Consider the following 143,206-nt stretch of genomic DNA (forward strand, 5'->3'; position numbering starts at 1 on the left):
CCGTCGTTGTGCTTGGGGTGCTGTGCTGTGCTAGAAGAAATGCGGCAAGGCGGTATTCCCAGTCCCCTTGTGTTATGCGGCGGAGGCTGTCCTTGGTGGTCCGCACCATGCGCTCCGCTTGGCCATTGGTGGCAGGGTGGAATGGTGCTGAGCGGATGTGGCGGATGGCGTTCTGCGCTGTGAAGGTCTGGAACTCCTCTGACGTGAATGCGGTTCCATTGTCCGAGACGAGGGTGTCAGGGAGCCCGTGGGTTGCAAACAGCTTACGTAGTACCCGGATGGCTGCCGCCGTAGAAGTGGACGGTACCAGTGCGACCTCCAGCCATTTGGTGTAGGAATCCACCACTATGAAGAATGTTTTTCCCTGGAAGGGGCCAGCGAAGTCCACGTGCAAGCGTGACCATGGATGTCGGGCGGACTCCCAGGGCTGGACTGGGGCCCTTGGGGGATCCGGGCGGGATTCTTGGCAGGTCTGGCAGTGTTGGACCCAGGCCTCTATCTCTCTGTCAATCCCCGGCCACCACACATAACTCCTGGCAAGGGCCTTCATCCTCACTACCCCTGGGTGTGTCTCGTGTAGGGCTGTGAGGACCCTTTTGCGGAGGGGCTGGGGAACAACAACCCTGCTTCCCCATAACAGGCACCCCTTGTGGGCCGACAGTTCATGTTTGCGGTTTGTGTAGCCAGCGAATTCTGGCCCGGGGCTGCTGCTGGGCCATCCTCGCCACACCCAGTCCAGGACCTGGGAGATGACCCTATCTTTTGTGGAATGGTGCGCAACTTCTTGTGCCTGAATGGGTCGGTCGGGAAGCAGCTCCAGGGTCATAACCTCTTGCGCAGGCGCTGGGTCGGGGCCTGTTTCTGGTAGTGGTAGCCTGCTGAGTGCGTCTGCGTGGCCCATCGCCTTCCCAGGGCGGTGGATTAGTGCATACTGGTAGCCAGCAAGGAAAATTGACCACCTGAGGACACGTGGAGACAACACTTGGGGGGTCTGCTTCTCGGGGGCAAACAGGCCAAGCAACGGCTTGTGGTCAGTCACTATGGTAAAGGGCCGCCCGTACAAGAAATCATGGAATTTTTTTACGCCCTTCACGATTGCCAGACCCTCCTTGTCAATCTGTGAGTAGTTTCGTTCGGCTGCAGCAAGCGTCTGGGAGAAGTATGCCACCGGCACCTCTCTTCCATCCGGGAGTTGGTGTCCCAGGACAGCGCCGATGCCATAGGGAGAGGCGTCGCATGCCAGCACCACTGGCAGCCTCTCGTCGAAGTGTGCCAAGACCGAGTTCGAGACGAGCAAGTCCTTGACTGCCTGGAATGCGGCCCTTTGTCGCTGGCCCCACACCCAAGGGGCCCTTTTATCTAGGAGTCTGTGTAGGGGCTCCGCTACCGCTGCCTTATGGGGAAGGAAGGCATGGTAAAAGTTCAATAGTCCCAAGAATGACTGAAGTTCGGGCTTGCTCTTGGGTGCTGGGGCCTCACAAATGGCCCGTACCTTGTCACCGGTTGGATGGACCCCTTCTGCGTCCACCTTAAATCCCAGAAAGTCCACCTGCGGCACTCCCAGTAAACACTTTTCCCGCTTCACCTTGAGGCCCGCCGTCTGGAAACGGTGCAGGACGGAGCGGAGGCGGTCCTCAAATTCCTCTGGTGTGGGCCCGGCGATCAGTACATCATCGAAGAAGGGGGTGACGCCAGGAATCCCTTTAAGGAGAGAGTCCATTAGATTCTGGAATATGCCTGGTGCCACGCTAACGCCAAATTGCAGCCGCTTTACTCTGAATGCCCCTCTGTGCGTCACAATCGTCTGAGCCTCTGCTGTGGCTTCGTCCACAGGCAACTGTTGATACGCTTGGGCCAAGTCCAGTTTGCCAAAGATTTTTGACCCAGCCAGGGTGGCGAGGACATGGCTGACCACTGGCACTGGGTATGCATGGGCCGTGAGAGCCTTGTTTATGGTGCATTTGTAGTCTGCACAGATGCGGACCGAACCGTTAGGCTTGACGGGTGTGACAATTGGAGTTTCCCAGGGGGCGTTGGGCACCGGCTCCAGCACTCCTTGCTCCACGAGCCGGTCCAATTCCTCGTCTATGCGGGGTTTCAGGGCAAACGGGACCCGGCGGGCCTTGTGCCTGATGGGTCGTACAGCGGGGTCTAGCTGTAGGGCAATGGGGGGTCCTGTATATCGTCCCAATGCCCCATCGAAAACCCCTGGAAACTCTTTGCATATGGCGTCCACGTCCACTTGTAAGCTAGTGCGGTTCACCCCGGTAACGGCTAGCCCCAGAGGTCCAAACCATGCCAGTCCCAGTAAGCTAACGTAGGGGCCCTTAACTACCAGCAAGTCCAATTGTTGCTTTCGCCCTCGATATTGCACCCTGAAGGTCCCCACCCCCATTGTAGGGACCTTACGTTTCTGGAAGTCCCGGAGGGTGAATGGGGCCGGCCTTAGTTTGGGACCCCCATTAGGGCACAGTTCCCTTAATGTTCGGGCCGAGATTATGGATAGAGTTGAACCCGTGTCCAGCTCCATGCGGCATGGGGCTCCCTCTATCTGTACCTCTATATAAATTTTCTCTGTGCTGGGATGGGGCAACTGGAATACCTGGTAGTCCGTGATCTCCGTCGAGTTGCCTTGGTGCATGGTGCCGTGTGACCTGGGGCTCCTGGGTCGGTCATCTGATGCTTGTCGACGGGTGAGTCGAGCCCGACACACCCGGGCGATGTGTCCCAATTTTCTGCACTGCCTGCACTCTGCGTTGCGGAAACGACAGGTCCTCCTCTCGTGGTTCTCCCCGCAGCTTGCACAGTTCCCTCCTTCTCGTCGAGGCTGCTGTGGTGTGTGTGCTGCTTGAGTGCGCCGCTGTACTCGGTGTACTTCCTCCCTGTCAGATTCGGATTCGTCGGTGAGGTCTTCGTGGTAGACCCTCGGTTGGGATGGCGGGGCCGGTCGTGCCTCTTGCGTTGACCTCTCGGCGGCTTCGGTTGCCAGGGCTTCCTCCAGAGCAATCTGGAACGTGAGGTCTTTTTTGGCGTAGAGGCGTCGTTGCAACATCTCGTCCCTCAGGCCACCGACGAGGCGGTCACGAAGCATGTTCTCCAACTCTGAGAAGTTGCATAACCGGGCGGCTTGGCGGAGGGAGGTCACAAACCCAGTTATGGTTTCCCCCGGGGCTTGCCGCTTTGCGTAGAAGGCATTTCGGCAAGCTACCACCGAGGGCTGTGGTGAAAAGTGCTCCTTCAGCCGTTCCATTATTGTTTTGTAAGAGACGGTAGCGACATCTCTAGGTGCAAGGAGAGCCCGGGCGATTTCAAACGTCTCCTCTCCACAGACGCTGAAGAATGTCGCCCTCTTCATGGCATCGTTGGTGACTTCTTTCGCTTGCAGGAGGAAGTTGAAACGGGCGGCGTACCCTTCCCAGTCTCCTGATGCTGGTTTGAATGGCAAGAAGCTGCTGTCGGTTGCCATTCTGGGTTCCTTGGGTCCTGGAGCTGAAGCCTGGATGCACGGTGCGATGCAGCGGTGCAGCAGGTGGCGGTGCTGCGGTGCAGTGCGTGGTGGCGGTCAGCTCAGCAGGATCCCATCCTCGTCGCCAGTGAAATATACTCGGAGTCGAGAGTGAATTTCATGCTCTTTATTCAGCTCATATTCATCAAGGAGAAGAAGAGAAGACGAATGGCTCTTTTCCCAAAACCATCTGCTTATATACATTATTTACACAATGGGCCTTGCGTGATTGGCTACTTCAGGGCTACACCTGTGGGCCAATTATATTGTGGATTGACTTCTGCCTGCAGCCTGATTGGCTGCTCCTACAGGCCAATCAGGTAGCAGATTCACTTCTGCCAGCCGCCTGATTGGCTGCTCCAGCAGGCCAATCAGGTTGCGGATTCACTTCCACCTGGAGTTGGATTGGGTAGCTCCCGCTGATTCTGAATCCTATTGTTCTAGGATTCAGCTCAGTACATAACACATACGTAGACACTGCTCCAGACTCAGAGGTCCCTAATACTTGACAAACCCCTAACAGATATATACCACCATAGACATGGAGCCTTATTCTACTCCCCACTTTTATTTGCACCAGAGGTAGTCAATCTGTGGCCCTCCAGATGTTGCTGAATGACAGCCCCCAGCAGCTTACAACAGACCATTATTATCAAGGATCATGGAAGCTGTGGTCCAGAAACATCTAGACGGCATAAGAGTGCCAATCACTGCCTTAAACAGATGGGCCACCCTGACAGTCTTCTGAATTAATGTTTCCTACTAGAGTAAGAGAGAGATGTCTTGAACCAGTGGTTTTCACCCAGTGTGGTATCCTGGGGTGCCTTGAATGATGGTCAGGGGTGCCGCGGACAACACTGGCCACTGTCCCTCTTTGCTTGCCTTTCTCCTCTAATGCCCTCTTGTAACTCGGCCTCTCATAGGATTGTACAGCCTTGGCTAAAAGCTTCCCAGGTGAATGGTGCCTCTGGGGCTGACCTGGGGATGCTTCCATGTGGGGCAGTGTTAGGAGCTACCTCTCTTTGGGGTAGGTTGGTAGCCCAAAGGACTCGCAAGGGGAGGGGAGAGGAGGCTGAGGGAACACGCCAAATGGGAGGATGTTTGAAAAAGGGTGGGGGGCTGCCAGCTCAGTAGGCAAGGGGTGACATGACTGGGCTTCTGAGCCCCACGGGGTGCCACTGGAAGGATGTAGTTGGTCAAGGTAGTTGGTTTGTTTTTAGTTCTGGATGGTCAGAGAGGTCAGAGAGTCAGAGAGTGTCAGGGCCCCTAACAGTAGGAAATTAGAAAAATGGGGAAAGGTTGCAGTTGGCTCACCTATAAACACATTTTGATAGAGGATTTGTTAGGGAAAAGATGGATGCCTGCCTACAGGTGGGGTGTTTTTCTTTTTATTGGTTTGTTTTTAGTTCTGGATGTCCTGCATTAACAAGCAGACGGGACAATATGACCTTGGAGGTCTCTTCCTAACCTTTGATTCTGTGATGAGACAGATTTGTTTACTTTGCCAGTTCTCCTACTGGTGATGCAACATTGAGTCCAAAAACATTGCAGAAGTAATTATCTCCTCGATAATTATTAGAATTACAGTAATTAATTCACCTGGAAAAGCTCCAGAAGGCAGAATGGGAAATAAAAAATAAAATCTGGAATGATTAAAAGTACCCCGGTGTTCCATAGGTAAGGTAAGGGAGGAGAGGTATCTTTTGCTTTTCATTGTATTGGTTAGATTTCAAATCATAGCTTTTGATGAATTTTTTTGTGGCAGTGCTGAAGTTAATGAGAAGGTGGATACCTGCCTTTTTAAGTACAGAATTGGCAGAGTTGGTTATCACCACATACATCCTGTTCAAGTCAGGCTGGTGATAGTAACAATATTGTGGCGAGGCAAAGGAGAGTCTATGTGTAGAAGGATACTTGTGATGAGGATGTTGCTGCTGCTACTTCTCCTGCTGCTTCCCAATATGGTGCCCAAAGTGCATACTGTTGTTTGCAGTGGAAATAATCCTGTCCATATTCCACATGAGTGGTATGAACAAGGTGACCTTTTCATCGGTGGGATGGTGTCCCATATCCATTACATATTCCCCAGCATTTCCTTCCATGAACACCCATCTCAGCATGGGCGTACCCAGGATCAAAACTAGGGGGGGGCAAGGGGAGGGGCCAAGGCACGGAAGGGGAGGGGCCACAAAGTGGGCGGGAACAGCGAACTCGCGCTCCGCCGGGCTGTGCCCCTCCCTAGAAGCAGGGCTGGTGGGCGGAGGCGGAGCCCAGCCCAGCGGAGCGCGAGTTCAGCGTTCCCGCCCGCCGCGCCGCGCTCTCTGGTTCCCCGCCGCGCTTGGCCTTGCCAGAGGGCGCGACGGGGAGCTGGAGGGAGGGCGCAGCGTGGCGGGCGGGAACGGCGAACTCGCGCTCCGCCGGGCTGTGCCCCTCCCTAGCAGCAGGGCTGGTGGGCGGAGGCGGAGCCCAGCCCAGCGGAGCCCGAGTTCAGCGTTCCTGCCCGCCGCGCCGCGCTCTCTGGTTCCCCGCCGCGCTTGGCCTTGCCAGAGGGCGCGACGGGGAGCTGGAGGGAGGGCGCAGCGCGGCGGGCGGGAACGGCGAACTCGCGCTCCGCCGGGCTGTGCCCCTCCCTAGCAGCAGGGCTGGTGGGCGGAGGCGGAGCCCAGCCCAGCGGAGCGCGAGTTCAGCGTTCCTGCCCGCCGCGCTCTCTGGTTCCCCGCCGCGCTTGGCCTTGCCTGAGGGCGCGCCGGGGAGCTGGAGGGAGGGTGCAGCGCGGTGCGGCGGGAATGGCGAACTCGCGCTCCGCCGGGCTGTGCTCCGCCTCTGCCCACCAGCTCTGCTTCTAGAGTAGGGCAGCTGCCCTAACTTGCCGCATGGTGGGTACGCCCTTGCATCTCAGGTCTTTATTAACAGCCCATTGTAAGTAAATAGCTCTTAAGATCATTTCATTTATTCTGAGTAAACTGCTCTTGATTTTCTTTGAAGATTAAATCCAATAGTAAGATTTTATATGGTTCAGAGCAGTACAGTGGTCCCTCGCTTAACGAATGCCCTGCTTAACAAAATTTCCACTTAACAAAAGGTTTTTTCTAGCGGAGGTTGCCTCGCTAGACGAATTCATTTTATGAAAAATTCGTCTAGCGAATAGCAGTTTCCTATAGGAATGCATTGAAAATAAATTAATGCATTCCTATGGGCCAAAAAAACGCAATGCATTCCTATGGGATTCGCTAGACTAATTTTTCGTTATAAGAAAAGACCCGTGGAACGAATTAAATTCGTCTTCTGAGGCACCACTGTACTTACAAAGTGGAGACACACCATAACCTGTTCCAAGATACAGGGTATCTCTCCATCCTCCAATGAAGCATAGATCACTCTCTAGACCTCCCCAGTCACAGGGGCGGCGTTAGGGTTCTGCAAGAAGTGGCCATGCATTGGGCACAGAGCCATGGGAGTGCTGTCTCAAAACCTAGGAAAAAGAACTGATGTAGTAATGATTTAAATAACTGTGCATGTCTCTAGTGATGAAAAGCAACATGGTTTCATTTCTCAAACTATGTGTTCAGACAAACTTATTCAGATGGAAGAGATATCCAAACATTAACTCTAAAAGCACAAAACAATTTCCAGCATGATTTAATTAGCCAGTCATATCCCTCAGATCTAGGTGTTGTGCTCTGTTTAATACCCTATAAAAATAGTAACACACTTTATTTACAGAGCGATGATGAAGTTCTACCAACACATCCTCGCCTTGGTGTTTGCTGTTGATGAGATCAATGAGAATCCCAAGATCTTGCCCAATGTCACTCTGGGATTCCACATCTATGATAGCTATTTTGATTCAAGGATGACCTACCGAAATACTCTGGATCTGCTATTTAACTCACATCACTTTGTCCCCAACTACATATGTGGCATTCAGAAAAATGTAGTAGGAGTCATTGGGGGACTTAGCTCTGACACCTCCTCATCCATGGCAGATGTCTTAGGTCTTTACAAGATTCCACAGGTAGAATATGGGTATTGAAATATTGGTATTTGATGCCGTTATTCATACTTTTCTCCTTTCACTAGGAATCTGTTGATGCATAAATATGAAGTGGTAAAATGGAAAAGGGAAACAGGTTGCAATATATGGGTATATTTTTTTGGGGGGGGGTGTATAATATTAATACCCAACAATGTACATGAAAGAACCCAGGTGTGTGTATAATATATTTAAGATTGTTCAAAAAGTTCCATTTGGATGAATGGGGCACCTTGATGGGTTCACATTACATTGTTCCTGAAAGCACTGCCATAGCCGCATGAGCGGTAGTCCCCATTCATAGTTATGAAACTGGCTTACAGAGGCATAAATAACTTGAGACAACAATGACCCTCTCTGTAGGAATCATAAGATCCCCTCCCTGTATAGATATGATGATGTTTAGTACTGTCCACTTTCAGAGGCTAATTGAAACAAATTTCTTGTTATTTTTCTGGCATTTGGGAATGGATATATTCTTACCAATATAGTATTGTTCTGCTGCATTCCTGGACTTCTTTTTAGTTGCCTTAATTTTTGCTGGTATTTTACTTTTTACGGTTTATTGTGGTCACATAAGAATAAAATGTATAATATTTCCAGGATATCCACCCACGAGAGATCTTACTAGATATGACATCAACCTCTCCCTACAAGTGTTATAAAGATTATAGACCGAAGGAACACGATCAATTGCTTGTAATTCTCCAGTTCCACTTTGGAGTATTGTTGAAGGCAGTGCAAGGATTAAAGCTCTCCTGCTCTTGGAGAGAATCCTTTTGTACAAATATGCAGCTCTGATGACTCCCATAATTATAGGAATCAATAGCTACAAAAATAAATGAGGTATATGGTTGTTTGGTTTTTTGAGCAATACATTTTCTATGTAAATGGGGGTCGGCCCTGTCTAAGATTAGTATACGGTATATATACGGTATACATGATTATGGTTCAGATAAATGAGTGTGTTGTGAATTCTTGTTTCCACTGGGAAAAGTTTGGCTTTTTCCTTTTTCAGATTTCATATGGTTCATTTGAACCAGCCACGAATGATCAAATCAAACTTGCTTCCTTCTATCGCATGGTCCCCAATGAAGATCTTCAATACAAGGGAATTATTCAGTTACTTTTGCATTTTGGATGGAAATGGGTCGGGCTCATCACTCCAGCTAATGAAGCTGGGGAACGTTTCCTACAGATCATTGAACCAATGCTTTTCCAGAATGGAATCTGTTCAGAATTCACAGAAAAAATTGAATACCATCTGCATTTCACTGGTAACATAGTTGATATTTTGAGTGAAACAAGGATTTTGGTCCCAGCTTTCATTTCAAGCAAAGCAAATGTGGTTGTTATATATGGAGAAAGCACATCTATTTTATGGGTAGCAGATACTATAGAGCTAAGGAATATGATTCAGCTGATATTGCCTCCATCTAAGAGGAAGCAACCTGGAGGAAAAGTATGGATTACAACAGCCCAAATTGATTTCATATTATATTATTATAAAAAACTTTTTGAAATAAATATACAAACATGCCATGGTGCTATCTCCTTTGCAATTCACTCCAATGAGATTCAAGACTTCTCAGACTTTCTAAGGAGTGTAAAGCCTTCCTGGGCAGATGGAGATGGTTTTATCAACGATTTCTGGGAACAAGCATTCAGTTGTTTACTGTCAAATTCCACAGCTTCAGCAGACACATGTACTGGAGAGGAGTTGCTGGAGAGCCTCCCTGCACCATTTTTTGAAATGAGCATGACCGGCCACAGCTACAGTATCTATAATGCTGTCTATGCTCTGGCACATGCCTTACATATTAGGTACTCATCTGAAGCCATTAGCAAAAGGATAAAGGGTGGAGAGGGACTCTCTTCTCAGAATGTAGAACCTTGGCAGGTAATGTTTTCTTTTATAAAGTGTTCCCCTTGTAAAGTATTCAGTGTTGTGGGCTGTATCTATATATAATGTGAGTTGGCATTCATCTCTAAGTAAATAATTAAAAGTAATAAATACATGAAAGATTAACCTTAAATTATTTTGTTTCCTATAATTATAGTAAGCAGACTTTAGATTATACAGACTTTCGTAAGTGACACACAAGCAGCAACTACTTGACAAGTTAATAATTGTTCAAAAAAATTAAACATTTAGGACTGGCACTGTTCCAGTATTTCTACTAAATGGCAAAAAAGACAATCACCGGAATATGTAATCAGCGACAAAACAAAACTAAACCCTGATGAATCCCTGAAACGAGATATTGATAAAGTGAATAATACTAAAACCAAACTAATCATTGTTCAAAAAAAACAAAATTGGCCTAAATCTCCCAAAAGAAACCTTGATATAGAAAAAACATAAACCTGAGCAGTGTTAGCAATGGCGTTATAACATGACAACTAGGAGAGCTTTTACAGCCCTCTACCTAATCTTTTTCAAATAGCTATGATATTCTTTATTTGAACTGTCTCATAGGATTAGCTAACCTTTGGTTTAAACAAAACTAGAGTCTTATTTTGGGGGATTATACCCCATACTGCGGTGTAGATTTCAGTTCTTTTCAGAGTCTACAGTTCCTGTCTAGTTTTTTGATAAGAAAACCTCAGCCCCTAAATATTTTCCTTCTGAGGAAACAGATAGAGATTTTCCAGTGAAACGAGTCACTCAGGCGGCACCTCGTCAAGGTTTACTTTATTTAGAAGTTTCTTTGAGAAATTTTATGTTTTTTCTATATCAAGGTTTCTTTTGGGAGATTTAAGCCAATTTTGTTTTTTTGAACAATTATTAGTTTAGTTTTAGTATTATTCACTTTATCAATATCTCATTTCAGGAATTTATCATGGTTTACTTTTGTTTTTGCACTGATTCCAGTATTTCTACTGGCATTTAATTAGACCAGTAGTTCCTAATTTGCTTTTGAAAATTGTGATAACTCTATAGTAGTTACCTGTGCAAAGCAATGTTCTGAAGAATAAGCAAAGGATTTTAAGTATACTAAAACAAAAACAAAACAAAAAACACCATAAAATATTTGATTTTACCATGCAAAAACGACCAAGTTGGAGGGGAGACAAATCTAAGAAATTATGATGTCACACAGACACAAACACACACACACACTACAAAACTTTTAGAAGACATCTGAAGGCAGCTCTGCATTGGGAAGTAATAATAATAATAATAATAATAATAATAATAATAATAATAATAATAATAATAATAATAATAATATATTTATTTATACCCCGTCCATCTGGCTGGGTTTCCCCAGCCACTCTGGGCAGCTTCCAACAGAAAAATAAAATACAGTAATCTATTAAACATTAAAAGCTCCCTAAACAGGGCTGCCTTCAGATGTCTTCTAAAAATCTGCTAGCTGTTTTTCTCTTTGACATCTGATGGGAGGGTGAGCCAAAGGGCGGGTGCCACTACCAAGAAGGCCCTCTGCCTGATTCCCTGCAACTTGGCTTCTCGCAATGAGGGAACCGCCAGAAGGCCCTCGGTGCTGGATCTCAGTGTCCAGGCAGAGGGATGGGGGTGGAGACACTTCTTCAAGTATTCTGGACTGAGGCCATTTAGGGCTTTAAAGGTCAGCACCAACACTTTGAATTGTGCTTGAAAACGTACTGGGAGCCAATGTAGATCTTTCAAGTGTTATGTGGTCTCAGCGGCCGCTCCCAGTCACCAGTCTAGCTGCCGCATTCTGGATTAGTTGTAGTTTCCAGGTCACCTTCAAAGGTAGCCCCACGTAGATCGCATTTCGGTACTCCAGGTGAGAGATAACTAGAGCATGCACCACTCTGGTGAGACAGTCCGCGGGCAGGTAGGGTCTCAGCCTGCGTACGAGATGGAGCTGATAGACGGCTGCCCTGGACACAGAATTGACCCGCGCCTCCATGGACAGCTGTGAGTCGAAAATGACTCCCAGGGTGAGCACCTGGTCCTTCAGGGGCACAGGTACCCCATTCAGGACCAGGGAGTCCTCCACAAGTATTTAATGTTTGATACTTTTTATTACTATTATTTATATGCACCACCCCTCCAGCTGGGATGCCTCAGCCACTTGGAAGTGTATCTCAAGCTGCCTGAAATGACCCTTGTGGCCAGGAAAACTATGTTTTGACCCACCTTGTGGGTGTCTGGTGCACATGTGTGATGTCATGCACTGCATGTGATGTCACAGATTTTGAGGAGCCCAGGCAGGACCATCTGGGCCTTTCAGAGGGATCTCTAAGGCTTCTCCTAAAGGGTCTGTAAGGGGCTCCATCGCCCACAGCTGCAGCAGGAGGCAGTGATGGAGCCCATCACAGCAGCAGGAGGGCCCACCAGAGCCCTTCCGGCTGCAGAATGTTGAGGGCTCCTGGCCCCATCATTAAGAATTTTGTGGGTGCCTGGGAACCCAGGGCCCTGCAGCGATGGTGCCAGTGCTAGGCTGTTTGACTGCAGAGGAAAATGATGTAATTTTAGAGTATTCAATGCAATGCAGGGATTCCAAAATATAAAGCAGCAGTAGCAACAACAACAAAAACAACACAACATTTATGTGCTCCTCATCTGATTGAGGTACCCCAGCCACTCTGGGAAGTCTCTGATGAATTAAAACACAAGACAAGAAACGTTTAAAACTTCCCTATACAGGGCTCCCTTCAGATGTCTTCTAAATGTCAGATTGTTGTTCATTTCCTAGACATCTAATGGGAGGGTGTGCTGCAGGGCAGGTGTGGCTATCAAGAAAGCCCTCTGCCTGGTTCCCTGTAACCTCACTTTCTGCATTCATTGTCTGGGCTTAATGATTGGGGTGCGGATGCTCCTTCAGGTATACAGGAGCAAAGACGCTAAGGGCTATAAAGGTCAGCATCAACACTTTGCATTTTACTTGGAATCATACTGGGAGCCAATGTAGTTCCTTTAAGACCAGTGTTATACGGTCCTGGAAGCCGTTCCCAGTCACCAGTCTGGCAGCTGTGTTTTGGATTTCTTTTAGTTTCTGAGTCAACTTCAAAGGTAGCCCCACATAAAGTGCACTGCAATACTCCAAGCGGGAGATAACCAGAGCATGTTCCACTCTGGTGAGACATTGCACAAACAGGTAGGGTCTCAGCTGGAATACCAGATACAGCTGGTAGACAGCAGCCCTGGACACAGAATTGACCTGCACTTTCATAACATCTGTGAGTCCAAAATGGCTCTCAGGCTGCACACCTGGTCCTTTAAGGCCACAGTTACCCATTCAGGGCTAGGGAATACCCCACACCTACCCACCCCTGTCCCCAGAAACACTCCGTCTATCTTGTTGGGATTGAATCTCAACTCAAAAAGGATGTTCACACCCAAACAGATTGTCTTGTGATTCTCTTTCCACCTAGCTCCATTCATTGCTGCAGAGAATCTCATTCAACAACAGTGCTGGGGATGAAATCACATTAAATAAACATGGAGAATTAGCAGCTGGCTTTGATATTACAAACCTGGTCACTTTCCCAAATAATTCCTATGTCAGGGTCAAAGTCGGAAGGCTGGATCCTCAGGCTCCTCCTGGCAAAGAGCTCACCATGAATGGGGATGGAATCCAATGGCACAGAGTCTTCACTCAGGTAAGAAAATCACTGCACAAAAGTGGGAGAGTGTGTAGTTTTGCCACTTGAGGTGAAAAGGGAAGTGCTGCCCAACTGCTGCTGCCACTACTAATAATGCTACTAATAATTTTATGAATAAGTAAACAAATGAACCACATTCATAAATAGCAATAAGCCCAAAAGACATGTCACACCAAGAAGCATTAGACAGAATGCTAAGCTACCTGTATCATTGTGAATGAACATTGTAATATTCATGAATTTTTCTGTTGCCGCTTGAGACTATAGTGTTGAGTTGGAATCATAGAAGCAGGGGTGTTTGGAGGTGTTTGTCAGGTTGGCCCTGGCCACAGGCCCAGGCCCAGGGGGAGCCCCCCCCCAAAAAAAAAATATCATGGCTTGGTCAGAGCAGCTAGGAGCCCAGCTATCCATTCATGTACTCCATGGGTTCCATGCATTGCTGGGCAGGGCATGCAGGTGAATCTCAGTTTCATGGTGGGTTTATCCAGCTGCTGGCATTGGCCATCAGAGCAGCTGTGTGGTTCCGCATTCCCGGTGGGCCTGTGGCACTATTATAAGTTTGAGCAGCGTGCCAAGCAGGGCTTGGAGGGGAGAAAAGAGAGGGAGGGTGGAAATAGAAGGAAGGAAGGAAGGGAGGGAGGGAGGGAGGGAGGAAGGGAGGAAGGGAGGAAGGGAGGAAGGAAGGTAGGTGGTGAGTGAAGTGGGGGATGCATGAAGGCAGGCAGACAAACAGACAAAGGAGGGCAAGTGGCGGAGCCAATATCCAAGGAGAAAGTGACTGAAGGAGCACAAAAGGTGACAAAAAGTGTTGGAAATGTAAGAAGGTGGAAGGAACATTTAACCATATGTGGTGGACTTGCTCTCTAGTTAAGGAATTCTGGGAAAAGATTTATAATGAGTTGAGAAAAGTGTTTAAAAACACTTTCCTTAAGAAACCAGAATCCTTTCTATTGGGTATAGTAGGAAAAGAAATACCTAAAAAAGATTTGAATTTGTTCTTATATGCCACAACCGCAGCTAGAATATTGATAGCAAAGAACTGGAAAACACAGGAGATGCCAATGGTGAAAGAATGGCAAATGAAAATGTTGGACTATATGGAACCTGCTGAACTGACCGGAAGACTACGTGACCAGGGAGAAGAGACGGTGGAAGAGGAATGGAAGAATTTTACAATTTATTTTAAAAATATTGTAGAATTGATGTAGGAAGAGAATTATAAGTAATCGTGAAGTTGCAGGTTTGGAAAGTAAGCTGAAGTTTATTTTGGACAAGGTGTTACATGGTATAACATGATATAAAATAAGAAATAGAAGATGTGAATAGGTTAAGGAAAGTAAGATATAGAATTTGCCGATAATGATTTGTAATGAGCTGCAGGGAGGGGGAACGTGAGGAAGTCCCCTTTCAAAATGTGATGAATTATTGTAAGTTTTCTTTTTCTTTTTCTTTTCATTTTTTGTTGTAATAATTATGCAGGGATAATTATGCTTGAATGTATGGAGGCGAATCATTGTATAATCTAATAAAAAAATCATTTATAAAAAAAAGTGACAAAAAGCAAACTTTTTGAGTTTCTTTCCCATGGTCCCTCCCGACTTTGGCAACACTGATATATCTCCTTGCCCCCCTGCACAAGGGAGCCTAGGTACACATCTGCATAGAAGGCATCAATACCATCACAAGCAGTTCTCAGTTTTTCTGGAACTAAAGGTGGCAGTATGATTGCTCTTGCTTTGAGGATATATATTCGTAAAGAAAAACATCACTGGGAAAAGCTCAACCTCAGCTGACTTATGAAGGAGAAATCTTCAGTACTTCGGTCCAGAAAGGAATTACTATTATTTTAAAACTGCAAAATATATTTATTAGTTCTGCCTTAATTCCATTATACCTCGAACAATGCCCGTTTCCACCAAATAAATAAATTCTGTATAAAGTTAAGTACCATTGGAATATTGACTTAAGATAGTCCTCTTTCAGGTTCACATTGATAAGCATTTTTGGAATGTTTTAATGGCCACATCCATTTTGCTTTCAGGATTGTTAAACCAATATTTGCAAAATATCGTGCCCTTTTCCTTGTATATGAAGGATGAAGAGATTCTTTTTGCATATATTGAGAGTCATTGGGGGAAATGTTGAAAATATTTCTTTTTGAAAAATGACACCAGAATTTATAAATTGATTTTGCAGAGAACAAAAGGTTCCAACTTATTTTATGTACATATTGTATTGTAGTCCCCTGTTTTTTATAAAGCTGGTTTTATAAAGCCAGTCCAACACAACTGCAATACATCTGCCCAACATCTTCACTGCCTCTCTTTATTCCAATGGTATAAATCAGACATCCCCACACTGCGGCCCTCCAGATGTTTTGGCCTGCAACTCCCATGATCCCTAGCTAACAGGACAAGTGGTTGGGGAAGATGGCAATTGTAGTCCAAAACATCTGGTATAAATAGTAGGACCATCCAAATAGGAGCAGAACTGCAGTAATTCACTACTTCCAAATCCCAACTCCTTGAACCTCACTAAAGGACATCAAGTGAAATTTCTAAAGCAAAGGGCATGAGGCTTCAGTTCAATCAAAAGAAATAGCCAGTTAGATCAAATTATCTGATGGTTGTATGAATGGTCAATATAGGTATGAAAATTGTAATCTTCTTGTGTTTCCATGATGCTTCAGGATGAGAACAGGAAACACGCGGTGGCAGCAGGAGGCCCATTAGCTAAAGTGGTGCTTCAGGTTAAGAAAAGTTTCAGGTTAAGAATCGACCTCCGGAACAAATTAAGTTCATAACCAGAGGTACTACTGCATTGACCTCTTTGTGTCTCTTTGGACAGGTGCCACCCATTTCCTTATGTAATGTCAACTGCCTTCCTGGTTATGAGAAGAAAAAGAAGGAGGGGAAGAAGTTTTGTTGTTATGATTGTGATCCATGTCCTCGTGGGATGTTCTCAGATGAGAAAGGTGAGGGATGTCATATTACCATATACAAGTTATTTAAAAAAAATTCTCATCAAATCAGAAGTGGGGTTTGCTATGTCTCGTCTCAATTTACATTGTTTATTAACAGTAGGAGAATAATTTCCCTTCAGCCTCAGTAAAAGCTTCCACTATGAAGAAATCATCTTAACCTTCTAGGGAGTATAACATGAGGATGTGAGCTTGGTCTGTAATGTAAAGATTTTCCAACGCTGTATCTATGTACATTCTACATCATTTAATGCAGTTTCCCAAATGGCTCACTGCTGAAATGCCACATCTTACACATTTTAACAATATAAACCATGAGTGTATGTCCGCCCGCTCTGTTTTGATGCAACAAGACAAAAAAATTGTAAATGCATTCTGTCCTGGAAGAAACTATAGTTTTGGGGGAGGGAGGATGCAATAGAAGTGGTAGTCTTTTCTCTAAGAAAGCTCTTTGGGATCTTATCTTCAAAGCATCTAGGGCACAAGCATTTGGGCTAGAACTTTTGAAACTTTTCCTCATGCAAACACTATCGTAAGACGACTCCTGTAAAAACCTCTTAAGCATAGTCTGGATTGTTTCCAATGGCCATACAACTTTTTTTTTTCAGGGTTGGAAACCTGTGCCAGATGTCCTCTGGATCAATATCCAAATGAAGAGCAGAATGAGTGCATTCCCAAGAAACCAAATGTCCTAGGCTTTGGGGAAACTTTGGCCATTGTTTCAACTTTCTCTGCGCTTTTATTCTCTCTGATCACAGCTGTGGTACTTGGCATTTTCATTAAGCACCAGGACACTGCCATTGTCAAAGCCAATAACAGAAGCCTCACCTACATTCTCCTCATTTCCCTCCTCTTGTGTTTCCTTTGCTCTTTGATGTTCATTGGAATGCCTAATAAGGCAACCTGCCCACTCAGACAAACGGCTTTTGGCATGGTCTTCTCTGTGGCCCTCTCTAGCATCTTGGCCAAGACTATTTCAGTGGTTTTGGCATTCATGGCTACCAAGCCGGGGTCCAGGATCAGGAGATGGGTAGGCAAAAAACTGGCTTATTCTATTGTCCTTTCCTGCTCTGTGATTCAAGTAGGAATCTGTGTCTTCTGGCTGGCAACCTCTGCCCCATTCCCAGATGTGGACATGCACTCAATGAGTGAAGAAATTATATTACTATGTAATGAAGGGTCAGTTTTCATGTTCTATTGTGTTTTAGGCTACATGGGCTTCCTGGCCATTGTCAGCTTCACTGTGGCCTTCTTAGCCAGGAAGTTGCCTGACAGCTTCAATGAAGCCAAGTTCATCACCTTCAGCATGCTGGTCTTCTGCAGTGTTTGGTTCTCCTTTATTCCCACATACTTGAGCACCAAAGGGAAATACATGGTGGCTGTGGAGATCTTCTCCATCCTGGCTTCCAGTGCTGGCCTGTTGGGTTGCATCTTTTCCCTTAAATGCTACATTATTGTGGTGAGGCCTGAGCTAAATAACAGAGAGCAGCTGATACGGAGAAAGATGTAAATAACAGTATAGTCCGTCATTTCTTTATTTAAATTCTGTAGACTTGTTAACAGGGTAATCTCATTGTTGTTTTTCAAGAAAGGAAGTTACCTGAAATGATCAAAAAACAGAAGAGATTCTCTTATCATATATGTTCTTGATATCCAGCATAGTTGCTTATGAGGTTCAAATGAAGTGGGATTAGGAGTATAAAAGTAACTTCGGATGATATCCAACCACTTGAATGCCCACACATCCCCTTACTCTTCTTCTCCTGCTGAGGAGATGATAGGATGCAAAGAGAAGAGAAGGAAGGGAACACAAGAACTTGAGAAGCAGCCTTACACTGAGTCCATTAGTCTATCCAGCAGGGCTGTGCACCAAATTTAGCCATGCCCCAAGCCAAATTGTGCCTAGTTTGGGAGATCTGGGTATCTATCAAGTTCATGTGGTATAGCCATGAATTGCAGCAGGTTGGATTAGATAAAGCAGAACGATCCAGGGCCGCTGTGGAGAGGGGCATCAATCAGTATGTGAATGCCAGCATCAGGCTGAAAAGGCAGTCCTATCTGATCAACAGCTGTACCTTCCTGGGAGAATGTAGCAGCCTGACACCATCCAGCACTCCTTTCTGCCAGACACCCAACTCCACAGCATCTATGGCTCCTGCAGACTTTTAGAATTCCCAGGATAAACTTGGATTTCTACACTTTTGGAATCTCATACCTCAGTTGACATCGGGCTGTGAATGGAGACAGGAAGTGATTCACCTTGCCATACGTAGAAACTGCTCCACACTCAGAGGTCCCTAATACTTGACAAACCCCTAACAGATAAATACCACCATAGACATGGAGCCTTATTCTACTCCCCACTTTTATTTGCACCAGAGGTAGTCAATCTGTGGCCCTCCAGATGTTGCTGAATGACAGCCCCCAGCAGCTTACAACAGACCATTATTATCAAGGATCATGGAAGCTGTGGTCCAGAAACATCTAGACGGCATAAGAGTGCCAATCACTGCCTTAAACAGATGGGCCACCCTGACAGTCTTCTGAATTAATGTTTCCTACTAGAGTAAGAGAGAGATGTCTTGAACCAGTGGTTTTCAACCAATGTGGCATCCTGGGGTGCCTTGAATGATGGTCAGGGGTGCCGCGGACAACACTGGCCACTGTCCCTCTTTGCTTGCCTTTCTCCTCTAATGCCCTCTTGTAACTCGGCCTCTCATAGGATTGTACAGCCTTGGCTAAAAGCTTCCCAGGTGAATGGTGCCTCTGGGGCTGACCTGGGGATGCTTCCATGTGGGGCAGTGTTAGGAGCTACCTCTCTTTGGGGTAGGTTGGTAGCCCAAAGGACTCGCAAGGGGAGGGGAGAGGAGGCTGAGGGAACACACCAAATGGGAGGGTGTTTGAAAAAGGGTGGGGGACTGCCAGCTCGGTAGGCAAGGGGTGACATAACTGGGCTTCTGAGCCCCACGGGGTGCCACTGGAAGGATGTAGTTGGTCAAGGTAGTTGGTTTGTTTTTATTACTGGATGTCCTGCATTAACAAGCAGATAGGACAAGCTGACCTTGGAGGTCTCTTCCTAAGCTTTGATTCTGTGATGAGACAGATTTGTTTACCTTGCCAGTTGCCCTACTGGTGATGCAACATAAAATCCAAAAAGATTGCAAAGGTAATTATCTCCTCAATAATTATTAAAATTATGGTAATTAATTCACCTGGAAAAGATCCAGAAGGCAGAATGGGAATTAAAAAAATAAAAATAAAATCTGGAATGATTAAAAGCACCCCGGTGTTCCATAGACAGCTCAGGTAAGGGAGGAGAGGTGAGGCCAGCTTTTGCTTTTCATTGTATTGGTTAGATTTCAATTCATAGCATTCAATCAATTCTTTGTGGCAGTGCTGAAGTTAATGAGAAGCTGGATACCTGCCTCTTTAAGAACAGAATTGGCAGAGTTGGTTGTCACCAAATACATCCTGTTCAAGTCAGGCTGGTGATAGTAGCAATATTGGAGAGAGACAAAGGAGAGTCTATTTGTAGAAGGATATTAGTTATCAGGATGTTGTTCCTCTGGCTGCTGCTTCTCCTGCTGCTTCCCAATATGGTGCCCAAAGTGCACACTGTTGTTTGCAGCAGAAATAATCCTGTGCATATTCCACATGAGTGGCATTTACAATGTGTCCTTATTGTCGCTGAGATAGTGTCTCATATCCATTACATATTCCCCAGCATTTCCATCTATGAACACCCATCTCAGGTCTTTATAAGCAGCCTAATGTAAGTAAATAGCTCTTAAGATCATTTCATTTATTCTTTCTACATTTATATCTGACTATAAAGTACTTGGTTGGCTTTGAAACCCAAAGTGAGATTAAACCAAATAGTAAGATTTTATAATACTATTTTACTCTTGTTCAGAGCAGTACTTTTAAAGAGGGGAAACACCATCCTCCAATGAAGCATAGAGATCATTCTATTGGTTAGATTTCAAATCATAACATTCAATGATTTTTTTGTGGCAGTGCTGAAGTTAATGAGGAAGTGGATGCCTGCCCCTTTAAGTACAGAATTGGCAGAATCAGCTGTCACGAAATACATCCTGTTCAAGTCACACTGGTGATAGTAACAATATTGTGGCGAAGCAAAGGCGAGTCCATGAGTAGAAGCATATTTGTGATGAGGATGTTGTTGTTGCTGCTTCTCCTGTTGCTTCCCAATATGCTGCCCAAAGTGCACACTGTTGTTTGCAGCGGAAATAATCCTGTGCATATTCCACATGAATGGTATGAACAAGGCGACCTTATCATTGGTGGGATAGTGTCCCATATCCTTTACATATTCCCCAGCATTTCCTTCCATGAACACCCATCTCTGGCTGTTATTAGCAACCCAATGTAAGTAAACAGCTCTTAAGATCATTTCATTTATTCTTTCTACATTTATATCTGAGTAAAATGCTCTAGGTTTTCTTTGAAGATTAAATCCAAGAGTAAGATTTTATAAGACTATTTCATTTATACTTCAGAGCAATACTTAGAAAGCTGGAAAACACCATAACCTGCTCCAAGTTACATGGTATCTCTCCATCCTCCAATGAAGCACAGATCACTCTCTACCGTAGACCTCCCCAGTCACAGGGGCGGCAATAGGGTTCTGCGAGAAGTGGCCACGCATTGGGCACTGATCCATGGGAGTGCTGTCTCAAAACCTGGTAAGCAAGGCGCTGGGCTTTGAGAAGCAGTCATGGGCTCTGACAATATCCTAGAATCCTCATGCCTCCTTCCCAAAGCCTAGTTTCCCAGAAGCCTACTTTCCCAACCTTGGAAACTGGGCGGGGGGCTCAACGACCCTTCCCAAGTGAGACTTGTGTCTCCTTCCTTCCTTAAGCCGGTCACAGCTTTACCCACCTTTGGGAAGGCCATGCAAGGGCTAAGTGAGTGCAAAATTTTAGCCTTACCCCGGCTGCCCATAGTCCTGAAATCTGCCACTCCCTATCAAGCCCATATAGCTAATTTTTAAAAGCCAAGATGGGCAAGGGTCAAGGGACTGTTTGGCAGCTTCAATTCTTCAAGCACAGTCACTACATCCTCAGGCCACAAAAATTTAAACTGATCCAGCAAAGATGCAAAAGAGGCTGCACTGCATACCATTTCACTCACTCTAATCATGGCATGCAACTCTGAATCTTATTTATTCCATCCCTAAAGTGTTTTTAAAGTTATAATAGCAGGCTGCTAATGTTATAAGAGAAAGGCTCTCTTGGCCAGATAACAAAAGAATATTAAACATTGAAAAGCTCTTCCAGACAGCTAGTTATGCTTCTTCCCTTCCACGTACCGGGTACAGAAATGAAACCTCAGTCGTGTTTGGGTTGATTCAGATTCAGATCACTACCACTTGCTCTCTAGCCATCAATTCTCCTGCCCACAGTAATTTAGCATGGCAGACTTGCATTGGAGAGATCTGGGTTCAAATCTCCATTTTCTTGGCCATCCACAACCTAGAGGCTCTCATGAGTATGTAAGGGGAGAGAGGAGAACTGTGATATCCAGCTTGAGCTGCTTTGTTGAAGGATGGTATAAAATTGAATTCATGTCTAAACTACATTGAAAGCAATCAGGGACAAGCTTCAAATGCATTTAGTAATAATAAGACTAGAGCCATTTTACAATCTTCACTGGGCATTCTTCATATTCAAAAGGGCAACTACCAATTCCTTTATTTTCATTTCAGAACAGTTTGCATTGCTAGGAAAAAGAACTGATGTAGTAATGTTCAATAACTGTGCATGTCTCTAGTGGTGAAAAGCAACATGGTTAGAAAAACTGAAGATCATTTCTCAAACTATGTGTTCAGTCAAACTTATTCAGATGGAAGAGAGATCCAAACATTAACTCTAAAAGCACAAAACAATTTCCATATTTCCAGCATGATTTTATTAGCCAGTCGTATCCCTCAGATCTAGGTGTTGTGCACTGTTTAATACCCCATAAAATAGTAACACACTTTATTTACAGAGTGATTACGAAGTTCTACCCACACATCCTCGCCTTGGTGTTTGCTGTTGATGAGATCAATGAGAATCCCAAGATCTTGCCCAATGTCACTCTTGGATTCCACATCTATGATAGCTATTTTGATTCAAAGATGACCTACCGAAATACTCTGGATCTGCTATTTAACTCATATCACTTCGTCCCCAACTACATATGTGGCATTCAGAAAAATGTAGTAGGAGTCATTGGGGGACTTAGCTCTGACACCTCCTCATCCATGGCAGATGTCTTACGTCTTTACAAGATTCCACAGGTAGAATATGGGTATTGAAATATTGGTATTTCATGCTGTTATTCATACTTTTCTCCTTTCACTAGGAATCTGTTGATGCATAAATATGAAGTGGTAAAATGGAAAAGGGAAACAGGTTGCAATATATGGGTATATTTTGGGGGGTATAATATTAATACCCAACAATGTACATGAAAGAACCCAGGTGTGTGTATAATATATTTAATGGAAGATTGTTCAAAAAGTTCCATTTGGATGAATGGGGCACCTTGATGGGTTCACATTACATTATTCCTGAAAGCACTGCCATAGCCGCATGAGAGATATACCAGTCCCCATCCATAGTGATGAAACTGGCTTACAGAGGCATAAATAACTTGAGACAACAATGTCCCTCTCTGTATAGATATGATGAAGTTTAGTACTGTCCACTTTCAGAGGCTAACCGAAAACAAATTTCTTGTTATTTGTGAGACATTTGGGGATGGATATATTCTTACCAATATGGTATTGTTCTGCTGCATTCCTAGAATCATAGAGTTGGAAGAGACCACAAGGGCCATCCAGTCCAACCCCCTGCCAAGCAGGAAACACCATCAAAGCATTCTTGACATATGCCTGTCAAGCCTCTGCTTAAAGACCTACAAAGAAGGAGACTCCACCACACTCCTTGGCAGCAAATTCCACTGCTGAACAGCTCTTACTGTAAGGAAGGTCTTCCTAATGTTTAGGTGGAATCTTCTTTCTTGAAGTTTGAATCCACTGATCCGTGTCTGCTTCTCTGGAGCAGCAGAAAACAATCTTTCTCCCTCCTCCATATGACATCCTTTCATATATTTGAACATGGCTATCATATCACCCCTTAACCTTCTCTTCTCCAGGCTAAACATACCCAGCTCCCTAAGCCGTTCCTCATAAGGCATTGTTTCCAGGCCTTTGACCATTGTGGTTGCCCTCTTCTGGACACGTTCAAGCTTGTCAGTGTCCTTCTTGAACTGTGGTGCCCAGAACTGGACACAGTACTCCAGATGAGGTCTGACCAGAGCAGAATACAGTGGTACTATTACTTCCCTAGATCTAGATGCTATACTCCTATTGATGCAGCCCAGAATTGCATTGGCTTTTTTAGCTGCTGCATCACACTGCTGACTCATGTAAAGTTTGTGGTCTACCAAGACTCCTTGATCCTTTTCACATGTACTGCTCTCAAACCAGGTGTCACCCATCCTGTATTTGTGCCTTTCATGGACTTTTCTGGACTTCTTTTTAGTTGCCTTACTTTTTGCTGGTCTTTTACTTTCATAGGATATGGTTTCTTGTGGTCACATAAGAATAAAATGCACAATATTCAGGAAATCCACAGGATTTCCAGGAGATCCTCCCACGAAAGTTCTTAGCAGATATGACATCAACCTCTCCCTACAAGTGTTATAAAGATTATAGACCGAAGGAACATGATCAATTGCTTGTATTTATCCAGTTCCACTTTGGAGTATTGTTGAAGGCAGTGCAAGGATTAAAGCTCTCCTGTTTTTTGAGCAATATATTTTCTATGTAAATGGGGGTCGACCTTGTCTAAGATTAGTATACGGTATATGGGATATACAGGATTTTAATTCAGATAAACAAGTGTGTTGTGAAATCTTGTTTCCACTCGGAAAGGTTTGGGCTTTTCCCTTTTTCAGATTTCATATGGTTCATTTGAACCAGCCACAAATGATCAAATAAAACTTGCTTCCCTCTATCGCATGGTCCCCAATGAAGATCTTCAATACAAGGGAATTATTCAGTTACTTTTGCATTTTGGATGGAAATGGGTTGGGCTCATCACTCCAGATAATGAAGCTGGGGGACGTTTCTTACAGTTCATTGAACCAATGCTTTTCCAGAATGGAATCTGTTCAGAATTCACAGGAAAAACTGAATTCCATCTGCATTTCACTGGTAACATACTGGATATGGTGGGTGACACAGGGATTTTGTCCCCACCTTTCATGTCAAGCAAAGCAAATGTGGTTGTTATATATGGAGAAAGTACATCTATTTTATGGCTATCAAGTACTATAGAGTTAAGGAATATGATTCAGCTGATATTGCCTCCATCTACGAGGAAGCAACCTGGAGGAAAAGTATGGATTACAACAGCCCAAATTGATTTCATATTATATTATTATAAAAAACTTATTGAAATTAATATACAAATGTTCCATGGTGCTATCTCCTTTGCAATTCACTCCAATGAGATTCAAGACTTCTCAGACTTTCTAAGGAGTGTAAAGCCTTCCTGGGCAGATGGAGATGGTTTTATCAATGATTTCTGGGAACAAGCATTCATTTGTTCACTTTCAAATTCCACTGCTTCAGCAGACACATGTACTGGAGAGGAGAAGCTGGAGAGTCTCCCTGCACCATTTTTTGAAATGAGCATGACCGGCCACAGCTACAGTACCTATAATGCTGTCTATGCTCTGGCCCATGCCTTACATATTATGTACTCATCTGAAGCCATTAGCAAAAGGACAAAGGACGGAAACAGACTCTTTCCTCAGAATGTAGAACCTTGGCAGGTAATGTTTCCTCTTATAAAGTGTTCCCCTTGTAACGTAGTCAGTGTTGTGGGCTGTATCTATGTATAATGTGAGTTGGCATTCATCTCTAAGTAAATAATTAAAAGTAATAAATACATGAAAGATTAACCTTAAATTATTTTATTTCCTATAATTATAGTAAGCAGACTTTAGATTATACAGTCTTTTGTAAATGACACACAAGCAGCAACTACTTGACAAGTTCATAATTGTTCTAAAAATTTAAGCATTTAGGACTGGCACTGTTCCAGTATTTCTACTGGCATTTAATTAGACCAGTGGTTCCCAATTAGGTAATTACTGAGTTCCTAATTTGCTTTTGAAAATTTTGATAACTCTATGGTAGTTGCCTGTGCAAAGCAATGTTCTGAAGAATAAGCAAATGATTTTAAGTATACTTGAAAAAAACAGACCATAAAATCTTTGATTTTACCATGCCAAAATGACCAAGATTTAGTTGGAGGGGAGGCAAATCTAAGAAATTATGATCTCTCTCTCTCTCTCTCTCTCTCTCTCTCTCTCTCTCTCTCTCTCTCACACACACACACACACACGCTTTCTTCATTGTACTGTACTTTAATGAAATATATACAGTACCAGGAACCAGACAGGGCCTTCTTTGTAGTGACGCCTTCCCTGTGGAACGCCCTCCCTTCAGATGTCAAGGAGATAAAGAACTACAAAACTTTTAGAAGACATCTGAAGGCAGCCCTGCATTGGGAAATAATAATAATAATAATAATAATAATAATAATAATAATAATAATAATTTATTTACACCCCGCCCCACCCATCTGGCTGGGTTTCGCCAGCCACTCTGGGAGGCTTCCACCAAAATATATATATAAAAAATACTGTAATCCATTAAACAATAAAAGCCTCCCTAAACAGGGCTGCCTTACTGGATCGAGGCCATTTAGGGCTTTAAAGGTCAGCACCAACACTTTGAATTGTGCTCGGAAACGTACTGGGAGCCAATGTAGATCTTTCAATACCGGTGTTAAGTGGTCTCGGTGGCCGCTCCCAGTCACCAGTCTAGCTGCCGCATTCTGGATTAGTTGTAGTTTCCGAGTAACCTTCAAAGGTAGCCCCACGTAGAGCGCATTGCCATAATCCAAGTGAGAGATAACTAGAGCATGCACCACTCTGGCGAGACAGTCTGCAGGCAGGTAGGATCTCAGCCTGCGTACCAGATGGAGCTGATAGACAGCTGTCCTGGACACAGAATTGACCTGCGCCTCCATGGACAGCTGTGAGTCCAAAATGACTCCCAGGCTGTGCACCTGGTCCTTCAGGGGCAGAGTTACCGCATTCAGGACCAGGGAGTCCTCCACAAGTATTTAATGTTTGATTGATTAATATTATTATTATTTATATGCACCACCCCTCCAACTGGGATGCCTCAGCCACTTGGGAGTGTTTCTCAAGCTGCCTGAAATGACCCTTGTGGCCACATTGTGGGTGTCTGGTGCACATGTGTGATGTCATGCACTGCATGTGATGTCACAGATTTGGAGGAGTCCAGGCAGAGGGATCTCTAAGGCTTCTCTCAAAGGGTCTGTAAGGGGCTCCATCGCCCACAGCTGAAGCAGGAAGCAGTGATGGAGCCCATCACAGCAGCAGGAGGGCCCACCAGAGCCCTTCCGGCTGCAGAATGTTGAGGGCTCCTGGCCCCATCATTAAGAATTTTGTGGGTGCCTGGGAACCCAGGGCCCTGCAGCGATGGTGCCAGTGCCAGGCTGTTTGACTACAGAGGAAAATGATGTCATTTTACAGTGTTCAACGCAATGCAGGGATTCCAAAATATAAAGCAGCAGCAGCCACAACAACAAAAACAACACAACATTTATGTGCTCCTCATCTGATTAAGGTACCCCAGCCACTCTGGGAAGTCTCTGACGAATTAAAACACAAGACAAGAAACGTTTAAAACTTCCCTATACAGGGCTCCCTTCAGATGTCTTCTAAATGTCAGATTGTTCGTCATTTCCTAGACATCTGATGGGAGGGTGTGCTGCAGTGCAGGTGTGGCTATCAAGAAAGCCCTCTGCCTGGTTCCCTGTAACCTCACTTTCTGCATTCAGTGTCTGGGCTTAATTATTGGGGTGCGGATGCTCCTTCAGGTATACAGGAGCAAAGACGCTAAGGGCTATAAAGGTCAGCATCAACACTTTGCATTTTACTTGGAATCATACTGGGAGCCAATGTAGTTCCTTTAAGACCAGTGTTATACGGTCCTGGCAGCCGTTCCCAGTCACCAGTCTGACAGCTGTGTTTTGGATTTCTTTTAGTTTCTGAGTCAACTTCAAAGGTAGCCCCACATAAAGTGCACTGCAATACTCCAAGCGGGAGATAACCAGAGCATGTTCCACTCTGGTGAGACATTGCACAAACAGGTAGGGTCTCAGCTGGAATACCAGATAGAGCTGGTAGACAGCAGCCCTGGACACAGAATTGACCTGCTCTTTCATAACATCTGTGAGTCCAAAATGGCTCTCAGGCTGCACACCTGGTCCTTTAAGGCCACAGTTAGGGAATAACCCACACCTACCCACCCCCTGTCCCCAGAAACACTCCGTCTATCTTGTTGGGATTGAATCTCAACTCAAACAGGATGTTCACACCCAAACAGATTGTCTTGTGATTCTCTTTCCACCTAGCTCCATATATTGCTGCAGAGAATCTCATTCAACAACAGTGCTGGGGATGAAATCACATTCAATGAACACGGTGAATTAGCAGGTGGATTTGATATTACAAACCTGGTCACTTTCCCAAATAATTCCTATGTCAGGGTCAAAGTCGGAAGGCTGGATCCTCAGGCTCCTCCTGACAAAGAGCTCACCATGAATTGGGATGGAATCCAATGGCACAGAGTCTTCACTCAGGTAAGAAAATCACTGCACACAAGTGGGAGAGTGTGTAGTTTTGCCACTTGAGGTGAAAAGGGAAGTGCTGCCCAACTGCTGCTGCCACTACTAATAATGCTACTAATAATTTTATGAATAAGTAAACAAATGAACCATATTCATTAAAAAGCAATAAGCCCAAAAGACATGTCACACCAAGAAGCATTAGACAGAATGCTAAGCTAGCTGTATCATTGTGAATGAACATTGTAATCTTCATGAATTTTTCTGTTGCCGCTTGAGACTCTAGTGTTGAGTTGGAATCATAGAAGCAGGGGTGTTTGGAGGTGTTTGTCAGGTTGGCCCCCCAAAAAAATCATGGCTTGCTTAGAGCAGCTAGGAGCCCGGCTATCCATTCATGTACTCCATGGGTTCCATGCGTTGCTGGGCAGGGCATGCAGGTGAATCTCAGTTTCTTGGTGGGTTTATCCAGCTGCTGGCATTGGCCATCAGAGCAGCTGTGTTGGAGGGAAGAAAAGAGAGGGAGGGTGGAAGTGGAAGGAAGGAAGGAAGGAAGGAAGGAAGGAAGGAAGGAAGGAAGGAAGGAAGGAAGGAAGGAAGGTGGTGAGTGAAGTGGGGGATGCAGGAAGGCAGGCAGACAAACAGACAAAGGAGGGCAAGTGGCGGAGCCAATATCCAAGGAGAAAGTGACTGAAGGAGCACAAAAGGTGACAAAAAGTGTTGGCAATGTAAGAAGGTGGAAGGAACACTTTACCATATGTGGTGGACTTGCTCTCTAGTTAAGGAATTCTGGGGAAAGATTTATAATGAGTTGAAAAAGTGTTTAAAAACACTTTCCTTAAGAAACCAGAATCCTTTCTATTGGGTATAGTAGGAAAAGAAATACCTAAAAAAGATTTGAATTTGTTCTTATATGCCACAACCGCAGCTAGAATATTGATAGCAAAGAACTGGAAAACACAGGAGATGCCAACGGTGAAAGAATGGCAAATGAAAATGTTGGACTATATGGAACCTGCTGAACTGACCGGAAGACCACGTGACCAGGGAGAAGGGACGGTGGAAGAGGAATGGAAGAATTTTAGAATTTATTTAAAAAATATTGTAGAATTGATGTAGGAAGAGAATTATAAGTAATCGTGAAGTTGCAGGTTTGGAAAGTAAGCTGAAGTTCATTTTGGACAAGGTGTTAGATGGTATAACATGATATAAAATAAGAAATAGAAGATGTGAATAGGTTAAGGAAAGTAAGATATAGAATTTGCCGATAATGATTTGTAATGAGCCGCAGGGAGGGGGAACGTGAGGAAGTCCCCTTTCAAAATGTGATGAATTATTGTAAGTTTTCTTTTTCTTTTCATTTTTTGTTGTAATAATTCTGCTGGGATAATTATGCTTGAATGTATGGAGGCGAATCATTGTATAATCTAATAAAAAAATCATTTATAAAAAAAAAAGTGACAAAAAGCAAACTTTTTGAGTTTCTTTTCCATGGTCCCTCCCGACTTTGGCAACACTGATATATCTCCTTGCCCCCCTGCACAAGGGAGCCTAGGTACACCTCTGTATAGAAGGCATCAATATCATCACAAGCAGTTCTCAGTTTTTCTGGAACTAAAGGTGGCAGTATGATTGCTCTTGCTTTGAGGATACAATATACATTGGTAAAGAAAAACAGCACTGGGAAAAGCTCAACCTCAGCTGACTTATGAAGGAGAAATCTTCGGTACTTCGGTCCAGAAAGGAATTATTATTTTAAAACAGCAAAATATATTTATTAGTTCTGCCTTAATTCCATTATACCTCGAACAATGCCCGTTTCCACCAAATAAATAAATAAATAAATAAATTCTGTATGAAGTTAAGTACCACTGGAATATTGACTTAAGATAGTCCTCTTTCAGGTTCACATTGATAAACATTTTTGGAATGTTTTAATGGCCACATCCATTTTGCTTTCAGGATTGTTAAACCAATATTTGCAAAATATCGTGCCCTTTTCCTTGTATATGAAGGATGAAGAGATTCTTTTTGCATATATTGAGAATCATTGGGGGAAATGTTGAAAATATTTCTTTTTGAAAAATGACACCATAATTTATAAATTGATTTTGTAGAGAACAAAAGGTTCCAACTTATTTTATGTACATATTGTATAGTAGTCCCCTGTTTTTTATAAAGCTGGTTTTATAAAGCCAGCCCACCACAACTGCAATACATCTGCCCAACATCTTCACTGCCTCTCTTTATTCCAATGGTATAAATCAGACATCCCCAAACTGCGGCCCTCCAGATGTTTTGGCCTGCAAATCCCATGATCCCTAGCTAACAGGACAAGTGGTCGGGGAAGATGGGAATTGTAGTCCAAAACATCTGGAGGGCCGAAGTTTGGGGATGCCTGGTATAAATAGTAGGGCCATCCAAATAGGAGCAGAACTGCAGTAATTCACTACTTCCAAATCCCAACTGCTTGAACCTCACTAAAGGACATCAAGTGAAATTTCTAAAGCAAAGGGCATGAGGCTTCAGTTCAATCAAAAGAACGGTTCGGAATGGATTAACTTCGTAATTCGAGAGATCACTGTTTAGGTATGAACATTGTAATCTTCTTGTGTTTCCATGATGCTTTGAACTGTAATTTTTTCTCCCACTATTTGTGCCACCTGGGCACATACGGATCCTCCATTTAACACTTCTGGCCCTTCTATTTACTGATAGATTACCTGGTGTTAGATGAATCCACTAAAACATTTTCTTAATACAGTGCTTCACGTTACAGACTCCGCTAACCCAGAAATAGTACCTCGGGTAAAGAACTTTGCTTCAGGATGAGAACAGAAAACACGCGGTGGCAGCAGGAGGCCCATTAGCTAAAGTGGTGCTTCAGGTTAATAACAGTTTCAGGTTAAGAATCGACCTCCGGAACGAATTAAGTTCATAACCAGAGGTACTACTGCACTGACCTCTTTGTGTCTCTTTGGACAGGTGCCACCCATTTCCTTATGTAATGCCAACTGCTTTCCTGGTTATGAGAAGAAAAAGAAGGAGGGGAAGAAGTTTTGTTGTTATGATTGTGATCCATGTCCTCGTGGGATGTTCTCAGATGAGAAAGGTGAGAGGTGCCGTACTACCATATACAAGTTATTTTAACAAATTCTGATCAAATCAGAAGTGGGGTTTGCTATGTCTGGTATCAATTTACATTTTTTATTAACAATAGGAGAATAATTTCCCTTCAGCCTCAGTAAAAGCTTCCACTATGAAGAAATCATCTTAACCTTCTAGGGACTATAACATGAGGATGTGAGCTTGATCTATAATGTAAAGATTTTCCAACGCTGTATCTATGTACATCCTAAATCATTTAATGCAGTTTCCCAAATGGCTCACTGCTGAAATGCCACATCTTACACATTTTAACAATATAAACCATGAGTGTATGTTCGCCTGCTCTGTTTTGATGCAACAAGACATAAAACTTGTAAATGCATTCTGTCCTGGAAGAAACTATAGTTTTGGGGGACGGAAGGATGCAATAGAAGTGGTAGTCTTTTCTCTAAGAAGACAGCTCTTTGGGGATCTTATCTTCAAAGCATCTAGGGCACAAGCATTTGGGCTAGAACTTTTAAAACTTTTCCTCATGCAAACACTATCATAAGAGGACTCCTGTAAAAACAAAACAAAACAAAAAACCTCTTAAGCATATTCTGGATTGTTTCCAATTGTCATATCACCTTTTTCAGGGTTGGAAACCTGTGCCAGATGTCCTCCGGATCAATATCCAAATGAAGACCAGGATCAGTGCATTCCCAAGAAACCAAACGTCCTAGGCTTTGGGGAAACTTTGGCCATGGTTTCAACTTTCTCTGCACTTTTATTCTCTCTGATCACAGCTATGGTACTTGGCATTTTCATTAAGCACCGGAACACTGCCATCGTCAAAGCCAATAACAGAAGCCTCACTTACATTCTCCTCATCTCCCTCCTCTTGTGTTTCCTTTGCTCTTTGATGTTCATTGGAATGCCTAATAAGGCAACCTGCCCACTTCGACAAACGGCTTTTGGCATTGTCTTCTCTGTGGCCCTCTCCAGCATCTTGGCCAAGACTATTTCAGTGGTTTTGGCATTCATGGCTACAAAGCCAGGGTCCAGGATCAGGAGGTGGGTAGGCAAAAAACTGGCTTATTCCATTGTCCTTTCCTGCTCTGTGATTCAAGTAGGAATCTGTGTCTTCTGGCTGGCAACCTCTGCCCCATTCCCAGATGTGGACATGCACTCAATGAGTGAAGAAATTATATTACTATGTAATGAAGGGTCAGTTCTCATGTTCTATTGTGTTTTGGGCTACATGGGTTTCCTGGCCATTATCAGCTTGACTGTGGCCTTCTTAGCCAGGAAGTTGCCTGACAGCTTCAATGAAGCCAAGTTCATCACCTTCAGCATGCTGGTCTTCTGCAGTGTTTGGTTCTCCTTTATTCCCACATATTTGAGCACCAGAGGAAAATACATGGTGGCTGTGGAGATCTTCTCCATCTTGGCTTCCAGTGCTGGGCTGCTGGGTTGCATCTTTTCCCCTAAATGCTACATTATTGTGGTGAGGCCTGAGCTAAATAACAGAGAGCAGCTGATACGGAGAAAGATGTAAATAACAGTATAGTCCGTCATTTCTTTATTTAAATTCTGTAGATTTGTTAACAGGGTAATCTCATTGTTGTATTTCAAGAAAGGAAGTTACCTGAAATGATCAAAAAACAGAAGAGATCCCATCCCAAACATACCAAACAATCCATCGTATACAGCCAGGCCCTACGTTACAACCGTATCTGTTCCAACTCTACAGACAGAGAATCTCACCTAAGAGATCTACAGCAAACCTTTTTAGAACTAAAATATCCACCTGATGAAGTTAAACAACAAATCAACAGAGCCAGACTGATACCTAGGGTGAACCTGCTGCAAGACAGACCAAAAAAAGAAAATAACAGAACACCACTAGTCATCACATACAGCTCCCAAGTTAAAACAGTACAACGCATCATCAGAGATCTACAGCCTCTCCTGGACAATGACAGCTCCCTTTCTCAAGCTCTGGGAGGAAGACCTTTCATTGCCTACAGACAGCCACCCAATCTTAAACAACTCCTCACCCACAATAATACAACCACCAGACTTAACATGGACACTGGTACCAGAGCCTACAATAAACCCAGATGCCAACTTTGCTGCCACATACACCCGGACAACATCATTACTGGCCCCAACAACATCCAACATACCATCTCAGGACTATTTAATTGCTCATCTTCTAACATTGTGTATGCCATCAAATGCCAACGGTGCCCTTCAGCTCTCTATATTGGACAAACAGGCCAAACCCTACGCCAAAGGATAAATGGACATAAATCTGACATCAGGAACCATAAGATTGAAAAACCAGTAGGAGAACACTTCAATCTCCCAGGACATTCTATACAAGATCTCAAAGCAGCTGTTTTATTACAGAGAAATTTCAGGAACAGACTGGAAAGAGAAGTTGCTGAATTGGAAATCATTACCAAGCTTAAAACCATGGAAGCACCTGGGATGAATAGAGACATCGGATTCTTATCTCATTATGCATGATCAAGCTCTCTTTAGCACCTCAGCCCAGGACTAATTGCAGCCATCAGCAGCCATTAACAGCCATCTATAGGTTTACCACTCCCATCAGCCCACCACCCATTCCCACCCACCCCCACCACCCTCTGTATATATATATAGGGTCTGACACTTCTGTTTCTAGTGTATCTGAAGAAGTGTGCATGCACACGAAAGCTCATACCAAAATATAAACTTAGTTGGTCTTTAAGGTGCTACTGAAGGAATTTTCTCATCATTTATGTTCTTGATATCCAGCATAGTTGCTTATGAGGTTTAAATGAAGTGGGATTAGGAGTATAAAAGTAACTATGGATGATATCCAACCACTTGAATGCCCACACATCCCCTTACTCTTCTTCTCCTGCTGAGGAGATGATAGGATGCAAAGAGAAGAGAAGGAAGGGAACACAAGAACTTGAGAAGCTGCCTTACACTGAGTCCATTAGTCTCTCCAGCAGGGCTGTGCATGAAATTTAGCCATGCCCCAAGCCAAATTGTGCCTATTTTGGGAGATCTGGGTATCTATCAAGTTCATGTGGTATAGCCATGAATTGCAGCAGGTTGGATTAGATAAAGCAGAACGATCCAGGGCCGCTGTGGAGAGGGGCATCAATCAGTATGTGAATGCCAGCATCAGGCTGAAAAGGCAGTCCTATCTGATCAACAGCTGTACCTTCCTGGGAGAATGTAGCAGCCTGACACCATCCAGCACTCCTTTCTGCCAGACACCCAACTCCACAGCATCTATGGCTCCTGCAGCCTTTTAGAATTCCCAGGATAAACTTGGATTTCTACACTTTTGGAATCTCATACCTCAGTTGACATCGGGCTGTGAATGGAGACAGGAAGTGATTCACCTTGCCATACGTAGAAACTGCTGCAGACTCAGAGGTCTCTAATACTTGACAAACCCCTAACAGATAAATACCACCCTAGACATGGAGCTTTATTCTACTCCCCACCTTTATTTGCACCAGAGGTAGTCAATCTGTGCCCCTCCAGATGTTGCTGAATGACAGCCCCCAGCAGCTTACAACAGACCATTATTATCAAGGATCATGGAAGCTGTGGTCCAGAAACATCTAGACGGCATAACAGTGCCAATCACTGCCTTAAACAGATGGGCCACCCTGACAGGCTTCTGAATTAATGCTTCCTACCAGAGTAAGAGAGAGATGTCTTGAACCAGTGGTTTTCACCCAGTGTGGCATCCTGGGGTGCCTTGAATAATGGTCAGGGGTGCTGTGTACAACACTGGCCACTGTCCCTCTTTCCTTCCCTCTCTCCTCTGATGCCCTATTGTGACTCGGCCTCCCAAAGGCTCCCACAGCCTTGGCTACTAGCTCCCAGGTGAATGGTGCCTCTGGGGCTGACCTGGGGGTGCTTCCAAGGCCCCTATGGGGCAGTCTTAGGAGGTACTTCTCTTTGGAGTAGGGTGGCAGTTCAGAGACCAGGGATGGCAGAAGCAGCTGCCCAGAGAACTCACAAGGGGAGGGGAGAGGAGAGGAGGCTGAGGGAACATGCCAAATGGGAGGGTGTTTGAAAAAGGGTAGGGGGCTGCCAGCTCGGTACACAAGGAGTGACATAACTGGGCTTCTGAGCCCCACGGGGTGCCACTAGAAGGATGTAGTTGGTCAAGGTAGTTGGTTTGTTTTTAGTTCTGGATGTCCTGCATTAACAAGCAGACAGGACAAGATGACCTTGGAGGGCTCTTCCTAACCTTTGATTCTGTGATGTGACAGATATGCTTACTTTACCAGTTCTCCTACTGGTAATGCAACATAGAGTCCAAAAACATTGCAAAAGTAATTATCTCCTCGATAATTGTTAGAATTATGGTAATCAATTCACCTGGAAAAGCTCCAGAAGGCAGAATGGGAAATAAAAAATAAAAAATAAAATCTGGAATGATTAAAAGAACCCAGGTGTTCCATAGACAGGTAAGGTAAGAGAGGTGAGCTGAGGCCAGCTTTTGCTTTTCATTGTATTGGATAGATTTCAAATCATAGCATTCAATCAATTCTTTGTGACAGTGCTGAAGTTAATGAGAAGGTGGATACCTGCCTCTTTAAGTACAGAATTGGCAGAGTTGGTTGTCACCAAATACATCCTGTTCAAGTCACGCTGGTGATAGTAACAATATTGTGGCGAGGCAAAGGAGAGTCTATGTGTAGAAGGATACTTGTGATGAGGACGGTGCTGCTGATGCTTCTCCTGCTGCTTCCCAATATGGTGCCCAATGTGCAAACTGTGGTTTGCAGTGGAAATAATCCTGTCTATATTCCACATGAGTGGTATGAACAAGGTGACCTTATCATTGGTGGGATAGTGTCCCATATCCATTACATATTCCCCAGCATTTCCTTCCATGAACACCCATCTCAGGTCTTTATTAACAACCCATTGTAAGTAAATAGCTCTTAAGATCATTTCATTTATTCTGAGTAAACTGCTCTTGGTTTTCTTTGAAGATTATATCGAATAGTAAGATTTTATAAGACTATTTCATTTATGGTTCAGAGCAGTACTTACAAAGTGGAGACACACCACAATCTGCTCCAAGATACATGGTATCTCTCCATCCTCCAATGAAGCATAGATCACTCCTTAGACCTCCCCAGTCACAGGGGCGGCGTTAGGGTTCTGCGAGAAGTGGCCGCGCATTGGGCACAGAGCCATGGGAGTGCTGTCTCAAAACCTGCTAAGCAAGGCACTTGGCTTTGAGAAGGAGTCATGGGCTCTGACAATATCCTAGAGTCCTCGTGCCTCCTTCCCAAAGCCTAGTTAGCACTTTCCCAGCCTTGGGAACTGGGCGGGGGGGCTCAACGACCCTTCCCAAGTGAGACTTGTGTCTCCTTCCTTCCTTAAGCCGGTCACAGCTTTACCCACCTTGGGGAAGGCCATGCAATGGCTAAGTGAGTTTAGCCTTACCCAGGCTACCCATAGTACCCAAACCTGCCACTCCCTATCAATCCCATATAGCTAATTTTTAAAAGCCAAGATGGGCAAGGGTCAAGGGGCTGTTTGGCAGCTTCAATTCTTCAAGCACAGTCACTACATCCTCAGGCCACAATAATTTAAACTGATCCAGCAAAGATGGAACAGAGAGCGCACTGCATACCATTTGACTGGCTCTAATCATGGCATGCAACTCTGAATCTTATTTATTCCATCCCTAAATTGTTTTTAAAGGTATAATAGCAGGCTGCTAATGTTATAAGAGAAAGGCTCTCTTGGGTCAGATAACAAACATATATTCAACATTGAAAAGCTCTTCCAGACAGCTAGTTGTGGACACAAATGTACTGAAGAAGTACGCTGTCTTCACGACTGCCCCTTCCCTTCCACGTTCAAGGTGCAGAAATGAAACCTCAACCGTGTTTGAGCTGATTCTGTTTCAGATCAACACCACTTGCTCTCTAGCCATTGATTCTTCTGCCCACAGTAATTTAGCATGGCAGACTTGCATTGGGGAGATCTGGGTTCAAATCTCCATTTTCTTGGCCACCTACAACCTAGGGGCTCTCATGAGTATGTAAGGGGAGAGGGGAGAGCTGTGATATCCAGCTTGAGCTGCTTTGTTGAAGGATGGTATAAAATTGAATTCATGTCTAAAGCCCATTGAAAGCAATCAGGGACAAGCTTCGAATGCATTTAGTAATAATAGGAAGATAGCCATTTTACAATTTTCACTGCCAGATCGTCACTGGGCATTCTTCATATTCAAAATGGCAACTGTCAATTCCTTTATTTTCATTTCAGAAAAGTTTGCATTGCTAGGAAAAAGAACTGATGTAGTAATGATTTCAATAACTGTGCATGTCTCTAGTGATGAAAAGCAACATGGTTAGAAAAACTGAAGATCATTTCTCAAACTATGTGTTCAGACAAACTTATTCAGATGGAAGAGAGATACAAACATTAACTCTAAAAGAACAAAACAATTTCCATATTTCCAGCATGATTTTATTAGCCAGTCGTATCCCTCAGATCTAGGTGTTGTGCACTGTTTAATACCCCATAGAATAGTAACACACTTTATTTACAGCGTGATTATGAAGTTCTACCCACACATCGTTGCCTTGGTGTTTGCTGTTGATGAGATCAATGAGAATCCCAAGATCTTGCCCAATGTCACTCTTGGATTCCACATCTATGATAGCTATTTTGATTCAAGGATGACCTACCGAAATACTCTGGATCTGCTATTTAACTCATATCGCTTTGTCCCCAACTACATATGTGGCATTCAGAAAAATGTAGTAGGAGTCATTGGGGGACTTAGCTCTGACACCTCCTCATCCATGGCAGACGTCTTAGGTCTCTACAGGATTCCACAGGTAGAATATGGGTATTGAAATATTGGTATTTCGTGCCGTTATTCATACTTTTCTCCTTTCACTAGGAATCTGTTGATGCATAAATATGAAGTGGTAAAATGGAAAAGGGAAACAGGTTGCAATATATGGGTATATTGGGGGGGGGGTTATAATATTAATACCCAACAATGTGTGTATAATATATTTAATGGAAGATTGTTCAAAAAGTTCCATTTGGATGAATGGGGCACCTTGATGGGTTCACATTACATTGTTTCTGAAAGAACAGCCCTAGCCACATGAGAGGTATACCAGTCCCCATTCATAGTGATGAAACTGGCTTACAGAGGCATAAATAACTTGAAACAACAATGTCCCTCTCCGTAGGAATCATAAGATCCCCTCCCTATATAGATATGATGATGTTTAGTACTGTCTACTCTCAGAGGCTAATTGAAACAATTTCTTGTTATTTTTCTGGCATTTGGGGATGGATATATTCTTGCCAATATGGTATTGTTCTGCTGCATTCCTGGACTTCTTTTTAGTTTCCTTAATTTTTGCTTGTATTTTACTTTCATAGGATATGGTTTATTGTGGTCAAATAAGAATAAAATGCACAATATTCAGGAAACCTTCAGGATTTCCAGGATATCCTCCCACGAACGTTCTTAGTAGATATGACATCAACCTCTCCCTACAAGTGTTATAAAGATTATAGACAGAAGGAACACGATCAATTGCTTGTATTTCTCCAGTTCCACTTTGGAGTATTATTGAAGGCAGTGCGAAGATTAAAGCTCTCCTATTCTTGGAGAGAATCCTTTTGTACAAATATGCAGCTGTGATGAGTCCCATAATAATAGGAATCAATATCTACAAAAATAAATGAGCAATGTGGTTTGTTTGGTTTTTTGAGCAATACATTTTCTATGTAAATGGGGGTCGGCCCTGTCTAAGATTAGTATACGTTATATGGGATATACAGGATTTTGGTTCAGATAAATGAGTGTGTTGTGAATTCTTGTTTCCACTGGGAAAGGTTTGGCTTTTTCCTTTTTCAGATTTCATATGGTTCATTTGAACCAGCCACGAATGATCAAATCAAACTTGCTTCCTTCTATCGCATGGTCCCCAATGAAGATCTACAATACAAGGGAATTATTCAGTTACTTTTGCATTTTGGATGGAAATGGGTCGGGCTCTTCACTCCAGCTAATGAAGCTGGGGAACGTTTCCTACAGATCATTGAACCAATGTTTTTCCAGAATGGAATCTGTTCAGAATTCACAGAAAAAATTGAATACCATCTGCACTTCACTGGTAACATAGTTGATATTTTCAGTGAAACAAGGATTTTTGTCCCAGCTTTCATGTCAAGCAAAGCAAATGTGGTTGTTATATATGGAGAAAGTACATCTATTTTATGGCTATCAAGTACTATAGAGGTAAGGAATATGATTCAGCTGATATTGCCTCCATCTAAGAGGAAGCAACCTGGAGGAAAAGTATGGATTACAACAGCCCAAATTGATTTCATATTATATTATTATAAAAAATTTGTTGAAATTAATATACAAATGTTCCATGGTGCTATCTCCTTTGCAATTCACTCCAATGAGATTCAAGACTTCTCAGACTTTCTAAGGAGTGTAAAGCCTTCCTGGGCAGATGGAGATGGTTTTATCAACGATTTCTGGGAACAAGCATTCATTTGTTCACTTTCAAATTCCCCTGCTTCAGCAGACACATGTACTGGAGAGGAGAAGCTGGAGAGCCTCCCTGCACCATTCTTTGAAATGAGAATGACCGGCCACAGCTACAGTATCTATAATGCTGTCTATGCTCTGGCACACGCCTTACATATTAGGTACTCATCTGAAGCCATTAGCAAAAGGATAAAGGGTGGAGAGAGACTCTCTTCTCAGAATGTAGAGCCTTGGCAGGTAATGTTTCCTCTTATAAAGTGTTCCCCTTGTAAAGTATTCCGTGTTGTGGCCTGCATCTATATATAATAATGTGAGTTGGCATTCATCTCTAAGTAAATAATTAAAAGTAATAAATACATGAAAGATTAACCTTAAATTATTTTATTTCCTATAATTATAGTAAGCAGACTCTAGATTATACAGACTTTTGTAAGTGACACACAAGCAATAACTACTTGACGAATTAATAATTGTTCTAAAAATTTAAACATTTAGGAGTGACACTGTTCCAGTATTTCTACTGGCATTTAATTGGACCAGTAGTTCCTAATATGCTTTTGAAAATTTTGATAACTCTATGGTAGTTACCTGTGCAAAGCAATGTTCTGAAGAATAAGCAAAGAATTTGAAGTATACTAAAAGAAAACAGACCCTAAAATCTTTGATTTTACCATGCAAAAGTGACCAAGATTTAGTTGGAGGGGAGACAAATCTAAGAAATTATGATGTCACACAGACACACACACACACACGCTGCTAGAAATCTCATCATTTCTTCATTGTACTATACTTTAATGAAATATATACAGTACCAGGAACCAGACAGAGGTCTTTCTTTGTAGTGATGCCTTCCCTGTGGAACGCCTTCCCTTCAGATGTCAAGGAAATAAAGAACTACAAAACTTTTAGAAGATTCCCCAGTCCCTCTCACTTTCCGTCTTATAACTCTGACCTCTCAATTATTAAAAGCACTAGCAGGGATTTCTGAGGTAAATCAAACCTCCCACTTATCCCTCTAGCCTTTCTTTAAACCCTCTAGCACTTGTGGGTTTTAAAAAATAAAAGAGAGTCCTCTTCCAGCCTAAACGTGACCAGGTACCTATATAGACTTGGGGCTATAAATAAGACTGTTCCTATGTGCGCTCAGATAAGGGTTTCCCTTCACTAGAACCTCCCTTACTGCAAAGCTAGCCTCCTTCCTGAGGTAACTTTATTATCACTCAGAACCTGTCTCCTCCTTTAGCCCCCCCCCTTTCTTGGTGCACTCTCAGCCACAAACTAACCTTTCCTCTAAAAGGCAGTTTTGACAGTTTAAAAGAGTTCCCCACCAACTGGGTTCCTGGATACCTTAGCTGGAAAATGAAATAGACGATTTACTGGTATGACACTTTAAAGATGGATATTTATTGGCTTGAATCTTAATGGTTGCTTTCTGGTAACATTGGTACAAACTTAATTTTCACAGATAACGTTCTTGGTAATCAAATAACAGAATACCTATCCACTACTTCATCTACTCTAATTCTCCCTTCTCCACAACCACCCAAGCTCCCACACAGAAAAAACCCCAACCGCCAACTGACATTACTGTTCCCCTTTCCATTTAAACCCCATGCAGGCCACGCCTCCCATGGAATGTTGCTGTCAGTTAACCAGGAGTCTGGGTTAACCCTTCAATAGGTCGGTTGCGAAACAAAAACATAACATAACAGTTTCAAATCCGCCACACCTTCCCTTCAGATGTCAAGGAAATAAAGAACTACAAAACTTTTAGAAGATTCCCCAGCCACTCTGGGCAGCTTCCAACAGAACAATAAAATACAGTAATCTATTAAACATTAAAAGCCTCCCTAAACAGGGCTGCCTTCAGATGTCTTCTAAAAATCTGGTAGTTGTTTTTCTCTTTGACATCTGATGGGAGGGTGATCCACAGAGCGGGCGCCACTACCGAGAAGGTCCTCTCCCTAGTTCCCTGCAGCTTGGCTTCTCGCAACGAGGGAACCGCCAGAAGGCCCTCGGTGCTGGACTTCAGTGTCCGAGCAGAACGCTGGGGGTGGAGACGCTCTTTCAAGTATACTGGACCGAGGCCATTTAGGGCTTTAAAGGTCAGCACCAGCACTTTGAATTGTGCTCGGAAACGTACTGGGAGCCAATGTAGATTTTTCAAGAACGGTGTTATGTGGTCTCGGCGGCCGCTCCCAGTCACCAGTCTAGCTGCCGCAATTTGGATAAGTTGTAGTTTCCAGGTCAGCTTCAAAGGTAGCCCCACGTAGAGCGCATTGCCGTAATCCAAGTGAGAGATAACTAGAGCATGCACCACTCTGGCGAGACAGTCTGCAGGCAGGTAGGATCTCAGCCTGCGTACCAGATGGAGCTGATAGACAGCTGTCCTGGACACAGAATTGACCTGTCCCTCCATGGACAGCTGTGAGTCCAAAATAACTCTCAGGCTGCGCACCCGGTCCTTTAAGGCCACAGTTACGCATTCAGGGCTAGGGAATACCGCACACCTACCCGCCCCCCGTCCCCAGAAACACTCCTTCTATCTTGTTGGGATTGAATCTCAATCCATTAGCCACCATCCACCCCCTAACCACGGTCAGACAAACAGGATGTTCACACCCAAACAGATTGTCTTGTGATTCTCTTTCCACCTAGCTCCATTCATTGCTGCAGAGAATCTCATTCAACAACAGTGCTGGGGATGAAATCACATTAAATGAGCATGGAGAATTAGCAGCTGGCTTTGATATTACAAATCTGGTCACTTTCCCAAATAATTCCTATGTCAGGGTCAAAGTCGGAAGGCTAGATCCTCAGGCCCCTCCTGGAAAAGAGCTCACCATGAATGGGGACGGAATCCAATGGCACAGAGTCTTCACTCAGGTAAGAAAATCACTGCACAAAAGTGGGAGAGTGTGTAGTTTTGCCACTTGAGGTGAAAAGGGAAGTGCTGCCCAACTGCTGCTGCCACTACTAATAATGCTACTAATAATTTTATGAATAAGTAAACAAATGAACCATATTCATTAAAAAGCAATAAGCCCAAAAGACATGTCACACCAAGAAGCATTAGACAGAATGCTAAGTTAACTGTATCATTGTGAATGAACATTGTAATCTTCATGAATTTTCCTGTTGCCTTGCTCAGAGTGCCTTGGAGCCCAGCTGTCCATCCATGTACCCAATGGGTTCCATGCGTTGCTGGGCAGGGCAGGCAGGCTCCTCTCAGTTTCTTGGTGGGTTTATCCAGCTGCTGGCATTGGCCATCAGAGCAGCTGTGTGGTTCCACATCCCCAGTGGGCCTGTGGCACTATTATAAGTTTGAGCAGAGTGCCAAGCAGGGCTTGGAGGGAAGAAAAGAAAGGGAGAGGGAGAGTGGAAAGAGAAGAAGGAAGGAAGGAAGGAAGGAAGGTGGTGAGTGAAGTTGGGGATGCAGGAAGGAAGGCAGACAAACAAACAGACAAAGGAGGGCAAGAGGAGGAGCCAATAGCCAAGGAGATAGTGACTGAAGTAGCACAAAAGGTGACAAAAAGCAAACTTTTTGAGTTTCTTTTCCATGCTCCCTCCCGCCTTTGGCGACTCTGATATATCTCCTTGCCCCCCTGCACAAGGGAGCCTAGGTACACCTCTGCATAGAAGGCATCAATATCATCACAAGCAGTTCTCAGTTTTTCTGGAACTAAAGGTGGCAGTATGATTGCTCTTGCTTTGAGGATACAATATATATTGGTAAAGAAAAACAGCACTGGGAAAAGCTCAACCACAGCTGACTTATGAAGGAGAAATCTTCAGTACTTCGGTCCAGAAAGGAATTATTATTTTAAAACAGCAAAAGATATTTATTAGTTCTGCCTTAATTCCATTATACCTTGAACAATGCCCGTTTCCACCAAATAAATAAATAAATAAATAACTTCTGTATAAAGTTAAGTACCATTGGAATAGTGACTTAAGCTAGTCCTCTTTCAGGTTCACATTGATAAACATTTTTGGAATGTTTTAATGGCCACATCCATTTTGCTTTCAGGATTGTTAAAACAATATTTGCAAAATATCGTGCCCTTTTCCTTGTATATGAAGGATGAAGAGATTCTTTTTGCATATATTGAGAGTCATTGGGGGAAATGTTGAAAATATTTCTTTTTGAAAAATGACACCAGAATTTATAAATTGATTTTGTAGAGAACAAAAGGTTCCAACTTATTTTATGTGCATATTGTATTGTAGTCCCCTGTTTTTTCTAAAGTTGGTTTTATAAAGCCCGTCCACCACAACTGCAATACATCTGCCCAACATCTTCACTGCCTCTCTTTATTCCAATGGTATAAATGGTAGGGCTGTCCAAATAGGAGTAGAACCACAGTAGTTCACTACTGCCAAATCCCAACTCCTTGATCCTCACTAAAGGGACATCAAGTGAAATTTCTAAAGCAAAGGGCATGAGGCTTCATTTAAATCAAAAGAAATAACCAGTAGTAGTATTAGATCAAATTATCTGATGGTTGTATCATTGGTCAATATAGGTATGAAAATTGTAATCTTTTTGTTTTTCCATGATGCTTTGAACTGTAAATTTTTCTCCCACTATTTGTGCCACCTGGGCACATACGGACCCTCCATTTAACACTTCTGGCCCTCCTATTTACTGATAGATTATCTGGTCTTAGATGAATCCACTAAAACATTTTCTTAATACAGTGATACCTTGGGTTACAGACGCTTCAGGTTAAAGACCCAGAAATAGTACCTTGGGTTAAGAACTTTGCTCCAGGATGAGAACAGAAATCATGCAGCGGCAGCGGAAGGCCCCATTAGCTAAAGTGGTACCTCAGGTTAAGAATGGTTTCAGGTTAAGAACAGACCTCCGGAACGAATTAAGTTCATAACCAGAGGTACTACTGCATTGACCTCCTTGTGTCTCTTTGGACAGGTGCCACCCATTTCTTTATGTAATGTCAACTGCCTTCCTGGTTATGAGAAGAAAAAGAAGGAAGGGAAGAAGTTTTGTTGTTATGATTGTGATCCATGTCCTCATGGGATGTTCTCAGATGAGATGGGTGAGAGGTGCCATACTACCATATACAAGTTATTTTAACAAATTCTGATCAAATCAGAAGTGGGGTTTGCTGTGCCTGGTCTCAATTTACATTGTTTATTAACAATAGTAGAATAATTTCCCTTCAGCCTCAGTAAAAGCTTCCACTATGAAGAAATCATCTTAACCTTCTAGGGAGTATAACATGAGGATGTGAGCTTGGTCTGTAATGTAAAGATTTTCCAACGCTGTATCTATGTACATTCTACATCATTTAATGCAGTTTCCCAAATGGCTCACTGCTGAAATGCCACATCTTACACATTTTAACAATATAAACCATGAGTGTATGTCCGCCCGCTCTGTTTTGATGCAACAAGACAAAAAAATTGTAAATGCATTCTGTCCTGGAAGAAACTATAGTTTTGGGGGAGGGAGGATGCAATAGAAGTGGTAGTCTTTTCCCTAGGAAGAAAGCTCTTTGGGGATCTTATCTTCAAAGCATCTAGGGCACAAGCATTTGGGCTAGAACTTTTGAAACTTTTCCTCATGCAAACACTATCGTAAGGCGACTCCTGTAAAAACAAAACAAAAAACCTCTTAAACATAGTCTGGATTGTTTCCAATAGCCATACAACTTTTTTTTCCAGGGTTGGAAACCTGTGCCAGATGTCCTCCAGATCAATATCCAAATGAGGAGCAGGATCAGTGCATTCCCAAGAAACCTAACGTCCTAGGCTTTGGGGAAACTCTCGCCATGGTTTCAACTTTCTCTGCACTTTTATTCTCTCTGATCACAGCTATGGTACTTGGCATTTTCATTAAGCACCGGAACACTGCCATCGTCAAAGCCAATAACAGAAGCCTCACTTACATTCTCCTCATCTCCCTCCTCTTGTGTTTCCTTTGCTCCTTGATGTTCATCGGAATGCCTAATAAGGCAACCTGTCCACTCCGACAAACGGCTTTTGGCATTGTCTTCTCTGTGGCCCTCTCCAGCATCTTGGCCAAGACTATTTCAGTGGTTTTGGCATTCATGGCTACCAAGCCAGGATCCAGGATGAGGAGATGGGTAGGCAAAAAACTGGCTTATTCCATTGTCCTTTCCTGCTCTGTGATTCAAATGGGAATCTGTTCCTTCTGGCTGGCAACTTCTGCTCCATTCCCAGATGTCGACATGCACTCAATGACTGAACAAATTATATTACTATGTAATGAAGGGTCAGTTCTCATGTTCTATTGTGTTTTAGGATATATGGGCTTCCTGGCCATTATCAGCTTGACTGTGGCCTTCTTAGCCAGGAAGTTGCCTGACAGCTTCAATGAAGCCAAGTTCATCACCTTCAGCATGCTGGTCTTCTGCAGTGTTTGGTTCTCCTTTATTCCCACATACTTGAGCACCAGAGGGAAATACATGGTGGCTGTGGAGATCTTCTCCATCTTGGCTTCCAGTGCTGGGCTGCTGGGTTGCATCTTTTCCCCTAAATGCTATATTATTGTGGTGAGGCCTGAGCTAAATAACAGAGAGCAGCTGATATGGAGAAAGATGTAAATAACAGCTTAGTTTGTCACTGCTTTATTTAGATTCTGTACACTTGTTTGCAGGGTAATTTCACTGTGGTTTTTCAAGAAAGGAAGTTACCTGAAATGATCAAAAAACAGAACAGATTCTCTTATCATTTATGTTCTTGATATCCAGCATAGTTGCTTATGAGGTTTAAATGAAGTGGGATTAGCAGTAGGAAAGTAGCTATGGATGATAGCCAACAACTTGAATGCCTACATGTCCCCTTGCTCTTCTCCTGCATCCAAAGGGATGCCCCCTATCTTCTCAAGAGGCCCTGAACCTCTCCTGATGAGATGATGGGGTGCAGAGAGAAGAAAAGGAACACAAGAACTTGAGAAGCTGCCTTTTACTGGGTCCATTAGTCTATCCAGCAGGGCGGTGCACCAAATTTGGCCATGCCCCAATCCAAATTGTGCCTATTTTGGGAGATCTGGGTATCTATCAGGTTCATGTGGTACAACCATGAATTGCAGCAGAAGCCTGACACCATCCGTCACTCCTTTAGACCGGACACCCAACTCCACAGCACCTATGCCTCCTGCAGCCTTTTAGAATTCCCAGGATAAACCTGGATTTCTACACATTTGGAATCTCATACCTCAATTGACATGGGGCTCTGAATGGAGACAGGAAGTGATTCACCTTGCCATACGTAGAAACTGCTCCAGACTCAGAGGTATCTAATACTGGAAATACCCCTGATAGATGAATACAACCCGAGAGATGGAGCCTTATTCTACTCCCCACTTTTATTTGCACCAGAGGTAGTCAATCTGTGGCCCTCCAGATGTTGCTGAACGACAGCCCCCAGCAGCTTACAACATATTATTATCAAGGATGATGGAAGCTGTAGTCGAGATACATCTAGAATTCAGAACATTGCCAATCACTACCTTAAACTGATGGGCCACCCTGACAGTCTTCTGAATTAACGCTTCCTACCAGAGTAAGAGAGAGATGTCTTGAAACAGTGGTTTTCGACCAGTGTGGCATCCTGGGGTGCCTTGAATAATGGTCAGGGGTGCTGTGTACAACACTGGCCACTGTCCCTCTTTCCTTCCCTCTCTCCTCTGATGCCCTATTGTAACTCGGCCTCCCAAAGGCTCCCACAGCCTTGGCTACAAGCTCCCAGGTGCCTGTGGGGTTGAACCTGGGGGTGCTTCCAAGGCCCCTATGGGGAAGTGTTAGGAGGTACTTCTCTTTGGAGTAGGGTGGCAGTTCAGAGACCAGGGGTGGCAGCAGCAGCTGCCCAGAGGATTCACAAGGGGAGGAGAGGGGAGATGAGGCTGAGGGAACACACCAAAAGGGAGGGTGATTGAAAAAGGGTGGGGGCTGCCAGCTCAGTAGGCAAGGGGTGACATAACTGGGCTTCTGAGCCCCACGGGGTGCCACTGGAAGGATGTAGTTGGTCAAGGTAGTTGGTTTGTTTTTAGTTCTGGATGTCCTGCATTAACAAGCAGACAGGACAAGATGACCTTGGAGGTCTCTTCCTAACCTTTGATTCTGTGATGTGACAGATATGTTTACTTTGCCAGTTCTCCTACTGGTGATGCAACATAGAGTCCAAAAAAACATTGCAAAAGTAATTATCTCCTCGATAATTGTTAGAATTATGATAATCAATTCACCTGGAAAAGCTCCAGAAGGCAGAATGGGAAATAAAAAATCTGGAATGATTAAAAGCACCCCAGTGTTCCATAGACAGGTAAGGTAAGGGAGGCGGGGTGAGGCCAGCTTTTGCTTTTCATTGTATTTGTTAGATTTCGAATCATAGCATTCAATCAATTCTTTGTGTCAGTGCTGACGTTAATGAGAAGCTGGATACCTGCCTCTTTAAGTACAGAATTGGAAGAGTTGGTTGTCACCAAATACATCCTGTTCAAGTCACGCTGGTGATTGTAACAATATTGTGGTGAAGCAAAGGAAAGACCATGTGTAGAAGGATACTTGTGATGAGGATGTTGTTGCTGCTGCTTCTCCTGCTGCTTCCCAATATGGTGCCCAAGGTGCATACTGTGGTTTGCAGTGGAAATAATCCTGTGCATATTCCACATGAGTGGTATGAACAAGGTGACCTTATCATTGGTGGGATAGTGTCCCATATCTATTACATATTCCCCAGCATTTCCTTCCATGAACACCCATCTCAGGTCTTTATTGACAGCCCAATGTAAGTAAACGGCTCTTAGAATCATTTCATTCATTCTTTCTACATTTATATCTGACTATAAAGCACTTGGTTTACTTTGAAACCCAAAGTAAGATTAAACCCAATAGTAATATTTTATAACCTGCTTCAAGATAAATGGCATCTCTCCATCCTCCCATGAAATATAGATCACTCGCTAGACCTCACTAGTCGCAGGGGCGATGTTTAGCATCTGTGAGCAGTGGGCACACATTAGGCACAGAGCCATGGGAGTGCTGTCCCCAACCCTGGTAAGCAAGGCACTTGGCTTTGAGAAGGAGTCATGGGCTCTGACAAGGTCCTGGAGTCCTCCTTCTTCCTTCCCAAAGCCTAGTTAGCACTTTCCCATATTTGGAAACTGGGTGGGGGGCTCAAGGACCCTACCTAGGCGAGCCTTGTGTCTCCTTCCTTAAGCCGGTCACAGCTTTACCCACCTTTGTGAAGGCCATGCAAGGGCTAAGTGAGTGCAAAATCTTAGCCTTACCCAGGCTGCCCATAGTACCCAAACCTGCCACTCCCTATCAATCCCCTATACCTAATTTTTAAAAGCCAAGATGGGGAAGGGTCACGGGGCTGTTTGGCAGCTTCAATTCTTCAAGCACAGTCACTACATCCTCAGGCCACAATAATTTAAACTGATCCAGCAAAGATGGAACAGAGAGCGCACTGCATACCATTTGACTGGCTCTAATCATGGCATGCAACTCTGAATCTTATTTATTCCATCCCTAAAGTGTTTTTAAAGTTATAATAGCAGGCTGCTAATGTTATAAGAGAAAGGCTCTCTTGGGTCAGATAAGAAACATATATTCAACATTGAAAAGCTCTTCCAGGCAGCTAGTTGTGGACACAAATGTACTGAAGAAGTATGCTGTCTTCATGACTGCCCCTTGAGACTGCCCAGCTGCACCTGTTGTGTTGAAGGATGGTATAAAATTGAATTCATGTCTAAAGCACATTGAACGCAATCAGGGACAAGCTTCAAATGCATTTAGTAATAATAGGATGAGAGCCATTTTACAATATTCACTGCCAGATCGTCACTGGGCATTCATCATATTCAAAATGGCAACTGCCAATTCCTTTATTTTCATTTCAGAACAGTTTGCATTGCTAGGAAAAAGAACGGATGTAGAAATGATTTCAATAACTGTGCATGTCTCTAGTGATGAAAAGCAACATGGTTTCAATTCTCATACTATGTGTTCAGACAAACTTATTCAGATGGAAGAGAGATCCAAACATTAACTCTAAAAGCACAAAACAATCTCCATATTTCCAGCATGATTTAATTAGCCAGTCATATAGAGTCTAGAGCTTGCCGATCAGAAGGTCGGCAGATCGAATCCCTGCGACGGGGTGGGCTCCCGTTGCTCAGTCCCAGCTCCTGCCAACCTAGCAGTTCGAAAGCACGTCAAAGTGCAAGTAGATAAATAGGTACCGCTACAGCGGGAAGGTAAAGGGTGTTTCCGTGTGCTGCTCTGGTTCGCCAGAAGCGGCTTTGTCATGCTGGCCACATGACCTGGAAGCTGTACACCGGCTCCCTCGGCCAACAATGTGAGATGAGCGCCGCAACCCCAGAGTCAGTCACAACTGGACCGAATGGTCAGGGGTCCCTTTACCTTTATCTTTATCCCTCAGATCTAGGTGTTGTGCACTGTTTAATACCCGATAAAAAGTAACGCACTTTATTTACAGTGTGATTATGAAGTTCTACCCACACATCCTCGCCTTGGTGTTTGCTGTTGATGAGATCAATGAGAATCCCAAGATCTTGCCCAATGTCACTCTGGGATTCCACATCTATGATAGCTATTTTGATTCAAGGATGACCTACCGAAATACTCTGGATCTGCTATTTAACTCACATCACTTTGTCCCCAACTACATATGTGGCATTCAGAAAAACGTAGTAGGAGTCATTGGGGGACTTAGCTCTGACACCTCCTCATCCATGGCAGATGTCTTAGGTCTCTACAGGATCCCACAGGTAGAATATGGATATTGAAATATTGGTATTTGATGCCGTTATTCATACTTTTCTCCTTTCACTAGGAATCTGTTGATGCATAAATATGAAGCGGTAAAATGTAAAAGGGAAACAGGTTGCAATATATGGGTATTTTTTTTTGGATGGGGGGTATAATATTAATACCCAACAATGCGTGTATAATATATTTAATGGAAGATTGTTCAAAAAGTTCAATTTGGATGAATGGGGCACCTTGATGGGTTCACATTACATTATTCCTGAAAGCACTGCCCTAGCCACATGAGAGATATACCAGTCCCCATTCATAGTGATGAAACTGGCTTACAGAGGCATAAATAACTTGAGACAACAATGTCCCTCTCCGTAGGAATCATAAGATCCCCTCCCTGTATAGATATGATGATGTTTTGTACTGTCTACTTTCAGAGGCTAATTGAAACAATTTCTTGCTATTTTTCTGGCATTTGGGGATGGATATATTCTTGCCAATATGGTGTTGTTCTGCTGCATTCCTGGACTTCTTTTTAGTTGCCTTAATTTTTGCTTGTATTTTACTTTCATAGGATATGGTTTATTGTGGTCACATAAGAATAAAATGTATAATATTCAGGACACCTTCAGGATTTCCAACAGATCCACCCACGAGAGATCTTAGTAGTTATGGCATCAGCCTCTCCCTACAAGTGTTATAAAGATTATAGACAGAAGGAACATGATCAATTGCTTGTATTTCTCCAGTTCCACTTTGGAGTAATGTTGAAGGCAGTGAAAGGATTAAAGCTCTCCTGCTCTTGGAGAGAATCCTTTTGTACAAATATGCAGCTGTGATGACTCCCATAATAATTGGAATTAATATCTACAAAAATAATTGGAAATATTGTTTCTATGTATTGTTTCTATGGCCCTCTGTAAGATTAGTAAATATGGGATAAACAGGATTTTGGTTCAGATAAATGAGTGTGTTGTGTATTCTTGTTTCCACTGGGAAAGGTTTGGGGTTTTTCCTTTTTCAGATTTCATATGGTTCATTTGAACCAGCCACGAATGATCAAATCAAACTTGCTTCCTTCTATCGCATGGTCCCCAATGAAGATCTTCAATACAAGGGGATTATTCAGTTACTTTTGCATTTTGGATGGAAATGGGTTGGGCTCATCACTCCAGCTAATGAAGCTGGGGAACGTTTCTTACAGAACATTGAACCAATGCTTTTCCAGAATGGAATCTGTTCAGAATTCACAGAAAAAACTGATAACCATCTGCATTTCACTGGTAACATAGTTGATATGTTGAGTGACACAGGGATTTTGTCTCCAGCTTTCATGTCAAGCAAAGCAAATGCAATTGTTATATATGGAGAGAGTACATCTATTATATGGCTATCAAGTACCATAGAGGTAAGGAATATGATTCAGCTGATATTACCTCCATCTAAGAGGAAGCCACCTTTAGGAAAAGTGTGGATTACAACAGCCCAAATTGATTTCATATTATATTATTTTAAAAAAATGGTGAAGGTTAATATACAAATGTTCCATGGTGCTATCTCCTTTGCAATTCACTCCAAGGACATTCAAGACTTTTCAGACTTTCTGCAGAAAGTGAATCCTTCCTGGGCAGATGGAGATGGTTTTATTAGCGATTTCTGGGTACAAGCATTCAGTTGTTCACTTTCAGATTCCACTGCTTCAGCAGACACATGTACTGGAGAGGAGAAGCTGGAGAGCCTCCCTGCACCATTTTTTGAAATGAGAATGACCGGCCACAGCTACAGTATCTATAATGCTGTCTATGCTCTGGCACATGCCTTACATATTATGTACTCATCTGAAGCCATTAGCAAAAGGATAAAGGGTGGAGAGAGACTCTCTTCTCAGAATGTAGAACCTTGGCAGGTAATGTTTCCTCATATAAAGTGTTCCCCTTGAAAAGTATTCGGTGTTGTGGGCTGTATCTATATATAATGTGAGTTGGCATTCATCTCTAAGTAAATAATTAAAAGTAATAAATACATGAAAGATTAACCTTAAATTATTTTATTTCCGATAATTATAGTAAGCAGACTTTAGATTATATAGTCTTTTGTAAGTGACACACAAGTAGCAACTACTTGACAAGTTAATAATTGTTCTAAAAATTTAAACATTGAGGACTGGCACTGGTCCTTCAGGGGCACAGTTACCCCATTCAGGACACGGGAGTCCTCCACAAGTATTTAATGTTTGATATTTTTTATTACTATTATTTATATGCACCACCCCTCCAGCTGGGATGCCTCAGCCACTTGGAAGTGTATCTCAAGCTGCCTGAAATGACCCTTGTGGCCAGGAAAACTATGTTTTGACCCACATTGTGGGTGTCTGGTGCAAATGTGTGATGTCATGCACTGCATGTGATGTCACAGATTTTGAGGAGCCCAGGCAGGCCCATCTGGGCCTTTCAGAGGGATCTCTAAGGCTTCTCCTAAAGGGTCTGTAAGGGGCTCCATCGCCCACAGCTGCAGCAGGAGGCAGTGATGGAGCCCATCACAGCAGCAGGAGGGCCCACCAGAGCCCTTCCGGCTGCAGAATATTGAGGGCTCCTGGCCCCATCATTAAGAATTTTGTGGGTGCCTGGGAACCCAGGGCCCTGCAGCGATGGTGCCAGTGCTAGGCTGTTTGACTGCAGAGGAAAATGATGTAATTTTAGAGTATTCAATGCAATGCCGGGATTCCAAAATATAAAGCAGCAGTAGCAACAACAACAAAAACAACACAACATTTATGTGCTCCTCATCTGATTGAGGTACCCCAGCCACTCTGGGAAGTCTCTGATGAATTAAAACACAAGATAAGAAACGTTTAAAACTTCCCTATACAGGGCTCCCATCAAGTGTCTTCTAAATGTCAGATTGTTGTTCATTTCCTAGACATCTAATGGGAGGGTGTTCTGCAGGGCAGGTATGTATATCAAGAAAGCCCTCTGCCTGGTTCCCTGTAACCTCACTTTCTGCATTCAGTGTCTGGGCTTAATGATTGGGGTGTGGATGCTCCTTCAGGTATACAGGAGCAAAGACGCTAAGGGCTATAAAGGTCAGCATCAACACTTTGCATTTTACCTGGAATCATACTGGGAGCCAATGTAGTTCCTTTAAGACCAGTGTTATATGGTCCTGGCAGCCGTTCCCAGTCACCAGTCTGGCAGCTGTGTTTTGGATTTCTTTTCGTTTCTGAGTCAACTTCAAAGGCAGCCCCACATAAAGTACACTGCAATACTCCAAGCGGGAGATAACCAGAGCATGTTCCACTCTGGTGAGACAGAGCACAAACAGGTAGGGTCTCAGCTGGAATACCAGATAGAGCTGGTAGACAGCAGCCCTGGACACAGAATTGACCTGCTCTTTCATAACATCTGTGAGTCCAAAATGGCTCTCAGTCTGCAATCCTGGTCCTTTAACGCCAGAGTTACCCAGTCAGGGCTAGGGAATACCCCACACCTACCCGCCCCCCATCCCCAGAAACACTCCTTCTATCTTATTGGGATTGAATCTAAATCCATTAGCCAACATCCACCCCCTAACCTCCTTCAGACTCTCAAACTGGATGTTCACACCCAAACAGATTGTCTTGTGATTCTCTTTCCACCTAGCTCCATTCATTGCTGCAGAGAATCTCATTCAACAACAGTGCTGGGGATGAAATCACATTAAATGAACATGGAGAATTAGCAGGTGGATTTGATATTACAAACCTGGTCACTTTCCCAAATAATTCCTATGTCAGGGTCAAAGTCGGAAGACTGGATCCCCAGGCTCCTCCTGGCAAAGAGCTCACCATGAATGGGGACGGAATCCAATGGCACAGAGTCTTCACTCAGGTAAGGAAATCACTGCACACAAGTGGGAGAGTGTGTAGTTTTGCCACTTGAGGTGAAAAGGGAAGTGCTGCCCAACTGCTGCTGCTATTACTAATAATGCTACTAATAATTTTATTAATAAGTAAACAAATGAACCACATTCATAAAAAAAGCAATAAGCCCAAAAGATATATCACACCAAGGAAAGAAGGAAGGAAGGAAGGAAGGAAGGAAGGAAGGAAGGAAGGAAGGAAGGAAGGAAGGAAGGGAGGGAGGGATGAAGGAAGGAAGGAAGGAAGGAAGGAAGGAAGGAAGGAAGGAAGGAAGGAAGGAAGGGAGGGAGGGAGGGAGGGAGGGAGGGAGGAAGGAAGGAAGGAAGGAAGGAAGGAAGGAAGGAAGGAAGGAAGGAAGGAAGGAAGGAAGAAAGAAAGAAAGAAAGAAAGAAAGAAAGGTGGTGAGTGAAGTGGGGGATGCAGGAAGGAAGGCAGGCAGACAAACAGACAAAGGAGGGCAAGAGGCGGAGCCAATAGCCAAGGAGATAGTGACTGAAGGAGCACAAAAGGTGACAAAAAGCAAACATTTTGAGTTTCTTTCCCATGGTCCCTCCCAACTTTGGCGACACTGATATATCTCCTTGCCCCCTTGCACAAGGGGGCCTAGGTACACCTCTGCATAGAAGGCATCAATATCATCGCAAGCAGTTCTCAGTTTTTCTGGAACTAAAGGTGGCAGTATGATTGCTCTTGCTTTGAGGATATATATTGGTAAAGAAAAACAGCACTGGGAGAAGCTCAACCTCAGCTGACTTATGAAGTTAGAAATATTCAGTACTTCGGTCCAGAAAGGAATTATTATTTTAAAACATCAAAAGATATTTATTAGTTCTACCTTAATTCCATTATACCTCGAACAATGCCTGTTCCCGCCAAATAAATAAATAAATAAATTCTGTTTAAAGTTCAGTACCATTGGAATAATGACTTAAGATAGTCCTCTTTCAGGTTCACATTGATAAACATTTTTGGAATGTTTTAATGCCCACATCCATTTTGCTTTCAGGATTGTTAAAACAATATTTGCAAAATATCATGCCCTTTTCCTTGTATATAAAGGATTAAGATATTCTTTTTGCATATATTGAGAGTCATTGGGGAAAATGTTGAAAATATTTCTTTTTTGAAAAATGACACCATTGATTTTGTAGAGAACAAAAGGTTCCAACTTATTTTATGTACATATTGTATTGTAGTCCCCTGTTTTTTTATAAAGCTGGTTTTATAAAGCCAGTCCACCACAAATGCAATACATCTGCCCAACATCTTCACTGCCTCTCTTTATTCCAGTGGTATAAATGGTAGGGCTGTCCAAATAGAAGTAGAACCACAGTAGTTCACTACTGCCAAATCCCAACTCCTTGATCCTCACTAAAGGGACATCAAGTGAAATTTCTAAAGCAAAGGGCATGAGGCTTCATTTCAATCAAAAGAAACAACCAGTAGTAGTATTAGATCAAATTATCTGGTGGTTGTATCATTGGTCAATATAGGTATGAAAATTGTAATCTTTTTGTTTTTCCATGATGCTTTGAACTGTAATTTTTTCTCCCACTATTTGTGCCACCTGGGCACATACAGATCCTCCATTTAACACTTCTGGCCCTTCTATTTACTGATAGATTACCTGGTCTTAGATGAATCCACTAAAACATTTTCTTAATACAGTGATACCTTGGGTTACAGACGCTTCAGGTTACAGACCCAGAAATAGTACCTTGGGTTAAGAACTTTGCTCCAGGATGAGAACAGAAATCATGCGGCGGCAGCGGAAGGCACCATTAGCTAAAGTGGTACCTCAGGTTAAGAATGGTTTCAGGTTCAGAACGGACCACCCGAACGAATTAAGTTCATAACCAGAGGTACTACTGCATTGACCTCTTTGTGTCTCTTTGGACAGGTGCCACCCATTTCCTTATGTAATGCCAACTGCTTTCCTGGTTATGAGAAGAAAAAGAAGGAGGGGAAGAAGTTTTGTTGTTATGATTGTGATCCATGTCCTCGTGGGATGTTCTCAGATGAGATGGGTGAGAGGTGCCATACTACCATATACAAGTTATTTTAACAAATTCTGATCAAATCAGAAGTGGGGTTTGCTATGTCTGGTCTCAATTTACATTGTTTATTAACAATAGTAGAATAATTTCCCTTCAGCCTCAGTAAAAGCTTCCACTATGAAGAAATCATCTTAACCTTCTAGGGAGTATAACATGAGGATGTGAGCTTGATCTGTAATGTAAAGATTTTTCAACGCTGTATCTATGTACATTCTAAATCATTTAATGCAGTTTCCCAAATGGCTCACTGCTGAAATGCCACATCTTACACATTTTAACAATATAAACCACGAGTGTATGTCCGCCCGCTCTGTTTTGATGCAACAAGACATAAAATTTGTAAATGCATTCTGTCCTGGAAGAAACTATAGTTTTGGGGGAGGGAGGATGCAATAGAAGTGGTAGTCTTTTCCCTAGGAAAAAAGCTCTTTGGGGATCTTATCTTCAAAGCATCTAGGGCACAAGCATTTGGGCTAGAACTTTTGAAACTTTTCCTCATGCAAACACTATCGTAAGACGACTCCTGTAAAAACAAAACAAAAAACCTCTTAAGCATAGTCTGGATTGTTTCCAATAGCCATACAACTTTTTTTTTTCAGGGTTGGAAACCTGTGCCAGATGTCCTCCAGATCAATATCCAAATGAGGAGCAGGATCAGTGCATTCCCAAGAAACCTAACGTCCTAGGCTTTGGGGAAACTCTGGCCATGGTTTCAACTTTCTCTGCACTTTTATTCTCTCTGATCACAGCTGTGGTACTTGGCATTTTCATTAAGCACCAGGACACTGCCATCGTCAAAGCCAATAACAGAAGCCTCACTTACATTCTCCTCATCTCCCTCCTCTTGTGTTTCCTTTGCTCTTTGATGTTCATTGGAATGCCTAATAAGGCAACCTGCCCACTCCGACAAACGGCTTTTGGCATTGTCTTCTCTGTGGCCCTCTCCAGCATCTTGGCCAAGACTATTTCAGTGGTTTTGGCATTCATGGCTACCAAGCCAGGGTCCAGGATCAGGAGATGGGTAGGCAAAAAACTGGCTTATTCCATTGTCCTTTCCTGCTCTGTGATTCAAGTAGGAATCTGTGTCTTCTGGCTGGCAACCTCTCCCTCATTCCCAGATGTGGACATGCACTCAATGAGTGAAGAAATTATATTACTATGTAATGAAGGGTCAGTTTTCATGTTCTATTGTGTTTTAGGCTACATGGGCTTCCTGGCCACTGTCAGCTTCACTGTGGCCTTCTTAGCCAGGAAGTTGCCTGACAGCTTCAATGAAGCCAAGTTCATCACCTTCAGCATGCTGGTCTTCTGCAGTGTTTGGTTCTCCTTTATTCCCACATACTTGAGCACCAGAGGGAAATACATGGTGGCTGTGGAGATCTTCTCCATCTTGACTTCCAGTGCTGGGCTGCTGGGCTGCATCTTTTCCCCTAAATGCTATATTATTGTGGTGAGGCCTGAGCTAAATAACAGAGAGCAGCTGATACGGAGAAAGATGTAAATAACAGCTTAGTTTGTCATTGCTTTATTTAGATTCTGTACACTTGTTAGCAGGGTAATTTCACTGTGGTTTTTCAAGAAAGGAAGTTACCTGAAATGATCAAAAAACAGAACAGATTCTCTTATCATTTATGTTCTTGATATCCAGCATAGTTGCTTATGAGGTTTAAATGAAGTGGGATTAGGAGTAGGAAAGTAGCTATGGATGATAGCCAACAACTTGAATGCCTACATGTCCCCTTGCTCTTCTTCTTCTGCATCCAAAGGGATGCCCCCCTATCTTCTCAAGAGGCCCTGAACCTCTCCTGATGAGATGATGGGGTGGAGAGAGAAGAAAAGGAACACAAGAACTTGAGACGCTGCCTTTTACTGGGTCCATTAGTCTATCCAGCAGGGCGGTGCACCAAATTTGGCCATTCCCCAATCCAAATTGTGCCTATTTTGGGAGATCTGGGTATCTATCAGGTTCATGTGGTACAGCCATGAATTGCAGCAGAAGCCTGACACCATCTGGCACTCCTTTAGACCAGACACCCAACTCCACAGCACCTATGCCTCCTGCAGCCTTTTAGAATTCCCAGGATAAACCTGGATTTCTACACATTTGGAATCTCATACCTCAATTGACATGGGGCTGTGAATGGAGACAGGAAGTGATTCACCTTGCCATACGTAGACACTGCTCCAGACTCAGAGGTATCTAATACTGGAAATACCCCTGATAGATAAATACCACCCTAGAGATGGAGCCTTATTCTACTCCCCACTTTTATTTGCACCAGAGGTAGTCAATCTGTGGCCATCCAGATGTTGCTGAACGACAGCCCCTAGCAGCTTACAACATATTATTATCAAGGATGATGGAAGCTGTAGTCAAGAAACATCTAGAATTCATAACAGTGCCAATCACTACCTTAAACTGATGGACCACCCTGACAGTCTTCTGAATTAACGCTTCCTACCAGAGTAAGAGAGAGATGTCTTGAACCAGTGGTTTTCAACCAGTGTGGCATCCTGGGGTGCCTTGAATAATGGTCAGGGGTGCTGCGTACAACACTGGCCTCTGTTGCTCTTTCCCTCCCTCTCTCCTCTGATGCCCTATTGTGACTCGGCCTCCCAAAGGCTCCCACAGCCTTGGCTACAAGCTCCCAGGTGCTTCTGGGGTTGAACCTGGGGGTGCTTCCAAGGCCCCTGTGCGACAGTGTTAGGAGGTACCTCTCTTTGGAGTAGGGTGGCAGTTCAGAGACCAGGGGTAGCAGCAGCAGCTGCCCAGAGGATTCACAAGGGGAGGAGAGGGGAGAGGAGGCTGAGGGAACACACCAAAAGGGAGGGTGATTGAAAAGGGGGGCTGCCAGCTCAGTAGGCAAGGGGTGACATAACTGGGCTTCTGAGCTCCACAGGGTGCCACTGGAAGGATGTAGTTGGTCAAGGTAGTTGGTTTGTTTTTAGTTCTGGATGTCCTGCATTAACAAGCAGACGGGACAATATGACCTTGGAGGTCTCTTCCTAACCTTTGATTCTGTGATGAGACAGATTTGTTTACTTTGCCAGTTCTCCTACTGGTGATGCAACATAGAGTCAAAAAACATTGCAAAAGTAATTATCTCCTCGATAATTGTTAGAATTATGGTAATCAATTCACCTGGAAATGCTCCAGAAGGCAGAATGGGAAATAAAAAATAAAAAATAAAATCTGGAATGATTAAAAGTACCCAGGTGTTCCATAGACAGGTAAGGTAAGGGAGGCGAGCTGAGGCCAGCTTTTGCTTTTCATTGTATTGGTTAGATTTCAAATCATAGCATTCAATCAATTCTTTGTGGCAGTGCTGAAGTTAATGAGAAGGTGGATACCTGCCTCTTGAAGTACAGAATTGGCAGAGTTAGTTGTCACCAAATACATCCTGTTCAAGTCACGCTGGTGATAGTAACAATATTGTGGCGAGTCAAAGGAAAGACCATGTGTAGAAGGATACTTGTAATGAGGATGTTTTTGCTGCTGCTTCTCCTGCTGCTTCCCAATATGGTGCCCAATGGGCATACTGTGGTTTGCAGTGGAAATAATCCTGTCCATATTCCACATGAGTGGTATGAACAGGGTGACCTTATCATTGGTGGGATAGTGTCCCATATCTATTACATATTCCCCAGCATTTCCTTCCATGAACACCCATCTCAGGTCTTTATTGACAGCCCAATGTAAGTAAATGGCTCTTAGAATCATTTCATACAGTCTTTCTACATTTAAATCTGACTATAAAGCACTTGGTTTACTTTGAAACCCAAAGTAAGATTAAACCCAATAGTAATATTTTATAACCTGCTTCAAGATAAATGGCATCTCTCCATCCTCCCATGAAATATAGATCACTTGCTAGACCTCACTAGTCGCAAGGATGGTGTTCCGGGTCTGCGAGCAATGTGGACACATTAGGCACAGAGCCATGGGAGTGCTGTCCCCAAACCTGGTAAGCAAGGTGCTTGGCTTTGGGAAGGAGTCATGGGCTCTGACAAGCTCCTGGAGTCCTCCTTCTTCCTTCCCAAAGCCTAGTTAGCACTTTCCCATATTTGGGACCTTACCCGAGCGAGCCTTCTGTCTCCTTCCTTAAGCCGGTCACAGCTTTACCCACCTTTGGGAAGGCCATGCAAGGGCTAAGTGAGTGCATAAGTTTAGCCTTACCCAGGCTGCCCATAGTACCCAAATCTGCCACTCCCTATCAATCCCCAAAGCTAATTTTTAAAAGCCAAGATGGGCAAGGGTCAAGGGGCTGTTTGGCAGCTTCAATTCTTCAAGCACAGTCACTACATCCTCAAGCCACAATAATTTAAACTGATCCAGCAAAGATGGAAAAGAGGCTGCACTGCATACCATTTCACTCACTCTAATCACGGCATGCAACTCCGAATCTTATTTATTCCATCCCTAAAGTGTTTTTAAAGTTATAATAGCAGGCTGCTAATGTTATAAGAGAGAGGCTCTCTTTTTTTGTTTTTGTTTAAAAAAACTTTATTGAGAATAAATACAAAATACAGACAGAAAAAAGAAAAAAGAAAAAAGACAACACAAAAATACGAAAATATATTACAAAAATATTGATAATACTATAAAACAAATCATACTAATCAAATCATAAATCAAACACAAACCAGAAAAATAAACAAGAGAGAGAGGCTCTCTTGGCCAGATAACAAACGTATATTCAACATTGAAAAGCTCTTCCAGGCAGCTACTTGTGGACACAAATGTACTGAAGAAGTATGCTGTCTTCATGACTGCCCCTTGAGACTGCCCAGCTGCAGCTGTTGTTTTGAAGGATGGTATAAAATTGAATTCATGTCTAAAGCACATTGAAAGCAATCAGGGACAAGCTTCAAATGGATTTAGTAAGAATAGGAAGATAGCCATTTTACAATATTCACTGCCAGATCGTCACTGGGCATTCTTCATATTCAAAATGGCAACTGCCAGTTCCTTTATTTTCATTTCAGAACAGTTTGCATTGCTATGAAAAAAGAACTGATGTAGTAATGATTTAAATAACTGTGCATGTCTCTAGTGATGAAAAGCAACATGGTTTCATTTCTCAAACTATGTGTTCAGACAAACTTATTCAGATGGAAGAGAGATCCAAACATTAACTTTAAAAGCACAAAACAATCTCCATATTTCCAGCATGATTTAATTAGCCAGTCATATAGAGTCTAGAGCTTGCCGATCAGAAGGTCGGCAGATCGAATCCCTGCGACGGGGTGAGCTCCTGTTGCTCAGTCCCAGCTCCTGCCAACCTAGCAGTTCGAAAGCACATCAAAGTGCAAGTAGATAAATAGGTACCGCTACAGTGGGAAGGTAAACGACGTTTCCGTGTGCTGCTCTGGTTCGCCAGAAGCGGCTTTGTCATGCTGGCCACATGACCTGGAAGCTGTACGCCGGCTCCCTTGGCCAATAATGCGAGATGAGCGCCGCAACCCCAGAGTCAGTCAAGACTGGACCGAATGGTCAGGGGTCCCTTTACCTTTATCTTTATCCCTCAGATCTAGGTGTTGTGCACTGTTTAATACCCCATAGAAAAGTAACACACTTTATTTACAGTGTGATTATGAAGTTCTATCCACACATCGTTGCCTTGGTGTTTGCTGTTGATGAGATCAATGAGAATCCCAAGATCTTGCCCAATGTCACTCTTGGATTCCACATCTATGATAGCTATTTTGATTCAAGGATGACCTACCGAAATACTCTGGATCTGCTATTTAACTCACATCACTTTGTCCCCAACTACATATGTGGCATTCAGAAAAATGTAGTAGGAGTCATTGGGGGACTTAGCTCTGACACCTCCTCATCCATGGCAGATGTCTTAGGTCTCTACAGGATCCCACAGGTAGAATATGGATATTGAAATATTGGTATTTGATGCCGTTATTCATACTTTTCTCCTTTCACTAGGAATCTGTTGATGCATAAATATGAAGCGGTAAAATGTAAAAGGGAAACAGGTTGCAATATATGGGTATTTTTTTTGGATGGGGGGTATAATATTAATACCCAACAGTGCGTGTATAATATATTTAATGGAAGATTGTTCAAAAAGTTCCATTTGGATGAATGGGGCACCTTGATGGAACATTGTTCCTGAAAGAACAGCCCTAGCCGCATGAGAGATATACCAGTCCCCATTCATAGTGATGAAACTGGCTTACAGAGGCATAAATAACTTGAGACAACAATGTCCCTCTCCGTAGGAATCATAAGATCCCCTCCCTGTATAGATATGATGATGTTTTGTACTGTCTACTTTCAGAGGCTAATTGAAACAATTTCTTGCTATTTTTCTGGCATTTGGGGATGGATATATTCTTGCCAATATGGTGTTGTTCTGCTGCATTCCTGGACTTCTTTTTAGTTGCCTTAATTTTTGCTTGTATTTTACTTTCATAGGATATGGTTTATTGTGGTCACATAAGAATAAAATGTATAATATTCAGGACACCTTCAGGATTTCCAACAGATCCACCCACGAGAGATCTTAGTAGTTATGGCATCAGCCTCTCCCTACAAGTGTTATAAAGATTATAGACAGAAGGAACATGATCAATTGCTTGTATTTCTCCAGTTCCACTTTGGAGTAATGTTGAAGGCAGTGAAAGGATTAAAGCTCTCCTGCTCTTGGAGAGAATCCTTTTGTACAAATATGCAGCTGTGATGACTCCCATAATAATTGGAATTAATATCTACAAAAATAATTGGAAATATTGTTTCTATGTATTGTTTCTATGGCCCTCTGTAAGATTAGTAAATATGGGATAAACAGGATTTTGGTTCAGATAAATGAGTGTGTTGTGTATTCTTGTTTCCACTGGGAAAGGTTTGGGGTTTTTCCTTTTTCAGATTTCATATGGTTCATTTGAACCAGCCACGAATGATCAAATCAAACTTGCTTCCTTCTATCGCATGGTCCCCAATGAAGATCTTCAATACAAGGGGATTATTCAGTTACTTTTGCATTTTGGATGGAAATGGGTTGGGCTCATCACTCCAGCTAATGAAGCTGGGGAACGTTTCTTACAGAACATTGAACCAATGCTTTTCCAGAATGGAATCTGTTCAGAATTCACAGAAAAAACTGATAACCATCTGCATTTCACTGGTAACATAGTTGATATGTTGAGTGACACAGGGATTTTGTCTCCAGCTTTCATGTCAAGCAAAGCAAATGCAATTGTTATATATGGAGAGAGTACATCTATTATATGGCTATCAAGTACCATAGAGGTAAGGAATATGATTCAGCTGATATTACCTCCATCTAAGAGGAAGCCACCTTTAGGAAAAGTGTGGATTACAACAGCCCAAATTGATTTCATATTATATTATTTTAAAAAAATGGTGAAGGTTAATATACAAATGTTCCATGGTGCTATCTCCTTTGCAATTCACTCCAAGGACATTCAAGACTTTTCAGACTTTCTGCAGAAAGTGAATCCTTCCTGGGCAGATGGAGATGGTTTTATTAGCGATTTCTGGGTACAAGCATTCAGTTGTTCACTTTCAGATTCCACTGCTTCAGCAGACACATGTACTGGAGAGGAGAAGCTGGAGAGCCTCCCTGCACCATTTTTTGAAATGAGAATGACCGGCCACAGCTACAGTATCTATAATGCTGTCTATGCTCTGGCACATGCCTTACATATTATGTACTCATCTGAAGCCATTAGCAAAAGGATAAAGGGTGGAGAGAGACTCTCTTCTCAGAATGTAGAACCTTGGCAGGTAATGTTTCCTCATATAAAGTGTTCCCCTTGAAAAGTATTCGGTGTTGTGGGCTGTATCTATATATAATGTGAGTTGGCATTCATCTCTAAGTAAATAATTAAAAGTAATAAATACATGAAAGATTAACCTTAAATTATTTTATTTCCGATAATTATAGTAAGCAGACTTTAGATTATATAGTCTTTTGTAAGTGACACACAAGTAGCAACTACTTGACAAGTTAATAATTGTTCTAAAAATTTAAACATTGAGGACTGGCACTGGTCCTTCAGGGGCACAGTTACCCCATTCAGGACACGGGAGTCCTCCACAAGTATTTAATGTTTGATATTTTTTATTACTATTATTTATATGCACCACCCCTCCAGCTGGGATGCCTCAGCCACTTGGAAGTGTATCTCAAGCTGCCTGAAATGACCCTTGTGGCCAGGAAAACTATGTTTTGACCCACATTGTGGGTGTCTGGTGCAAATGTGTGATGTCATGCACTGCATGTGATGTCACAGATTTTGAGGAGCCCAGGCAGGCCCATCTGGGCCTTTCAGAGGGATCTCTAAGGCTTCTCCTAAAGGGTCTGTAAGGGGCTCCATCGCCCACAGCTGCAGCAGGAGGCAGTGATGGAGCCCATCACAGCAGCAGGAGGGCCCACCAGAGCCCTTCCGGCTGCAGAATATTGAGGGCTCCTGGCCCCATCATTAAGAATTTTGTGGGTGCCTGGGAACCCAGGGCCCTGCAGCGATGGTGCCAGTGCTAGGCTGTTTGACTGCAGAGGAAAATGATGTAATTTTAGAGTATTCAATGCAATGCAGGGATTCCAAAATATAAAGCAGCAGTAGCAACAACAACAAAAACAACACAACATTTATGTGCTCCTCATCTGATTGAGGTACCCCAGCCACTCTGGGAAGTCTCTGATGAATTAAAACACAAGATAAGAAACGTTTAAAACTTCCCTATACAGGGCTCCCATCAAGTGTCTTCTAAATGTCAGATTGTTGTTCATTTCCTAGACATCTAATGGGAGGGTGTTCTGCAGGGCAGGTATGTATATCAAGAAAGCCCTCTGCCTGGTTCCCTGTAACCTCACTTTCTGCATTCAGTGTCTGGGCTTAATGATTGGGGTGTGGATGCTCCTTCAGGTATACAGGAGCAAAGACGCTAAGGGCTATAAAGGTCAGCATCAACACTTTGCATTTTACCTGGAATCATACTGGGAGCCAATGTAGTTCCTTTAAGACCAGTGTTATATGGTCCTGGCAGCCGTTCCCAGTCACCAGTCTGGCAGCTGTGTTTTGGATTTCTTTTCGTTTCTGAGTCAACTTCAAAGGCAGCCCCACATAAAGTACACTGCAATACTCCAAGCGGGAGATAACCAGAGCATGTTCCACTCTGGTGAGACAGAGCACAAACAGGTAGGGTCTCAGCTGGAATACCAGATAGAGCTGGTAGACAGCAGCCCTGGACACAGAATTGACCTGCTCTTTCATAACATCTGTGAGTCCAAAATGGCTCTCAGTCTGCAATCCTGGTCCTTTAACGCCAGAGTTACCCAGTCAGGGCTAGGGAATACCCCACACCTACCCGCCCCCCATCCCCAGAAACACTCCTTCTATCTTATTGGGATTGAATCTAAATCCATTAGCCAACATCCACCCCCTAACCTCCTTCAGACTCTCAAACTGGATGTTCACACCCAAACAGATTGTCTTGTGATTCTCTTTCCACCTAGCTCCATTCATTGCTGCAGAGAATCTCATTCAACAACAGTGCTGGGGATGAAATCACATTAAATGAACATGGAGAATTAGCAGGTGGATTTGATATTACAAACCTGGTCACTTTCCCAAATAATTCCTATGTCAGGGTCAAAGTCGGAAGACTGGATCCCCAGGCTCCTCCTGGCAAAGAGCTCACCATGAATGGGGACGGAATCCAATGGCACAGAGTCTTCACTCAGGTAAGGAAATCACTGCACACAAGTGGGAGAGTGTGTAGTTTTGCCACTTGAGGTGAAAAGGGAAGTGCTGCCCAACTGCTGCTGCTATTACTAATAATGCTACTAATAATTTTATTAATAAGTAAACAAATGAACCACATTCATAAAAAAAGCAATAAGCCCAAAAGATATATCACACCAAGGAAAAAAGGAAGGAAGGAAGGAAGGAAGGAAGGAAGGAAGGAAGGAAGGAAGGAAGGAAGGAAGGAAGGAAGGAAGGAAGGAAGGGAGGGAGGGAGGGAGGGAGGAAGGAAGGAAGGAAGGAAGGAAGGAAGGAAGGAAGGAAGGAAGGAAGGAAGGAAGGAAGGAAGAAAGAAAGAAAGAAAGAAAGAAAGGTGGTGAGTGAAGTGGGGGATGCAGGAAGGAAGGCAGGCAGACAAACAGACAAAGGAGGGCAAGAGGCGGAGCCAATAGCCAAGGAGATAGTGACTGAAGGAGCACAAAAGGTGACAAAAAGCAAACATTTTGAGTTTCTTTCCCATGGTCCCTCCCAACTTTGGCGACACTGATATATCTCCTTGCCCCCTTGCACAAGGGGGCCTAGGTACACCTCTGCATAGAAGGCATCAATATCATCGCAAGCAGTTCTCAGTTTTTCTGGAACTAAAGGTGGCAGTATGATTGCTCTTGCTTTGAGGATATATATTGGTAAAGAAAAACAGCACTGGGAGAAGCTCAACCTCAGCTGACTTATGAAGTTAGAAATATTCAGTACTTCGGTCCAGAAAGGAATTATTATTTTAAAACATCAAAAGATATTTATTAGTTCTACCTTAATTCCATTATACCTCGAACAATGCCTGTTCCCGCCAAATAAATAAATAAATAAATTCTGTTTAAAGTTCAGTACCATTGGAATAATGACTTAAGATAGTCCTCTTTCAGGTTCACATTGATAAACATTTTTGGAATGTTTTAATGCCCACATCCATTTTGCTTTCAGGATTGTTAAAACAATATTTGCAAAATATCATGCCCTTTTCCTTGTATATAAAGGATTAAGATATTCTTTTTGCATATATTGAGAGTCATTGGGGAAAATGTTGAAAATATTTCTTTTTTGAAAAATGACACCATTGATTTTGTAGAGAACAAAAGGTTCCAACTTATTTTATGTACATATTGTATTGTAGTCCCCTGTTTTTTATAAAGCTGGTTTTATAAAGCCAGTCCACCACAAATGCAATACATCTGCCCAACATCTTCACTGCCTCTCTTTATTCCAGTGGTATAAATGGTAGGGCTGTCCGAATAGGAGCAGAACCACAGTAGTTCACTACTTCCAAATCCCAACTCCTTGATCCTCACTAAAGGGACATCAAGTGAAATTTCTAAAGCAAAGGGCATGAGGCTTCATTTCAATCAAAAGAAACAACCAGTAGTAGTATTAGATCAAATTATCTGATGGTTGTATCATTGGTCAATATAGGTATGAAAATTGTAATCTTTTTGTTTTTCCATGATGCTTTGAACTGTAAATTTTTCTCCCACTATTTGTGCCACCTGGGCACATACGGATCCTCCATTTAACACTTCTGGCCCTCCTATTTACTGATAGATTATCTGGTCTTAGATGAATCCACTAAAACATTTTCTTAATACAGTGATACCTTGGGTTACAGACGCTTCAGGTTAAAGACCCAGAAATAGTACCTTGGGTTAAGAACTTTGCTCCAGGATGAGAACAGAAATCATGCAGCGGCAGCGGAAGGCCCCATTAGCTAAAGTGGTACCTCAGGTTAAGAATGGTTTCAGGTTAAGAACGGACCACCCGAACGAATTAAGTTCATAACCAGAGGTACTACTGCATTGACCTCTTTGTGTCTCTTTGGACAGGTGCCACCCATTTCCTTATGTAATGTCAACTGCCTTCCTGGTTATGAGAAGAAAAAGAAGGAGGGGAAGAAGTTTTGTTGTTATGATTGTGATCCATGTCCTCGTGGGATGTTCTCAGATGAGAAGGGTGAGAGATGTCATATTACCATATACAAGTTATTTTAACATATTCTGATCAAATCAGAAGTGGGGTTTCCTATGTCTGGCCTCAATTTACATTGTTTATTAACAATAGTAGAATAATTTCCCTTCAGCCTCAGTAAAAGCTTCCACTATGAACCTTAACCTTCTATGGAGTATAACATGAGGATGTGAGCTTGGTCTGTAATGTAAAGATTTTCCAATGCTGCATCTATGTACATTCTAAATCATTTAATGCAGTTTCCCAAATGGCTCACTGCTGAAATGCCACATCTTACACATTTTAACAATATAAACCATGAGTGTATGTCCGCCCGCTCTGTTTTGATGCAACAAGACAAAAAAATTGTAAATGCATTCTGTCCTGGAAGAAACTATAGTTTTGGGGGAGGGAGGGTGCAATAGAAGTGGTAGTCTTTTCCCTAGGAAGAAAGCTCTTTGGGGATCTTATCTTCAAAGCATCTAGAGCACAAGCATTTGGGCTAGAACTTTTGAAACTTTTCCTCATGCAAACACTATCGTAAGACGATTCCTGTAAAAACAAAACAAAACAAAAAACTCTTAAGCATATCCTGGATTGTTTCCAACTGTCATATCACCTTTTTTCAGGGTTGGAAACCTGTGCCAGATGTCCTCCGGATCAATATCCAAATGAAGACCAGTATCAGTGCATTCCCAAGAAACCAAACGTCCTAGGCTTTGGTGAAACTTTGGCCATGGTTTCAACTTTCTCTGCGCTTTTATTCTCTCTGATCACAGCTGTGGTACTTGGCATTTTCATTAAGCACCGGAACACTGCCATCGTCAAAGCCAATAACAGAAGCCTCACTTACATTCTCCTCATCTCCCTCCTCTTGTGTTTCCTTTGCTCTTTGATGTTCATTGGAATGCCTAATAAGGCAACCTGCCCACTCAGACAAACGGCTTTTGGCATTGTCTTCTCAGTGGCCCTCTCCAGCATCTTGGCCAAGACTATTTCAGTGGTTTTGGCATTCCTGGCTACAAAGCCAGGGTCCAGGATGAGGAGATGGGTAGGCAAAAAACTGGCTTATTCCATTGTCCTTTCCTGCTCTGTGATTCAAATGGGAATCTGTGTCTTCTGGCTGGCAACCTCTCCCTCATTCCCAGATGTGGACATGCACTCAATGAGTGAAGAAATTATATTCTTATGTAATGAAGGGTCAGTTCTCATGTTCTATTGTGTTTTAGGCTACATGGGCTTACTGGCCATTATCAGCTTGACTGTGGCCTTCTTAGCCAGGAAGTTGCCTGACAGCTTCAACGAAGCCAAGTTCATCACCTTCAGCATGCTGGTCTTCTGCAGTGTTTGGTTCTCCTTTATTCCCACATACTTGAGCACCAGAGGGAAATACATGGTGGCTGTGGAGATCTTCTCCATCTTGGCTTCCAGTGCTGGGCTGCTGGGCTGCATCTTTTCCCCTAAATGCTACATTATTGTGGCGAGGCCTGAGCTAAATAACAGAGAGCAGCTAATACGGAGAAAGATGTAAATAACAGTATAGTTTGTCATTTCTTTATTTAGATTCTGTAGACTTGTTAGCAGGGTTATTTCACTGTGGTTTTTCAAGAAAGGAAGTTGCCTGAAATGATCAAAATAACAGAAGAGATTGTTGTATCATTTATGTTCTTGATATCCAGCAGAGTTGCCTATATGGTTTAAATGAAGTGGGATTAGGAATAGGAAAGTAACTATGGATGATAGCCAACAACTTGAATGCCTACATGTCCCCTTACTCATCTTCTCCTGCATCCAAAGGGATGCCCCCTATCTTCCCAAGAGGCCCTGAACCTCTCCTGATGAGATGATGGGGTGCAGAGAGAAGAGAAGAAAAGGAACACAAGAACTTGAGAAGGTGCCTTTTACTGGGTCATTAGTCTATCCAGCAGGGCTGTGAACCAGATTTGACCATGACCGCAAGCCAAATTGTTTCTATTTTAGGTGGTCTGGGTATCTATCAAGTTCCTGTGAAACAGCCATGAATTGCAACAGGTTGGATCAGATATACTTTGTCTTCACTATATGCCTAACTGCACTAGCAACCAATCTTCACAAAGCAAGGGCAGGTAAATGGAGGGAGCAAGGCAATAAATTATGTTTAGGTAAGGATGAATAACAAGGCAAGAATCCAGTAGAAACAACCAGTAGAAACAACCAAAGATTGCTTGTCCACTGCCACTCTCAAGATTCAATTTCCAGCTTGTGTCATCACACCTCAAGGAAGTCAAACAAGAACTGACACTATGTTCATTACCAACACAAGCATTCCCCTACATATAATGATTGTTTTAAGAAATGAATGGAAAGTTACAATTTCATGGTGACAGTAGTTCTATAAAATCACTAGCTGGCCCGGCCACGCGTTGCTGTGGGTTTTTGTGTTAAATGGACCTTTTTCTGTTAAATGGACCTTCAGAGTCTCCCTTTAGAGTCCCCTCACCTGCCCTGTCCCAACCCTGAATCCCCTACTGTAAATTTCAAAAATAAGACTCCCCCACCCACACGTGTTCCTGAAAATGTGTCCCCCCCCACACACACTGCTTTGGCTAACTCAGGGTCCTACCTCCCCCCCCATGGCTATGTGTCCCCCCTCCCTTTGTTGTGCCTCATCCCTGTGAGCCCCCTCCCCCATTGTTGTGCCTCATCCCTGTGATTCCCCCACCCTGTGAAAGGCCCATATTATGTTTTTTTTGCCTGTGGCCTACTGGGCAATTTTGCGGCCTACTCAGTTTTCCCTGTCCCAACCCACCACCACCCCCACTGCTTTGGTAGACTCAAGGTCCTCCCCCGCCCCATGGCTATGTGTTTCCCCTCCCTCCCTTTGTTGTGCCTCATCCCGGTGACCGCCGCCCCATATTCTGTTTGTTTTTGTCTGTGGCCTACTGGGCAATGGCGAGACCGACTCATTTTTCCCTGCTGGGCAATGCTGCAGCCTACTCATTTTTCCCTGTCCCAACCCCACTGCCCTCCCTTTGTTGCGCCTCATCCCTGTGCCCAGTTGTGGAAGGCCCTATTATGTTTGTTTTTCCCTGCTTGGCAATGCTGCGGCAATGCTGCGGCCTATTGAAAAAGCTGGGCCTTGTTGCTGCAAAAGGAATGTTTTCAGATGGTTGCTGTGGAATTTTGTGATGTCATCTGGCGGCACAGCTTTGGAGCTGCTGGAGTCTTCAGAGCTTCTGGTGGTGATGTCTAATTTGGGCACCATTTTTGTGTTTAATCATTATTTTAGGTGTGAAAGGTGTGGTTTTTTGGGGGGGAATTACTCCAGATCCCTCCATGATGGGCATGGAACATTGTGGCCAAATTTGTTACATTACGGTTCAGCAGTTACGGAGAAAGGCTGTGACCTCCGCGCGTGCAATGCCTACATTTAGATAGATAGATAGATAGATAGATAGATAGATAGATAGATAGATAGATAGATGATAGATAGATAGATAGATGAATCGTGTTTTGTGTGACTCATTTTGAAGCCCCTACATTTATGTATGCATTCATTTACATTGTTCATAATATGTTGAAGTAGAACATTTAAAAGTCCTCCAAACTGGAAATCACATGGGCACTCCACTAGAAATTCTAGGAACAAAGAGACACCTCTAACCAATTTTTAAACTCCCAGGATAAACGTGGACTTCTACACTTCTGGAATCTCCCACGTCACGACCAGCAGCAGCATCTGTGCTGGGGACTGCCCCAGCCAATCTGCTGCCAGGGTGGGTGCGGCTACAGGCAATTTAATCTCAGCATGGCCAACTGGCACCCTCTTCTTGCCTCTTCATCGGATCACCCTACCCACCCACCCTCTTTTCATGCTTTGCTCTGATATGACCTTGCTTTGGCAATTGTCAGTCGCCATGTTGTTGAAGCTGGGTAGGATTTTTTTTCCACTTGACAAATTGGCACCAGCCATTTGGTTTTTGCCTACCTAGTAGCAGTTGTCACAACTTCTGTGCGGTTAGGCATTGTGTAAGCCTTTGTTTGATTGGAGGGGAGGTTGTTGCCTTCGCCTGTCCCTCCTCAGAAAGGGTATTCTGTTAATGGGATCCAGAGTGTGAATCCTGTTTGAAGCCTGAGTGTGGGCTAGGGCCATGTCACAGCCCCTACGCAAACCCCTCGGGGTGCCCATATTTGATGTAAATCATAGGGCTCCTGCTATCGGTGGTTTACCCTTCCATGGACTCCCTGTAGGGGGCAGGAGTCAAGATATAGCCTGACTGCACCACAATGCTAAGCCAAACCACTCACATCTGTAACAAATAAAGTTCTGGCCTATTTGAACCCATAAACCAAAATACAACGTGTCAGTGTGTTTTGTTGTTCTCCTGCAAACTTTGTGGCTCATGTGCCTTGGCACACAAGTGACTCTCTTTGCCAAAGAAACTGCTCCAGTGTCAGGAACGGTGTTGAGGAGGGCTGCACTGAGAAGGAATGGCGGGAGCCTCCCCCTGCTCCTAATCCAGATGTTGAATCTTCACAGGAGAAGGAGGACAGTGTAGATTTGGAACAGTGGGTAGCAGAGAGACATAGTTCAGAAGGCAGAAGCTGGGAAAGGCAGGATGGTTAACAGCTAGGAGAAGAAACCTTGGGAGGGAGAGTTAACAGATTCACTGTCTCTCGAAAGCATTCATCCACTCTCCCCAAGGTCAAGAAGTGCTGAGAAAGTGCAAAACAGAAAGCATACAAAGCACAGCGGGTACAAACTCAGATTACAAGATGTAGGAATGACATGGATTAATAGGGACATAAGGCATAGCTGTCAAGTTCTCCCTTTTTTTAAGGGAAATTCCCTTATGCTGAATAGGCTTCCTTGCGAGAAAAGGGAAAACTTGGCAGCTATGACATAAGGGCACCCCTTATTCTTAATTAGGAGCACCACCATTCATAAGATATAGGTTCTTTGTTCTCTCGCTGTGATTTTTAAATTTTCTAACTTGTAAAAAGACCTCTCTTCCTTTGCTCTGCTTATCTACTTCCACGGAGGAAGGAAGCCGATTCCATGAAGCCTTACATCCAGACTCAGAAGTCTCTAATACCTGACATAGCGGTGGCAGATAAATATCACACTAGAAATGGAGCCTTATTCTACAACCCATACTTTTTTACACCAGGGGTAGTCAATTTGTGGCCCTCCACATGTTGCTGAACTCCACATGTTGCTCCCAGCAGTTTACAACAGACCATTATTATCAAGGATAATGGAAGCTGTAGTCAAAACATCTGGATGGCATAACAGTGCATATAACTGCCTTACGCTGATGGGCCACACTGACAGGCTTCTGAATTAACGCTTCCTACCAGAGTAAGAGCCGTTGGTTTTCAACCAGTGTGCCGTGGCATCCTGGGGTGCCTTGAATGATGGTAAGGGGTGCCACAGACAACCTGGCCTCTCCTCTGATGCCCTATTGTGACTCGGCCTCCCAAAGGCTCCAACAGCGTTGGCTACAAGCTCCCCAGGTGAATGGTGCCTCATGGGCTGACCTGGGGGTGCTTCCAAGGCCCCTGTGGGGCAGTGTTAGGAGGTACCATAGCTGCCAAGTTTTCCCTTTTCTCGCGAGGAAGCCTATTCAGCATAAGGGAAAATCCCTTTAAAAAAGGGATAACTTGGCAGCTATGGGAGGTACCCCTTTTGGGATAGGGGGCAGTTCAGAGACCAGCAGCAGCAGCTGCCCAGAGGACTCCCAAGGAGAGGAGGCTGAGGGAACACTCCACAAAACAGGTGTTTGAAAGGAAGACTGCCAGCTCTGCAGGCAAGGGGTGACATAACTGGGCTCTTGAGCCCCACAAGAGTGCCTCAGAAAGAAGGAAGTTGGTCAAGGGAGCTGTGGACTCAAAAAGGTTGAAAACCTCTGTCTGTCAGGCTGTCATGAAAAGCCCTTCCATCTGTGGTTCAACACCGTAAGCAGAAACAGGCAAGGTTTGACAATAATCAACTTTATAGCTCAGTAACCAAGGAGATACCACACTGCACATCCATCAGCTAAGCAAGTCAGTTGCAGAAGCTAAATTCCTGCCCTTTTCACCATGTTTATACCTCCCTTCTTAATTGTTCCAACCTTTTCTTGACTCTTTGTTCCTGCACTAGGAATGGGGAAGGGGAAGGAGCTGAATCAGTATTTTATTGCAGAAGACACAACCCCTACTCCTTCTCGATCAGTGTCTGTGGCTACCTCAACCCTCTCCCTTTCACGTTCACTCTCCACTGCTGATTCCTCTCTGTCCCACAAGTCTGAACCTGGTTCAATGTCTCCATCCTCCTCAGGTCCCTTCTGGGTAACTGGCTGCCAATACTCTTCCTCATCCAGCCAGTCCCCGACACTGTCTTAGATGTTCCTAAACATGTCGCTCTGCTTCACATGGTATATATGTGTTCCTTCAAAAGTATTGGGACTGTATTATCCAGGGTCTCTATATCCTGATATGGTATGGACCCTTCCCATAATTGTTTCCAAGAGCTAGGAACTGGAATCAATGTTACATAGGTCAGAGAGTGTCAGGGCCCCTAACAGTAGGAAATTAGAAAAATGGGGAAAGGTTGCAGTTGGCTCACCTATAAACACATTTTGATAGAGGATTTGTTAGGGAAAAGATGGGTGCCTGCCTACAGGTGGGGTGTTTTTTTTCTTTTTATTGGTTTGTTTTTAGTTCTGGATGTCCTGCATTAGCAAGCAGATAGGACCAGATGACCTTGGAGGTCTCTTCCTAACTTTTGATTCTGTGATGTGACAGATATGTTTACTTTGGCCGTTCTCTTACTGGTGATGCAACATAGAGTCCAAAAACATTGCAGAAGTAATTATCTCCTCTATAATTATTAAAATTATGGTAATCAATTCACCTGGAAACGCTCCAGAAGGCAGAATGGGAAATAAGAAAAAATAATTAAATCTGAAATGATTAAAAGTACCCGGGTGTTCCATTGACAGCTAAGGTAAGGGAGGAGAGGTGAGGCCAGCTTTTGCTTTTCATTGTATTGGTTAGATTTCAAATCATAGCATTCAATGAATTTTTTGTGGAAGTGCTGAAGTTAATGAGAAGCTGGATACCTGCCTCTTTAAGTACAGAATTGGCAGAGTCAGCTGTCACCAAATACATCCTGTTCAAGTCAGGCTGATGATAGTAGCAATATTGTAGAGATACAAAGGAGAGTCCAGGTGTAGAAGGATATTTGTGATGAGGATGTTGTTGCTGCTGCTTCTCCTGCTGCTTTCCAATATGGTGCCCAAAGTGCACACTGTTGTTTGCAGCAGAAATAATCCTGTCCATATTCCACATGAGTGGTATGAACAAGGTGACCTCATCATTGGTGGGATAGTGTCTCATATCTATTACATATTCCCCAGCATTTCCTTCCATGAACACCCATCTCAGGTCTTTATTAACAGCCCAATGTAAGTAAATGGCTCTTAAGATCATTTCATTTATTCTTTCTATATTTATATCTGACTGGAAAGCACTTGGTTGGCTTTGAAACCCAATGTATGATTAAACCCAATAGTAAGATTTTATAAGACTAATTTATAACCTGCTTCAAGATACAGGGTATCTCTCTATCCTCTAATGCAGCATAGATCACTCGCTAGACCTCACTAGTCGCAGGGGTGATGTTTAGCATCTGTGAGCAGTGTGCACACATTGGACACAGAGCCATTGGAGTGCTGTCCCCAAACCTGGTAAGCAAGGTGCTTGGCTTTGGGAAGGAGTCATGGGCTCTGACAAGGTCCTGGAGTCCTCCTCCTTACTTCCCAAAGCCTAGTTAGCACTTTCCCAGCTTTGGGAACGGGGGGTGCACTCTTGGATCCGACCCAAGCGAGCCTTGTGTCTCCTTCCTTAAACCTGGCATAGCTTTACCCTCCTTTCCGAAGGGCGAAGTGGGTGCAAAATTTTGGCCTTGCCCAGGGTGCCATAGTACCAAAGTCTTCCCACTGTCAATCCCATATAGCAGGTTTTTAAAAGCGACAGTGGTCATGGGTCAAGGGATCCATTTGGCAGCTTCATTTCTCCAATCCCATTCACGACTACATCCTCTGGCCACGATAATTTAAACTGATCCAGCAAAGATGGAACAGAGGCAGCACTGCGTACCATTTGACTCACTCTAATGCAGGTGGTGCTGTGGGTTAAACCACAGAGCCTAGGGCTTGCTGATCAGAAGGTCAGCGGTTCGAATCCCTGCGATGGGGTGAGCTCCCATTCTTCGGTCCCAGCTCCTGTCAACCTACCGTAGCAGTTCAAAAGCATGTCAGAGTGCAAGTAGATAAATAGGTACTGCTCCGGCAGGAAGGTAAACGGCGTTTCCGTGTGCTGCTCTAGTTCGCCAGAAGCGGCTTTGTCATGCTGGTCACATGACCTGGAAGCTGTACGCCGGCTCCCTCGGCAAATAATTCAAGATGAGTGCCACAACCCCAGAGTCGGTCATGACTGGACCTAATAGTTAGGGGTCCCTTTACCTTTTAATCATGGTATGCAATTCTGAATCTGATCGATTCCATCCCTAAAGAGTTTCTAAAGTTATAATAGGAGGTTGCTAACGTTTAAGAGAAATGCTCTCTTGGCCAGATAACAAATGTATATTCAACATTGAAAAGCTCCTCCAGGCAACTAGTTGTGGACACAATTGTACTGAAGAAGTATGCTGTCTTCATGACTGCCCCTTCCCTTCCATGTACCGGGTGCAGAAATGAATCCTCAACCATGTTTGAGCTGATTCACTTTCAGATCACCACCACTTGGTCTCTAGCCTTTGATCCGCCTGCTCACAGCAATTTAGCATGGCAGACTTGCATTGGGGAGATCTGGGTTGAAATCTCCTTTTTCTTGGCCAACTACACCCTATGGGCTTTCATGAGTATGCAAGGGGAGGGAGGAAAGCTATGAAACCCAACCTGAGCTGCTTTGTTGAAGGATGGTATGAAACTGAAGTCATGTCTAATTTCCATTATTTTCATTTCATACCAGTTTGTTTTGCTAGGGACAGCAACTGACAAAGGGGTGTAGTAATTATGTCAATAACGGCGCATGTTGCTAGTGATAAAAAGCAGCATGGTTAAAAAAACTGAAGATTATTCAGTGAAGATCACTTCTCAATCTATGTGTTCAGAAAAGTAAAAAAATAGGTTTCGGGTGGAAGAGAGATCCAAACATTAGCTGTAAAGGCAGAAAACAATTTCTATATTTCCAACAAAATTGAATTGAGGCAGTTGTATCCCTCAGATCTAGGTATTGTGCGCTGTTTAATTCCCTATAAAATAATACGGCACTTTATTTGCAGAGTGACGACAAAGGCCCACCAACACATTCTGGCCTTGGTGTTTGCTGTTGATGAGATCAATGAGAATCCAAAGATCTTGCCCAATGTCACTCTTGGATTCCACATCTATGATAGCTATTCTGATTCAAAGATGGCCTACCGAAACACTCTAGATCTGCTCTTTAAATCGCATCACTTTGTCCCCAACTATATATGTGGCATTCAGAAAAATGTAGTAGGAGTCATTGGGGGACTTAGCTCTGACACTTCCTCATGCATGGCAGATGTCTTAGGTCTTTACAAGATTCCACAGGTAGAATATGGGTATTGAAAAATTTGTACTTCATGTCATAATTCACTCTTTTCTCCTTCCAATAGGAATTTGTTGATGCATAAATATGAAGTGGTGAAATGGAAAAGGGAAATGGGTTGCCATATATGGATATATTTGGGGAGTATAATGTATTAGTACCCAACAATGTACATGAAATGACCCAGGCTCTATAGAATGTGTGTACTGTACAGTATATTTAATGGAAAATATTCCAGTTTGATAAATGTGGCACCTTGATGGGCTCACATGCTGCATAAGAGTATAGCAGTCCCCATTCGTAGTGATGAAACTGACTTACAGAGGCATAAAAAACTTGGGACAACAATTTCCCTCTCTCTAGGAATCATAAGACTCCCTCTTTTTATAGGTATGGTGATGTTTAGTACTGTCCACTTTCAGAGGCTAATCGAAAACAAATTTCTTGTTATTTTTCTGGCATATGGGGAGAAATATAGTGTTACCAATATGGTGTTCATCTGCTGCATTACTAGACTTCTTTTTAGTTGCCTTAATTTTTGCTGGCATTTTACTTTTATAGGATATGGTTTATTGTGGTAACAGAAGGATAAAATGCATAATAGGAAATCTTCAAGATTTCCAGGAGATCCTCCCACGAAAGTTCTTAGTAGAAATGCCATCAACCTCTCCCTAGTTATAAAGTGATATAAAGATTCTAGACCAAAGGAACATGATCAATTGCTTGTATTTATCGAGTTCCACTTTGGAGTATTGTTGAAGGCAATGCAAAGATTAAAGCTCTCCTGTTCTTGGAGAGAATCCTTGTGTACAAATATGCACCTGTGATGTCTCCCATAATAATAGGAATTAATATTTACAAAGTTTCGTTGAATAATCCACATAGCAGTGCAGGAGCCAGTATGTTGAAATGAGCAGAGATAAATGCTTTCCTGTACTTGGACGCAATCCATGTGTAAAAGTATGTGGCTCTGATGACTCCCATAATAATAGGAATTAATATCTACAAAAATAATTGAGAAATATTGTTTCTATGTAATGGGGTTTGGCCCTGTGTAAGATTAGTAAATATGGGATATACAGGATTTCTATTCAGATAAACGAGTATGTTTCGAATTCTTGTTTTCACATGGAAAGTTTTGGCTTTTTCCTTTTTCAGATTTCATATGGTTCATTTGAACCAGCCACAAATGATCAAATCAAAATTGCTTCCTTCTACCGCATGGTCCCCAATGAAGATCTTCAGTGCAAGGGAATTATCCAGTTGCTTCTGCATTTTGGATGGAAATGGGTCGGGCTCATCACTCCAAATAATGAAGCTGGAGAACGTTTCTTGCAGATCATTGAACCAATGCTTTTCCAGAATGGAATCTGTTCAGAATTCACAGAAAAAAATGAAGACCTTCCGCATTTCACTGGAAACATACTGGATATGGTGGGTGACACAGGGATTTTGTCCCCACCTTTCATGTCAAGCAAAGCAAATGTGGTTGTTATATATGGAGAATCTATTTTGTGGCTATCTATTACTATAGAGGTAAGGAATATGATTCAGCTGATATTGCCTCCATCTAAGAGGAAGCAACGTGTAGGAAAAGTATGGATTACAACAGCCCAAATTGATTTCTCATTAACATTTTTTAAAAAACTTTTTGAAATAAATATACAAATATGCCATGGTGCTATCTCCCTTGCGATTCACTCCAAAGAGATTCAAGACTTTTCAGACTTTCTGAGGAGTGTAAAGCCTTCTGGGGCAGATGCGAATGGTTTTATCAACGATTTCTGGGAACAAGCATTCATTTGTTCACTTTCAAATTCCACTACTTCAGCAGACACCTGTACTGGAGAGGAGTTGCTGGAGAGCCTCCCTGCACCATTTTTTGAAATGAGCATGACCGGCCACAGCTACAGTATCTATAATGCTGTCTATGCTCTGGCACATGCCTTACATATTAGGTACTCATCTGAAGCTATTAGCAAAAGGATAAAGGGCGGAGACAGACTCTCTTCTCAGAATGTAGAGCCTTGGCAGGTAATGTTTCCTCTTATAAAGTGTTCCTCTTGTAAAGTATTCAGTGTTGTGGGCTGTATTTATATATAATGTGAGTTGGCATTCAACTATGAGTAAATAATTAAAAGTAATAAATACAGTGATACCTCGCTAGACGAATGCCTCACAAGATGAATTTTTCGCAAGACGAATGCGTTTTGCGATTTCAATGGAGACTCGCAAGACAAAGTTTCCTATGGCACGCTTCGCAAGACGATTTTTTTTCGTCCCATAGGGTGCCTCGCAAGACGAATTTTTTATTCATCTTGTGAGGCACCCTATTGGAAACCACACTTCAATGCGTTCCTATGGGAGCCGCTTCGCAAAACGAATTTTTCGCTATACGAAGCGGCTCACGAGACGAATTAAATTCATCTTGCGAGGCACCACTGTACATGAAAGATTAACCTTAAATTATTTTATTTCCTACAGTTATACTAAACAGATTTTAGATTACACAGGCTTTCATAAGTGACACACAAGCAGCAACTACTTGACAAGTTAATAATTGTTCTAAAAATACACTGCTATTTAAACATTTACATTTACAAATACTGATGTACCCCACAAATGAGCTCCCAGGGGTCCTAACACTCATCTCCCTCCACTACTTTCTGGACATGATCCAGAAGGAAGGAGCAGAACCACTGCATAACAGTGCTTCCAACTCCCAGCCCTCCAAGATGGTCCAGGAGGATAGCATGGTTGACAGTGTCAAAAACACCTGTAGCCTTGTGCCTCCATTATGTATCTTCCTGGAGGCCTCTTGACTGCTGAGCTTATGCTGATTCATGATTTCCCTCTCTTCCTGTATCTCCTACTCAAATTTGGATTCCCTCCATTGTGAATTGAAGTGGTGAACTCCTGGAGGAAAATAACTTAAATCCTTCTAGGAAAGCTATGTTGGATTTTTTTGAATAGTCAAGTTACTTTAGAGCCAGTCTAATTTAAATACTGTCTGTTTAAGAGAAACAGGTGCCGGTGATTTCTGTTAATTTGCTTAATTATAATGCTAGTTTGCTGTTAATTCTTGGGTAGTTTAATGGGAGTTATGTGGGAGGTTTGGAATGGATTGAAGATTGGAATGTGGGTAGATAAAGTTGCTAAGAGAGAAAGCATTTATCTTTAGTTTAAAGTCTCTTTTGAGTCAGTTTGTTTTTCAGTTAAAGAAACCCAACCGTTTTTCTTCTGTATACTTTTACAAGTGTACAGCTAGTAAGGGGTTTCATATAAGGGAGATAATTCCCTACGCTCTTGGTGGTGCTTTCTTAGCCAGGTCAACTTCTGACTGCGTATACTCTGCATGATGAAGCGTACTTTAAAGGGCCGCTGGAAACTGGGATATATGATTTAGATTAAGCAAGTTTCAATACCCAGTTTTCTCCAATATTATTCATGTGTGTGTGTGTGTGTGTATATATATATATATATATATATATATATATATATATATATATATATTCCAAGAAGCTATTTATCATTATAAGTCTATTACAACATTTTCTAGGCCTTCTGATTCTCTTTCTACCTAGCTCCACGCATTGCTGCAGAGGATCTCATTCAACAACAGTGCTGGGGATGAAATCACATTAAATGAACATGGAGAATTAGCTGCTGGCTTTGATATTACAAACCTGGTCGCTTTCCCAAATAATTCCTATGTCAGGGTCAAAGTTGGAAAGCTGGATCCTCAGGCCCCTCCTGGAAAAGAGCTCACCATAAATGGGGATGGAATTCAATGGCACAGAGTCTTCACTCAGGTAAGGAAATCACTGCACACAGGTGGGAGGGTGTTTAGTTTTGCCACTTGAGGTGAAAAGAGAAGTGCTGCTGCCACTACTAATAATGCCGCTACTAATAATTGTTTTAATAAATAAACAAATGAATCACATCATCATCAAAAAGAGCAATTATTTTATGTGTTCTTTATATGTCACACCAAGAAGGACCAATGGCTATCAGACAGTGTTGTCCAGCATGCTTGGTTCTCCAGTTAGTAGCATTAGATAGAATGCTAACATTATAATCTTCTGACGCCTCTTCAAACTCTAGTGTCGAGTTGGAATGATAGAAGCAGGGGTGTACGTAATTGTTTGTCAGGTTGGCCCCGGCCACAGGCCCCAGCCCAGGGGGAGCCCCCCAAATCATACCTTGCTCAGAGTAGCTAGGAGCCCGGCTATCCATTCATGAACTCCATGGGCACCATGGGTTGCTGGGCAAGGCATGCAGGCAAATCTCAGTTTCTTGGTGGTTTATTCAGCTGCTGGCATTGGCCATCAGAGCAGCTGTGTGGCTCCGCATCCCCGGTGGGCCTGTGGAACTATTATAAGTTTGAGCAGAGTGCCAAGCAGAGCTTGAAGGGAAGAAAAGAGCGGGAGAGGGAGAGGGGCAAGAGAAGGCTCATCTCAAAGCCTCAGTGGAGGAATCCAGTTGCTTGTCATAGTCCTGTGCTGCCAGACACGGCTGAGCTCAGTGGAGGGAGAAGACAGCCAACCAGCCAAGTCTTCCATGGTCTCTCCTGACATTGGAGGTGCTGATATATCTCCTTGCCAAGGGCACAAGCGAGCCTAGGTACACCTCTGCATAGAAGGCATCAATATCCTCACAAGCAGTTCTGCGTTTTACTAGAACTAGGTAAAGGTAAAGGGACCCCTGACCATTAGGTCCAGTCGTGACCGACTCTGGGGTTGCGTGCTCATCTCGCATTATTGGCCGAGGGAGCCGGCGTATAGCTTCCAGGTCATGTGGCCAGCATGACAAAGCCGTTTTTTTTGGCAAACCAGAGCAGCACATGGAAACGCCGTTTACCTTCCTGCTGTAGCGGTTCCTATTTATCTACTTGCGTTTTGACATGCTTTCGAACTGCTAGGTTGGCAGGAGCTGGGACCAAGCAACGGGAGCTCACCCCGTCACAGGCATTCTAACCGCCGACCTTCTGATCGGCAAGCCCTAGGCTCAGTGGTTTAACCGCAGCGCCACCTGTGTCCCCTTTTACTAGAACTAAAGGTGGCAATATGATTGTTCTTGCTTTGAGAATATATATTGGTAAAGAAAAACAGCCCTGGGAAAAGTACAACCACAGCTGACATCTGAAGGAGAAATATTCAGTACTTCCGTCCAGAAAGGCATTATTATTATTTTTTAAAAAAAAATCAAAAGTTATGTATTAGATCTTCCTGAATTCCATTAAACCTAGATAGATAGATATAGATAGATAGATAGATAGATAGATAGATAGATAGATAGATAGATAGATAGATAAGAGATAGATCTATTTATTTATTTATATTGTTTATTTATTGGGATATTAACTTAAGATAGTTCTCTTTCGGATTCACACTAATAAACATTTTTGGAACATTTTAATGCCCACATCCATTTTCCTTCCAGAATTGTTAACCAAATATTTGCCATATCCCATCCCAATTCCTTGTGTATCAAAATATTATTTTGCATATATTGAGAGTATTAAAATGATCTTTGCTGCTTTAGTTTAACAAATGTTTCTGATTTATTCAATACTAGGCTTATCAGCATTAGTTGCCTACAAAAGCATATACATTTTAAAAAGGTCATTGGAAAAATGTTGGAAATATTTCTTTTTGAAAAAGTCCCACCTTATTTTATGTACACATTGTATTGTAGTTACCTGCTTTTTATGAGGTTGGTTTTAGAAAGCGAGTCCATCACCACCCCAATACATCTGCGCAGAGCACCATCTTCGCTGCCTTTTTTCAATGGTATAAGTGGTAGGGCCATCCAAATTGGAGCAGAACCAGAGTAATTTGCTACCTCCAAATCCCAACTCCCTGAACCTCACTAAGGGGACATCGATTTAAATTCCTGAAGCAAAGGGCATGAGGCTGTAGTTCCATAAAAAGAAATAACCAGTAGTGTATTAGATCAAATTATCTCATCATCATCATCATCTTTATTGCACTAGCCAAAGGCCATGGCATCATTCACAATGGGAACAAAAAGAAGAGCAACAATAAGCATAAAAACCATAAAAACATCAAGCACTGCAGATACAATAAACCACAATCACTTCTCCTAAAAATTATTTGTTGCATACGATAGAATAGCAAGGGGTTCTCAGGTAGAATGTGCCAGCTTAAACGTCCAAATCACCTTTGCAATTGACCGCTATTTTATCTAGTTCTTTTCTCCTGATCTTCTTAGCTGCCAACACATATAGTGCTACTTTATAAGTTTCACTTAGCAGCCATTTCACCCTTTCCACCTTGTTCGAGTGTGTTCCATTTGTGAACAGGGGTTTTATAAATCGGTCTCTTGGTTCTATATTTTTCTTTCTTTCTTTCTTTCTTTGGCGATCACTCGTAGCTGAGTAAGATTCTACATATAGTAAGGTTCTATATATAGCGGGCATTGCAATAAATAGTGGTACATGTCCTCTACACAAGGTTGCCCACACAGACAAAGTCTCTCCTTATACTGCACTTTGCCGTACCAACCAACCATCCACCACCGCCGAGGGCATCGATTGGAATCGTAATTCTGTAAAAAGCAATTCTTAGTACGGCAAGTGGGAGCTTTGTCAAATAACTAGCTCGGATGTGCTCTGTTTTGATAAATGGGAAGCATGGTGAACTTTTGGTGGTTAAATCCTTATCTGCATCAGACCTGAAGAGACAATCTCTTAAGTGCCTCTTATCCATCTTCATAATCACCTGAAGATCTTGTAATTGATATTGAGTCAAGAGGCGTTGAATGCCATCCTTCCAACCTTTGGTCGGTTCCCGTTTTGTGTGGGCCATAGCGGGGAATCTCTCCTCTGAGAGAGATTGAAGTCTTTTCACATTGTTTAGACACAGTCGGTTCTAGCCCTTATTGTTGTCACATCCGCTTCCACAAGGAGAAGAGCACCTGGGGTCCCATTGGAGAGCGAGAGCACTTTCCTGAGGAATTTGTTCTGCACTATTTCTAAGGCTTTGTTAGCATTTGGATCCATGGCCCATATCACTACTCCATGAAGCATCTGGGAAGCCACTTTACTGGCAAAGATTTTCAACACAGGTTCCAGTAACTGGCCACCCACCGTAAAATAGAATTTCATTAATGCCCCACAGGCTTTCTGCGCTTTGAGTTTCGCAGCCTCGATATGCCCCTTCCATGATAGTATCTCAGTGAAAAGAACTCCCAGATACCTAAAGGAGCATATCTGTTCGAGATTCTGCTGGACCATTTTCCATTTGAAACTGGGGCTACGCTTCCCAAAGACCAAAATTTTGGTCTTGGAGTATTTCATGGCGAGCTCTTCCCGCTTATAATATGAGCTGAAAGCTGTGAGCCGATTATCAAGACCTAATTGGGAGAGTGATAAGAGCACCACATCATCGGCGTACAGCAGACATGATATCTTCCTATGACAAATTGATGGAGCAGGGGATTGCGCCTGTGTTAGATGTGGCGCCATATCATTTATATAAAAGTTAAAAAGTGTGGGAGCTAATATGCAGCCTTGTTTCACACTTTTTGATGTCTTAAATGATTCCAACAGGATTCCCCTTGTTGTTGTTGTTGTTCTTGTTCTTGTTTAGTCGTTTAGTCATGTCTGACTCTTCGTGACCCCATGGACCAGAGCACGCCAGGCACTCCTGTCTTCCACCGCCCCCCACAGTTTGGTCAGGATTCCCCTTAGGCCCACTCTAACTCGTGTTTTACAGTCCGCAAATTAATAATAAGAGTCGTAGGTCTATATTAACATTTTAGAGTTTCTTCCATAGTCTATTACCAGTACAGTGGTACCTTGGTTTAAGTACACAATTGTACTTAACCTGAAGCATACTTAACCTGAAGCAAACTTTCCCATTGAAAGTAATGGAAAGTGGATTAATCAGCTCCAGACGGGTCCACGGAATACTCAACCTGAAGCATACTTAACCCGAGGTATGAGTGTAATTGGTTCCAGAAGTCCATACTTAACCTGAAGCGTACTTAACCTGAAGCAAACTTTCCCAATGAAAGTAATGGAAAGTGGATGAATCCATTCCAGAACAGGTCCGCGGAGTACTTAAACTGAAAGTACTCAAACCGAAGCATACTTAAACCAAGGTATGACTGTAGAGTATTAGATCAAATTATCTGATGGTTGTAGCAATGGTCAATCTAGGTATGAACATTGTAATCTTCTTGTGTTTATATGATTCTTAGAACTGTAACTTTTTCTCCCACTGTATGTGTTGCTTCGGCACATATGGATCCTACATTTAACATTTCAGGCCCTCCTACTTACTGATAGATCACCTGATGTTAGATGAATCCCTGAAACATTTTCTTAATCTTAACCTCTTCATGTCTCTTTGGATAGGTGCCACCCCTTTCCTTATGTAATGCCAACTGCCTTCCTGGTTATGAAAAGAAAAAGAAGGAGGGGAAGAAGTTTTGTTGTTATGATTGTGATCCATGCCCTCGTGGGATGTTCTCAGATGAGAAGGGTGAGAGATGACACATTAGCATATACAAGCTATTTTAGTAAATTCTGAGCAAATCAGCAATGAGGTTTGCTCTGTATGGTCTCAATTAATATTGTTAATTAATCATATTAGAATAATCTCCCTTCTGTCTCTGTAAAAGCTGCCACTATGAAGAAATTATCTTAACCTTCAAGAGAGTATACCATGAGGATTTGACATTAATCTGTAATGTAAAGATTTTCCATCGCTGTATCTACGTTCATTGATATTCTAAACCAGGCACCCCCAAACTTGGGGTGTTTGGACTACAATTGTTTTGGACTAAAATTCCCATCATCCCTGACCACTGGTCCTGTTAGCTAGGGATCATGGGAGTTGTAGGCCAAAACATCTGGAGGGCCGCAGTTTGGGGATGCTTGTTCTAAACATTACTGTATATAATATTATTTAATGTTTAATGCATTTTCTCATTGACGGTGGTTCACAGCTGTGCTGCCACATTTCAATAACACATTTTAATGATGTACACCATGAATATAGATCCACCCCTCTGTTTTGATGCAACAAGAAATAAAATTTCTACATGTATTCTGTTCCGGAAGACACTAAACTTTTACTTTTGGGGAAAGGAGGATGGAATAGAAGTGGGGGACTTTTATCTAAGAACAAGGATCTTTGGGGACAGGGTTTAAATCTGATAAAAATCACCTCTCTTGCTTCCAAGTTTGCAGCGGTAATATTTCTCTCATTTAATCTGTGGTTCTAAGAAAATGGAGGAGGATCACTAAAAGCATATTTTCTCCATATAAGAAATGTCTTAAGCATAGTCTGGATTGTTTACAATAGCCATACAACTTTTTTTTCAGGGTTGGAAACCTGTGCCAGATGTCCTCCAGATCAATATCCAAATGAAGACCAGAATCACTGCATTCCCAAGAAACCAAATGTCCTAGGCTTTGGTGAAACTTTGGCCATGGTTTCAACTTTCTCTGCACTTTTATTCTCTCTGATCACAGCTATGGTACTTGGCATTTTCATTAAGCACCGGGACACTGCCATCGTCAAAGCCAATAACAGAAGCCTCACTTACATTCTCCTCATCTCCCTCCTCTTGTGTTTCCTTTGCTCTTTGATGTTCATTGGAAAGCCTAATAAGGCAACCTGCCCACTCCGACAAACGGCTTTTGGCATGGTCTTCTCAGTGGCCCTCTCCAGCATCTTGGCCAAGACTATTTCAGTGGTTTTGGCATTCATGGCTACCAAGCCAGATTCGAAAATCAGGAAGTGGGTAGGCAAAAAACTGGCTTACTCCATTGTCCTTTCCTGCTCTGTGATTCAAGTAGGAATCTGTGCCTTCTGGCTGGCAACCTCTTCCCCATTCCCAGATGTGGACATGCACTCAATGACTGAAGAAATTATATTCTTATGTAATGAAGGGTCCTTTCTCATGTTCTATTGTGTTTTAGGATACATGGGTTTCCTGGCCATTATCAGCTTCACAGTGGCCTTCTTAGCCAGGAAGTTGCCAGACAGCTTCAATGAAGCCAAGTTCATCACCTTCAGCATGCTGGTCTTCTGCAGTGTTTGGTTCTCCTTTATTCCCACATACTTGAGCACCAGAGGAAAATACATGGTGGCTGTGGAGATCTTCTCCATCTTGGCTTCCAGTGCTGGGCTCCTGGCTTGCATATTTTCCCCTAAATGCTACATTATTGTGGTGAGGCCTGAGTTGAATAACAGAGAGCAGCTGATACGGAGAAAGATGTAAATAACAGAATAGTTTGCTGTTTCTGTGTTTAGACTACCGGTATGTAGACTGTTGGCATGGTGATCTGACTGTGGTTTTCCAAGAAAGGTAGTTACCTGAAAAGATCAAAATAACAGAAGATATCGTCCTATCAATTATGTTCTTGGTATCCAGCATAGTTGGGCCTAAGTTATATTGAGTTGGAGTACCCATGGCTTTCTCTGGTTTGGGTTGTATGGCACAGAATGATCTAGGGCTGTTGGGGACAGATATCACGCAATAAGAGGAGGCAGGCAGCATGCTGGAAAACCTGTTTGTAGTTTGAGACCATAGTCTGATCATCAACTATGTTTTCCATGGAGAATGTAAAAGCCTCATGCCTCCTGATTCTCCTCCCTGACTTTTACCCCACACCAAAGGATTGATGACCCTTACAATCTGCTGCTTTAATAAAAATATCTTTAATAAAAATAAGATTTTTCTGAGCTACAGCCCAGTAGTACACTTCTTTCGAGGTGGATAAAAATACACAGGACTGTCAGCTTGGGTTGCCATATTTCAAGAAGTAAAAAATCTGCAAACAAAAGTTGTTGAGATTTTTAGCTTTTCGCGGGGGGGGGGGGAGATTCACCCAAATAAGGCAAAAAAAATACTCATCACCATTATTGTCATCAAACTGTCTTACGGTGAAAACCAGTATTTGATAAAAGCATGTGAATAAAATAAGGCACATAGGACTTAAAGAGGAAAGGGATAATAGCTAATAGTTAAAAGTGATTATGACTCACATAAACTTAAAACAGATAGAAGCAAAAGACAAGCAGTTAAAAGCGACTATAAGGGAGGGAGCATGAAGTAGCACATGTGTTACTCAAACACACACTTCCCAGTTCTGATGGCAAAATCCTGGACATTTTGCAGATTTTCCACAATTGTACTATGTACTATGCTTCTGAATGGCCAATGGGTTGAGTAGAGTAGGTTGTCTGATTTAAGGAACAAAACTAGGTACTGTTTACTGGAATGGGTTTAGCAAACAGAAGAGGTTTGTCATCACATATGAAAGAAATGACACTTAAGAAATGTGTGAATTACCAGCCCAACCATAATCCTTACACACACAAATTCTTTTAAGAAATGAATGGAAAGAGACAACTTCCTGTGGAATTTAATTCTGTAAAATCATGCATCATGATGTTACATAGGAGAGAGAATATAAAAGAATGTGTTATAGGAAGAGGATTGATGCCTACCCATAATTGGGTGGGTTTTTTTACTAATCAATTTCTTGCCTTAGCCAGGAGGTTGGACTAGATGACCTTAGAGATACCTTCCTATTCCTTGATTCTGTGATGTGACAGATATGTTTAGTTTGGCAGTTCTCCTAATGATGATGCACCGAAGAGTCCAAAAACATTGCACAAATTGTTATCTCCCCTGTAATTATTTAAATTATTATAATCAATCCACCTGGCAAAGCTTCAAAAGGCAGAATGTGAAATAAAAAATCAAAACAGGCTCTGCTATTTCAATCTTTCCCCCTTTTTCATTGTAAAGGACATATTTCAAATCACTGTAGCTTATTTAGGATTCACTGATTTTTTTGTGGCAGTGTTGAAGTTAATGAGAAGGTGGATACATGTCCATTTACATACTGCATTGCCAGAGTTTTCTGTCCCCAAATCCATCCTATTCAGGTCAGGCTGATGATAATAACAATATTGTAGAGAGATAAAGGAGAATATATGTGTAGAATGATATTTGTGATCAGGATGTTTTTGCCACTGCTGCTTCCTAATATAGTGCCCCAAGTGCATACTGTTGTTTGCAGTGGAAATAATCCTGTGGACATTACACATGAGTGGTATGAAGGAGGTGACCTTGTCATTGGTGGGATAGCATCTCTTATCCATTACATATTCCCCAACCTTTCCTTCAAGAAACACCCTTCTCAGGAATTAATTGACATCCCAGTGTAAGTAAAAGGTCGTTAACATTATTTTATGTGTTCTTTATATGTTTATATCTTACAGGAAAGTACTTTGATTGCTTGGAGGGGGGGAGAGTTTTAGAACCTCTTAAAAAAGCAAATAGACTTTTTTAATGAGGAATAAACTTACATAAACTGTAGACTATGCCTAAATTGTCAATTAGAGGTGAAGAAAAATTCACATTTTTCTGGAAAGACACAGTGAAGAGAGAGCAGGAGTAAGAAAAAGCAGGTGACATTTTTAAAAAAATATGCCCTCTAACATACAGCCAAGCAGTGAGGTAGTCAGGTTTGTTGCCTATATACAAATGTTCAGTTGTTAATTAAAAAACCTAAAAAACCACAAAATACAGAGCCCAAAGTAGTCCAAAATAATGCCTGCAGACTAGGTGCATGGTCAGTAAATGGAGAAAGGCAATTCAGTATAAGCAAGTGTAAGATTAGGTTTATTCAGGTTTATTCAGGTTAAAAATATTAATTTCATGATAAAATGCATAGCATTAGAACTAGTAGCAATTGACCAGGAATAAGACCATGGAGTAGTAATGGATACCTCAGTGAAAATGTGCACCCAGTGTGTAGCAGCTGTGAAAATGTATAATTCATCCTAGCAAGCAGCACTCAATGGACTGAAAACAGAACTTCAATACTGTATCATAATGCAGTTATACTAATCTCTGGTGTGACCACACTTGGAATATTGTGAACAGTTCTGGTCATCTCGCCTAAAAAGAGATATTGTTGGAAAGGCTTTATATATTACATTCAGAATGATAAAAGGGATAGAACATCTCCCCTTTTTAAGTTTGAGAAAAGGCATGCAAGAGGTGACATGATCAACATGAATAAGATTGAGTATGATGTGGAGACAGTCAGTAGGGAAAAGTTGTCTCCCTCACCCAGAATACTAGAACTCAGGGAGATTAATTAGGCTGTGTTCATTAGAGAGTCAATCAATTGAGAGCCAGAGTGGACCACAACATTTTAAATTTCAGTATTCAATCAGTTAAAGCAATACTGTCACAGGAAGAGGGTTGATCCTGGAAACACATTTCACAGGTGTCAAATGTCAGGGTAAAGAGGTATATCTTCAATGTTTCCTGAATGCTAGATAGTGAATGTGCCAGACATACTTATGTGGGGAGGGAATTCCACACCTTACAGGTTGCTACAGAGAAGGCCCTTAAAACTTCTTAAAAGCCAGACTGAAAAAGGATCCAGATATTCAATCTCTGCCAAGCATCCCAAAATGGAATATTTGCCACTTGGCAATGGTTGTTTAACATTTCCTGATTCTGGGTAATTAAGTAAGGTAGGTAAGTAAGTCTCTGAACGAGGGGACACCATCCCCTGCTTCAAGGAAGATGGTGTCTCTCCATCCTCCAACAAGGCTTTGATCAATCCCCAGACTTCCTCAGTCAATTGCCTACATCTTGTTTTAAGAAACCAAAATAGAGATGGATAGGCAGGCAGGTGAATCTTTCAGTTCTGAATTTCATGCACTGTTTAATTCCCCCATGAAATGGTAACTCACTTCATTTGCAGGATGATAACAAAGTTCTACCAACACATCCTGGCCTTGGTGTTTGCTGTTGATGAGATCAATCAGAATCCCAGGATCCTGTCCAATGTCACTCTTGGATTCCACATCTATGATAACTATTTTGATTCAAGGATGGCCTACCAAACCACTCTGGATCTGCTCTTTAAATCACATCACTTTGTCCCCAACTACATATGTGGCATTCACAAAAACGTAGTAGGAGTCATTGGAGGACTTAGCTCTGACACCTCCTCATCCATGGCAGATGTCTTACGTCTTTACAAGATTCCACAGGTAGAATATGGATATTAAAATAAATGTGGATATTTCATGCTGTAATTCACTCTTCTCTCCTTTCACTAGGAAGCTGTTGATTCATAAATAGGAAGTTGTAAAATGGAAAAAGCAAAAGGGTTGCAATATAGGAATATATGGGGGGGGATTAATACTATGAGTACCCGATAAGGCATATGAGAGGACCCAGATTCAAAAGGATGTGTGTTTAAGACAAGTAATGGAAGATTTTTCCAAGGGTGCCAGTTTGACAAATGGGACATCTTGATGGATTCAAATTACATCAATCTTGAAAACATTACCCTAGCTGCATGAGAGGTACCAATCCTAATTCATGGTGTCAATATTCACTTACAAAGGCATAAATAGCTCAGGACATATTGACTAGAGAGAGGGGAGAAACGTGTCTCTGTTAATTCTCAGTGGTTTCCAATACCCTCAACCATGGTGTCCTTCTGGAACAGCTGTTCGAATTGTGAGTGGACAGCACTTCTTTGAGATGGTTCCAGTCCTATCTGGGTGATCATTCCCAGAGGCCTGTGGAGCCTTCCATTTGGGTTCCTTATATCCCAAGCTGTTTAAAATCTACATAAAACAACTGAGTGGGGTTATCCAGAGTTTTGGAGTACATTGTCAGCAATATACTGATAGCACATAAGTCTACTTCTCTTTAGATCTGCAGGTGTTGCATTGGGTGTTCTGGACCAATGTCATGCCTCAGTAATGGACTGGATGAGAGCCAATAAGCAGAGGATCAATCCAGATAAGATTGAGGCACTGTTAGTTGGTGGTTTCCTACACCAGATGAATGGGAGATGAATGGCCTGCTCTTGCTGGGGTTACATTCTCTCTGAAGGAGCAGCTAGACAGCTTGTGGGTACTCCTGGATCCTTAGCTGTTGCTTGAGGCTCAGCTGGCTCAGATAATAACCCTTGTCAAAGGGGTGGATCCTCTCAGCTCTCAACTGTGAGCTTTTCTTTTTTTTTATCCCAGTCTCCCACCCATAGAGATCTTCCCTTCCTTGCCTTTCACACAGGGTACTTCACTAACCATCCATTACCTTTATGTGTGTTGTTGTTGTTGTTTAATTGTTTAGTCGTTTAGTCGTATCGGACTCTTCTTGACCCCATGTGTGTATAATCCTAATAATACCCCAGAGTAGAAGACAGCAGAGAGAGAGAGAGAGAGAGAGAGAGAGAGAGAGAGAGAGAGAGAGAGAGAGAGAGAGAGAGAGAGATGAAATAAAAGAGGAAAGCCCCCATTCCACCTGTCATAAAAATGCTTATTCAAAATATTCACTCTAGGATGACATCCAGCTGTTCTTCCTTCTGCAAAGCAGCATTTTCCCAGTCTTCAGACTCACATGTCCAGACCAAATTTAACAGCCAAGACTTGGCTATCGGTAATCACCACACAATTATCTCTGTCAGCAAGCTGTGCTTCTCCCTGGAAGCATATATAACTATGAATGTCTCTCTCCCTGAGAATGTCTCTCTCCCTAAGAACTATGGAATTTCCTGCATGGGGATGTATGATGTTATTCAGCATTGTTGATTTTCAGAGGTTAATTGAAAAGACTGTTTTGTGCTGTTCTGCTGCATTGTTTAAGTTCATCTTAGTTGCTTTAATTTTTTGGGGGGGGGGCAATGATTGCCATGCTATTTTTGTATTTTACTGATATATGGTTTATTCCGGTCACAGATCAACAACGTACATACTCCTCCGGAGATCTTCTGGAGTTCCCAGAATACCTTTTCAGGAGGGTTCTTAATAGATGGAGTATCAACTTCTCTCTACAATCACTATAAGGGTTATAGTTATAGAACAAAAGTGCAGGATCAGTGGTTTCTGTTGCTCCAGCTCCACATTGAAGTTTTGTTGAATCATCTACTTTGTGCAGAAAGCATTAACAACCAGCAATAATAAATGCAGCAAAAATTTGGAGACAATCAATGTGTAGAAATGCGATGACTCAATAATATTAAGAATGAATAGCTACAGAATTTATTAAGCACAATTATTTGTGTGCATTTTTCTATGCAACGACATTGGTGTCCCTATACATTTGGTTAAATAAGATTTATATTCAGGTAAAATGGGTGTATTGTGAGTTCTTGCTTCAACTTGGACAGATTGGCTTTTTCTTTTTTTTTCAGATTTCATATGGTTCATTTCAACAAGCCATGAATGATCAAATCAAATTCTCTTCCTTTTACCGCATGGTCCCTAATGAAGGACTTCAGTATCAAGGAATTATCCAGTTACTTTTGTATTTCAGATGGAAATGGGTTGGGGTCATCACTACAGATAATGAAGCTGGAGAATATTTCTTACAGACTATTGAGCCAATGCTTTTCAAGAATCAGATCTGTTCAGCATTCACAGATACGATTGAGTACCATCTGCATTTCAACAGTAACATGTGTGATATGTTGGGTGATGTGGTGCGTTTCTCAAAGGTAATCAGAAGAGCTTTCATACCGAGCAAAGCCAATGCTGTTGTTATATATGGAGAAAGTCAATCTATTGCATGGCTGTTAAATGCTGCAAGTACAATGATGGTAATTCAGGGATTATATAATCAACATATTAAGTTACCTGAAGGGAAAGTGTGGATTACAACAGCTCAAATTGATTTCATATTAAATATGTTTCAAAAAGATTTAGACTTTAACTTACAAATGTTCCATGGTGCAATCTCCTTTGCTATCCACTCCAAGGAGACTCACAGCTTCCAAGAATTTATTCAGCATGTAAACCCTTATTGGGAAGATGGAGATGGTTTTATCAAAGATTTATGCGAACAAGCATTTGGTTGTTCAGATTCAAACTCCACTGCGTCAAAATATGTTGATGGCACATGTACCGGAGAGGAGATGCTGGAGAACCTTCCTGCACCATTTTTTGAAATGAGCATGACCGGCCACAGCTATAGTATCTATAATGCTGTCTATGCTTTGGCACATGCCTTACAGATCATGTATTCAGCTAGAAGCATCCACAAAAGAATAGAAGGTGGAGACAGACTCTCTCATCAAAATTTGGAGCCTTGGCAGGTAGATTTTCCTGATATAAAGCATTCAGTTTACAAAGTGTTCAGTGTTGTGCACTGCCTTCATTGTATTATGTGCATTTGCAATGCACGATAAGTAAAGAAATAGAAGAATAGACCTCGATAACTGAACATAAACTTTAATTAATGTTGTGGTATCCAAGTTGGGTATTAGAAAATGAATAGAAATCATTTAAATGACATATGCTTTCATAAGTAAGAAATTAACAGCAACTCCTGTTGGGTTTATTGGGTTATTGCCTTTGGTTTGATTTTATATTATAATAATTATACTTGAAGAACTAATAGCTCTCAAGTACGGTAACAGCTACTATTTGAACAGTTAGAACTAAGGCTCGTCCTAAATATCAAGTGGCAATTAAATTGACAATTGTTAGATGCCAGGGGCAGTGGGCAGTAACATAATCTGAACCAAATTTTGGTTGGGGATACGGATTTTGTTAAGAAACTTGTGACTTAAATGTGCCTGTCTGTTTTTCCTCTTACCTACTGTAAACAGCACAAATTGGCCAAGTCAAGTGCACATCAAACTGTCTGAAATGACCCTTGCGGCTTTCTGTACTTTCTCAAAACCAGGTGCAGTGTGCATGGAAATTTCTGGTTTCCACGGTAGCTCCAGCACACAGAGCCAGGCTATTTAACAACTGGGGGCTGGGGGGGGGAAGGGAATGCTACAGTGAACTAGCAAAATGCAGGGATGCCCAAAGGTAAAGAAGATGAAAATAAATCACATCCTCCAATCGGCTGCCTTGTGATATTAAACAAAGAAGAAAATATGTAGTCACCCCAACACACATGAATGTCTGCCTCACCCACCCAAGCTTTGCCAACCTTTCACCAGCCTTCTCTGCTGCCACCATCATCAAAAGCAAAGCAGGAGGAAAAAACCACTCTTTTTGCAGTGGAAAATGAAGCAAGTAGTTACATGGTGAGCAGAGATGGTGGTTGCCATAAATTAGATAAAGCTAATTTAATTATTCCTCCAGCTACCACTTTCAAAGGGGTAAACTTAAATTCCCAACATACCACAAAAAAACACAGAGGGATGTGCGGAGAAGGTCTGGGTGGCAGTGATTGAGAAAGGAACAAGCAGTTTTTCTCAGTTCTACTTAGCTGCTTGCAGTCTCTGGGAGCTCATAAGCAGAAGGTCATGAACAGAACTTGTAAACAGGGGTATTTAGCAGGGGAGTTTAAGAAGAAAGCCTGGACTGCTGTCTCTTGGTGTTTGTAGAACCAACAAGACAGAGACGGCGCTTCTGGAATGACCTGCATCACAGAATTTATCTGCCCCTCTGTGGATAGCTGTGAGTCCAAAATGACCCCCAGTCTGCAAACATTTAGTAAAGGTAAAGGGACCCCTGACCATTGCATCCAGTCGTGATCGATTCTGGGGTTGCAGCGCTCATCTTGTGTTATTGGCCAAGGGAGCTGGCATACAGCTTCCAGGTCATGTGGCCAGCATGACAAAGCCGGTTCTGGCGAACCAGAGCAGCACACGGAAAAGCTGTTTACCTTCCCGCCTGACCTACCTATTTATCTACTTGCACTTTGACGTGCTTTCTAACTGCTAGATTGGCAGGAGCTGGGACTGAGCAACAGGAGCTCACCCCGTCGTGGGGATTTGAACTGCTGATATTCTGATTGGCAAGCCCTAGGCTCTGTGGTTTAACCCACAGCGCCACCTGCATCCCCTGGTCCTTTAGTGAAGATCCAGACAAAAAGTATTACCTAGAGTTGTTGAGTTTTTTGCCAAATTCGAGAAAGAAAAGGAACATTTTACAACAATTTTAAAGGGAAATCGGCAAAAAGGGAAATCGGCAAAAGTGACAATACCAACATGGTTTGCCATACCTCCAGATTTCCCTGGACATTTAAAAAAAATTCTGCCCGGACACTGTTCGGGAAATTCTGTACATCTTGCAACCCAACCTTTAGGGACACAGTTACTCCCTTCAGCACTCGGGAGTCCCGCACACACCTGCCTATCTCCTGCCTTTATAGACCTTGTAGTTCTCTTTTCATCTAGGTCTACTCATTCCTGCAGAGGATCTCATTCAACAACAGTGCTGGGGATGAAATCGCATTAAATGAACACGGAGAGTTAGCAGGTGGCTTCGATATTACAAACTTAGTCACTTTCCGAAATGGATCATATGTCAAGGTCAAAGTGGGGAGGCTGGATCCTCAGGCCCCTCCTGGCAAAGAGCTCACCATTAATGCAGACAGAATCAAGTGGCATAGTGGCTTCACTCAGGTGAGAAAATAATTGCACAGGATCTCAAATGGCAACATTCATAGTTATCCAATAAGATGGGGTGTAAGTGGGGGAAGGAAGCTTTTCTTCACTTAATACATAATTAAATTTGTAATTGACTGGAAGAGAAAAGAAAGTTTTCTTCCAAAGGACGTTTCGCCTGTGTAAATATGAATTAGACATTTCACATTACTTACTAATAGATTGCCTTGTGTTAGATTTATATGTCTCAAACATTTTCTTAATATTAACCCTTACCTATATCTTTGGATAGGAACCGCCGCTTTCAGTATGCAATGCCAACTGCCCTCCTGGTTATGGGAAGAAAAAGAAGGAGGGGGAGAAGTTTTGTTGTTATGATTGTGATCCATGTCCTCATGGGATGTTCTCAAATGAGAAGGGTGAGAGGTGCCATTTTACCATATAAAGGTTATTTAGTAAATTCTGAGCAAATTGGCAATGGAGTTTACTCTGTATGGTCTCAATTAATATTGTTTGTTATGTCATGGGTGCAGATGTCAGTTCTTGTGTGATCAACTCTGTGTAGTGATTCAGCATGCTAGCAAGGATATGCTAGGAGTCAAGTCTAACAAGAACAATCTTCTTTATTGCAGTAGGAACTAAACTGGGGTGGAGGGAAAGGACGAGCCTCTTTTATACTCTCAGGAACGGGAGTTGGAGAAAGGAAACATTTAGATTTAGAGTTGGGGTAAGGATCCAAACTATACTAACAAGTTAACCAATAGCAGCAACTGTCACCACACCCGTTTGAATCCTCCTGGAGCGGGAAAGGTAGTTACAGAACTTAACAGTGAGATTCATGTACACAATTTTAAACAATACATAACACCCCTTCCCTCCTAGTTCGCGGAGCACTCAAAATATCTCAAAAATTTGGCGGATGGCATTCCTGTTGAGACCTCCTAGCAACAGGAATGGCCGGTGTCTGCTGCACCGGAACTTGGGTGATGGTGGTGTAATAGGCAGGATGGGCGGTGACAGCATCTCTGGGGAAGTAGCGATGCTACTACCTTCCGGCAGAGGCGTGTCCAAATTGCTGGAACTGTCCTGGGCAGACGGCTGCGGGGAACTGGTACCAGTCAGTATTTCCTCTAGGTCAGACGAGTTCCCCTCACTCTAGTCCCCGTCATTCTGGGTACGGTTGGGGGAACGCCAATGCAGCTGATCTATATGACGTCTCCACACCCGGCCGTTGTCCAGTGTAATGAAATACAAGTCTGGTTCACTGGCGCGGGTGACAACACCTGGCACCCATGCCAGACCTCTGGCGTAGTTTTGTACCCAGACTAGCTCTTCTGGAGCAAGGTAGTGCGTGGTGTCCCTTTCGGCCTCTGGCCGAACTCGAGCAGGCCGGCACGGGTTTTTGTCCGGGTGTACAAAGTCTATGATGGTGACCAGCCGGTGGCCCAACAATAGTTCAGCGGGTGACTTGCCTGTGGCAGTGCAGGGCGTGGCATGTTGCGAGAATAACATCTGGGCAATTCAGGCCGCCCAGTCCCCCTCCAACATGTGTGTGTGATAGCCTCTTTCGCCATACATACCATACCATCTGCTCTGCCTGTCCATTTGATGATGGGTGGAATGGGGCTGACGTTGCCCCCCTAATGAAGTTGCCCACCAGGAATGCCTTAAACTCCTGAGACACAAAAAGCCATTCCATTGTCCGACACGATAGTCTCTGGCAGTCCGCGGGTTACGAAGAGCTGCCTTAACATCCATATGACCGCAGCGGAGGTCATGCTGGGAACTACTACCACTTCCAACCACTTTGAGTAGGCATCCACCACTATCAGGAATACCTTCTCTTGCCAAGGTCCCGCAAAGTCAATGTGCAGATGGCTCCAGGGAGTCCGCGCCTGCTCCCACCAGTGGACTGGTGCCCTAGGTATATCAGACTTCGCTTCTTGACATGAGGTGCACATTCATACCCATTTGTCAATGTCCTGGTCCATTCCGGGCCACCATACATAGCACCTAGCCAAGGATTTCATACTATACCTGGGTGCTCCATGTGGAGCGTGTCCAGCACCCTGTTCCTGAGGGGTTCCAGAATAATCACTCTGTCCCTCCACAGCAGGCACCCCCGGTGCAGTGAGAGCTCATGCTGCCTGGTCTTGAATGCCCTGAAACACTCTGATGGGGGACCCCCTGGCCATCCCCTCCCCACCAAAGCAAGGATACAGGCAAGGATTGGGTCTCTCACTGCTCGGGTGGCAATATCAGGGGCCGTGACCAAAGGGCCCAGCAGGGCTTCTAACATAATGACATGCTCAGCAGGTGCAGGATCCTCGTCAGAAATATGGGCAAGGGCAGGCGGCTTAAGGCATCCGCATGGCAGAGACATGTAGCCTTTCCATGACACAACTCATACTGATACCCATTTAAAAATATAGACCAATGGAGTATGCGGGGAGAGAGCATCTTAGGGGTCTGTTTGTGAGGGACAAATAACCCTAGCAGGGGCTTGTGATCGGTCTGGATGGTGAACGGCTGTCCGTAGACATAATTATGAAATTTCTTAACACCCGCCACAATGGCTAAAACTTCCTTGTCTATTTGAGCATAGTTTCGCTCTGTAGGGGACAGAGTCCGTGAATAAAATGAAATTGGCCGCTCAGTCCCGCCAGGGTCCCTGTGACTAAGGACGGCTCCCAGACCATACTGTGATGCATCGCACGCCAACACCAGCGGCTTGGACTCGTCAAAATGGGCAAGAACGCTACGCTTCGAAAGCATACCCCTAAGTGCGTCAAACCCCCTCTGATGGACCTGGGTCCAACACCAAATACTTTTCTTCTCTAACAATCTGTGGAGGGGCTCCGCAATGGTTGCCTTATGAGGGAGAAAGGTGTGGTAAAAGTTGAGAAGGCCTAAGAAGGCCTGAAGTTCAGTTTTGTTTCCCGGGCGAGAGGCCTCCGCAATGGGCCTTGTCTTGGCCGCTGTGGGGTGAATGCATCAATTTCATAGCCCAAAAAATTGACATTGGGCACCCCAAAAACGCACTTCTCCTTTTTAAGCTTAAGCCCAGCATCCTGCAATCTGGTTAAGACAGCACGGATGCACTCAAGTAGGTCCTGAGCATATTTCTCAGCGATAAGGACATCATCAAAATAGGGCAAGACCCCTGGAAGCCCCCGTAAGAGGCACTCCATAAGCCCCTGAAAGATTCCCGGTGCCACACTGACCCCAAACTGGAGCCTTTTTATGCTAAATGCGCCCTTGTGGGTGACGATGGTCTGAGCCTCAGCAGAGTGCTCCGACACAGGCAGAGTTAACCAATAGCAGCAAGTGTCACCACACCCGTTTGAATCCTGGAGTGGGAAAGGTAGTTACAGCACTTTAACAGTAAGATTCTTGTACACAATTTAAACTAATACATGTTGTTGTTGTTGTTGTTTAGTCGTTTAGTTGTGTCCGACTCTTCGTGACCCCATGGACCATAGCAGGCCAGGCACTCCTGTCCTCCACTGCCTCCCGCAGCTTGGTCAAACTCATGTTCATAGCCTCGAGAACACTGTCCAACCATCTCATCCTCTGTTGTCCCCTTCTCCTAGTGCCCTCAATCTTTTCCAACATCAGGGTCTTTTCCAGGGAGTCTTCTCTTCTCATGAGGTGGCCAAAGTATTGGAGCCTCAGCTTCAGGATCTGTCCTTCCAGTGAGCACTCAGGGTTGATTTCCTTCAGAATGGATAGGCTTCATCTTCTTGCAGTCCATGGGACTCTCAAGAGTCTCCTCCAGCTCCATAATTCAAAAGCATCAATTCTTTGGCGATCAGCCATCTGTATAAAACCAATACATAACATTGTTTATTAACAATAGTAGAATTTCTCATTGATGGTGGCTCACAGCTGTGCTGCCACATTTCAATAACACATTTTAACAGTATACACCATGAGTATAGCTCCACCCCTCTGCTGTGATGCAACAACACATAAAATTTGCACATGCATTCTGTCCTGAAAGACACTAAACTTTTCCTTTTTGGGAAGGGAGGATGGAAAAGAATTGGTGGAAAATTCTCTAAGAATAAGGCACATTGGGGACAGGGTTAAAATCCGATAAAATCACCTCTTTTGCTTCCAAGATTGCAGCTGTAATATTTAATCTGTGGTTCTAAAAAAGTGGAAGAGGATCACTAAAAGCATATTTTCTCCATATAGGAAATGTCAGATTTCATTCATGACTAAATCTTCAAATCATCTAGGCACAAGCATTTGGACTAGACGGTTTGAAACATTTCCTCATGGAAACACAATGCTAAGGGGAACCCTGATTTTTTTAAAAAACAAAAACTCTTAAGTATATTCTGAATTGTTTCCAATAGTCATACAACATTTTTTTCAGGGCTGGAAACCTGTTTCAGATGTCCTCCAGATCAATGTCCAAATGAGGAGCAGAATGAATGTATTGCCAAGAAACCAAACGTCCTAGGCTTTGGTGAAACTTTGGCCATGGTTTCAACTTTCTCTGCGCTTTTATTCTCTCTGATCACAGCTATGGTACTTGGCATTTTCATTAAGCACCGGGACACTGCCATCGTCAAAGCCAATAACAGAAGCCTCACTTACATTCTCCTCATCTCCCTCCTCTTGTGTTTCCTTTGTTCCTTGATGTTCATTGGAATGCCTAATAAGGCAACCTGCCCACTCCGACAAACGGCTTTTGGCATTGTCTTCTCTGTGGCCCTCTCCAGCATCTTGGCCAAGACTATTTCAGTGGTTTTGGCATTCATGGCTACCAAGCCAGGATCCAGAATCAGGAAGTGGGTAGGCAAAAAACTGGCTAACTCAATTGTCCTTTCCTGCTCTGTGATTCAAATTGGAATCTGTGCCTTCTGGCTGGCAACCTCTGCCCCATTCCCAGATGTGGACATGCACTCAATGACTGAAGAAATTATATTCTTATGTAATGAAGGGTCAGTTCTCATGTTATATTGTGTTTTAGGCTACATGGGCTTCCTGGCCACTGTCAGCTTGACTGTGCCTTCTTAGCCAGGAAGTTGCCTGACAGCTTCAATGAAGCCAAGTTCATCACCTTCAGCATGCTGGTCTTCTGCAGTGTTTGGTTCTCCTTTATTCCCACATACTTGAGCACCAGAGGAAAATACATGGTGGCTGTGGAGATCTTCTCCATCTTGGCGTCCAGTGCTGGGCTGCTGGGTTGCATCTTTTCCCCTAAATGCTACATTATTGTGGTGAGGCCTGAGTTGAATAACAGAGAGCAGCTGATACGGAGAAAGATGTAAATAACAGAATAGTTTGCTGTTTCTGTGTTTAGACTACCGGTATGTAGACTGTTGGCATGGTGATCTGACTGTGGTTTTCCAAGAAAGGTAGTTACCTGAAAAGATCAAAGTAACAGAAGAGATTGTCCTATCATTTACGTTCCTTCTATTCAGCATAGTTATATATGAAGTGTAAATGAACTGTGATTATGTGTATGAAAGAAGCTATGGATGGCATTGAACTACTTGAATTTCTACAGCTTCCCTTACTCTACTTCTCCCGCATCCACTTTCCCAATCGGTTCTAAAACTCCTGAGCAGTTGTGGGGATGCTTAAGAATCTGCAGAGAGAGGAAAGGGGAAGGGGAACATTGAAAGCTGCCTTATACTGAGTGAGAGCATTGCTCAATCTATCAGGACAATGCACTAGATTGAGTAAAGTCTCCATCCAAATTATGCTAATTTGGAAGGATTTGGGCATCAGTCATATTGAGTTGGAGTAGCCATGGCTTTCTCTGGTTTGGGTTGTATGGCACAGAATGATCTAGGGCTGTTGGGGACAGATATCACGCAAGTAGCGGAGGCAGGCAGCAAGCTGGAAAACCTGTTTGTAGTTTGAGACCGTAGACTGATCATCAACTATGTCTTCCATGGAGAATGTAAAAGCCTCATGCCTCCTGATTCTCCTCCCTGTCTTTTTACCCCACACCAAAGGATTGATGACCCTTCCAATCTGCTGGTTGATCACTAATGAAAATAAGATTATTCTTAGCTACAGCCCAGTTGTACACTTCTTTTGAGGTGGATAAAAATCCACAAGAGGGTCAGCTTGGGTTGTCGTATTTCAAGAAGCAAAAATCTGGACACAAAGGTTGTAGAGCTTTTGAGCTGTTTTACGAATTCACCCAAATAAAGCATTACTCATAATCATCAAACTTTATTATGGTCGCAGACCAGCATATGATAAAAACATGTGAATAAAATAAGGACTTAGAGAGCAAAGGGATAAAAGCTAATAGTTAAAAGTGATTATGACTCACAAAAACTTAAAAGGAGATAGAAACAAAAGACAAGCAGTTAAAAGCGACTATAAGGGAGGGAGCTTGAAGTAGCACAGATGTTAATCAAACACACACTTCCTGGTTCTGATGGCAAAAACCTGGACATTTTGCAGATTTTCCAAAATTCCCTAATTTCACTGGCCGCTTATTTCGCAGGGAAATTCCTGACATAGGGCAACCCTACTGGCAACTATAGTTTGGACTAAGGGAACTGAACAGAACTCTACTATGCTTCAGAATGGCCAAAGGGTTGAGAAATAAGTGCTATAGAAATAGCACCGTGAGACAGAGTAGGTTGTCTGCTTTACGAAATAGATCTAGGCACTGTTTACTGGAATGGGTTTAGCCAACTGAAGAGGCTTACCCTCACATATGAAAGAAGTCCATTAAGAAATGACTTGATGCTAATTACCAACTCAACCATAATCCTTACATACACTGTTTCTTTAAAGAAATGAATGGAAAGTGACAAAGTTCTGTGTACTTTAATTCTGTTAAATTATGCATCATTTTTGTGTCACTCATTTTGAACCCCAAAATCTATGTATGTATTCATTTATTGTATTTATAATATGTATAATATGTAGATAATCATCCACCTCTTTTGCACCTCCATAAACTAATAGAAGTGGAGCACTTTAAAGTGCTCTTAACTGGAAATCATATGGGTCTTCCACTAGAACAGTGTTGGCCAAAACTGGTCCTCCAGCTGTTTTAGGACTACAATTCCCATCATCCCTGACCACTGGTCCTGTTGGCTACGGATGATGGGAGTTTGGGTAGTCCCAAAACATCTGGAGGGCCAACTTTGGCCATTACTGCACTTTGAATCTCATTTCTGGACTGATCTTGAGTTTGCATAGGAGTCAGGAAATCACGGTTCTTGCCTTAGCAAGTGTGACAGACACACCGGGATCTATTATATGATACATCCCTGGCAGATAAAGATCAGGTCAGAGATGAAGCCTATTTCTCCAAACCACACTTTCCCTTACACCAGAGGTAGCCCATCTGTTCCCCTCCAGTTGTTGCTGGACTACAACTCCCATCCGTTTATAACAGACCATTATTATCAGGGATGAAGGAAGCTGTAATGAAGCAGAATCCAGAGAGAACAGCATTGTCTATCATTGGTTTACACAGATGGGAACACCCTGCCATTCTTCTGAACTACATTTTTTTCTAGAGTGATAGAACAATGGGAGAGATGTCCTCATGCTTGCCACATTGCTCCAGTTAGTAGGGTGGATGGCAGTGTCTGATCAATGTTACATAGGAGAGTGTGTGTAAACAATGTATTATAGAAAGATGATTGATTCCTGCCCATAAATGGGTTATATTACTTAGCAATATCTTGTCTTAGTCAGGAGGTTGGACTAGATGACCTTGGAGGTCCCTTCCTAATCAATTATTCTGTGATGTGACAGATATGTTTACTTGGGCAGTTATCCTACTGAGGATGCACCACAGAGTCGAAAAACATTGCAGAAATGGTTATCTCCCCTGTAATTATTAAAATTATTATAATCAATCCACCTGGAAAAGCTCCACAAGGCAGAATGGGAAATAAAAATTCAAAATATGCTCTGCTACAGTATTTCAATCTTTTCCCCTCTTTCATTGTAAAGGACAGATTTCAAATCACTGTAGCTTATTTAGGATGCACAGATTTTTTTTGTGACAGTGTTGACGTAATGAAAAGGTGGGTACCTGTCCATTTACGTACAGCGTTGCCAGAGTTGGCTGTCACCAAATCCTTCCTATTCTGGTCAGGCTGATGAAAATAGCAACATTGTAGAGAGATACAGGAGAATATATGTGTAGAAGGATATTTGCGATCAATATGTTACTGCTTCTGCTTCTCCTGCTTCCCAACATGGTGCCCCAAGTGCATACTGTTCTTTGCAGCAGAACTAACCCTGTGGATATTCCACATGAATGGTATGAAGAAGGGGACCTTGTCATTGGTGGAATAGCGTCTCATATCTTTTATGTATTCCCCAAGCTTTCCTTCAAGGAACACCCTTCTCAGGTCTTTATTGACACCCCAGTGTAAGTAAATGGTACTTAACATTATTTTAGATGTTCTTCATATATTTATATCTTACAGAAAAGTACTTTGATTGCCTTTGGAAGGGGGGGTTATAACCTTTTTTAATTAAAAAAATAGGCAATGTGGATTCAGTAAAGTTGGAACAGGCAGCCCAGTGCCTACCATTTGACTTGCCTAAATCAGAGAGATTTTTCCTCTAAATTGCCTTAAAATCATTACACCAGGCTTCTGAAGATGTCAAAGAAACACCCCTCTTGGCCAGATGACAATTTTCCATTCACCACTTGGAAAAGCTCTGTCAGATGGCTACTTGTGGACACAGTCATGGCAGAAAGATAAGCTTTCTTTGCCAACGCTACTACCACATAGTACTGTCCTAATACTGTCTCACACCAAAATGACTGATGGCATGATTTACTTGGCTGTGCTCCAACCATCAGCCTGTCTGTTTCTTCAGACACACAGCTGCCCTCAAGAGCTCTTGGTTCACATCTCCATTTTTTTGGTCACCTACAGGCTAGGAGGAATTGTCAGGATTCAAGGGTAAAGGGACCCGAGCTTCCTTGATAAAAGCTGGTATAAAAATATAGTAATTGTTCGTGCCTATTTTGGTGCTGGTTTTTTTTATTGCAAACCACACTCTGATCCTCAGATTAAGGACGGTATAGAAATGATGATGATGATGATGATGATGATGATGATAAGTAATATTAATGAGACTTCATTCATGACTAAACTTTCTGGCTATGCCCTTTCATTATAGACAGGCAGGTGAATCTTTCAGATCTAGATTTCATTCACTGTTTAATTCCCTCATGAAACAGTAACTCACTTCATTTGCAGGGTGATGACAAAATACTACCAACACATTCTGGCCTTGGTGTTTGCTGTTGATGAGATCAATGAGAATCCCAAGATCTTGCCCAATGTCACTCTTGGATTCCACATCTATGATAGCTACTTTGATTCAAAGATGGCCTACCGAACCACTCTGGATCTGCTATTTAACTCACATCACTTTGTCCCCAACTACATATGTGGCAATCAGAAAAATGTAGTAGGAGTCATTGGGGGACTTAGCTCTGACACCTCCTCATCCATGGCAGACATCTTAGGTCTTCACAAGATTCCACAGGTAGAATATGGGGGGGACGGGGGGAGAGATGTCACGCAAAAAAGATAAGCTCTTCCCTTCTTCTTCCTCTAGTAACCTGCTGGTTCATGAATATGGACTGGTGAAATGAAAGGAGTAAAAGAGGCTGCAATATATGCATATATTGGGGAGGTATAACATGGGCATCCAGCAATGTGTATGGGTGGCCAACTATCTTTCAAAGAATGCGTGTTTATGGACCCCCTCGGGGCCATCTCACCAATGCCATTGAAACTGAGAAAGGAGTCAAGGAAGGCTGCATACTGGCCCCACTCTTATTTAATTTCTGTATCATCTCCATGGAGGGCCATCTCCAAAACATAAACTTCCATTCCCCAAAATTAGCTGGAAGACACATCTCTGTCCTGCTCTATGCAGATGATTTGGCAATACTTTCAAGAACACCTATTGGCCTCAAAAGAACCCTGAGAGCATTAATACAGTAATGTAAGGAGGACCAGCTAGAACTTAATTATCAGAAAACTGCAATCATGGCATTTGCCAAAGGCCTAGGAGGCTCACCTGAAGCATAGATGGACACAAGATTGAGCAGGTCTCCTGCTTCAGGTAGTCTTACATTCTGCTAGTAGTAGGACAGCCCATGGGGACTATGCTGCTGAAATTGCTCAGAGAAGCTCATCAGCAATTCTTAAAAAATTTAAAACAAGAGGTGGTCCTTATATACCAGCAGTACTCAAATTATTTGAAGCCAAGCCAAAAGCACAACTTCTCTATGGTGCCCAGTTGGGTCTCTTTTCCAATTTTGCACCACTAGAACTTGTGCAATCCAAATTTCTAAGGTCAGTCCTTCAAGTCCCAAAATGTGTCTTTAATGCTACTCTGAGACTAGAGACACACTTCACAAAAGTGGAGGCTAGAGTGTGGGTGACCATACTGAATGATTGGCTTAAACTATCTTTATTTCCCTATGGCCTTCCCCCACTAACTATGAATGATGATTTTCAATCCACATGGAAACAGGCAGTGGCAACTAAAATCTCATCTCTGGGCTTCTTTCCAGGTCTTCTACTTAGCATGGGATATGTTCAGGCTAAAGCACTCGTTAAACAATTTGTAGTAGACACAGAGCGCCAGTTGGATCTAGCCAGGACTCCAACTTTTACTGCTAAGGAATCCACCAGGTAGTTTGCCTCCCTTATGGCATATTTAACCAAACTCGAACTCCCTAAACACCGAAGGGCTTTTACCCTGGCTCGATGTCATGCCCTCCCCTCGGCCGTTAGTGAAGGTCAATACCAGAAGATTGAGTACCAGGAGAGACAATGGCACTGTGACTCAGGACAAATAGAAACAGTAGAGCATGTCCTTCTCCAGTGCCTGTATTACAGAGAAATTCGTCTTAGCCTGATTTCCCCACTACTTCATAAGTACCCAAAGTGCTCAGGGCAATTCTATACCTCCTTGCTGCTCTCAGATACCAATCCTGCTACAACATACAGTGTTGCTAGATTCTGCACAGCAACGCTCAAAATTCATTGGAGGTTGACCTGTGCCACAAACTAGATTTAATGAACATATCAGAGTGCTCAGTAAATTAATAGTTAAAGCCTATTATATATCGACGTTTCATGCTCTTCCACACAAGCCGAATGTTCCGATCCCTTCTTTTAGCTTCTTTTAAATTCTTATAGACTTTTATATTCACCTTCTATTTTAATGCCTTTTGGCTTTCCAAAATGCTTTTCAAATTTTAAATTACTGTATCCCACCCTTTTATGCTGGTCTATGGCCATAATAAAGATTTCTCTTGTCTTGTCCTGTCTTGTCTTGTCCTGTCTTGCGTGTTTAATGCCTGTAATGCAGGCATCCCCAAACTGCGGCCCTCCAGATGTTTTGGCCTACAACTCCCATGATCCCTGGCTAACAGGACCAGTGGTCGGGGAAGATGGGAATTTTAGTCCAAAACATCTGGAGGGCCAAAGTTTGGGGATGCCTGCTGTAATGGAATGAAAGGTTCCGGGTGTTGGTGGCAAGGAAAAGAATAAAATATAGAATGCAGAATTCCCTGAATGGCAAGATCCAGGTTGGGGCAAGTACTCTTTAGTGTGAGAATCCCAGCAGAGAATTAAAATAACAAAATATGCAGCAAAATAAAACATTGAAATATTAGCGGCAGGACCTTTAAAATATGCCCTTGTGAGTTCCAAAATTGTCTCCTCTTCCCCTAGTCAGAAAACACAGGTAGTAACTTGGCTTAGTTACAGTGTTGAAAGTCCCTAATTTGGTATGGCCTGTTAGAACCATGTGGTGTGAGCTTGGAGTAACCAGCTCGGACCTTTCTACATGCTGAGCTTCTCAGGTAGACTGAAGGACAACAATAGGCTTAGTTACCCTCCCCCCCAATGCGAAGGGGAGTGTCCCAGCCTGGCAGAACAGCTTGCTCTATAGCATTAATTAGACTTCAGCATGCTGGCCATATGAGACTTGTCATCCCGCACCAGGTTGGTAAATGGAGCACCTAGATGCGTTCATCAATCCTGAAAGCATTGTACTTGCTGCTTGTGAGCTACCCATGTAAATTCATGGGGTCAATATTGGCTTACAGAGGTGGACTCGGCAGAATTCCTTTTATTATTTCTTTCCTCTGCTGAGCCTTCTGGATATTTTCTGCGCTGAGAGACATGCACAATGAGAATAATTTCCTGGAGTTTATTCCACCCCCCCACCCACCCCGTTCAATACTTTCCAGAATCTAACCAGCTTGAGTTTTATCTCCAATGATCCCATTAAAAGTCCATATTATTCTTTTATCACAAAAAAATCAAGTTAATTTGCCGATTAGTATAAGTAAGGGGTAGAGTGTCTGGAAATTTTACCACCACTCATACCGTTTCAGAGCTTGAGGCTTCTTGTGGAGGGAAGTTTGTCTCCTTGCACTGGGGTCTCTCCGCTCTATCATCTGTAGAGACGTAGAATGCTAAGAATCAATTTCTGACGCAGCTGGACGCCTTTAGCTCAAGGTCACCTCCTGATCCTTTCTTAAGGTCGTATGTCCTCTGCATTGCCCCAATTTCACCCTCCATCAACCACTCTGTTGCGGAGGACCTGCGGAGCGCGTCTGAAATGGGGCATGGCAAAAACGGAAGTCCCAAAAACCAGCAATAATAAATGCACTAAATACTTGGAGACAATCAATGTGTATGAATGTGATGGCTCAATAATATTAAGAATGAATAGCTACAGAATTTATTAAGCACAATTATTTCTGTGCATTTTTCTATGTATGCATTTTTCTATGCATTGTCCCTAAAATAAGTTCATTTGGGTATATAGGATTTATATTTAGATAAATGGGTATGTTGTGAGTTCTTGTTTCCACTTTGACACTTTGGCTTTTTCTTTTTCAGATTTCATATGGTTCATTTCAACAAGCCATGGATGATCAAATCAGATTCTCTTCCTTTTACCGCATGGTCCCTAATGAAGCACTTCAGTATCAGGGAATCATCCAGTTACTTTTGTATTTCAGATGGAAATGGGTTGGGCTCATCACTACAGATAATGAAGCTGGAGAATGTTTCTTGCAGACTATTGAGCCAATGCTTTTCAAGAATCAGATCTGTTCAGCATTCACAGAAACTATTGAGTACCATTTGCATTCAAGCTTTCTTGATACGGTAGATGATGTAGTGCGTGCATCAAACCTATTCACACGCGTTTTCATAATGAGCAAAGCCATTGTTGTTCTTATATATGGAGAAAGTCAAACTATTGCATGGCTGTTAAGGACTGAAAAGATAACTCTTCTAATATATCATCAATATATCAAGTTACCTGTAGGAAAGGTGTGGATTACAACAGCTCAATTCGATTTCATATTAGATAAGTTTCAAAAAGATTTAGACTGTAACTTTCAAAAGTTCCATGGTGCTATCTCCTTTGCTATCCACTCCAAGGAGACTCACAGCTTCCAAGACTTTCTTCAGCATATAAACCCTTATTGGGAAGATGGAAATGGTTTTATCAAAGATGTATGGAAACATGCATTTGGTTGTTCAGTTTCAAACGACACTGGGTCAAAAGATGGCACATGTACCGGAGAGGAGAAGCTGGAGAGCCTTCCTGCACCAGTTTTTGAAATGAGCATGACCGGCCACAGCTACAGTATCTATAATGCTGTCTATGCTTTGGCACATGCCTTACAGATCATGTATTCAGCTGGAGCCAACCACAAAAGAATAAAAGGCAGAGACAGACTCTCTCATCAAAATTTGGAGCCTTGGCAGGTAGAGTTTCCTGCTATAAAGTGTTCAGTTTACAAAGTGTTCAATGTTGTGCATGGCATTGATTGTATTATGTGCATTGGCAACACACTTTAAGTAAAGAAATAAAAGAATAGGTTACAGGTAGGTAGCCGTGTTGGTCTGGATCGAAGTAAAATAAAAAAATTCCTTCAGTAGCACCTTAAAGACCAACTAAGTTTTTATTTTGGTATGAGCTTTCGTGTGCATGCACACTTCTTCAGATACAGTGAAATGGAAGTTTCCAGGCACTTATGTAGAGAAGGGGTGGGGAGGGGTGGGGATGGGGAGGGGGGATCACTCAGAAGGGTGGTGGAAATGGGTGATTGACTGACTGATAGCTGTTGATGACCGCAAACGACTGCAAATGGTTTTGCATGAAAAAGCAAGGGTTGAGATGGCTGAAGATCGCTTATCATGTATAATGAGATAAGAACCCGATATCTCTGTTCAAACCAGGTCCCTCCATGGTTTTGAGCTTGGTGATAAGTTGCAATTCAGCAACTTCTCTTTCCAGTCTATTTCTGAAATTCTTTTGTAGTAAGACAGCTACTTTGAGATCTTGTATAGAATGTCCTGGGAGATTGAAGTGTTCTCCTACTGGTTTTTCTGTCTTCTGGTTCCTGATGTCAGATTTATGTCCATTTATCCTTTGGCGTAGGGTTTGGCCTGTTTGTCCAATATAGAGAGCTGAAGGGCACTGTTGGCATTTGATGGCATACACAATGTTAGAGGATGAGCAATTAAATAGTCCTGAGATGGTATGTTGGATGTTGTTGGGGCCAGTAATGGTGTTGTCTGGGTGTATGTGGCAGCAAAGTTGGCATCTGGGTTTATTGCAGGCTCTGGTACCAGTGTCCATGTTAAGTCTGGTGGTTGTATTATTGTGGGTGAGGAGTTGTTTAAGATTGGGTGGCTGTCTGTAGGCAATGAAAGGTCTTCCTCCCAGAGCTTGAGAAAGGGAGCGGTCATTGTCCAGGAGAGGCTGTAGATCTCTGATGATGCGTTGTACTGTTTTAGCTTGGGAGCTGTATGTGATGACTAGTGGTGTTCTGTTATTTTCTTTTTTGGGTCTGTCTTGCAGCAGGTTCTCTCTAGGTATCTGTCTGGCTCTGTTGATCTGTTGTTTAACTTCATCAGGTGGATATTTTAGTTCTAAAAAGGTTTGCTGTAGATCTCTTAGGTGAGATTCTCTGTCTGTAGAGTTGGAACAGATGCGGTTGTAACGTAAGGCCTGGCTGTATACGATGGATTGTTTGGTATGTTTGGGATGGTAGCTAGAAGCATGTAGATATGTTTGTCGGTCAGTTGGTTTTCTGTATAAGGTGGTGTCTATACGTCCATCCTGTATTTTTATAGTAGTGTCCAAAAAATGTATTTCTTGCATAGATTGGTTCATTGTTAGGTTGATGGTGGGGTGAAAGTCATTGAATGTCTGGTGGAAGGTTTCCAGGGTCTGTTGTCCATGTGTCCAGATAATAAAAATATCGTCAATGTATCGCAGGTACAGGAGAGGAACTCCTACCCACTCAAACCTCTCCTGTACCTGCGATACATTGACGATATTTTTATTATCTGGACACATGGACAACAGACCCTGGAAACCTTCCACCAGACATTCAATGACTTTCACCCCACCATCAACCTAACAATGAACCAATCTATGCAAGAAATACATTTTTTGGACACTACTATAAAAATACAGGATGGACGTATAGACACCACCTTATACAGAAAACCAACTGACCGACAAACATATCTACATGCTTCTAGCTACCATCCCAAACATACCAAACAATCCATCGTATACAGCCAGGCCTTACGTTACAACCGCATCTGTTCCAACTCTACAGACAGAGAATCTCACCTAAGAGATCTACAGCAAACCTTTTTAGAACTAAAATATCCACCTGATGAAGTTAAACAACAGATCAACAGAGCCAGACAGATACCTAGAGAGAACCTGCTGCAAGACAGACCCAAAAAAGAAAATAACAGAACACCACTAGTCATCACATACAGCTCCCAAGCTAAAACAGTACAACGCATCATCAGAGATCTACAGCCTCTCCTGGACAATGACCGCTCCCTTTCTCAAGCTCTGGGAGGAAGACCTTTCATTGCCTACAGACAGCCACCCAATCTTAAACAACTCCTCACCCACAATAATACAACCACCAGACTTAACATGGACACTGGTACCAGAGCCTGCAATAAACCCAGATGCCAACTTTGCTGCCACATACACCCAGACAACACCATTACTGGCCCCAACAACATCCAACATACCATCTCAGGACTATTTAATTGCTCATCCTCTAACATTGTGTATGCCATCAAATGCCAACAGTGCCCTTCAGCTCTCTATATTGGACAAACAGGCCAAACCCTACGCCAAAGGATAAATGGACATAAATCTGACATCAGGAACCAGAAGACAGAAAAACCAGTAGGAGAACACTTCAATCTCCCAGGACATTCTATACAAGATCTCAAAGTAGCTGTCTTACTACAAAAGAATTTCAGAAATAGACTGGAAAGAGAAGTTGCTGAATTGCAACTTATCACCAAGCTCAAAACCATGGAGGGACCTGGTTTGAACAGAGATATCGGGTTCTTATCTCATTATACATGATAAGCGATCTTCAGCCATCTCAACCCTTGCTTTTTCATGCAAAACCATTTGCAGTCGTTTGCGGTCATCAACAGCTATCAGTCAGTCAATCACCCATTTCCACCACCCTTCTGAGTGATCCCCCCTCCCCATCCCCACCCCTCCCCACCCCTTCTCTACATAAGTGCCTGGAAACTTCCATTTCACTGTATCTGAAGAAGTGTGCATGCACACGAAAGCTCATACCAAAATAAAAACTTAGTTGGTCTTTAAGGTGCTACTGAAGGAATTTTTTTAAATAAAAGAATAGACCTTGATAACTAAAAATAAACCTCAAGTAATGTTGTGGTATCCAAGCTGGGTATTAGAAAATGAATAAAAATAATTTAAATTACATATGCTTTCATAAGCAAGAAATTAACAGCAACTCCAGTTGGGTTTATTCGGTTATTGCTTTTGGTTTGATTTTATATGTTGTGGTCATGTTGTGAACCGCCCTGACACTTCTGGGTCTAGGGCGGTGTATAAGTTGAAATAATAATAGAAGAAGAAGAAGAAGAAGAAGAAGAAGAAGAAGAAGAAGAAGAAGAAGAAGAAGAACTAATAGCTCTCAGATAACAACTTCTATTTAAACTGTTAGAACTAAGGGTCATCCTAAATATAAAGCGGCATTTAAATTGACAATTGTTATACACTAGGGGCAGTGGGCAGTAACAAATCAGAACTACGTTTAGGTGGGGGAGACGTGTTTTTTTTAACAAACTTGTGGCTTAAGTGTGCCAGTCAATTTTTCCTCTTACATCAAACTGTCTGAAATGACCCTAGCGGCTTTCTGCAGTTTCTCAAAGCCAGATGAAGTCTCCACGGAATTTTCTGCTTTTCACAGTAACTCCAGCACACAGAGCCAGGCTATTTGACTACCGGTGGGGGGGGGGGTGTTCTGCTACATTCGACTAGCAAAATGTTGTTCCATTCAGTACCAGGGAGTCCCACAAACCTGTCCATTCCCTGCTATTATAGACCTTCTGACTCTCTTTCCACCTAGCTCCACTCATTCCTGCAGAGGATCTCATTCAACAACAGTGCTGGGGATGAAATCGCATTAAATGAACATGGAGAGTTAGCAGCTGGCTTCGATATTACAAACTTAGTCACTTTCCGAAATGGATCATACGTCAGGGTCAAAGTGGGGAGGCTGGATCCTCAGTCCCCTCCTGGCAAAGAGCTCACCATTAATGCAGACAGAATCAAATGGTACACTGTCTTCATTCAGGTGAGAAAATAACTGCACAGGATCTCAAATGGCAACATTCATAGTCCAATAAGATGGGGTGTAAGTGGGGGAAGAAAGCAGTTCTTCACTTAATACATAATTAAATTTGTAATTCACTGGAAGAGAAAAGAAAGTTTTCTTCCAAAGGACGTTTCTCTGTGTAAATATGAATTAGACATTCACATTACTTACTGATAGATCGACTTATGTTATATTTATTTGCCCCAAACATTTTCTTAATATTAACCTTTTCCTATATCTTTGGATAGGAACCGCCACTTTCAATATGTAATGCCAACTGCCGTCCTGGTTATGGGAAGAGAAAGAAGGAGGGAGAGAAATTTTGCTGTTATGATTGTGATCCATGTCCTCGTGGGATGTTCTCAAATGAGAAGGGTGAGAGATGCCATATTACCATATATACCGTGTATATTCCTGCATATAAGACTACTTTTTAACCCAAGAAAATCTTCTCAAAAGTCAGGGGTCGTCTTATACGCCCAGTCGTCTTATACGCCGGAATATACAATAAGTTATTTTAGTAAATTCTGAACTAATCGGCAATGGGGGTTTGCGCTCTATGGTCTCAATTAATATTGTTTATTAATAATAGTAGAATAATCTCCCTTCTGTCTCTGTAAAATTGCCACTATGAAGAAATTATCTTAACCTTCAAGAGAGTATAACATGAGGATGTGACCTTAATCTGTAATGTAAAGATTTTCCATTGCTGTATCTGCCTACATTGATATTCTAAACATTATTGCATATAATATTATACATAGTGAGGCACCCAGGTGGCGCTGTGGGCTAAACCACTGAGCCTAGGGCTTGCTGATCAGAAGGTCGGCGGTTCGAATCCCTGTGACGGGGTGAGCTCCCGTTGCCTGGTCCCAGCTCCTGCCAACCTAGCAGTTCGAAAGCACATCAAAATGCAAGTAGATAAATACGTAGGAACCGCTATAGCGGGAAGGTAAACGGCGTTTCCATGTGCTGCTCTGGTTTGCCAGAAACAGCTTTGTCATGCTGGCCACATGACCTGGAAGCTATACGCTGGCTCCCTCAGCCAATAATGCAAGATGAGCGCGCAACCCCAGAGTCGGTCACGACTGGACCTAATGGTCAGGGGTCCCTTTACCTTTACCTTTATTAAACATAGTAATGTTTAATGCAACTTCTTATTGATGGTGGTTCACTTCTGTGTTGCCACATTTTAATAACACATTTTAACAATATACACTATGAGTATAGATCCACCCCTCTGTTTTGATACAACAAGACATATAATTGGTACATGCATTCTGTCTTGGAAGACACTGAACTTTCGGGGAGGGGGTGGACTTTTCCCTAAGAACAAGGCACTTTGGGGACAGGGTTAAAATCCAATAAAGATCACCTCTCCTGCTTCCAAGCTTGCAGCGGTAATATTTTTCTCATTTAATCTGTGGTTCTAAGAAAATGGAGGAGCATCAATAAAGTATATTTTATCCATACAGTGCTACCTCTACTTACGAATTTAATGCGTTCCGAACCCACATTCGTAAGTCGAAAAAAATTGTAACTCGAATCCCATAGGAATGCATTGGAAGAAAAAATTCATAAATTGAAGCAACCCTATCTAAAAATTCGTAAGTAGAAAAAAACCTATCTAAACCGCATACAAGATGGTGGACAGAGCTCCGTTCGTAAATAGAAACATTCGTAAGTAGAGTTATTCGTAAGTAGAGGTACCACTGTATATGAAATTTCATGCATAACTTTATAATCAAATCATCTAGGCTAGCGCACAAGCATTTCAACTAGAAGTTTTGAAGCATTTCCTTGTTGAAACAATATGCTAAAAAAAAACTCTTAAGAATATTCTGGATTGTTTCCAATAGGCATACAACCTTTTTTTCAGGGTTGGAAACTTGTGCCAGATGTCCTCCAGATCAATATCCAAATGAAGACCAGGATCACTGCATTCCCAAGAAACCAAATGTCCTAGACTTTGGTGAAACTTTGGCCATGGTTTCAAATTTATCTACGCTTTTATTCTCTCTGAACACAGCTATGGTACTTGGCATTTACATTAAGCACCGGAACACTGCCATCGTCAAAGCCAATAACAGAAGCCTCTCTTACATTCTCCTCATCTCCCTCCTCTTGTGTTTGCTTTGCTCCTTGATGTTCATTGGAATGCCTAATAAGGCAACCTGCAGACTCCGACAAACAGCTTTTGGCATTGTCTTCTCTGTGGCCCTCTCCAGCATCTTGGCCAAGACTATTTCAGTGGTTTTGGCATTCATGGCTACCAAGCCAGATTCGAAAATCAGGAAGTGGGTAGGCAAAAAACTGGCTTACTCCATTGTCCTTTCCTGCTCTGTGATTCAAATTGGAATCTGTGCCTTCTGGCTGGCAACCTCTCCCCCATTCCCAGATGTCGACATGCACTCAATGACTGAAGAAATTATATTCTTATGTAATGAAGGGTCAGTCCTCATGTTCTATTGTGTTTTAGGCTACATGGGCTTCCTGGCCATTATCAGCTTCACTGTTGCCTTCTTAGCTAGGAAGTTGCCTGACAGCTTCAATGAAGCCAAGTTCATCACCTTCAGCATGCTGGTCTTCTGCAGTGTTTGGTTCTCCTTTATTCCCACATACTTGAGCACCAGAGGAAAATACATGGTGGCTGTGGAGATCTTCTCCATCTTGGCTTCCAGTGCTGGATTATTGGCTTGCATCTTTTTCCCTAAATGCTACATTATTGTGGTGAGGCCTGAGCTGAATAACAGACAGCAGATGATACGGAGAAAGATGTAAATAAAAGTAGAGTTTGTCATTTCTATATTTAGACTCTGTGTCACGCAAGAAGTGGAGGCAGACACCACACGGGAAAACCTGATCGTAGTTTGAGACCTATCTGATCATCAACTATATCTTCCATGGAGAATGTAAAAGCCTCATGCCTCCTGATTCTCCTCCCTGCCTTTTACCCCATACCACAGGATTGATGACTCTTCCAATCGGTTGTTGAGCTTTCGAGCTTTTTTAGGAATTCACCCAAATAAAGCATTACTCATCATCATCAAACTTTATTACAGTCACAGACCAGCATATGATAAAAACATGTGAATAAAATAAGGCACTGTCAAGATCGCTCTGGAAAGCAGGCTTCTCACTGGGTAAGTAGATCTCGATGCCTCAGTTTCCAGGACTCCCCCTCAGAAATCGCCTTCCTGACCTTGTTTTTGGGTGCGTTTAGCCTTCCGTCACCCCCTTTACCCCAGTGAATGCCTTGTGGGTTTAGGAGCTCTCGAGATGCGTCAATATTTAAAAATATACCGAGGTGTGCGGATCTAATTGGAAAAACCAAGATATATAGTAGAATCCCCCCCACCGCTAAACTGAGAGCTCAGAGAAGAGCGGAGTGCAAGTGGGGGGGAAACCACAAAAGGAAAGAACAGACGGAAGCGGAGAAGCGGAGAGAAGGGGGAGGCTTAGAAGGAAAGAACAGTAAAACGATGACGACGGGTGAAACACGAAGTAACTTAAAAGAAAAAAAATGGAACCATCTATATTGCAGCATAAACCACGAATATACAACAGAATTGAGCATGTAATGAGGGGAAAACAGGAGCCTTACCCTATAGCTGCATGTACTTGGAGTGAAAATACAGAGGCAGAAACGGGAAGAGAAAGACTGGCGCGATTTAGAGAGATCAGAGAAGAAAAGGAAAGATGAAAAGGAAAGTAGAAAATGGCGGATAGAAGGAATGACTGAGCAAACAAGGAAAGAAAGATCCCGGAAAATGGGAAAAAAGGGGGAAAACAAGGAGAAGTACATGAAGAGAACTTATAGTTCTAGTTACAGGTAGGTAGCCGTGTTGGTCTGAGTCGAAGCAAAATAAAAAAATTCCTTCAGTAGCACCTTAAATACCAACTAAGTTTATATTTTGGTATGAGCTTTCGTGTGCATGCACACTTGTATCTGAAGAAGTGTGCATGCACACGAAAGCTCATACCAGAACTTATAGTTGTTTCAGTAATAGAGAACAGAGATGCCTAGTGGCAACAAGAATAGCATATAAGACTCAATCATATGTAACATTGTGTGGCGGAAAGGGGTACTGCAGCTGTGCTGGCCAAAGAAGGAAAAGAAAATGAAAAACACAACTGCAGGAATCACACAACAAAGGAGGGCCTCCATGGCAGACCAGGAATTGGACCTGAAAGAATTTATTTTGAGTTTGAAGGGGGACATTGGAGAACTGAAACAAGAGTTGAAACATGACAATGCAGAAAAAAAGAAAAAATGAATGACAGATTAAAACACCTGGAAGAAAAGGTTGAAAAAATGGAAGGGACAATGGAATTAAATGAAAGAGAAAAACAAGAAATAAAAGAACATCTGAAGAAGGTGGAAGAGAAAAATATTGAGACAGAAGAATTCATGTGAGAAACCCGAACTAAGAACCAGTCAATAGAAAACAACATGAAGAAATCATTCAAAGAAAAGAGAGAAACAAAGAAAGAACTAGAGAAAATGAAGAAGGAGATGGAGGAATATAAGATGACACAAGAAGCTGCAAATGATGTGCTTGCAATGATGCAGATGCAGATACGGGAAAAGACGTTAAGATTCAGAAACATCAGTGAAAAACAAAATGAGGATATAGAAAAAAGAATAATAGAAGAGCTAGCAAAATGGCTAGAAGTTGAAGAAGTGGACTTAGAAGTGTGAATAGAAAGAGTATTTCGGGTTAACTCAAAGAAAGCGAAAATAAACAACTGAGACTGCTAGGTGACTTTTACCACAAACTGGCAGTGAGATAAAATTCTCCGGACCAAAGCAAGAAGAAATTAAAAATAAATGGAACAGACATAATAATACTGAGGGAAATTCCACCAAGACTGATTCAAAAAAGCTGAAATTATCAATTTTTAATGAGAGCATTGAAAGTGAAGAAAATCATTTTTTGATGGGAATAACCAGAAGGACTGTCCTTTTCCTTCAAAGGTAAACGAAGAAAGTTTGAGACTGTAGATGAGGACGAAAGATTCTGGAGAACATATGCGCAGGAACTTGGAGGAACTAAAGTGAAATAAATAAGAAACCAGAGAGACATTGACAAAGACGAAGAAGACAAAACAAGTATGTCCAACGTGGAGGAGGAGGAGGAGGAGGAGGAGGAGGAGGAGGAGGAGGAGGAGGAGGAGGAGGAAAGGAACTAAATAATTTTACCTGCTGAATTTTCTATTTCAAATACTCATACTTAATCCCGTTTCCTTTTCTTTCTCCCTCTCACTTTCTACTTTCCAGTCTAAGCTTTTTAAGTTAGTCAGAAAAAAAGAATGAAATTGAAGGTTGTCTCTTGGAATATAAATGGTTTAAATAATAAAAAGAAAAGGAATAGATTAAGACATACATTGAAAAAGTAAAACTGGGATGTAATATGTTTGAAAGAAACGCATATCACTAAGAAACATGAAAGAGTATTAATTGGGATTGGAATTTATTACTTCAGAAGAAAGGAAAAAGAGAGGAGGAGTAATATATGTTAAAGAAAATTGGGAATCTGAACTGGTATGTAGGGATGAATAAGGGAGAATTGTAATAGTAAAAACAACAGTAGAAGGAGAGCAATGGATTTGGGGTAGAGTATATGCGCCAATTGGGAGCAATGTAAAAAATTTTTACAGTTGGAAAGTAAATTAATGGAATATAGGGGGGGATAATTATCATGGGAGATTTTAATGGAGTAATTAACCCAGAATTAGATAAAACAATAAGTAATAAGAAGAAAAGAGATAATAAACTACCAAAAAAATTCTTAGCAATGATAGACAATTTAGAATTGCTAGATTATTGGAGGTATAAGCATCCCATCCGAAAAGAATACATGTACTTCTCATCACTACATCAAACGGCAACCAGAATCGATGGAATATGGATACCTAAAGAATTCGCTACAAGAATAGAAAAAGTGGAAATAGGACCCAAGACCCTGGCTGACCATAACCCAGTAGAGTTAAACTTAAATGAAAAAGACCAAGGGATAATTTTTTTAAAAAAAAATGTAGGATGAATGTATTCTTATTAAACAATGAAAAAATGTACAAGGAGCACATAAATTAATGAGAGAATATTTTGAATTAAATGGAAAAGGGGAAGTGGACCCTAAAACAGATTGGGATGCTGGGAAAGCAGTGGCAAGAGGCTACTTTATTCAACAAAATTCGATAGTAAAAAAGAATAGAGAAAAGTATAAAGAAAATGCATTGGAGGAGATAAAGAATAAAGAAAATTTATTATATAAAATGGGCAAGAAAGAAATTAATCATGAAATAAAATTTTAAGGGCAAAATATTAAAATATAATAGATCAAGAAATGGATCATCAAATCAATATTGGAAGGACAGAAATTTTGAGTGGGCAAATAAGCCAAGCAAAATATTAGCCTGGCAAATAAAAAAGAAGCAAAATGAAAGATTAATAAATCGAGTAAGAATAGATGGGAAAATCATAGATAGTCCAAAAGGAATTATGAAAAAATTTGAAGAGTTTTAAAATATTATACCAAAAAGAAGAGGTAAGTGGCCAGGAGTTAGAAGAATTTTTTAAAAGCAATAAATTACCCCCAATCTTTCAGAAAAAATCAAACTATTAAATCATGAAATTACCACAACAGAAATAAAAGAAGTAAAACAAGAAATGAAAAAAGGAAAAGCCCCTGGACCTGATGGAATTCCATTAGAATATGATAAAAGCCTAGAAGAGACAATAATTACACCACTGAAAGAATTGTTGAATAAGATCCTAGAGAATGGAAGTATACCAGAGACGTGGGGAGAAGCAATGGTAGTACTCCTGCCAAAACAAATACAGGTCTGGAATTACCCTCCAATTATAGACCGATATCGTTGTTAAATTCTGAGATTATAATTTTTTTGCAAAAATATTAGCTAGAAGATTAAATTTAATATTAGGAGATATAATACACAAAGATCAGACGGGCTTTGTAAAAGGAAGACAGGCAAAAGATATGGTAACATAAGGAATATAATAAATTTCTTCGAATGTCTAGAAAACGAGAGAGGGGGAAAGGTGGCAGTAATATCCATAGATGCCGAAAAGGCCTTTGACAGTGTATCTTGGGCATTCATGAGAAACGTATTAAAAAAATTAAATTTAGGAGAAAAATTTGAAAGGGCGATTGGGGCTATGTTAATCAGAATGCAAATTTAATAATAAATGATAAGCTTTCGGGGAAAATAAATATAACAAGGGGAACAAAGGGATGTCCCCTGTCGCCACTGCTTTATATAATTATACTGGAAATCCTATTGAAGAGCATTAGAGAGGATGAAGATATTAAAGGATTAGTGAAAGGGGGGGGAGATATAAAATTAAAGCCTTTGCTGATGACGTAATTATAACTATGGAAGATCCGCTAATCAGTATCCAAAAACGCTTAAGACAATCAAGGAATATGGGAAATTGGCTGGTTTTAAAATTAATCATACAAAAACAAACAAACATGCTAGTAAAAAATATGAAAATTGAGGAAAAGAAAAACTTGCAAAAATTAACAGGCATTGAAATCAAAAAGAAAATGAAATATTTAGGAATTCAAATCACATCAAAAATGTATTGATTTAATTCAGGAGAATTATGAAAAAATATGGAAGAATTGAAAATTGAGAATTGTTCCAAATTTAGGCCGAATATAAATTATTAAAGTGTCAATACTCCCCAAAATGAATTATTATTTCCAAAATTTACCAATATTGGGCGGGGCAAAATGTTTTCCCTCCAATTCCCTCCAAGACGCTAATTTCACTGGACGCTTATTTCACCGGGAAATTCCTGACACAGGGAAACCCTATTGGCAGCAATAGTTTGGACTAATGGGAACCTGATCGGAACTCTACTATGCTTCAGAATGGCCAAAGGGTTGAGAAATAAGTGGTATACTCTGGCTACTCTGTGAGACAGAGTAGGTTGTCTGATTTAGAAACAGATCTAGGCACTGTTTACTGGAATGGGTTTAGCCAACTGAAGAGGCTTGCCGTAACATATGAAAGAAGTCCCTTGAGAAATGACTCTATGCTTATTACCAAACCAACCATAATACTTGTTGTTGTTGTTGTTTAGTTGTTTAGTCGTGTCCAACTCTTCGTGACCCCATGGACCATAGCACGCCATAATCCTTACACACACACTATTTCTTTAAAGAAATGAATGGAAATGACAAAGTCCTGTGTTCAGTCTGCTAAAACATGTATCATTATTTGTGTGACTCATTTTGAAGCACAAACATCTATGTACTCATTTATTGTTTACAGGTAGGTAACTGTGTTGGTTTGATGCAGTCAAAACAAAATAAAAAAACCCTTCCAGTAGCACCTTAGAGACCAACTAAGTTTGTCATGGGTATGAGCTTTCGTGTGGATGCACATTTCTTCAGATACACTGAAACAGAAGTCACCAGACCCTTATGTATAGTCAGAGGGTGGGGAGGGTGTGACAAAAGTCCCTCTCACTTTCCGTCTTATAACTCTGACCTCTCAATTATTAAAAGCACTAGCAGGGATTTCTGAGGTAAATCAAACCTCCCACTTATCCCTCTAGCCTTTCTTTAAACCCGCTAGCACTTGTGGGTTTTCAAAAATAAAAGAGAGTCCTCTTCCAGCCTAAACGTGGCCAGGTATCTATATAGACTTGGGGCTATAAGTAAGACTGTTCCTATATGTACTCAGATAAGGGTTTTTACTTCACTAGAAACTCCCTTACTGTAAAGCTAGCCTCCTTCCTGAGGTAACTTTATTACCAACCAGAACCTGTCTCCTCCTTTCGCCCCCCCCCCTTTCTTGGTGCACTCTCAGTCACAAACTAACCTCTCCTCTAAAAGACAGTTTTGACAGTTTAAAAGAGTTCCCCACCAAACTGGGTTCCTGGATACCTTAGCTGGAAAATGAAATACTGTAGACGATTACTGGTATGACACTTTAAAGATGGTTATTTATTGGCTTGAATCTTAATGGTTGCTTTCTGGTAACATTGGTACAAACTTAATTTCACAGGTAACGTTCTTGGTAATCAAATAAACAGAATACCTATCAACTACTACATCTACTCTAAATCTACCTTCTCCACAACCACCCAAGCTCCCACACAGAAAACCCTCAACCGCCAACTGACATAACAGTTCCCCTTTCCATTTAAACCCCATGCAGGCTACGCCTCCCATGGAATGTTGCTGCCAGTTAACCAAGAGTCTGGGTTAACCCTTCGATAGGTTGGTTGCGAAACAAAAACATAACATAACAGTTTCAAATTCGCCACAGAGGAGTATTACTCAGAAGGGTGGTGGGAATGGGTGATTGGCTGATAGGAGTGGTAAACCTGTTGATGACTGTTAACGACTGTTAACGACTGCAATGGGTCTTGCAGGAAAAAGCAAGGGCTGAGGTGCTAAAGAAAGCTTGATCATGTATAATGAGATAAGAATCCAATGTCCTTATTCAGACCAGGTCTCTCCATGGTTTTAAGCTTGGTAATAAGTTGAAATTCAGCAACTTCTCTTTCCAGTCTGTTTCTGAAAATTTTCTGTAATAAAACAGCTACTTTGAGATCTTGTATAGAATGTCCTGGGAGATTGAAGTGTTCTCCTACTGGTTTCTCTGTCTTGTGATTCCTGATGTCAGATTTATGTCCATTTATCCTTTGGCGTAGGGTTTGGCCTGTTTGTCCAATATAGAGAGCTGAAGGGCACTGTTGGCATTTGATGGCATACACAATGATAGAAGATGAGCAATTAAATAGCCCTGAGATGGTATGTTTGATGTTGTTGGGGCCAGTGATGGTGTTGTCCGGGTGTATGTGGCAGCAAAGTTGGCATCTGGGTTTATTGCAGGCTCTGGTACCAGTGCCCATGTTAAGTCTGGTGGTGGTATTATTGTAGGTGAGGAGTTGTTTAAGATCGGGTGGCTGTCTGTAGGCAATGAAAGGTCTTCCTCCCAGAGCTTGAGAAAGAGAACTGTCATTGTCTAGGAGAGGTTGTATATCTCTGATGATGCGCTGTACTGTTTTAGCTTGGGAGCTGTATGTGATTACTAGTGGTGTTCTTTTCTTTTTTGGGTCTGTCTTGTTGCAAGTTCTCTCTGGGTATCAGTCTAGCTCTGTTGATCTGTTGTTTAACTTCATTGGGTGGATATTTTAGTTCTATTTTAGTTCTCTGTCTACAGACAGAGACTCTTAGGTGAGAGTCTCTGTCTGTAGAGTTGGAACACCCACCTGTTTTGCACCTCCAAAGACTAATGGGAGTGGAGCATTTTAAAGTGCTCCAAATTGGAAATCATATGGGTCTTCCACTAGAAACTCAATGCACTAAAACACACCTCAAACCAATCTAAAAACTCTCAGGGTGAACTGGGATATCTAAACTCCTTGAATCTCATTTCTGGACTGATCTGGAGTTTGCATAGGAGTCAGTTGTTGCCTTAACAGGTGTGCCAGACTCAAAGGGATCTATTATATGACACATCTCTTAAGCAAAAATCACAAGATGACCCGGATGGTCGCCAGATTCTGCGCGCAGGTTTGTAGGCATAGAACACCCCCTGGAACAAATTGCTAGGAAAACTGCCTTAGCCGGTCTCCTGGGTGTCCCAGGGGCAATCTGCATGTTAGTTTAACCTTAGGTCTTTTTGTGTTCATGCGACTATTTTAATTTTCATCTATAAGATGTTATTGTATATTGTTTTAAATGTCTATTTCACTCTTGTGAAAGCCATCTCAGTTGTGCTTCTGAACTGGTCTTTGACCGTAATAATAAATAATTACTATTACTATATGGCACTTCCCTGGCAGATAAAGATCACTTCAGAGATGAAGCCTATTTCTCCAAACCACACTTTCTCTTACACCAGAGGTAGCCCATCTGTTCCCCTCCAGTTGTTGCTGGACTACAACTCCCATCCGTTTACAATGGACCATTATTATCAGGGATGAAGGAAGCTGTAATGCATCAAAATCCAGAAGGAACAACATTGTCTATCATTGGTTTACATTGATTTCTTCTGAACTACATTTTTTACCAGCATGATAGAATGGCAGAGATGTCCTCATGCTTGCCACATTGCTTCATTCTTTCTTTCTTTCTTTTTCAAAAGTGGCTAGACTGTATCTGTATATAGTTAGGATTCTCTCCCACATTTTCTGCAAGATCCAGTTAGTAGGGTTGATCGGATCAGTGTCACCTAAGTGAGAGAGTGTAGGGAATCCCAGCAAGGTATTATAGGAAGAGGTGGTGTTTTGTTTGGGTTTGGGGTTTTTTAGTTATGGGTATCCTGCGTTATCAAGCAGATTGGACAAGATGACCTTAGAGCAGTGTTTCTCAACCTTTTTTGGGCCGAGGCACACTTGTTCCATGAAAAAAATCACGAGGCACACCACCATTAAAAAAGTTTAAAAAATTAACTCTGTGCCGCCCTATATTGACTATATAATTATGACTGTAAGAAACACTTGCCAATTGCCGTGTTGGTTGCAATATCCTGTAATAAGGCTTCACAAGCTGCTGATTTCTCTGCCAGCACAATCCTTTGCTCAGCAAGTTTCAGGTTGAGCTCATCCAGCCAGCTTCTTTAAGTTTGTCTAAATTTTAGTTTAGTTTGTCTAAATTTTGCCGCGACGTGCGGCGACGAGAAGGGCGATTTGCATTGTCACGTGCCTGGCGGCCGCCAATTAAAAACACTGACGCGCCGGAAAGGAAGCCGGCCGGGTCACGACGCAGGCGCTCGCCCCGCGCCGTGACCCGGCCGGCTTCCTTTCTGGCTTTTCATTGTGACAATGCAAATTGCCCTTCTCGTCGCCGCACGTCGCGGCACACCAGCCAGCGTCTCGCGGCACACTAGTGTGCCGCGGAACAGCGGTTGAGAAACACTGCCTTAGAGTGTCTGCTCAGTGTTATTTATGAGAGAGTATGTAAAGCAAATAATTTTAAGAAGACGATTGCTGCTTGCCCATGAATGGGGTTTTTTCTACTTATCAATTTCTTGTATTAGCCAGAAAGTTGGACTAGATGACCTTAGAGATCCCTTCCCATCCCTTGATTCTGTGATGTGACAGATATGTTTACTTCAGCAGTTCTCCTACTGATGATCCACCACAGAGTCCAAAAACAATGCAAGAGTGATTATCTGCTCTGTAATTATTAAAATTATTATAATTAATTCACCTGGAAAAGCTCCAGAAGGCAGAATGGGAAATAAAAAATAAAATCTGAAATGATTAAAAGCACCCGGGTGTTCCATTGACAGCTAAGGTAAGGGAGGAGAGGTGAGGCCAGCTTTTGGTTTTGCATTATATTGGTTAGATTTCAAATTATAGCATTCAATGAATTTTATGTGACAGTGCAGAAGTTAATGAGAAGGTGGATACCTGTTCCCTTAAGTACAGAATTGGCAGAGTTCGTTGTCACCAAATACATCCTATTCAGTCAGGCTGATGATAGTAACAATATTGTAGAGAGATAAAGGAGAATATATGTGTAGAAGGATATTTGCGATCAGGATGTTGTTGCTGCTACTTCTTTTGCAGCTTCCTGGCATGGTGCCCCAAGTGCATACTGTTGTTTGCAGTGGAACTAACCCTGTGGATATTACACATGAGTGGTATGAAGGAGGTGACCTGGTAATTGGTGGGATAGCGTCTCTTATCCGTTACATATTCCCCATCCTTTCCTTCAAGAAACACCCTTCTCATGGCTTTATTAATATCCCAGTGTAAGTAAATGGTCGTTAACATTATTTTATGTGTTCTTCATATGTTAATATATTACAGAAAAGTACTTTGATTGCTTTTTTGTGGGGGGGGAGGGTGTTTTAGAACCTTTTTAAAAAAACAAATAGATTTTTTAAATAAGAAATATACTTACATAAACTGTAGACTGTGCCTAAACTGTCAATTTGAGATGAAGAAAGGTTCACATTTTTCTGGAAATACACAGAGAAGAGGGAGCAGAAAAATAAAAATAAAATAAATAAAAATGCCCTCTAACACACAGCCAAGCAGTTTGGTAGTCAAATGTGTTGATGATACTCAAATATTCAGTTGTTAAAAAAAAAAAAACCAAACTGCATTCTAAGTGCAGGGACAGTAAACTGCATTCTAAGTGCAGGGACAGTAAACTTGGAAAGGCAATTCAGTGTAAGCAAGTGTAAGATTAATATATTAATTTCATGATTAAATGCATAGTATTAGAACTAGTAGCAATTGACCGGGAATGAAACCTTGGAGTCGTAATGGATACCTCAGTGAAAATGTGCAACCAGTCTGCAGCAGCTGTGAAAATGTATAATTCATTCTAGCACGCAGCACTCAATGGACTGAAAACAGAACTTCAATATCATAATGCAGTTTTACTAATCTCTCGTGTGACCACACTTGGAATACTGTGAACAGTTCTGGTCATCTCACCTAAAAAGAGATATTGTTGGAAAAGCTTTAGAAATTACATTCAGAATGATAAAAGGGATAGAACATCTCCCCCTTTTAAGTTAGAGAAAAGGCATGCAAGAGGTGACATGATCAACATGAATAAGATTGTGTATGATGTGGAGACAGTCAGTAGGGAAAAGTTGTCTCCCTCACCCAGAATACTAGAACATGAAAATTGATTAGGCAGAGTTCATTAAACAGTCAATCAATTAAGAGGCAAAGTGGGCCACAACAAATTAAATTTCAGTATTCAATCAGTTAAAGCAATAGTGTCGCAGGAAGAGGGTCGATCCTGGAAACACATTTCACGAGTGTTAAATGTCAGGGTAAAGAGGTAAATCTTCAATGTTTCCCGAATGCTAGATAGTGAATGTGTCAGACATACTTATGTGGGGAGGAAATTCCACACCTTAGGGATTGCTACAGAGAAGGCCCCTAAAATTTCTTAAAAGCCAGACTGAAAAAGGATCCAAATATTCAATCGATGCCAAGCATCCCAAAGTGGAATATTTGCCACTTGGCAATGGTTGTTTAACATTTCCTGATTCTGGGTAAGTCTCTGAAGGAGAGGACACCATCCGCTGCTTCAAGGAAGATGGTGTCTCTCCATCCTCCAACAAGGCTTTGATCAATCCCCAGACCTCCTCAGTCAATTGTCTACAGCTTTTTTTAAGAAGCCAAGATAGAGATGGATAGGCAGGCAGGTGAATCTTTCAGTTCCGAATTTCATGCACTGCTTAATTCCCTCATGAAATGGTAACTCACTTCATTTGCAGGGTGATAACAAAGTACTACCAACACATTCTGGCCTTGGTGTTTGCTGTTGATGAGATCAATGAGAATCGCAAGATCTTGCCCAATGCCACTCTTGGATTCCACATCTATGATAGCTATTTTGATTCAAGGATGACCTACCAAACCACTCTGGATTTGCTCTTTAAAGCACATCACTTTGTCCCCAACTACATTTGTGGCATTCAGAAAAATGTAGTAGGAATTATTGGGGGACTTAGCTCTGACACCTCCTCATCCATGGCCGATGTCTTACGTCTTTACAAGATTCCACAGGTAGAATATGGATATTAAAATATATATGGATATTTCATGCTGTAATCCACTCTTCTCTCCTTTCACTAGCAAGCTGTTGATTCATAAATGTTGTTGTTTAGTCATTTAGTTGTGTCCGACTCCTCGTGACCCCATGGACCATAGCACGCCAGGCACTCCTGTCTTGCACTGCCTCCCGCAGTTTGGTCAAACTCATGTTCGTAGCTTCGAGAACACTGTCCAACCATCCCGTCCTCTGTCATCCCCTTCTCCTTGTGCCCTCAATCAGGGTCTTTTCCAGGGAGTCTTCTCTTCTCATGAGGTGGCCAAAGTATTGGAGCCTCAGCTTCACGATCTGTCCTTCCAGTGAGCACTCAGGGCTGATTTCCTTCAGAATTGATAGGTTTGATCTTCTTGCAGTCCAGAGGACTCTCAAGAATCTCCTCCAGCACCATAATTCAAAAGCATCAATTCTTCTCAGCTTTCTTTATGGTCCAGCTCTCACTTCCATACATCACTACTTGGAAAACCATAGCTTTAACTATACGGACCTTTGTCGGCAAGGTGATGTCTCTGCTTTTTAAGATGCTGTCTAGGTTTGTCATTGCTTTTCTCCCAAGAAGCAGGCGTCTTTTAATTTCGTGACTGCTGTCACCATCTGCAGTGATCAAGGAGCCCAAGAAAGTAAAATCTCTCACTGCTTCCATTTCTTCCCCTTCTATTTGCCAGGTGGTGATGGGACCAGTGGCCATGATCTTGGTTTTTTTGATGTTGAGCTTCAGACCATAAATAGGAAGTTGTTAAATGGAAAAAGTAAAAGGGTTGCAATATATGACTATATGGGGGGGGGGGTTAATACTATGAGTACCCAATAAGGCATATGAGAGGACCCATATTCAAAAGGATGTTTGTTTAATACACATAATGGAAGATTTTTCCAAAGGTGCCAGTTTGACAAATGGGACATCTTGATAGATTCACATTACATCAATCTTAAAAACATTGCCCTAGCTGCATGAGGAGTACCAATCCTAATTCATGGTGTCAATATTCACTTACAAAGGCATAAATAGCTCAGGACATATTGACTAGAGAGAGGGAAGAAATGTGTCCCTGTTCATTCTCCTCAACCTCTCAGTGGTTTCCAATACCCTCAACCATGGTGTCCTTCTGGAACAGCTGTCCAAATTGTGAATGGGCAGCACTTCTGTGAGATGGTTCTAGTCCTATTTGGGTGATCAAATTCTCTCTGAAGGAGCAGCTAGACAAATTCTCTCTGAAGGAGCAGCTAGACAGGTTGTGGGTACTCCTGGAACCTTAGCTGTTGCTTGAGGCTCAGCCGGCTCAGATAATAACCCTTGTCCCAAACAGAAAGGGGTGGACCCTCCCAGCTCTCAACTGTGAGATTTTCTTTTTCTTTTTTCTCCCAGTCTCCCACCCTTGGAGATCTTCCCTTCCTTGCCTTTCACACAGGTTCCTTCACTAACCATCCTTCACCTTCATGTGTTGTTGGTGTTGTTGTTTAGTCATTTAGTCATTTAGACTGTTCATGACCGCATGTGGTATAATCCTAATACTAGCGCAGAGTAGAAGACAGGAGAGAGAGGAGAGAGAGAGAGAGAGAGAGAGAGAGAGAGAGAGAGAGAGAGAGAGAGAGAGAGAGAGATGAAATAAAAGAGGAAAGCCCCAATTTCCCACCTGTCACAAAAATGATTGTTCATAGTACTGTATTCACTCTAGGATGACATCCAGCTGTTCTTCCTTCTGCAAAGCAGCATATTCCCAGTCTTCAGACCCAAATGTCCATACCAAATTCAACAGCCAACACTTGGCTATCGGTAATCACCACACAATTATATGTCAAAAAGCTGTCAACAGAAGACGTTCTTTGTGTCATCTCCTCCCTCGAAGTATATACAACTAAGAATGTCTATCTCCCTAAAAATTATGAGATGTATGTGGGGATGTATGGTGTTATTTAGCATTGTTGATTTTCAGAGGTTAATTGAGAAGACTATTTTGTGCTGTTCTGCTGCATTGTTTGAGTTCATGTTAGTTGCTCTAACTTTTGCTGGCAATGATTGCCATGCTATTTTTCTATTTTACTGATATATGCTTTGCGTGCCAATGTCGACCCTCCCCATGGTATAATAAAGACACATGACACGATAATTAATGTTAATGGGCATAAAAAGGCCAGAACTTTATTGGTTACAGATAATGAGCGGTATTGGCTTAGGCATTGGACTTCACCGACTACATCTGACTCCAGCCCGTTTTGCTGGAAGTCCTGGAAGGAATAACCACCCAAGGGGGAGTCCTGCTGATGCACATCAACTAGGAACTCTCCCTGTGGCCACCAGTAAGGGGCGTGCCTTAGGCCCTAACCTCCCTAGGCTTCAGACAGGGCCACACCCTTCAATATTCGGGGGAGGTGATGGCGCTACCTCCCCCCAGGAGGCTTACAGAAATATTACAATGCCTAACCACCAAAACCAAAGTTGTGCTTAAATGTAGAAGGCCACACACCCCCAGGCCACCCGGATTGGCTGGCCTGGCTGATGATGTGGCTGGGATTTCCCCAGCTGCACAGGGGCTGGGCACCCACCCCCTGTGCACAAGGAGGGCACATGACTGCCCACAACACCACCTCCTTGCAAGGCGGAAGTGGCTTTATTGCGCTCACAGACCAACAACATACATACTCTTCTGGAGATCTTCTGGAGTTCCCAGAATACCTTTTCAGGAGAGGACTTAATAGATGGAGTATCAATTTCTCTCTACAATCACTATAAGGGTTATAGAACAAAAGAGCAGGATCAGTGGTTTCTATTGCTTCAGCTCGACATTGTAGTTTTGCTGAATGATCCACTTAGTTCAGAAAGCAGTAACAACCGGCTTCCAGCCGATCGTGCAGCAATGGCAGGCACCGTTCTCCTCAGCTGAGGAGAACATGGTGCTCCTGAGGCAAGGAGGGACTGCTTCAGCGCAGCGGCCCCCCAGAAGAAACCCAAAAAAGCGTTTTGGAGACATGGATCTGGCAGACACCAGAAGTGAGCTCCCCCATCCCTCAGCTAGCCTATTTTTGGACGGCAAGAAAGCAGGGGATTTCAAACTAACGCGGCGCAATGGAGCATAGCTATCTCGGAGGCACAAAGCTGCGATCCTACCAGGCAACAGCGATCGGTTCTTCCTTAAAATTGGAAAAATTTGAAGACATTGGATACTGTGAGTAAAAGGAGAAATTTAAGGATTTTTTTTTAAATTGAAATGAATTGGCCAAGGGAGGAGATTTAAACAGGAAGTCGATCTCCCCCATTGAGAGGACTGTAATGCAGTTAATTTGCCTATAGCCAGAAAATTGAAACGAACCTATTAATAACCAAGGATTGGACTTAACACCTTCCCCCAGAGGCAGGGTAAAGGGGAGAAGGATTAAATTTATTAAAATCCCTGCAATTTTTTTAAATTTTGGACTGGGTAAAATCCCCCTGGAAGCTGAAGTCGGGTCCCGGGAGGAATCAGTGAGCCGCCATTATGACATCACAATAGAAAGGAATTTGTTTATCTCTCTGAGACTGAGAACTGTCAATTGTGAAGAGAGTGTAAAATATAAGGCTGTGTATAAGAAGTTTGACAATGCTCTTTTCATAAATGGACACAAGAATTTTAGGACATGAAGAAGAATTAAAAAATGAGACTATAACCAGTTTGGATATAAACACGGTCTTTGATGTTTTTGGAAATACAATCTGTTCCACTTCCTGCTCTGTTCTGTTCCCGTGAAATCTGAGATGAACAGGATGCCTGTAGCCACAACATCACCTGATGGCCTGGACTTTCAGAAGTAACTTTTGGAATTGCTTTTGGACTTGAGAAATGAATTGCGGCAAAATAATATATTGTTGCATGAAAGTAATATACAGTTGTGTGAATGGCGTGAAAGGAACCAGAATTGTCTGGACAGAGAAAAAGGATTAACTCTAACAGAGAACAAAGTCAAGCAAGAGGAACAATCATCAGTCTTGGACAGTGTAATTGAATTTTTAAAAAGGAGGAAGATACATGAAACATTCTTTCCCAAGTGAGAGGGGGGGAACAGAACATCTGTTTGATCCAAGGAGTCCCCAAAGAGGAACCAGCATGGAGTAATGTCCTCCCAGTGAGAGAGGGAGGGCAGGATCCATACTAGGGTCAGAACCCAAAGAGAATAAAAACTGAGAAAGGGCTGGAAAATGGAATTATTGCTGGACGGTTTTGTACTACAGTATTTAAAGAATCGGGGGGGGGGCATCAGCGGATATTGAGGAAGAATGGTGGGTAGGCTGGGTGGGTAGGCTGGGACAGGGTAGGAGTGGGTTGAGGGGTAATAATGGATGTAACTTTCTTGATTGATTTAGATGGTCCGAAACTGGAATGACTTACGAAACTCGCTGAAGAATCTGGGAGACCCTGAGTTCAGGGGAAGGGGGGCTAAATTTGTTATAATGTGTTTAAATGTTAGTATAATAGAAGAATTAATATTTAAATTTATGGAAAGTTCTTGGTAAAAAAAATTAGGCTAAGGAGAGAAATAGAAGATAGAAGGAAGGAAAAATAATTTTTGATTTGGATAATTTGATTAATTATTGGTGGAGAATAGATGATGTTTTTAGAATAGAATATTTGAGTGTTGATGATGTACTAGTTACAGATAGGTAGCCGTGTTGGTCTGATGCAGTCAAAACAAAATAAAAAAAATCCTTCCAGTAGCACCTTAGAGACCAACTAAGTTTGTCATAGGTATGAGCTTTCGTGTTCATGCACACTTCTTCTGTTTCAGTGTATCTGAAGAAGTGTGCATGCACACGAAAGCTCATACCTATGACAAACTTATTTGGTCTCTAAGGTGCTGCTGGAAGGGTTTTTTATTTTGTTTTGAATGATAAAATGTGTTAGAATAATTTAAGACATAAGATGAAAACTGCTTAATTGAAATTTGAAAACGGGCCCAGTGAGGGGGGAATTGAGGAAGTCAACAATGTTAAGTAAATAATAAAAGATTTGAGATGTTTTTCTTTGTTATGTTTTATTTTTGTTGTTTTGTTTCGTTTTGAGTTTTTGGGCTTTTTGTGATTTTTTTATTTGGAAAATGAATAAAAATTATTTGGGGGGGGACAGAAAGCCAGCAATAATAAATGCAGCAAATATTTGGAGACAATCAATGTGTACAAATGCGATGACTCAATAATATTAAGAATGAATAGCGCCACCCACGCCCCTAAAATGAGTACATTTGGTTAAATAAGATTTATATTCAGATAAAATGGGTGTGTAGTGAGTTCTTGCTTCAACTTGGACAGTTTGGCTTTTTCTTTTTCTTTTTCAGATTTCATATGGTTCATTTCAACAAGCCATGAATGATCAAATCAGATTCTCTTCCTTTTACCGCATGGTTCCCAATGAAAGACTTCAGTATCAGGGAATTATCCAGTTACTTTTGTATTTCGGATGGAAATGGGTTGGGGTCATCACTCCAGATAATGAAGCTGGAGAACGTTTCCTACAGACTATTGAGTCAATGATTTTCAAGAATCAGATGTGCTCAGCATTCACAGAAACGATTGAGTACCATCTGCATTTCACCGGTAGCTTTCGAGATACCTTAGATGATTCAATGCGTGGATCAAAGCTATTCACACGAGTATTAATGAGCAAAGCCAATGCTGTTGTTATATATGGAGAAAGTCAATCTATTGGATGGCTGTTAAATGCTGCAAAGACAACGACAGTTATTCAGCTAATATATCATCCACATATGAAGTTACCTGAAGGAAAAGTGTGGATTACAACAGCTCAAATGGATTTCCTATTAGATATGTTTCAAAAAGGGGTAGACTCGAACTTACAAATGTTCCATGGTGCTATCTCCTTTGCTATCCACTCCAAGGAGACTCAAAGCTTCCAGGACTTTCTTCAGCATGTAAACCCTTATTGGGAAGATGGAGATGGTTTTATCAAAGATGTATGGGAACAAGCATTTGGTTGTTCAGTTTCAAAATATGGCACATGTACTGGAGAGGAGATGCTGGAGAACCTTTCTGCAGCATTTTTTGAAATGAGCATGACCGGCCACAGCTACAGTATCTATAATGCTGTCTATGCTTTGGCACATGCCTTTCAGATCATGTATTCAGCTGGAGCCAACCATAAAAGAATAGAAGCTGGAGACAGACTCTCTCATCAAAATTTGGAACCTTGGCAGGTAGAGTTTCCTGCTATAAAGTGTACAGTTTACAAAGTGTTCAATGTTGTGCATGGCATTGATTGTATTATGTGCATTAGCAATGCACTGTAAGTAAAGAAATAAAAGATTACACCTCGATAACTAAAAATAAACCTCAAGTAATGTTGTGGTATCCAAGTTGGGTATTAGAAAATGAATAAAAATAATTTAAATGATGTATGCTTTCATAAGCAAGAAACTAACAGCAACTCCTGTTGGGTTTATTGGGTTATTGCTTTTGTTTTGATTTTATATTATAATAATTATACTTGAAGAACTAATAGCTCTCAAGTACGGTAACAGCTACTATTTGAACAGTTAGATCTAAGGCTCGTCCTAAATATCAAGTGGCAATTAAATTGACAATTGTTATATGCCAGGGGCAGTAACATAAATCTGAAGCAAGTTTTGGTTGGGGATACGGATTTTGTTTAGAAACTTGTGGCTTAAATGTGCCTGTCTGTTTTTCCTCTTACCTACTGTTAACTACTGGTTTCCACAGTAGCTCCAGCACACAGAGCCAGGCTATTTTAAAACTGGCGGGGGGGGGGGGCATGCTACAATGAACTAGCAAAATGCAGGGGTGCCCAAAGGTAAACAAGATGAAAGTAAATCACATCCTCCAATTGGCTGCCTTGTGATATTAAACTCAGGTAACACACACATGAATGTCTGCCTCACCCACCCAAGCTTTGCCAACCTTTAATCATCAAAAGCAAAGCAGGAGGGGGAAAACACTCTCCTTTTGCAGTGGAGAATGAAGCAGGTAGTTACATGGTGAGCAGAGATGTCGGTTGCCATAAATTTGATAAAGCTAATTTAATTATTCCTCCAGCTAACACTTTCAAAGGGGTAACCTTAAGTTCCCAACATACCACAAAAGAACCACAGAGGGATGTGCGGAGAAGGTCTGGGTGGCAGTGATTGAGAAAGGAACAAGCAGTTCTACTCGGTTCAACTTAGCTGCTTGCAGTCTCTGGGAGCTCATAAGCAGAAGCTCATGAACAGGACTTGTAAACAGGGGTATTTAGCAGAGGAGTTTAAGAAGAAAGCCTGGACTATTGTCTCTTGGTGTTTGTAGAACCAACGAGACAGAGATGGAGCTGCTGGAATGACCTGCATCACAGAATTTATCTACCCCTCCATGGATAGCTGTGAGTCCAAAATGACCCCCAGTCTGCACACCTGGTCCTTCAGTAGGGTTGCCATATTTCAACAGTGAAGATCCAGACAGAAAAGTATTACCCAGAATTGTTGAGCTTTGTTGCCGAATTCGCAAAAGAGAAATAACATTTTACAGCAATTTTAAAGGGAAATCAGCAAAAGTGACAATACCAACATGGGTTGCCATACGTCTGGATTTCCCTGGACATTTTTAGAAATTTCCATCCAGACACTGTTCGGGGAATTCTGGATATCTGGCAACCCAACCTTTCGGGACACAGTTACTCCATTCAGGACTAAGGAGTCCCACACACCTGTACATTGCCTGCCTTTATAGACCTTCTGATTCTCTTTCCACCTAGCTCCACTCATTCCTGAAGAGGATCTCATTCAACAACAGTGCTGGGGATGAAATTGCATTAAATGAACATGGAGAGTTAGAAGCTGGCTTTGATATCACAAACTTAGTCACTTTCCAAAATGGATCATATGTCAGGGTCAAAGTGGGGAGGCTGGATCCTCAGTCCCCTCCTGGCAAAGAGCTCACCATTAATGCGGAAAGAATCAAGTGGCATAGTGGGTTCACTCAGGTGAGAAAATAACTGCACAGGATCTCAAATGGCAACATTCATAGTCCAATAAGATGGGGTGTAAGTGGGGGAAGAAAGCAGTTCTTCAATTAATACATTATTAAATTTGTAATTCACTGGAAGAGAAAAGAAAGTTTTCTTCCAAAGGACGTTTTGCCTGTGTAAATATGAATATATTTCACATTATTTACTGATAGATCACCTTATGTTAGATTTATTTGCCCCAAACATTTTCTTAATATTAACCATTTCCTATATCTTTGGATAGGAACCGCCGCTTTCAATATGTAATGCCAACTGCCGTCCTGGTTATGGAAAGAGAAAGAAGGAGGGGGAGAAGTTTTGTTGTTATGATTGTGATCCATGTCCTCGTGGGATGTTCTCAAATGAGAAGGGTGAGAGATGCCATATTACCATATAATATAAAAGTTATTTTAGTGAAATCTGAGCAAATCGGCAATGAGGTTTTCTCTGTATGGTCTCAATTAATACTGTTTATTAACAATAGTGGAATAATCACCCTTCTGTCTCGGTAAAAGCTGCCACTATGAAGAAATTATCTTAACCTCCAAGAGAGTACTGTATTTTTTGCTCCATAACTCACAGTTTTTCCCTCCTCAAGAGTAAGGAGAAATCTCTGAGCGTATTATGGAGTGAATGCCACGGCTCCGGCAGCGGGGTCCCTCGGCTGCCGCTGCAGTTGGGAGCAGAGGGATTCCTCTGCCGCAGGAGCCATTTAGAAACAGGGAGAGGGTTGTTGAAAACAAGCCACTCAGCAGCTTATAGCCAAGCTGATCAGGAAGCCAGATAAGGGACACTAACAATAAAGGAGGCTGGGGGAGGTTAAGACAGTGAACTTGCAAGGAGAGTACTAAAGCAAGCAATGAGGAGAGCAATTAGAAGAAAAGGGAAAAAACCCACTCCAGCTATGGAAGGCAAACAAGAGGGAGAAAGAGTATTAAAATGAAGTCGTTGAGTAGCTGATCGGCACGCCAGATAAGGGACACTTGCAATAAAGGAGGCTGCCTGGGAGGGGGGAGGTAAAAGCACATGGATCCTCGGGATTTTTGCATTGGGTCACCCCAAATTCACTATCAGGTCACATAGCATGTTCATGGCTATAGCCCGCACACAAAAAATCACGCATCCACTGTTTCGTGGGGCCGCAATAGCACAAAAACATGGTTACAAAGCCACAGATCCACAGGGATCCTCAGGATTTTTGCATTGGGTCACTCCAAATTCACCATCAGATCACATAGCATGTCCATGGCTATAGCCCGCACACAAAAAATCACGCATCCACTGTTTCGTGGGGCCGCAATAGCACAAAAACATGGTTACAAAGCCACAGATCCACATGGATCCTCAGGATTTTTGCATTGGGTCATTCCAAATTCACCGTCAAATCACATATCATGTCTGTGGCCACAGCATGAACCACAAAAACGATACATCCACTGTTTCGTTCAGAATATTTTTTTTCCCTGGTTTTCCTCCTCTAAAAACTAAGTGTGTGTTACGGTCTGAAAAATATGGTATACCATGAGGATGGAACCTTAATTTGTAATGTAAAGATTTTCCATCACTGTATCTGCGTACATTGATATTCTAAACATTACTGCATATAACATTCTCTAATGTTTAATACAGTTTCTCATTGATGGTGGTTCACCTCTGTGTTGCCACATTTCAATAGCACATTTTAGTGATATACACCCTAAGTGTAGATCCGCCCCTCTGTTGTGATGCAACAAGACATAAAATTTGTACATGCATTCTGTCCTGGAAGACACTAAACTTTTACTTTTGGAGAAGGGAGGATGGAAACTAATTGGTGGACAATTCTCTAAGAACAAGGCACATTGGGGACAGGATTAAAATCCAATAAAATCACCTCTCTTACTTCCAAGATTACAGCTGTAAAATTTAATCTGTGGTTCTAGGAAAGTGGAAGAGGATCACTGAAAGCATATTTTCTCCATATAGGAAATGTCAGATTTCATGCATGACTATATCTTCAAATCATCTAGGAACAAGCATTCGGACTGGAAGTTTTGAAACATTTCCTTATGGAAACACAATGCTAAGGGGAATCATGATTGTTGTTTCTTTAAAAAACAACAACGCTTAAGCATATTCTAGATTGTTTCCAATACTCATACATGCTTTTTGGTTTCAGGGTTGGAAACCTGTGCCAGATGTCCTTCTAATCAATATCCAAATGAAGAGCAGGATCAGTGCATTCCCAAGAAACCAAACGTCCTAGGCTTTGATGAAACTTTGGCCATGGTTTCAACTTTCTCTGCGCTTTTATTCTCTCTGATCACAGCTATGGTACTTGGCATTTTCATTAAGCACCGGGACACTGCCATCGTCAAAGCCAATAACAGAAGCCTCACTTACATTCTCCTCATCTCCCTCCTCTTGTGTTTCCTTTGCTCCTTGATGTTCATTGGAATGCCTAATAAGGCAACCTGCCCATTCCGACAAACGGCTTTTGGCATTGTCTTCTCTGTGGCCCTCTCTAGCATCTTGGCCAAGACTATTTCAGTGGTTTTGGCATTCATGGCTACCAAGCCAGATTCCAAAATCAGGAAGTGGGTAGGCAAAAAACTGGCTTATTCCATTGTCCTTTCCTGCTCTGTGATTCAAGTAGGAATCTGTGCCTCCTGGTTGGCAACCTCCGCCCCATTCCCAGATGTGGACATGCACTCAATGACTGAAGAAATAATATTCTTATGTAATGAAGGGTCAGTCCTCATGTTCTATTGTGTTTTAGGCTACATGGGCTTCCTGGCCACTGTCAGCTTCACTGTGGCCTTCTTAGCCAGGAAGTTGCCTGACAGCTTCAATGAAGCCAAGTTCATCACCTTCAGCATGCTGGTCTTCTGCAGTGTTTGGTTCTCCTTTATTCCCACATACTTGAGCACCAGAGGAAAATACATGGTGGCTGTGGAGATCTTCTCCATCTTGGCTTCCAGTGCTGGCCTGTTGGGTTGCATCTTTTCCCCTAAATGCTACATTATTGTGGTGAGGCCTGAGCTGAATAACAGAGAGCAGCTAATACGGAGAAAGATGTAAATAACAGAATAGTTTGCTGTTTCTGTGTTTAGACTGTGTAGACTGTTGGCATGATAATTTAACTGTGGTTTTCCGAGAAAGGTAGTTGCTTGAAAAGATCAAAATAACAGAAAAGATTCTCCTATCATTTATGTTCTTTCTATTCAGCATAGTTATATATGAGGTGTAAATGAACTGTGATTATGTGTATGAAAGAAGCTTTGGGTGTTATTGAACTACTTGAATTCCTACAGCTTCCCTTACTCTACTTCTCCCGCATCCACTTCCCCAATCGGTTCTGAAACTCCTGAGCAGATGTGGGGGTGCTTAAGAATCTGCAGAGAGAGGAAGGGGGAAGGGGAACATTGGAAGCTGCCTTATACTGAGTGAGAGCATTACTCAATCTATCAGGACAATGCACTAGGAATTATGCTAATTTGGAAGGATTTGGGCATCAGTCATATTGAGTTGGAGTAGACATGGCTTCCTCTGGTTTGGGTTGTATGGCACAGAACGATCTAGGGCTGTTGGGGACAGATATCACGCAAGAAGTGGAGGCAGGCAGCACGCTGGAAAACCTGTTTGTAATTTGAGACCGTAGTCTGATCATCAACTATGTCTTCCATGCATAGCTGCCAAGTTTTCCCTTTTCTCACGAGGAAGCCTATTCAGCATAAGGGAAAATCCCTTAAAAAAAGGGATAACTTGGCAGCTATGCTTCCATGGAGAATGTAAAAGCCTCATGCCTCCTGATTCTCCACCCTGCCTTTTTACCCCACACCAAAGGATTGATGACCCTTCCAATCTGTTGGTTGATCACTACTGTCTTTAATGAAAATAAGATTTTTCTGAGCTACAGCCCAGTAGTATACTTCTTTTGAGGTTGGATAAAAATCCAAAAGAGGTTCAGCTTAGGTTGCCATATTTCAAGATGTAAAACACAAAGGTTGTTGAGCTTTCGAGGTTTTTTAGGAATTCACCCAAATAAAGCATTACTCATCATCATCAAACTTTATTACGGTCGCAGACCAGCATATGATAAAAACATGTGAATAAAATAAGACATATAGGACTTAGAGGGGAAAGGGATAAAAGCTAATAGTTAAAAGTGGTTATGACTCACATAAACTTAAAAGGAGATAGAAAGAAAAGGCAAGCAGTTAAAAGCGACTATAAGGGAGGGAGCATGAAGTAGCACAGATGTTAATCAAACACACACTTCCTGGTTCTGATGGCAAAAACCTGGACATTTTACAGATTTTCCAAAATTCCCTCGGGGTCGCTAATTTCACTGGGCGCTTATTTCACCGGGGAATTCCTGACCTACGGCAACCCTATTGGCAGCTATAGTTTGGACTAATGGGAACCTGACCAGAACTCTACTATGCTTCAGAATGGCCAAAGGGTTGAGAAATACGTGGTATAGAAATAGCACCTTGAGACAGAGTAGGTTGTCTGATTTACGGAACAGATCTAGGCACTGTTTACTGGAATGGGTTCAGCCAACTGAAGAGGCTTATCCTCACATATGAAATAAGTCCATTAAGAAACAACTTGATGCTTATTACCAACTCAACCATACACACACTGTTTCTTTGAAGAAATGAATTGAAAGTGTCAAAGTTCTGTGCACTTTAATTCTGTTCAATTATGCAGCATTATTTGTGTGACTCATTTTGAAGCCCAAACATCTATGTATTCATTTATTGTATTCATCACTAGCTGTCCCTGCCATGCATTGCTGTGGGTTATCCCTGTGGCTGCCCCCACCCTGTGACGATCCATGACGCGTTGCTGTGGCTGACTCAGGTTCCTTGTTTCCCAGGAAAGGGGGAGGATGTGTGCATTCCCCCCTGGATGATGTGTTTTTTCCCCTCCCCCCTTGTTGTGTCTCATCCCTGTGATTCCTCCCATCCTGTTGAGACCCATAAGGTATCCCTCCCCCCTCCCTCCCCCCTGGACTGTGTTTTTTTTCCACCCCCCATCCCTGTTGTTGTGTCTTATCCCTGTGATTACTCCCATCCTGTAACAACCCATGAGGTATTTCGTCGTCCCCCTACCCCTACCCCTGGGTCATCCCTGTGACTCCCTCCACCCTGTCTCAACCCATGACCTATTCGGGCCCCTCCTCCCCCCACCCCCCACCCAGGGCTCCACTCGGGATATTCTGTAAAGTTGAGCCAAGGCCAAGTCTGTAGGCTGTAAAGTGGAGCTGAGGCCTAGTCTGTAAAGTAGAGCCAAGGCCTAGTCTGTAGGCTGTAAAGTGGAGCCGAGGCCTAGTCTTTAAAGTAGAGCCAAGGCCTAGTCTGTAGGCTGTAAAGTAGAGCTGAGACCTAATCTGTTGGCCTTGGCTTGGGCTAGTATGTAAATGCGAGCCGAGGCCTCCACCCTGTATCTCCATTCCTTGGCCCTGGCCTGTCTCTGTGGGTTTTTGCGGATGAGAGTTTGGGCTAGTTGCGTTGCTTGTTGTGTGAGCATTTGCGGGGTGGGTGGGTATTTTGGGGTTGCAGCCTGTGGCTGTGGGCTGTGGTGTCCTGTGGCTGTGGGTTTGGCCGTTTGCCTTTGTCTGGTAATGACCGTCTTGGTGGTTTCCGTCCTTGGGCTTTGGGGGTGGAATGGCCATTGTGGCTTTGGCGGGGGTCGTGGGGATGTCCGGGTAGGGCCTGGATCGTGGGGTGGGTGTGGCGGTGTCGGGGTCCGTCCTTGGGCTTTGGGTGTGGAATGGCCGTTGTGGAGGTTGTTGGACGGTGGTTGATGACGCAACAATTTGGTCCCGCCCTCGGAGATCTGCCTTTCTATTGGATGCTGCTGGAGTCTTCAGAGCTTTTGCTGGTGATGTCTAATTTGGGTGCCACTTTTTGTGTTTAATCACTATTTTAGGTATGAAATGTGTGGTTTTTTGGGGGGGGTTCCCTCCCTGATGGGCATGGAATGTTGTGTTCTGATTTGATGCAATT

The 143,206-nt window shown here is 42.4% G+C and overlaps 8 protein-coding genes and 2 pseudogenes across 8 annotated transcripts; all 10 read left to right on the plus strand.

The window, feature by feature from the left end:
* The first annotated feature begins 5,430 nt into the window (after positions 1-5,430).
* LOC148684058 (vomeronasal type-2 receptor 26-like) lies at positions 5,431-8,339 on the plus strand (annotated as a pseudogene).
* Positions 8,340-8,619: 280 nt separating this feature from the next.
* LOC132592987 (vomeronasal type-2 receptor 26-like) lies at positions 8,620-17,629 on the plus strand. The gene is made up of 4 exons (XM_060281320.2): positions 8,620-9,438; positions 12,909-13,136; positions 15,987-16,113; positions 16,728-17,629. The coding sequence occupies exons 1-4, from the start codon at positions 8,620-8,622 to the stop codon at positions 17,627-17,629; spliced, it is 2,076 nt and encodes a 691-aa protein (XP_060137303.2).
* A 6,521-nt stretch (positions 17,630-24,150) lies between these two features.
* On the plus strand, positions 24,151-32,505 carry LOC132592988 (vomeronasal type-2 receptor 26-like). Its single transcript, XM_060281321.2, has 4 exons — positions 24,151-24,969; positions 27,651-27,878; positions 30,846-30,972; positions 31,604-32,505. The coding sequence occupies exons 1-4, from the start codon at positions 24,151-24,153 to the stop codon at positions 32,503-32,505; spliced, it is 2,076 nt and encodes a 691-aa protein (XP_060137304.2).
* A 5,050-nt stretch (positions 32,506-37,555) lies between these two features.
* On the plus strand, positions 37,556-46,118 carry LOC148684059 (vomeronasal type-2 receptor 26-like). The gene is made up of 5 exons (XM_088654799.1): positions 37,556-37,840; positions 38,884-39,765; positions 42,187-42,414; positions 44,462-44,588; positions 45,217-46,118. Exons 1-5 carry the CDS (start codon positions 37,556-37,558, stop codon positions 46,116-46,118), a joined length of 2,424 nt encoding a protein of 807 aa, XP_088510925.1.
* Positions 46,119-50,026: 3,908 nt separating this feature from the next.
* LOC148684060 (vomeronasal type-2 receptor 26-like) lies at positions 50,027-57,759 on the plus strand. The gene is made up of 5 exons (XM_088654800.1): positions 50,027-50,311; positions 51,328-52,209; positions 53,942-54,169; positions 56,102-56,228; positions 56,858-57,759. Exons 1-5 carry the CDS (start codon positions 50,027-50,029, stop codon positions 57,757-57,759), a joined length of 2,424 nt encoding a protein of 807 aa, XP_088510926.1.
* Positions 57,760-61,975: 4,216 nt separating this feature from the next.
* Positions 61,976-69,513, plus strand: LOC148684061 (vomeronasal type-2 receptor 26-like). Its single transcript, XM_088654801.1, has 5 exons — positions 61,976-62,137; positions 63,145-64,026; positions 65,759-65,986; positions 67,862-67,988; positions 68,612-69,513. The coding sequence occupies exons 1-5, from the start codon at positions 61,976-61,978 to the stop codon at positions 69,511-69,513; spliced, it is 2,301 nt and encodes a 766-aa protein (XP_088510927.1).
* Positions 69,514-78,803: 9,290 nt separating this feature from the next.
* LOC148684062 (vomeronasal type-2 receptor 26-like) lies at positions 78,804-91,663 on the plus strand. The gene is made up of 6 exons (XM_088654802.1): positions 78,804-79,616; positions 81,167-81,394; positions 85,966-86,092; positions 86,938-87,835; positions 89,650-89,793; positions 91,354-91,663. The coding sequence occupies exons 1-6, from the start codon at positions 78,804-78,806 to the stop codon at positions 91,661-91,663; spliced, it is 2,520 nt and encodes an 839-aa protein (XP_088510928.1).
* A 2,201-nt stretch (positions 91,664-93,864) lies between these two features.
* Positions 93,865-102,239, plus strand: LOC118095576 (vomeronasal type-2 receptor 26-like; annotated as a pseudogene).
* Positions 102,240-105,122: 2,883 nt separating this feature from the next.
* LOC118095577 (vomeronasal type-2 receptor 26-like) lies at positions 105,123-117,436 on the plus strand. The gene is made up of 6 exons (XM_088654803.1): positions 105,123-105,331; positions 106,176-106,467; positions 109,854-110,732; positions 114,407-114,634; positions 114,904-115,030; positions 116,535-117,436. The coding sequence occupies exons 1-6, from the start codon at positions 105,123-105,125 to the stop codon at positions 117,434-117,436; spliced, it is 2,637 nt and encodes an 878-aa protein (XP_088510929.1).
* A 17,162-nt stretch (positions 117,437-134,598) lies between these two features.
* Positions 134,599-140,270, plus strand: LOC118095578 (vomeronasal type-2 receptor 26-like). The gene is made up of 4 exons (XM_088654804.1): positions 134,599-135,411; positions 136,959-137,186; positions 137,455-137,581; positions 139,369-140,270. Exons 1-4 carry the CDS (start codon positions 134,599-134,601, stop codon positions 140,268-140,270), a joined length of 2,070 nt encoding a protein of 689 aa, XP_088510930.1.
* Positions 140,271-143,206: the final 2,936 nt, after the last annotated feature.

This window comes from Zootoca vivipara, chromosome 12 (genome assembly GCF_965207765.1).
Source record: "Zootoca vivipara chromosome 12, rZooViv2.hap1.1, whole genome shotgun sequence".
Lineage (NCBI taxonomy): Eukaryota > Metazoa > Chordata > Lepidosauria > Squamata > Lacertidae > Zootoca > Zootoca vivipara.

What these genes read in the sequence shown, in the direction of transcription:
- LOC132592987 (XM_060281320.2), top strand. Translation starts at nt 8,620, where the DNA reads ATGGTCCCCAATGAAGATCTTCAATACAAGGGAATTATTCAGTTACTT. An exon ending in AGAATGTAGAACCTTGGCAG is followed by an intron (nt 9,439 to 12,908) that starts GTAATGTTTTCT and finishes CTTTCCACCTAG; the next exon opens with CTCCATTCATTGCTGCAGAG. An exon ending in GGCACAGAGTCTTCACTCAG is followed by an intron (nt 13,137 to 15,986) that starts GTAAGAAAATCA and finishes CTCTTTGGACAG; the next exon opens with GTGCCACCCATTTCCTTATG.
- LOC132592988 (XM_060281321.2), top strand. Translation starts at nt 24,151, where the DNA reads ATGGTCCCCAATGAAGATCTTCAATACAAGGGAATTATTCAGTTACTT. An exon ending in AGAATGTAGAACCTTGGCAG is followed by an intron (nt 24,970 to 27,650) that starts GTAATGTTTCCT and finishes CTTTCCACCTAG; the next exon opens with CTCCATATATTGCTGCAGAG. An exon ending in GGCACAGAGTCTTCACTCAG is followed by an intron (nt 27,879 to 30,845) that starts GTAAGAAAATCA and finishes CTCTTTGGACAG; the next exon opens with GTGCCACCCATTTCCTTATG.
- LOC148684059 (XM_088654799.1), top strand. Translation starts at nt 37,556, where the DNA reads ATGAAGTTCTACCCACACATCGTTGCCTTGGTGTTTGCTGTTGATGAG. An exon ending in AGAATGTAGAGCCTTGGCAG is followed by an intron (nt 39,766 to 42,186) that starts GTAATGTTTCCT and finishes CTTTCCACCTAG; the next exon opens with CTCCATTCATTGCTGCAGAG. An exon ending in GGCACAGAGTCTTCACTCAG is followed by an intron (nt 42,415 to 44,461) that starts GTAAGAAAATCA and finishes CTCTTTGGACAG; the next exon opens with GTGCCACCCATTTCTTTATG.
- LOC148684060 (XM_088654800.1), top strand. Translation starts at nt 50,027, where the DNA reads ATGAAGTTCTACCCACACATCCTCGCCTTGGTGTTTGCTGTTGATGAG. An exon ending in AGAATGTAGAACCTTGGCAG is followed by an intron (nt 52,210 to 53,941) that starts GTAATGTTTCCT and finishes CTTTCCACCTAG; the next exon opens with CTCCATTCATTGCTGCAGAG. An exon ending in GGCACAGAGTCTTCACTCAG is followed by an intron (nt 54,170 to 56,101) that starts GTAAGGAAATCA and finishes CTCTTTGGACAG; the next exon opens with GTGCCACCCATTTCCTTATG.
- LOC148684061 (XM_088654801.1), top strand. Translation starts at nt 61,976, where the DNA reads ATGACCTACCGAAATACTCTGGATCTGCTATTTAACTCACATCACTTT. An exon ending in GTCTCTACAGGATCCCACAG is followed by an intron (nt 62,138 to 63,144) that starts GTAGAATATGGA and finishes TTCCTTTTTCAG; the next exon opens with ATTTCATATGGTTCATTTGA. An exon ending in GATGTTCTCAGATGAGAAGG is followed by an intron (nt 67,989 to 68,611) that starts GTGAGAGATGTC and finishes ACCTTTTTTCAG; the next exon opens with GGTTGGAAACCTGTGCCAGA.
- LOC148684062 (XM_088654802.1), top strand. Translation starts at nt 78,804, where the DNA reads ATGGTCCCCAATGAAGATCTTCAGTGCAAGGGAATTATCCAGTTGCTT. An exon ending in GATGTTCTCAGATGAGAAGG is followed by an intron (nt 86,093 to 86,937) that starts GTGAGAGATGAC and finishes CTTTTTTTTCAG; the next exon opens with GGTTGGAAACCTGTGCCAGA. An exon ending in GAATTAATTGACATCCCAGT is followed by an intron (nt 89,794 to 91,353) that starts GTAAGTAAAAGG and finishes CTTCATTTGCAG; the next exon opens with GATGATAACAAAGTTCTACC.
- LOC118095577 (XM_088654803.1), top strand. Translation starts at nt 105,123, where the DNA reads ATGTTACTGCTTCTGCTTCTCCTGCTTCCCAACATGGTGCCCCAAGTG. An exon ending in GGTACACTGTCTTCATTCAG is followed by an intron (nt 114,635 to 114,903) that starts GTGAGAAAATAA and finishes ATCTTTGGATAG; the next exon opens with GAACCGCCACTTTCAATATG. An exon ending in GATGTTCTCAAATGAGAAGG is followed by an intron (nt 115,031 to 116,534) that starts GTGAGAGATGCC and finishes CCTTTTTTTCAG; the next exon opens with GGTTGGAAACTTGTGCCAGA.
- LOC118095578 (XM_088654804.1), top strand. Translation starts at nt 134,599, where the DNA reads ATGGTTCCCAATGAAAGACTTCAGTATCAGGGAATTATCCAGTTACTT. An exon ending in GGCATAGTGGGTTCACTCAG is followed by an intron (nt 137,187 to 137,454) that starts GTGAGAAAATAA and finishes ATCTTTGGATAG; the next exon opens with GAACCGCCGCTTTCAATATG. An exon ending in GATGTTCTCAAATGAGAAGG is followed by an intron (nt 137,582 to 139,368) that starts GTGAGAGATGCC and finishes TTTTGGTTTCAG; the next exon opens with GGTTGGAAACCTGTGCCAGA.